The sequence below is a fragment of the Dendrobates tinctorius genome, unplaced genomic scaffold (genome assembly GCF_039654945.1).
Source record: "Dendrobates tinctorius isolate UK_male_01 unplaced genomic scaffold, ASM3965494v1 ptg000020l, whole genome shotgun sequence".
Classification (NCBI taxonomy): domain Eukaryota; kingdom Metazoa; phylum Chordata; class Amphibia; order Anura; family Dendrobatidae; genus Dendrobates; species Dendrobates tinctorius.
In genome coordinates, this window is record NW_027361688.1 from 40,302,153 (window position 1) to 40,446,331 (window position 144,179).

The following is a 144,179-nucleotide window of genomic DNA, read 5'->3' on the forward strand; positions in this document are numbered from 1 at the left end:
GATTTTGTGGGTGGGGCCCCTCAGGTTCCGATTTTGTGGGTGGGGCCCCTCAGGGTCCGATTTTGTGGGTGGGGCCCTTCAGGGTCCGATTTGGTGGGCGGGGCTCCACAGGGTCCAATTTTGAGGTCGGGGCCCCTCAGGGTCCGATTTTGTGGGCGGGGCCCCTCAGGGTCCGATTTGGTGGGCGGGGCCACTCAGGGTCCGATTTGGTGGGCAGGGCCCCTCGGGGTCCGATATGGTGGGTGGGGCCACTCAGAATCCGATTTGGTGGGCGGGGCCCCTCAGGATCCGATTTGGTGGGCGGGGCCACTCAGGGTCCGATTTGGTGGGCGGGGCCACTCAGGGTCCGATTTGGTGGGCGGGGCCACTCTGGGTCCGATTTGGCGAGCTGGGCCCCTCAGGGTCTGATTTGGTGGGCGGGATCCCTCGGGGTCCGATTTGGTGCGGGGCCCCTCGGGGTCCGATTTGGTGGGTGAGGCCCCTCGGGGTCTGATTTGGTGGGTGGGGCCCCTCGGGGTCCGATTTGGTGGGCGGGCCACTCTGGGTCTGATTTGGTGGGCGGGCCACTCTGGGTCCGATTTGGTGGGCGGGGCCCCTCAGAGTTCAATTTGGTCAGCGGGGACCCTCAGGGTCCGATTTTGTGGGTGGGGCCCCTTAGGGTCCGATTTTGTGGTTGGGGCCTTTCAGAATCCGATTTAGTGGGCGTGGCCCCTCAGGGTCCGATTTGGTGGGCGGGGCCCCTCAGGGTTCAATTTGGTGGGCGGGGCCCCTCAGGGTCCAATTTGGTGGGTGGGGCCCCTCAGGGTCCGATTTGGTGGCCGCTGCCCCTCAGGGTCCGATTTTGTGGCCGGGGCCCCACAGGGTCCGATTTGGTGGTTGGGGCCCCTCGGGGTCCAATTTTGTGGCCGGGGCCCCTCAGGGTCTGATTTTGTGGCCGGAACCCCTCAGGGTCCAATTTGGTGGGCGGGGCCCCTCAGGGTCCGATTTTGTGGCCGGGGCCCCTCAGGGTCCGATTTTGTGGGTGGGGCCCCTCAGTGTCCGATTTTGTGGCTGGGGCCCCTCAGGGTCCGATTTTGTTGGTTGGGCCCCTCAGGATCCGATTTTGAGGGTGGGGCCCCTCAGGGTTCGATTTTGTGGCCTGGGCCCCTCAGGGTCCGATTTTGTGGTTGGGGCCCCTCAGGGTCTGATTTTGTGGCCGGGTCTACTCAGGGTCCGATTTTGAGGGTGGGGCCCCTTAGGGTCCTCTTTTGTGGTTGGGGGCCCTCAGGGTCTGATTTTGTGGGTGGGGCCCCTTAGAGTCCGATTTGGTTGGCGGGGCCTCTCAGGGTCCGATTTTGAGGGAGGGGCCCCTCAGGGTCCGATTTTGAGGGTGGGGCCCCTGAGGGTCCGATTTTGTGGCCGGGGCCCCTCAGGGTCCGATTTTGGGGTTGGGGCCCCTCAGGGCCGATTTTGTGGTTGGGGGCGCTCAGGGTCCAATTTTGTGGGTGGGGCCCCTCTGGGTTCGATTTTGTGGCTGGGGTCTCTCAGGGTCCGATTTTGTGGCCGGGGCCCCTCAGGGTCCGATTTTGTGGTTGGGGCCCCTCAGGGTCCGATTTTGTGGTTGGGGCCCCTCAGGGTCCGGTTTTGTGGTTGGGGCCCCTCAGGGTCCGATTTTGTGGCCGGCACCCGTCAGGGTCCGATTTCGTGGCCGGGGCCCCCCAGGGTCCGATTTTGTGGCTGGGGCCCCTCAGGGTCCGATTTTGTGGCCGGGGCCCCTCAGGGTCCGATTTTGTGGTTGGGCCGCTCAGGGTCCGATTTTGTGGCCGGGGCCCCTCAGGGTCTGATTTTGTGGGTGGGGCCCCTCAGTGTCCGATTTTGTGGCTGGGGCCCCTCAGAGTCCGATTTTGTTGGTTGGGCCCCTCAGGATCCGATTTTGAGGGTGGGGCCCCTCAGGGTTCGATTTTGTGGCCTGGGCCCCTCAGGGTCCGATTTTGTGGTTGGGGCCCCTCAGGGTCTGATTTTGTGGCCGGGTCTACTCAGGGTCCGATTTTGAGGGTGGGGCCCCTTAGGGTCCTATTTTGTGGTTGGGGGCCCTCAGGGTCTGATTTTGTGGGTGGGGCCCCTTAGAGTCCGATTTGGTTGGCGGGGCCCCTCAGGGTCTGATTTGGTGGGCGGGGCCTCTCAGGGTCCGATTTTGAGGGAGGGGCCCCTCAGGGTCCGATTTTGAGGGCGGGGCCCCTGAGGGTCCGATGTTGTGGCCGGGGCCCCTCAGGGTCCGATTTTGGGGTTGGGGCCCCTCAGGGCCGATTTTGTGGTTGGGGCGCTCAGGGTCCAATTTTGTGGGTGGGGCCCCTCTGGGTTCGATTTTGTGGCCGGGGTCTCTCAGGGTCCGATTTTGTGGCCGGGGCCCCTCAGGGTCCGATTTTGTGGCCGGGGCACCTCAGGGTCCGATTTTGTGGTTGGGGCCCCTCAGGGTCCGATTTTGTGGTTGGGGCCCCTCAGGGTCCGGTTTTGTGGTTGGGGCCCCTCAGGGTCCGATTTTGTGGCCGGCACCCGTCAGGGTCCGATTTCGTGGCCGGGGCCCCTCAGGGTCCGATTTTGTGGCCGGGGCCCCTCAGGGTCCGATTTTGTGGCTGGGGCACCTCTGGGTCCGATTTTGTGGCCGGGGCCCCTCAGGGTCCGATTTTGTGGTTGGGCCGCTCAGGGTCCGATTTTGTGGCCGGGGACCCTCAGGGTCCGATTTTGTGGTTGGGGCCCCTCAGGGTCCGATTTTGTGGTTGGGGCCCCTCAGGGTCCGGTTTTGTGGTTGGGGCCCCTCAGGGTCCGATTTTGTGGCCGGCACCCGTCAGGGTCCGATTTCGTGGCCGGGGCCCCTCAGGGTCCGATTTTGTGGCTGGGGCCCCTCAGGGTCCGATTTTGTGGCCGGGGCCCCTCAGGGTCCGATTTTGTGGTTGGGCCGCTCAGGGTCCGATTTTGTGGCCGGGGCCCCTCAGGGTCCGATTTTGTGGGTGGGGCCCCTCAGTGTCCGATTTTGTGGCTGGGGCCCCTCAGAGTCCGATTTTGTTGGTTGGGCCCCTCAGGATCCGATTTTGAGGGTGGGGCCCCTCAGGGTTCGATTTTGTGGCCTGGGCCCCTCAGGGTCCGATTTTGTGGTTGGGGCCCCTCAGGGTCTGATTTTGTGGCCGGGTCTACTCAGGGTCCGATTTTGAGGGTGGGGCCCCTTAGGGTCCTATTTTGTGGTTGGGGGCCCTCAGGGTCTGATTTTGTGGGTGGGGCCCCTTAGAGTCCGATTTGGTTGGCGGGGCCCCTCAGGGTCTGATTTGGTGGGCGGGGCCTCTCAGGGTCCGATTTTGAGGGAGGGGCCCCTCAGGGTCCGATTTTGAGGGCGGGGCCCCTGAGGGTCCGATGTTGTGGCCGGGGCCCCTCAGGGTCCGATTTTGGGGTTGGGGCCCCTCAGGGCCGATTTTGTGGTTGGGGGCGCTCAGGGTCCAATTTTGTGGGTGGGGCCCCTCTGGGTTCGATTTTGTGGCCGGGGTCTCTCAGGGTCCGATTTTGTGGCCGGGGCCCCTCAGGGTCCGATTTTGTGGCCGGGGCACCTCAGGGTCCGATTTTGTGGTTGGGGCCCCTCAGGGTCCGATTTTGTGGTTGGGGCCCCTCAGGGTCCGGTTTTGTGGTTGGGGCCCCTCAGGGTCCGATTTTGTGGCCGGCACCCGTCAGGGTCCGATTTCGTGGCCGGGGCCCCTCAGGGTCCGATTTTGTGGCCGGGGCCCCTCAGGGTCCGATTTTGTGGCTGGGGCCCCTCTGGGTCCGATTTTGTGGCCGGGGCCCCTCAGGGTCCGATTTTGTGGTTGGGCCGCTCAGGGTCCGATTTTGTGGCCGGGGACCCTCAGGGTCCTATTTTGTGGCTGGGGCCCCTCAGGGTCCGATTTTGTGGTTGGGCCGCTCAGGGTCCGATTTTGTGGCCGGGGACCCTCAGGGTCCTATTTTGTGGCTGGGGCCCCTCAGGGTCCGATTTTGTGGCCGGGGCCCCTCAGGGTCCGATTTTGTGGTTGGGGCCCCTCAGGGTCTGATTTTGTGGCCGGGTCTACTCAGGGTCCGATTTTGTGGGTGGGGCCCCTTAGGGTCTGATTTTGTGGGTGGAGCCCCCTGGGTCCATTTTGGTGGGCAGGTCCACTCTGGGTCCGATTTTGTGGTTGGGGCCCCTCAGGGTCCGATTTTGTGGTTGGGGCCCCTCGGGGTTCAATTTTGTAGGTGGGGTCCCTCAGGGTCCGATTTTGTGGCCGGGTCCCGTCAGGGTCCGATTTTGTGGCCGGGGCCAGTCAGGGTCCGATTTTGTGGGTGGGGCCCCTCAGGGTCCGATTTTGTGGGTGGGGCCCCTCAGGGTCCGATTTTGTGGGTGGGGCCTTCAGGGTCCGATTTTGTGGGTGGGGCTCCTCAGGGTCCAATTTGGTGGGCGGGGCCACTCTGGGTCTGATTTGGTGGGCGAGGACACTCTGGGTCCGAATTCGTGGGCGGGGCCACTCTGGGTCCGATTTGGATGCCAGGGTTGCTCAGCCTCCTTTTTGTAGGCCAGGGTCTATCAGCCTCCGATTTGGAGCCTTGGGTCACTCAGCTTTCGATTTGGCGCGCCGGCCCTTTAAGACTCATTTTGGTGCGCCGGCTCTTTAAGAATCAATTTGGCGCGTCGGCCCTTTAAGAGCCAGGGTGGCTCACTGGGCTTCTAAATCCACTTTGGCGCACACATTCTCTCTCAGGGTCATGCGTCATGTGATGAAGCTAGATTTGCATTTGTGCCGTGGGTTTAGCTTTAAGAGCTGATATTATGTGGCAAAAGCTCTGTTCTGGAGATGTCATGTGACGTTCGTAGGCGTTGGCATAGTAACTGGGTCTGCCTGCGCATATCAATGAGCTCAACTGCCATTTCAATCGCCTCAGGGCACGTTTTAAGCTTCCCATTGAAAAGCATTGACACAGTGCATTCCAATGACGGGAAAAAAAATTTTCAAACGCAAATTGCGCAAAAACTACAAATCCGATCGACACAAAATATACTTAGCACACCTCTCATGGACGCTGGCTTCGAAACGACACCTCAACGGAGTCTGTGCGTGTAGCGGTTCGGGCTGCATTAATTGCGGAAATCAACTTAATAATAATAATAAGAAGAAGAAGAAGAAGAATAAGTTAGCAGCGTTCGGATTACAATATAGTGGTTTTTTCAAACCACTATAATAAGTTAGCAGCGTTCGGATTACAATATAGTGGTTTTTTCAAACCACTATAACTAGATGTGTATTTCCTGAAGGAAGTACAGATAGTGGTTTGAAATGGTGCCCGGGCTGCCCCTTTAAGAGAGACTTGCCTGATGCCCCTGCAAGACTTTCAACTCAGGATCTGTTTTAACTGTGGGTGCCTCTATGGGGCCACTTTGGCCTCAGGGTCTGATTTGGTGGGTGGGGCCCCTCAGAGTCTGATTTGGTGAACGGGGCCCCTCAGGGTCTGATTTGGTGGGCGGGGCCCTTTAGGGTCCGATTTGGTGAGCGGGCCCCTCAGGGTCCGATTTGGTGGGCGGGGCCCCTCATGGTCCGATTTGGTGAGCGGGGCCCCTCAGGGTCCGATTTGGTGGGCGGGGCCCCTCAGGGTCCGATTTGATCGGCGGGGCCCCTCAGTGTCCGCTTTGGTGAGTGGGGCCCCTCAGGGTCCGATTTGGTGGGCGGCGCCACTCTGGGTCCAATTTTGTGGGCGGAGCCCCTCAGGGTCCGATTTGGTGGCGGCGCCACTCTGGGTCCAATTTTGTGGGCGGAGCCCCTCAGGGTCCGATTTGTTGGGCGGGGCCCCTCAGGGTCCGATTTGGTGGGCGGGGCCCCTCAGGGTCCGATTTGGTGGGCAGGACCTTTCAGAATCCGATTTGGTGAGCGGGGCCCCTCAGGGTCTGATTTGGTGAGCGGGGCCCTTCAGGGACCACTTTGGCCTGTGGGGCCCCTCAGGATCCAATTCGGTGGCCTGGGCTTCTCGGGGCTTGAATTGGTGGCCGGGGCCCTTCAGGGTCCGATTTGGTGGGCGGGGCCCCTCAGGGTTCGATTCGGTGAGCAGGGCCCCTCAGGGTCCGATTTGGAGGGCTGGACCCCTCAGGGTCTGATTTGGTGCGCGGGGCCCCTCAGGGTCCGATTTGGTGGGCGAGGCCCCTCGGGGTCCAATTTGGTGAGCTGCCATTTCCTTATCGTGGGCATGTACCCTAAAGAGGAAAACAAATCACAATGTCACCTTCCACATAAAATTCATCAGAAAAATGTACAGACCCCAAAATGTTGGATGAAAACTACAGCCCATAAAGAAAAAAATAAGGCGTGATGCAGCAATAAAACTATCAGCTGGAAAAAAAACAATTGACACTCAGAATATGACGGGTGGGAACTTTTTTTTATAATAACAAAACCTTAAAAAAAGGTTTTTTTTCTTTTTATTAAATTTTTCCCCACCTGGATTTTTTTTTCAGAACCTTACACTATAAAATGAATGGTGTTTAAAACTACAACTCGTCCCATAAAAAACAAGACCTCGCAATTTAATATTGATAGGGAAATAAAAAAAAAATTATGGCTCTAAAAGGAAAAATGGCTGTCTCCTAGAGGTTAAAGCCTTATGTAATAGGCAAAGATAGGTGCCTGTTTTACCACATCAAAGTGACAGGGCGGGTATACCCTTACTTACGTAACGCTCACTAATATACGAATTAGGCACACTGAATACAGTTTTATGGTAAAACAATAATGTAACAATTTATTAAGATTACATCAGGATAATGCTGAATTATGGAATGGCAAATATAATAGTACCCTGTTTTGTTAATTAATTCATTTCATGTGAATCATACAATTAATATGAAGTATAGTACATAGAGAAATAAGCATCGATACATTACCAAGTAGTATTGCAACATCACTTCTCCACTGGAGGGACCACAGTGTCAACAAGAAGGAAATACTCTGGTCTTTTCATCACAGAAACTGTGCACCCACGATACCTTCTGGAAATGTCCCAACCTCATTGACACAGGGTCCACCTTTTTATACACAAAACTCCCACATTACATTTGTGCAGTATGTTTAGGCTGATGTTATGAGTTCATTTTCCCCTTCACCATTGAGGTCTGATGAACTCCCTCATCTGGTGAAGGAAGGTAGTGAGGCTGATTACCAAGCACCTGAGCTGGTAGAGGATGACTGGGTGACGGGGATTTCTGACTGGATATAAGGCAGCCGACACCCTTCTGCCTCGCTGGTGATTTCTCTGAGGGATTCTAGGAGACCAGTCTGATTCCTGCTCCTCAAAAGCTAAATTTTCTGCTTTGCCTTTTTGCATTTGTGTTTTGGTTTTATTTTGCCTTGCTTTTCTGGATTCTGCCATTCCCTGCTGGGGTGAGCTGAATTCCTTTTTGTCTGTTTGCTCTGTCTTCAGAAAATACCTGAGTACTGACATAGTCTTTTTGAAGTCTAGCGTCTTCAGGGCCTTTTTTCTCTGTCAGTCTGTTGGCTCTTGTTTTGATAGGGTTTTTGGCAGATTACAGACAGCAGCTTTCCTATCCTGTCCTATCTAGTTAGCTTGGGCCCCATCATTTGCTCAGTCTATCTTTCTATCTGTGTTGGTGTTTTTTCTTCTTGCTTCACGGTCATTATATGTTGGGGGCTGCCTATTGCTTTGGGGTCTGCTCTGGGGCAGTTTAGATTTCCCTTTCTGTCTTTATGCTATTTAGCTCTCCGGCTGTGATCGAGGGGTCTAGGGCACCGTAGGAACACCCCACGGCTACTGCTAGTTGTTGTTGATAGGTTCAGGGGTCTGCAATCCGATAGCTGCCAACTTCTCTGGTTTTCTGGACTTAGCTAGCATTTCTGTTTTTGCCTCCTACGGTGACTCATTCATAACAGAATCACCAGCCATACCGCAGATCCTAGGGTACTCAATAGCAGGAAAGAATTGAAAAAAAAAAAAAAAAGGTGTGTTATTTTTTCCTCTATATCTCTGAGGCCATAGGGGGAATTTTTTTTTTCTCTCAATGGAGATAAAGCAATTGTCTGATCGTGTGGAGCAGCTCGCTGCAGAAGTGCGGGGAATTTCCGCCTACCTTGCTCATTCACATGCTGCTGAACCAAAGATCCCTACTCCTGATGTGTTTTTGGGGATCGGTCTAAATTTTTGAATTTCAAAAATAATTGTAAATTATTTTTTGCCTTGAAGCCTAACTTGTCAGGGAGCTCCGCGCAGCAGGTTAAAATTGTCATCTCTTTGCTGCGTGGCGATCCCCAGGATTGGGCGTTTTCTTTGAAACCAGATGATCCTAGTCTGACTAATGTGAACGCATTTTTTCAAGCCTTGGGTTTGTTGTATGACGAAGCTAATGCTATTGATCAGGCTGAAAAGACCCTGTTGGCATTGAGCCAGGGTCGAGATTCTGCAGAATTGTACTGTCAAAAATTCCGAAAATGGGCGGTCCTTACTACCTGGAATGATAATGCCATGGCAGCTTTCTTTCGGAAGGGTTTGTCAGAAGCCGTATAAGATACTATGGTGGGATTTCCTGTTCCCTCTGGTCTGGACGATTCTATGTCATTAGCCATTCAGGTTGATCGGCGTTTACGTGAACGCAGGAATGCACGAGAGGTGTTGCCACCTGTTGAACAAGTGTCTGAACCTATGCAATGTGATAGAGTTTTGTCCAGGGAGCAACGTCAGGAGTTCAGAAAGCGTAATAAGCTGTGTTTTTTTTGTGGAGATGCCTCGCATATTATTTCTGTCTGTCCTAAACGAGAGAAACGTTGTGCACACACGTTTTCTGTGGGTGGTGTTCAACCTAAGTTTCTTCTGGCAATTACTCTGATCTGCTCCCTGTCCACATTTTCCGCCAAGGCTTTTGTGGATTCGGGAGCAGCCCTGAACCTAGTGGACTTGGATTTTGCTAAACGTTGTGGATTTCCTATGACACCTCTGCGGACGCCTATCCCTTTGAGGGGGATTGATGCTACTCCTTTGGCGAAAAATAAACCTCAGTTTTGGACCCAGGTGGTAATGCGGGTCGCCCCAGACTATCAAGAAAATTGCAGATTTTTTTGCAGATAATTTGCATGATACCATTGTTCTGGGGTTTCCCTGGTTGCAAATTCATAATCCAGTTTTGGATTGGAAATCTGTGTCTGTGGTGAGTTGGGGTTGTCAGTGTGCCCTTAGTGAGGCTTCGGTTTTTTCCACCTCTCCTCAGTCGCATGATGTTCCTGACTATTTGGCGGACTTTTATGATGTATTTAGTGAGAATGAGTCTGCGTCTTTGCCTCCTCATAGGAGTTATGACTGTGCAATTGAACTGAGCCCGGGGTGTAAATTTCCCAAGGGTCGGCTCTTCAATTTATCTGTACCCGAGCACGAGGCTATGCGATCCTATATTAAGGAGGCGTTGGAGAAGGGTCATATTAGACCATTCTCTTCACCATTAGGTGCTGTTTTTTTTTCGTGGCCAAAAAGGATGGTTCATTAAGGCCTTGTATTGATTATCGTGCCCTCAACAAAATTACTATTAAATATCAGTATCCGTTACCCCTGATTTCGGATCTATTCTCCAGAGTTAAAGGTGCTTGCTGGTTTACCAAGCTTGACCTCAGGGGGGCGTATAATCTTATCTGCATTAAGCAGGGGGATGAATGGAAGACGGCGTTTAATACTCCGGAGGGACATTTTGAGTACCTGGTGATGCCTTTTGGGCTCACTAATGCCCCTTCTGTCTTCCAGTGCTTCATGAACTAAATTTTCTGAGACTTTGTGGATAAATTTTTGATTATCTATCTGGATGATATTTTGATCTTCTCCAAGGATTGGGATTCTCATGTGGAACATGTTCGGACTGTGTTCCGGATCTTGAGGGAGAATTCCCTGTTTGTCAAAGGATCAAAATGCCTTTTTGAGGTACAGAGGATTTCATTTTTGGGATTTATTTTGTCTCCGTCAGCTATTGAAATGGATCCGGCCAACGTACAGGCCATTTATGATTGGGTTCAGCCCACTTCTTTGAAGGCCCTTCAGAAGTTTTTGGGTTTTGCTAATTTTTATCGGAAATTTATAGCAAAATTTTCTAGTATTGCCAAGCTGATCTGACTAAGAAGGGTGCTGATGTGTTGAATTGGTCTCCGGAGGCTGTTTCTTCTTTTCAGGAGCTGAAGCGAAGATTCAGTTCTGCCCCGGTTTTGCGGCAACCTGATGTCTCACTCCCGTTCCAGGTAGAGGTGGACGCTTCTGAGATTGGTGCAGGAGCTGTTTTGTCCCAAAAGGATCCTGTAACATCTAAAATGAATCCCTGTGTGTTCTTTTCCCGAAATTTCTCCCCATCTGAACGTAACTATGATGTGGGGAATCGGGAACTGCTGGCCATGAAATGGGCATTTCAGGAGTGGAGACATTGGTTGGAGGGAGCTAAACATCAAGTCATGGTCCTCACTGACCACAAGAATTTGATTTACCTGGAGTCGGCCAAACGTTTGAACCCTAGACAGGCTAGATGGGCCTTGTTTTTTACGAGTTTTGATTTTGTGGTCTCTTTTCTTCCTGGCACTAAGAATGTCAAGGCTGATGCTCTTTCTAGGAGCTTCTTTGTTGATTCTCCTGTGGTGACCAAGCCTGCTACCATCTTAGGCGAAGGGGTAGTTCTTTCTGCCATCTCGCCCGATTTGAGACGTGCTCTGGAAGAGTTCCAGGAGGACAAACCTGAGCGTTGTCCCAGTGGAAAGTTGTATGTTCCTGACCAGTGGAAGAAGAGAGTGATGTCTGAAGTTCATTGCTCTGCATTGGCTGGTCATCCAGGTATTTTTGGTACTAGAGATCTGGTGAGTCGGTCTTTTTGGTGGCCCACCTTGTCTCGTGATGTCAGGAATTTTGTGCAGTCCTGTGGGACTTGCTCCCGGTCTAAACCTTGTTCTCGCTCTAGTGGGTTGTTGATGCCTCTGCCCGTCCCCAGGAGGCCATGGACCCATATTTCAATGGATTTCATCTCTGATATGCCTGTCTCTAAGAGAATGACTGTTATTTGGGTGATTTGTGATAGGTTCTCTAAGATGGTTCATCTTGTACCACTCCCTAAGTTGCCATCTTCTTCTGAGTTGGTGCCCCTGTTTTTGCAACAGGTGGTTCGCTTGCACGGGATTCCTGAGAACATTGCATCTGACAGAGGAGTTCAGTTTGTGTCTAGATTTTGGAGGACGTTCTGTTCCAAGCTGGGAATTCAGTTGTCCTTCTCCTCTGCGTTTCACCCTCAGACCAATGGGCAGACGGAGAGAACAAACCAGACCTTGGAGTCGTATTTGAGATGTTTTATTTCCGCTTATCAGGATGATTTGGTTTCATTTTTGCCCTTGGCCGAATTTGCTTTAAATAATAGAGCTAGTTCTGCCACTTTGATGTCACCTTTTTTTTGTAACTTTGGGTTTCATCCTCGATTTTGATCAGGGCAGGTGGAGCCTTCTGCCTGCCCAGGTGTTGACACTGTTGTGGAGAGAATGCACCAGATCTGGGACCAAGTGGTGGATAAGTTACCTCTCTCCCAAGAAAAGGCCCAGCGGTTTTCCAACCGACATAGGACCATTGGTCCCCAGTTTAAGGTGGGTGATATGGTTTGGTTATCATAAAAAAATATCGCTATGAAGGTAGCTTCTCCTAAGTTTAAGCCTAGATTTATTGGGCCTTACAAGATTTTGGAGATCATTAATCCGGTCTCTTTTCGGTTGGCTCTTCCTGTCACATTTAAAATCCATAATGTGTTTCATAAGTCCTTGTTGAAGAGGTTTTTTGAACCAGTAGTTACTGGGGTGGCACCTCCAGACCCTGTATTGGTTGAAGGTAACATGGAATATGAGGTAGAGAAGATACTGGATTCCCGTCTGGCTAGACGGAGACTCCAGCATTTGGTTAAGTGGAAGGGTTATGGTCAGGAGGATAATTCCTGGGTCTCTGCCTCTGATATTCATGCCAAAAGATTGGTGCGTGCCTTTCATCGGGCTCACCCTGATCGCCCTGGTGGTGTGGATGAGGGTTCGGTGACCCCTCCTCAAGGGGGAGGTACTGTTATGAGTTCATTTTCCCCTTCACAATTGAGGTCTGATGAACTCCCTCTTCTGGTGAAGGAAGGTAGTGAGGCTGATTACCAAGCACCTGAGCTGGTAGAGGATGACTGGGTGACTGGGATTTCTGACTGGATATAAGGCAGCCGACACCCTTCTGCCTCGCTGGTGATTTCTCTGAGGGATTCTAGGAGACCAGTCTGATTCCTGCTCCTCAAAAGCTAAGTTTTCTGCTTTAGAAAGTTGTGGGAAGCAGGGTGTGTTGCAGTCCGCGCTGCCGAGATTCACAAATCACCTGGGATGCAAGATGTTGTAGCAGTGTACTCCTTTATTTCCTCCTACGCGTTTCGGCACCCTTCCTGGCACCTTCCTCAGGGATATCAAGTTTTCTGCTTTGCCTTTTTGCATTTGTGTTTTGGTTTTATTTTGCCTTGCTTTTCTGGATTCTGCCATTCCCTGCTGGGGTGAGCTGAATTCCTTTTTGTCTGTTTGCTCTGTCTTCAGAAAATACCTGAGTACTGACATAGTCTTTTTGAAGCCTAGCGTCTTCAGGGCCTTTTTTCTCTGTCAGTCTGTTAGCTCTTGTTTTGATAGGGTTTTTGGCGGATTACAGACAGCAGCTTTCCTATCCTGTCCTATCTAGTTAGCTTGGGCCCCATCATTTGCTCAGCCTATATTTCTATCTGTGTTGGTGTTTTTTTCTTCTTGCTTCACCGTCATTATATGTTGGGGGTTGCCTATTGCTTTGGGGTCTGCTCTGGGGCAGTTTAGATTTCCCTTTCTGTCTTTAGGCTATTTAGCTCTCCGGCTGTGATCGAGGGGTCTAGGGCACCGTAGGAACCCCCCACGGCTACTGCTAGTTGTTGATAGGTTCAGGGGTCTGCAATCCGATAGCTGCCAACTGCTCTGGTTTTCTGGACTTAGCTTGCATTTCTGTTTTTGCCTCCTATGGTAACTCATTCATAACAGGCTGAATCATCAGAATCTTGAAATTGCACAAGACTTCAAGGTCTGTTTGTTATAGCCTACTACAATCTTAGAGTTTGTTTGCACCAACCAGAGATTTGTTTGCCATTAGCATGTCTCTTAACAATAGCACAATGCATCAGCTTTGTTTTGCTACTGATTATAACCCAAGATCTGTTTGCCTCTAACAATCAATGCTGCCTGTCCAGGTCCAACATATGTTGGTTGTTATAAAGTTAACTCTTCATGCTCATAGCATAACGCTCTAAGATGGTAGCATATGGGCAGCATGACTTCCATAATCACCTATTCTGAAAACTGGATACCTATCGTAACCCAGGCACACACGCATACTTGTCCCATGTGTATCACAATCGGTCCTTGATTATTGATGTCATGCATGATCATTGCTACATGAGACCATAAAACATTTTGGTCTCCCTTGTCTTCGAGCATCATACTATTATTAAACACAAGACTTCCTTGTTCAAGCAGCATAAATTTTCATTAAATATACAGTTGTTATTCCTATTGTCTTTGTAATTTTCCTAGCACATGTGTAAGAATACAACACACAGAATTAGTTGGAAAGCTCCTTCCCATCAACCACCCCACAATTGCCAGAGTATAGTAAAGAGAAAGTATTCAGTCAAAGGAAATATCACTTGTGTGCAAATCAGGATAAGGAATCTTTGAAACACAGAGCTTCAAAGACCAAAGAACAATAAACCTTATCAACCTTGTCTTACGGTATTAACACAGAGCAAATGCTTTGTGGCTCAGTATCTAAGTTCATCATTAATTATATTACACCATAGTATATTGCAATATATAGTGCTTGGATTCAAACAACCATATTTCATATTTGCAATACTTTCCACCCTTGGTCTAATGACCACACTATATCAAAGCATATAAACAATATATTACAATATGTAGGCTATAAGATATCCATATTTTTATTAGCACCACAGTGCCTTACATGGCAGGTGTAAAGGCCGGTGTTTGGCCCCTGGTGGCCATAACAACTCTTTGGCACACAATCGTGGGGCCTACTGCCGGACTTTAGGCCTGCCATGCATGGACGCCTGCTGTAGTTCTTAGTGGAGGGGATGCAGCGCTAAATCAGATGTGATACGTAGCGGAATATGTCTTCTCCCTCAGGACCAACTGCAGTCATGGATACGAGGAAACACCAGTAAATGTGCCCGTTCCATATTTATATTTGATGAAATGGACAAGCTCCACTCTGGTCTTATCGATGCCATCAAGCCTTTCCTGGACTACTATGAGCATATAGATGGCGTCTCCTATCGCAAAGCCATCGTTATTTTTCTCAGGTACCCCCGCCATCTCCACGTGTCACAAGTTTCCATAGAGGCAACTAAAACTTTCTCTTCCAAAGAACAGTAAAGCAGGCCCTGTTGCTCACAGCAACCAATGAGAACACAGCTTTCATTTCTTAGACTGCTTTGAAAAAATGAAAGCTGTGTTGTGATTGGTTGCTATGGACAACGAGGCCTAGTCTTCATCTTTGACATTTGAGACCCACTGATCGTGGTGAAAAGGCCAGTTGTAAGGAACGCTGTTTCTTAGTAAATTATGGATGATAATGGGCATGGCCGTCACTTGTAACTAATGCCCTGTGCCCGTCTGGTACTTGCCATTTTGGCTGTAGTAAAATTAGGTGGTGAGCACTGTGGACTGACAATTTTCCCAGAAACGGATATAATTACTGACTAATGTACTAAAATATTGACCAGTTGTGAAATGGCAAGTCCTGGGAGCTGTAGACTGACAGGACATGCTGGGAATTGTAGTGTCAGACAAGTTAGAGGGCCGCAGGTTGAACGCCACTGAACCTAACAAAAGGGGAAGCGTCAGGGAATGGTATTCACTGGGAGATTGTCAAACGCCTATTTGAGTATGTAAAAATGTAATAAATGTATAAATAAAATTGGAATATAAGCCTCATCAGGGCATTTTCTGTGTCATTTTCCCTCAGCATTGGTGGTGATGATCTCGTCAATAGACTGATGCTGCAGTTTTGGGGTTCTGGAAAAAAGAGAGAAGATCTGGAGCTGAAGGATGTGGAGAATGTGCTGTCAGTCGAGCTGTTCAATAATAAAAACAGTGAGTCCGTCCATGCAAGATCTTAGAGAAGCCCTCCTCCCATCAACATTGGTATCCTCTTAATATAGTGCAATCATCATATTATATAGCACTGTGTACTTACAATTGTCATTTTCTACTCAGATTATTCATCTCTTTTCTATGCTCTATGTAGATAAAGGAAGTCTCTTGTCCCTGCATTTATCTTTCTCCTGACTCATCTGCCCCCCACTCTGCCTGCCAGGGACTTTTGCAGTGACTAATGACTCATACAGGGAAAATTGACCTCCTGTTTCTACATGGAGTTAAGAAGGATTCAGCTGGTCAGTTATTAATCACCTGATGTCATAAACCTAATGGAAAAGAGAAGAATTATCTAGGTAGAAAGGCAAAATGAGCAATTGTAATTACACAGTGCTGTATAATATGATGACTGCAACTGCAATATATTAAGAGGATAAAGCCTTTGATAGGATGAGTGCTTCCTTAAATGGTTGCTGTATGTTGTTGTAAACTCTAAATTGTTTACGTAAACTTTTTATAAATCAATAGTACAAGTGAACATAAGCCGTGTAATATAGTTTATCAGAGAAATCTACTTCTTTCTACACTTATGAGCCGCTTCTCCATCCCCACCTCCTTTTAAAATAATCAATCGCTCTGAAAAATGGTTACTTGGTCAAAACAAGATGGAAAGCCAGCTTACTGAAGGTCCAATTTACAGTGAGGAGGAGAATAGTTAGTCAGCAGGCAGAGAGATCCAACTTACCTTTTTAGTAAATGATTTATGTCACCCCAGAGCTGGATTCACAGCTACACTCACTACTACTGTATAATGTCCTCCATGCTACTGCTTCTGAACATGTACTGCATAGAGACAATAGAGTAGGAATCCCTCATGCCTGTGTGTGCTGTGTATGGTAGACATAATAGCAGCTAGTCTCTATCCACTAGGTCAGTGACAACTGATAATCAGGGGAAAACTGGTGAAAAATGCAGGATACAAAGTATATAATGTCCTTCTGATGTGCTTTATACATAAAGGTGTCTCATTGTTTACAAGATCTCTGATTACTCTCAGTGAATGGGAACCTGTCCTGATCATGCCCTGCTGACGGGTAGTACGTATGTTGAGAGCTGTTTGCTTTGATGTGATCAGGACAGGATACCAGATTCTTCGCTGACAACAAGCAGAAATCTTAAACCCTTAACAACCGCCGATACGCCTTTTAATAGCGGCAGTTAAGGGTACTTATTGGCGCTGAGAAATAAAGTTATAGCAACCTCCCCCTCCCTTCAGTGTCGGAAAATCTCTGGGGTCTTGGTACCGCCCAAAAAAAAAGGCCCATTTCCTATTTATTTCTCTCTCCCCTGATATGATCTAGCACATCAGAGGAGAGAGAGAAATAGGGCCCCCCGCCCCCAATACCTGCGGTGTCCTCTGGTCCCTCCGGCTGTGTCCCCCGGCCCTTGGCATTGTCTTCCGGGAAGAGATCTGCCGGCTGGCAACAATAGGAGATTTTTTTCTATTGGTTCATTTTGATCACTGTGATAGACCCTATCACAGTGATCAAAATAAGAAAAGAAAAATAGTAAATCAAATTCCCCTTCATCACCCCCTTAGTTAGGGAAAAATAATAAAACAAAAAAAAGTTTTCTCTTCCGTTATGGTTGGGGTTATAGCTAGGGTTAGGACTGGGGTTGGGGCTATGGTTGCGGATGAGATTAGGGCTGTGTTAGGGTTGCAGTTAGAATTGGGGTGGGGGTCCACTAGGTACATCATGGGGTCTCCAAACATGACATGGCACCCACCAATGATTCCAGACAATTTTGTGTTCAGAAAGTCAAACGGTGCTCTCTCCATTCTAAGCCCTGCCATGCGCCCAAACAGTAGCTTTCCCCCACATACTGGTTATCTCCTTACTCAGGAGAAATTGCACAACAAGTTTTGTGGTCCATTTTCTCCTGATACCCTTGTGAAAATAAAAAAGTTTGGTTCCAAAGTAAATTTTTTTGTGAAAAAATTAAAATGTTCATTTTTTCCTTCCACATTGCTTTAGTTCTCGTGAAGCACCTGAAGGGTTAACAAGCTTCTTGAATGTGGTTTTGCGCACCTTGAGGGGTGCTGTTTTTACAATGGTGTCACTTTTTACGTATTTTCTGTTACATTGAACCCCAACTCACTTCAAATGTGAGGTGGTCCCTAATAAAAAATGGTTTTGCAAATTTTGTTGGAAAAATGAGAAATCGCTGGTCAGCTTTTAACCCTTATAATTTCCTAATAAAAAAAAATTGTTTCCAAAATCGTGCTGATATAAAGTAGACATGTGGAAAATGTTATTTATTAACTATTTTGTGCAATATGACTCTGATTTAAGGGCACAAAAATTAAAAGTTTGAAAATTGCAAAATTTTAAAAATATTTGCTAAGTTTTCACTTCTTTCATAAATAAACGCAAGTTATATAGCAGAAATTTCACCACTTACATGAAGTACAATATGTCATGAAAAAACATTCTCAGAATCAGTGGGATCCGTTGAAGCATTCCAGAGTAATTGCCTCATATAGTGTCAGTGATCAGAATTGTAAAAACTGGCTGGGTCAGGGAATCTGTCACCCCATTTTTGCCCCATAAGCTGGGGACACCGCCATCAGGGGCTTATCTACAGCATTCGGTAATGCTGTAGATAAGCCCCCGATGGAACCTGAAAGAGAAGAAAAACACGTTAGATTATATTCACCGGGGGCGCAGTCGTGTGCGGTGGGTGTCGCGGTCCGGTCCATCGCCTCCATTTTCATACAATGACGTCCTCCTGCTTGCTTCCCCTTCGGCTCCTGCGCATGCGTACTTTATCTGCCCTGTTGAGGGCAGAGTAAAATACTGCAGTGCGCAGGCGCCAGGAAAGGTCAGAGAGGTCCGGCGCCTGCGCACTGCAGTATTCTGCTCTGCCCTCAATAGGACAGAGAAAGTACGGTATGCCTGCACAGGAGCTGAGGGAGAAGCAAGAAGGAGGACATCATCGTATGAAGATGGGAAGCGCCTGACGGGACGGCGACACCCATCGGACCGAACCGAACCGAACGCCGGGGTGAGTATAATCTAACTCTTTTTTTCAAATCTTGCAGGTTTCATCGGGGGCTTATATACAGCATTACAGAATGCTGTAGATAAGACCCTGATGGCAGTGGCCCCAGCTTATGGGGCAAAAATGGGGTGACAGACTCCCTACATACATATTCTAGAATACCTGATGCGTTAGAATATCTCAGATACTGCTACAGTGGTGACTTCATGACTGTAGCAGGTGACTGCTGCTGCTAATTGGAGGAAGACGGCATGAGACATCTACCTTGGTGTTACCCCTGATCCCATTAGTTGAGCACTCTGCGGGCTTGTCAGCATAGATTGGGGGCAGCGATGGAGCGATCTGGGGCAGTGTCAAGCATATTTTCTTTTTAAACAGAGCATGCCTGTGCAATTAAAAGCTGAAAGAAGAAAACCCCCATTAACCTTCTGGTGCACCATGCCGCTGTCATTGACCTGTCTACAATCCAACAGGTGGCCAACTTTAACTGTATACAACCTGACCACCTCTGTGCCATGGTGTACAAGAGCACTTACCTAATGGGGGTCTTCAGTCATGCCATGCAAGTGCACAGATCTCCCCTGTACCCCGATATAAGTGGGACTAATTGTGTTAACTTCCTTGCCCAGGTGGCTTCCGGCATAGTGGCCTCATTGAGAAGAACCTGATAGATTACTTTGTCCCGTTTCTGCCTCTGGAGTTCCTTCATGTGAAGAAATGTGTTTAGGCGGAGCTCAGACTTAGGGGCTTTTACGAGGATGAAACGTTGGCATCTCGGGTCGCTAAGGAAATGACATATTTACCAAAAGAAACAAAGCTGTTTGCTGACAAAGGCAGTAAAACCGTGTCCACCAAGCTGGACTTCATACTTTAGCTGCACTGACCCGTGCTGCCTCAAACTTGCAGAACTTTACTGTGCCCCAACACTTCACCTCCCTCTGTTCTGTGTATGAATGGCAGGAATTGAGGAGGGTTTTATTCACATTGAATGGCATTTTATACCTACAGATCTCAGCAAACACTACACTTATTGTGGGTATCATTAGTTACCGTTTGCTTCAGTGATTTAATGAGTTTTGGAAGGCTCCTCCATTGCCCCTTTGGACTTACAGCAGAAGGATTCTGGTACCCTGGTGAATGCCACCTAGATACAGCGCTGAAGGAGCTGGACGACTTCCCCTTTCTTTGCCCAGCTCATGTGCAGGACATGCAAGGACCACCCTACCAGTGCTTCAAGGGTTGTTCCTATCAGATATTTAAGGCATAACCATCAGATATGCCATGAATGTATAACAGATGAGGTCCCCTCCCTGCGGCTGTGAATGGAGAGGTGGTCGTGCATATGACACTCTCTAGTCACTGTTATTAGAGCTGCAAAAAGTAGAGCGTGACTTTTTTGGGGGGACTCGCATAAAAGTGACCAGAGAGCATTTCTGTGCAGCCACCTCTCTATTCACATAAGCTCCAGAACCAGTGTGAATGAAGGGGTGAAGGCTTCCCCCGTTCTGGAGATAGGTGGGATCCGCACTGATTTAACAATTATGGCTTTAGATCCACAATGGCTGGGTGGGCATGATTGGCATTACCTGTACCCTTATCCTGTAATCCTCTACAGCACCTCAACTAGAGCCGGCACCAGTGGACAGGAGTGATCTGGGTTGGCATCAATAACCACTTATATATACCACTACCATTTAATGGATAGTTTGCTTCCTACTCAACACGATCTTCTTATCCATTGCTTGACCTCTGCCATCCAGCCTTGTGATGCTGGATTTCAGTGGGTAGCGCAGCTTGTTTTTTATTAAATGGTTCCCTGCACTTTTTATCTTACAGCCCCACCACCACCAGTAATGAGTGTGGGGGATATCAATATAGAAGCAATACAAGCTGCCGCCTAAATTGAACTTGTGAACAGGCCAGGTCTATTAAAGCTGTATAATGGGGCGCCCTTCAGTCCTTTAACAACTCCGTATTTCCCAGTAGGAACCAGAGGAAGAGGACAGCCCCTCTAAGTTGCACTCCTAGTGGCATGACTGAATCCTGTATCCTATAGATGCGATTATCGCATGACTTTGGGTGTCACTACATTTCAGATTATGTTCTACCTAAACGTTATAATCAGGAACTTGTTAATATATATAAAATTTTGATATATGCGTAATAATGGATTTTTAAGGATTGGATGCTGCACATTTCCACTGAAAAGCAAGAGAATGTAGAATATGGCACTCTTTCTGTGGGATAAACTTGTTTTGGGGATATATATATATGTTTTTTTCTCATACATTTCATGAACTACTACAGGTAATATATACAGTACAGACCAAAAGTTTGGACACACCTCATTCAAAGTATTTTCTTTATTTTCATGACTATGAAAATTGTAGAGTCATTCTGAAGGCATCAAAACTATGAATTAACACATGTGGAATTATATAATTACCAAAAAAGTGTGAAACCACTGAAAATATGTCTTATATTCTAGGTTCTTCATAGTAGCCACCTTTTGCTTTGATTACTGCTTTGCTCACTCTTGGCACACTCAATGTTTTTAACCCCTTCACTACCAAGTGTGGTTTGCACGTTAACTCCCGGGCCAATTTTTACAATTCTGACCACTGTACCTTTATGAGGTCATAACTCTGGAACGCTTCCATGGATCCCGGTGATTCTGACATTGTTTTCTCGTGACATATTGTACTTCATGTTAGTGGTAAAATTGCATTCAAATAACTTGCGTTTATTTGTGAAAAAAACGGAAATTTGGCAAAAATTTTGAAAATTTCGCAATTTTCCAACTTTGAATTTTTATGCCCTTAAATCACAGCGATACGGCACACAAAAAACTTAATACATAACATTTCCCACATGTTTACTTTACATCAGCAGAATTTTGGAACCAAAATTTTTTTTTGTTAGGAAGTTATAAGGGTTAAAAATTGACCAGCGATTTCTCATTTTTGCAACACCATTTTATTTTTAGGGACCACTTCACATTTGAAGCCACTTTGAGGGGTCTATATGATAGAAAATACCCAAAAGTGACACCATTCTAAAAAATGCACCCCTTAAGGTGCTTAAAACCACATTCAAGAAGTTTATTAACCCTTTAGGTGCGTCACAGGAATTTTTTGAATATTAAAAAAAAATGAACATTTAACTTTTTTTCACAAAAAAAATACTTCAGGTTCAATTTTCTTTATTTTACCAAGGGTAACAGGAGAAATTGGACTGCAAAAGTTATTGTGCAATTTGTCCTGAGTACGCTGATACCTGATATGTGGGGGGGAACCACTGTTTCGGCGCATGGCAGACCTCAGTAGGGAAGGAGCGCCGTTTGACTTTTTCAATGCAAAATTGGCTGGAATTCAGATCGGACGCCATGTCGCGTTTGGAGAGCCCCTGATGTACCTAAACAGTGGAAACCCCCCAAGTGACCCCATTTTGGAAACTAGACCCCCCAAGGAACTTATCTAGATATGTGGTGAGAACTTTGAACCCACAAGGGCTTCACAGAAGTTTATAACGTACAGCGGTACAATTAAAAAATCAAATTTTTTCCACAAAAATGATCTTTTCACCCCCAATTTTTATTTTTCCAAGGGTAACAGGACCCTAAAAGTTATTGTGCAATTTGTCCTGAGTACGCTGATACCCCATATGTGGGTGTAAATGACTATTTGGGCGCATAGCAGAGCTCGGAAGGGAAGCAGCACCATTTGACGTTTTTGGCTAGAATTGAGATCGGACACCATGTTGCGATTGGAAAACCCCTGATGTACCAAAACAGTGGAAACCCCCCACAAATGACACCATTTTGGAATCTAGACCCCCCAGGGAACTTATCTAGATGTGTGGTGAGAACTTTGAACCCCCAAGGGCTTCACAGAAGTTTATAACGTACAGCAGTACAATTAAAAAATCATATTTTTTCCACAAAAATGATCTTTTCACCCTCAATTCTTATTTTTCCAAAAGTAACAGGACCCTAAAAGATATTGTACAATTTATCCTGAGTACGCTGATACCCCACATGTGGGTGTAAACCACTATTTGGGCGCATGGCAGAGCTCGGAAGGGAAGCAGCGCCATTTGACGTTTTTGGCTGGAATTGAGATCGGACACCATGTCGCGTTAGGAAAGCCCCTGATGTACCAAAACAGTAGAAACCCCCCACAAATGACACCATTTTGGAAACTAGACCCCCCAAGGAACTTATCTAGATGTGTGGTGAGCACTTTGAACCGGGCGTGAAAATAAAAAAATCGTATTTTTTCCACAAACATCATCTTTTAGTCCCCATTTTTTTATTTTCCCAAGGGTAACAGGAGAAATTGGACCCCAAAAGTTGTTGTCCAATTTGTCCTGAGTACGCTGACACCCCATATGTGGGAGAAAACTACTGTATGGGGACACGTCGGGGCTCGGAAGGGAAGTAGTGACGTTTTGGAATGCAGACTTTGATGGAATGGTCTGTGGGTGTCATGTTGCCTTTGGAGAGCCCCTAATGTACCTAAACAGTGGAAACCCCCCACAAATGATCCCATTTTGGAAACTAGACCCCCTGAGGAACTTATCTAGATGTGTGGTGAGCACTTTGAACCCCAAAGGGCTTCACAGAAGTTTATAATGCCCAGGTATGAAAATTAAAAAAATCGTATTTTTTCCACAAACATGATCAATTAGTCCCCAATTTTTTTATTTTCCCAAGGGTAACAGGAGAAATTGGACCCCAAAAGTTGTTGTCCAATTTGTCCTGAGTACGCTGATACCTCATATGTGGGAGAAAACTACTGTATGGGCACACATCAGGGCTCGGAAGGGAAGTAGTGACGTTTTGGAATGCAGACTTTGATGGATTGGTCTGCGGGTGTCATGTTGCTTTTGGAGAGCCCCTGATGTACCTAAACAGTGGAAACTCCCCACAAGTGACCCCATTTTGGAAACTAGACCCCCTAATGAACTTATCTAGATGTGTGGTGAGCACTTTGAACCCCCCAGTGCTTCACAGAAGTTTATAACGACTGGTCGTGAAAATAAAAATATCGTATTTTTTCAACAAACATCATCTTTTAGTCCCCATTTTTTTTATTTTCCCAAGGGTAACAGGAGAAATTGGACCCCAAAAGTTGTTGTCCAATTTGTCCTGAGTACGCTGATACCTCATATGTGGGAGAAAACTACTGTATGGGCACACGTCGGGGCTCGGAAGGGAAGTAGTGATGTTTTGGAATGCAGACTTTGATGGATTGGTCTGCGGGTGTCATGTGCGTTTGGAGAGCCCCTGATGTACCTAAACTATTGAAACTCCCCACAAGTGACCCCATTTTGGAAACTAGACCCCCCACGGAGCTTATCTAGATGTGTGGAGAGCACTTTGAACCCCCAAGTGCTTCACAGAAGTTTATAACGCCTGGGCGTGAAAATAAAAAAAACATTTTTTTCCGCAAAATTATATTTTTGCCCCCAATTTTTTATTTTCCTAAGGGTAACAGGAGAAATTGGACCCCAAAAGTTGTTTTGTAATTTGTCCTGAGTAGGCTGATACCCTACATGTGGGGGTAAAACACTGTTTGGGCGCATGGCAGAGCTTGGAAGGGAAGGAGCACCATTTGACTTTTTCAACGCAGAATTGGCTGGAATTGAGATCAGACGCCATGTTGCCTTTGGAGAGCACCTGATGTGCCCAAACAGTGGAAACCCCCCAATTATAACTCCAACCCTAACCTCAACACACCCCTAACCCTAATCTGAGCCCTAGCCCTAACCCTAGCCCTAACCCTAGCCCTAACCCTAGCCCTAGCCCTAACCCTAGCCCTAACCCTAGCCCTAACCCTAACCCTACCCTAACCCTAACACTAGCGGGAAAATGGAAATAAATACATTTTCTTTTAGTTTTATTATTTTTCCCTAACTAAGGGGGTGATAGCGGGGGGTTTGATTTACTATTTATGGCGGTTTTTATGTTTGGCAGCTGTCGCACGCTAAAAGACGCTTTTTATTGTAAAAATAGTTTTTGCATCACCACATATTGTGAGCTATAATTTTTCCGTATTTTGACCCACTGAGTCATGTGAGGTCTTATTTTTTGCGGGACGAGTTGACGTTTTTATTGGTACCATTTTCGGGCACGTGACATTTTTTGATCGCTTTTTATTCCGATTTTTGGGACGCAGAATGAACAAAAACCAGCGTTTCATGAATTTCTTTTGGGGGGTGCGTTTACACCGTTCTGCGTGCGGTAAAATTGATAAAGCGTTTTTATTCTTTGGGTCAGTACGGTTACAGCGATACCTCATTTAGGTCGTTTTTTTATGTTTTGTCAGTTTTTTGCAATGAAAACAATTTTATATAAAAAATAATTATTTTTGTATCGCTTTATTCTGTGAGCTATAACTTTTTTATTTTTTTGCGGATGATGCTGTATGGTGGCTCGTTTTTTGCGGGACAAGATGACGTTTTCAGCGGTACCATGGATATTTATATGCGTCTTTTTGATCACGCGTTATTGCACTTTTTGTTCGGTGGTATGATAATAAATCATTATTTTTTGCTTCGTTTTTTATTTTTATTTTTTAAGGGGTTCGCTAAAGGGGTTAACTAATGGGACAGTTTTATAGGGCAGGTCATTACGGACGCGGCGATACCAAATATGTGTACTTTTATTGTTTTTGTTTTTTTTTATTTTGAAAAAATGGATTTATTGGGGAATATTTTTTTTTTTTTTACTAATTTATTTAGCGATTTTTTTTAAATTATTTTTAACACTTTTTTTTTTTTTTTTACTTTATTACCTTGTCCCAGGTGGGACATCACTCTCCTGTGACAGATCGCTGATCTGTCACATCACAGATCACTGTGACAGATCAGCGATCTGTCACAGGCACTGCTGCAGACTTCCTCATGCCTGCGCTTTGCAGGCAGTGAGGAAGTCAGCTCCCTGCAGGCCCCCGTCGCCATCTTGGATCCGGGGGCCTGTAGGGAAAGAGCCCCCCGCAGCAGCGCTGCACATTGCACTGCCGTGGGGGTCTCAGGGAAGCACGGAGGGAGTCCCCTCCCTGCCGATGCTTCCCTTTAACCCCCGGTACACAGCGATCGCGTTTGATCGCGGTGTGCAAGGGGTTAACGTGTCGGGGGCGGTCCGTGACCGCCCCTGACACATTGTGCCGGGTGTCAGCTATGATAATTAGCTGACACCCGGCCGCGATCAGCGGCGCTCACCACGTAATATTCGGTCCATGGTAGTTAGGTCCAGGGTCACATGGACGGAATATTACGTCCTTTGTAGGTAAGGGGTTAATTTTTCTTTATTGCATTTTTGTAGGTAGGAGTGACCGAAAAAACATTTTTTGCTTTTCATTACAGCATCTTGTGTATGGGATAATTAATTTAATATTTTGATAGACCTGACTTTTTCGAGACTCTACGATGTTAAATATCTGCACTTTTTTTTTTTCTTATGGGAGTGATTTTGCATTTTTGTTTTAATTTTTTTTATTTTTGCGTCTCTTCCAGGTACTTTTAATTTCAGGATGGCTTTATCAAACACTACTGTGTGCAAGAAAGTAATGAACTTCAGCGTAGCAAAGCAACTCTTTTGTAGTTATTTCTGTAGTAAGCCAGCCATGATGGAGTTGCTGTATGGAAAACATCTGTATCGAAATCATAAGCTTCCATACATTATCTCCATTCTAGTCATTCCTATAGTGATACTGCTAGATTGGAGGTGCTGTATGGAGGATGTCCTATAGACACCACTGTGTGCACAGAAATCATGAGCCTCCATACATTATCTCCATTCTAGTCATTCCTATAGTGATACCGCTAGATTGGAGGTGCTGTATGGAGGATGTCCTATAGACACCACTGTGTGCACAGAAATCATGAGCCTCCATACATTATCTCCATTCTAGTCATTCCTATAGTGATACCGCTAGATTGGAGGTGCTGTATGGAGGATGTCCTATAGACACCACTGTGTGCACAGAAATCATGAGCCTCCATACATTATCTCCATTCTAGTCATTCCTATAGTGATACCGCTAGATTGGAGGTGCTGTATGGAGGATGTCCTATAGACACCACTGTGTGCACAGAAATCATGAGCCTCCATACATTATCTCCATTCTAGTCATTCCTATAGTGATACCTCTAGATTGGAGGTGCTGTATGGAGGATGTCCTATAGACACCACTGTGTGCACAGAAATCATGAGCCTCCATACATTATCTCTATTCTAGTCATTCCTATAGTGATACCGCTAGATTAGAGTTGCTGTATGGAAGGCGTATTATAGACACCACTGTGTGCACAGAAATCATGAGCTTCCATACATCTTCTCCATTCTAGTCATTCCTATAGTGATACTGCTAGATTGGAGGTGCTCTATGGAGGATGTCCTATAGACACCACTGTGTGCACAGAAATCATCAGCCTCCATACATTATCTCCATTCTAGTCATTCCTATAGTGATACCGCTAGATTAGAGTTGCTGCATGGAAGGCGTACTATAGACACCACTGTGTGCACAGAAATCATGAGCTTCCATACATCTCCATTCTAGTCATTCCTATAGTGATACCGCTAGATTGGAGTTGCTGTATGGAGGACGTCCTATAGACACCACTGTGTGCACTGAAATCATGAGCCTCCATACATCTTCTCCATACTAGTCATTAGCGAGCCAGCTAGATTGGAGCAATCGTCTTTTCTCTTTTTTCGTGGCACTCTATGTTCTGCTTCCATAGCACACCATATTCTAGAAATGATTGCCTACAAAAGCATTGCTTCATGGGTAGAAGTCCGCATCTCCTGGACGGTACCAGATTTGTGTGGTTTTGTAATACGAGTCTGATGGGCTCCGCTGATTTTATGTATCTGACCACCTCAGCATTGAGATCTATTTAGTAAACCACAGTGTGACTCCACCAGCAGAAGAGAGACCCCATGTTTGAACTCCAGTTAAGAAGAGGTTGTTAATGATTACAAAAACTTAGCTGCTCGGTTCCGTTCTGCGTGTGGCTTCTGCTGCGGCTGGCTACCTGCTATGTTCTAGTTCCCCTGCACAGTACTTGGCTAGGATTGTCTTTGTGGAGGTCGCATTTGTAAATGAGCCAAGCGCTGCTCCCACAATCTGAAAGTGATTGGATATTGTAGCTGCCCCACAGAAATAATTATGACTTCTCCATAAACATGCACAGAGTAAAATGATGTAACCTTTCTAAGGTTGTAATGTGGCCGGACGGATCGGAACCACTTTTATTGAAATGCTTAGGAAAACAATAAGAAATGAATAAGAGCAGAGGAAGCCTCATCTTTTCTTCCTGCGAATTTTGGTCTTTATATTTTCCTTCAGCATTGTGGTCTTCAGTTTCTTCAGTTTGGGACGCTTGGCCATCTTTATTTCCTTTAGAATTTTCCGCTTCCTTTCTTGTTTTGCTGGTTTCGCTTGCTTATACTCTTCTGACTTTTTCACATTTTTATCCTCTCTTTTGGAGGTCCCTTCAGTTGTCTTCTGAAGTTTCTCTGTCTTTCGTGATGATTTATTGTCTTTTTTCGATGTCTCGCCATCTTTTTTCTTCTTGTGGTCACCTTTAGCTTTCTTTTTTAATGCCAGGCCTTGAAATGTCTTCTTTCTCCGAGTATAGCTGTCATCATCATCGCTGTTATCACTATCCTCATCCTCTTTTTCTGTTCTCCAAAATGTTCTTAGTGGTGCTCTTCTGAAAGGAACTGCTATATAAAGTACAGTGGTTAGTTTTACAGGTATATGTAAAGCAGAGCCCCCCACCTTTGTTTTAAATGGTCCATAATCACAACTTAAGATAAGTGTCTGATAAGTGGGAATCCACTGGTTAGGGTGATGGGTGTCATGTGTGACCTGTTTGCATTTGGTTGCTGCTACACTAGTGTCTTTGTGATGGATGAAGATAGCTGAGCTATATACATGACTGTCAAGAATCGCAGTCTGGGAGGTCCCACAGATCCACCCGCTGTTATCTTTGGAGCAAACAGCTCTATGCTGCCCCCTATCGCTTGGACAATTATGCGACTGATCGGCAATCAACAGAGGAGGCCGCAGGCTGTTTCCACTAATGGGAAGCTGACAGTGAGCATATGGTGTATATATACCTCCGACTCCAACTCATGGAATATATGTATTTACCCCTGTTACGGTCACTGAGGACCCCACGACAACTCGCTGCCACCAACAGTCGTGTTTTACAGGCTGACTGGAGGCCTGGTTCTGGTAGTGTAAGGCTTTGGTAAGCGGGTTACAGAACAAATGGAAGAGAACTATTAAAATTTATATAAAGGGGACAAAACAATACAGCATATACAGTTACATAAAATGAATAAAACTTAAGAAACTTATTGCGCTGATCAAAGATTTGATTTGGCCTAGTGAAGGAGAACGCTTCAAATGAAAGACGTCCAGCGAGTGAAAATCACGCATGCACTGATATGTACAGTTGAAACCAGAAGTTTCCATACACTATATAAAAAGACACATCTGCATGTTTCTCTCAATCTCTGACATGAAGTCAGAATAAACCTTTCCCGTTTTAGGTGAATTAGGATTACCATAATTATTAACCCCTTCGCGACCCAGCCTGTTTTCACCTTTCTGACCAGGCCAATTTTTACAATTCTGACCACTGTCCCTTTATGAAGTTATAACTCTGAAATTCTTCAACGGATCCCACTGATTCTGAGATTTTCTTGTGACATATTGTACTTTATGGTAGCAGTAAAATTTCTTCGATATGACTGGCGTTCATTTGTGAAAAAAACTGAAATTTGGCAAAAATTTCACTATTTTACAACTTTTAATTTTTATGCCCTTAAATTGGAGAGTCCTATCACGCAAAATGGTTAATAAATAACATTTCCCACATGTCTACTTTACATCAGCACAATTTTGGAACCAAATTTTTTTTTCGTTGGGAAGTTATAGGGGTTAAGAGTTGACCTGCGATTTCTCATTTTTTTTCAACAAATTTGTACAAAACCATTTTTTTAGGGACCACCTCACATTTGAAGTCACTTTGAGGGGTCTATATGAAAGAAAATACCCAAAAGTGACACCATTCTAAAGACTCCACTCCTCGAGGTGCTCAAAACCACATTCAAGAATGAACCCTTCTGGTGCTTCACAGGAATTTTTGGAATGTGGAAGAAAAAATAAACATTTACTTTTCTTTCACAAAAACTTTAATTTAGACCTAATTTTTTTTTACTTTCGCAAGGGTAACAGGAGAAAATGGACTATACATTTTGTTGTGCAATTTCTCCTGAGCATGCAGCTTTATTCTTTGGGTCAGTACGATGAAACAGTACGATGATTACAGTGATACCTAATTTATATCATTTTTTATGTTTTGGTGCTTTTACACAATAAAAACTATTTTATTGGAAAAAATATTATTTTTGTATCACTTTATTCTGAGAGCTAAAACTATTTTTCTGATGGAGCTGTATGGCGGTTTGTTTTTTTTCGGGACAAGATGACGTTTTCAGCGGTACCATCATTTTTATTTACATCCGTCTTCTTGATCGCGTTTTATTGCACTTTTTGTTTGGTATGTTGTTTTTTATTTTTTACGGTGTTTACTGAAGGGGTTAGCTAGTTTTATAGAGCGGGTCGTAATGGACGCGTTGGTACCAAATATGTGTACTTTTATTTATTTATTTATTTTGTATTTACATGTATTTATTGCTAAACTATTTAATTTTTTTTATTTGGGGATTTTTTTTAAAAATTTTTACATTATAAAAGTTTTTTTGTTTTTTTTTAACTTTGTTACATTGTCCCAGTATCGCTGATCTGACACTTAGCACTGCTGAGTGTCAGAGCACTGATCTGACAGGCAGGGAAGGAGGCATGCCGACGCAAGCCACCTCCCTGCAGGACCCGGTTGGTCCCCGTGGCCATCTTGGTGCTGGGGGTCTCCATGGAGACCACCAGAATGACGCAATCACATTGTGTTATTCTGATGGAAGCGCGCAGGGAGCCCCCTCCCTGCACGATGCTTCTCTATGCTGCTGTCACTGACAGCAGCATCAGAGAGGTTAAATGCTCACGATTGGTGCTAGAGCAGATCGTGAGCGTTGCTGAGGGGTGTCTGCTGTCACATACAGCTGATACTCGCACCTGATCGCCGCGGTGATCGTGCTGCCGTACACTAGAACTGCTTCGGGAAGAAATGCAATTCCCGCAGAACAGTACTAGTACGGTGAAGGTCGTGAAGGGGTTAATATTTGATAAATTCCACAATAATGAGAGAGAAAATGTTGCAGTTCATTTTTATTACTGCAAAGTCAAACGTTTACAAACGCTAAGATTACTATGTCTTTAAATGATTCTGGACCACCCATATGATGGCATCATGTGAATGGAAGCTTTTGGCAACATTTGAGTTAGAGACACACGTGTGGATGCATTTTAATGCACACCTAAAACACAATGCATCTTTGTTTAGCTTCATGGGAAAGTCTCAAAAAATCATCCAAGATACCAGGAAGAGAATTGTGGACTTGCTCAAGTCTGGCTCATCCCTGGGTGCAAATTTTAAGATACCTGAAGGTGCCTTGTTCATCTGTATAAATAATTATATGCAAGTACAAACAAGATGGGAATGTCCTGCCATCATACCGCTCAGGAAGGAGATGGGTTCTGTGTCCCAGAGATGAATGTGCCTTGGTTTGACATGTGCATATCAACCCAAGGAGAAAAGCAAAAGACCTTGTGAAGATGATGGCGGAAGCATGTAAGATTGTGTCAATATCCACAGTGAAACGAGTACTATATCAACACTCTGCCAGAAAGAAGCCATTACTCCAAAAGAAACATAAAAAAGCCAGACTAATGTTTGCAAATGCACACAGGAACAAAGACCTTAATTTTTTCAGACATGTCCTGTGGTCTGATGAAACTAAAGTGGAACTTTTTGGGCATAATGACCATCATTATGTTTGGAGGAAAAAGGGAGAAGCTTAGAAGACAAAGAACACCATCCCAACTGTGAGACACGGGGGTGGCCGCATTATGTTGTGGGGTTGTTTTGCTGCAGGAGGGACTGGTGCACTTCACAAAATAGATGACATCATAAGAAAAGATTATGTGGCAATACTGAAGCAACATCTCAAGACATCAGCCAGGAAGTTAAAGCTTGGGCGGAAATGGGTCTTCCAAATGGACAATGACCCGAAGCACACTGCCAAAATGGTAACAAAATGGCTTAAGGATAACAAAGTCAATGTTTCGGAGCGAACGTCAAAAAGCCCTGATCTCAATCCTATTTAAAATTTATGGGCAAAGCTGAAAAGGCCGGTGTGAGCAAGGCGGCCTACAAACCTGGATCAGTCACCCCAGTTTTGTCAGGAGGAATGGACCCAAATTTGGACCAACTATTGTGAGAAGCTTCAGGAAGGATATCCCAAACGGTTCACCCAAGTCATTCATTTTAAGGGCAATGGTACCAAACACTAATGAAATGTATATGTAAACTTTTGACCTTGCAGTGAGAAAAATGCCTTAAAACATTCTATTTCTCATTATTCTGGCATTTGGCAAATATTAATAATTATGGTAATCCAATTGACCTAAAATGGGAAAGGTTTATTCTGATTTCATGTCAGATATTGAGAAAAACATGCAGATGTGTATTTTTATATAGTGTATGTAGACTTCTGGTTCCAACTGTATCTCTCTACATTGGACACAGATCGTAATATGTCTTGACCTTTTATCAGCACCTGAATTACATCCTTCCCCAGTGATGACGTCCCGTGGGCCGGGTTGTCAGATGTTCTCAGCCCTTCATGATTTTATGAAATTCCCAACTTATGCGATCACTTCACTTCTGATGATTGCACGCCCATCCTTTTGTTTTCAGCGTAGATTAGCCACTGCCAGAGGAGTCTGTTGACAGCTCTCTCCATTGAAAAAACAAGATTGCTGAGCCGAGTGCTCGTGTGTATGGAGGAATCAGGAGAGGTATCTCTCAAACTAACAATTAACTAATAATACAATGTAATTAGCTCAAAATAATTAATAGAACAAGTGGTTTCTCCAAAATTCAGTATAAAATGCCACTTTTACTGACTACTCCATTCTCAGGATTATTCTCCCCTTTAGTAGCAGAGCCCCTCTGGCTGTTATAACCTGCGGCAGACACGTTACAAGTGCTTCTCGATAAATTAGAATATCATCAAAAAGTTAAATTCAGTTCTTCAGTACACAAAGTGAAACTCATATATTATGTAGTCATTACAGAGTGATCTATTTCAAGTGTTTATTTCTGTTACTGTTGATGATTATGGCTTACAGCCAATGAAAACCCAAAAGTCATTATCTCAGTAAATTAGAATACTTTTATAACACCAGCTTGAAAAATTATTTTAAAATCCGAAATGTTGGCCTACTGAAATGCATGTTCAGTAAATGCACTCAATACCTGGTTGGGGTTCCTTTTGCAGCAATTACTGCATCAATGTGGCGTGGCATGGGGATGATCAGCTTGTGGCACTGCTGAGGTGTTATGGAAGCCCAGGTTACTTTGATAACAGCCTTCAGCTCGTCTGCATTGTTGGGTCTGGTGTCTCTCATCTTCCTCTTGACAATACCCCATAGATTCTCTATGGGGTTAAGGTCAGGCGAGTTTGCTGGCCAATCAAGAACAGTAATACTGTTTGTTTGTAAACCAGGTAGTGGTACTTTAGGCAGTATGAACAGGTGCCAAGTTCTGCTGGAGAATGAAATTTCCATCTACAAAAGGCTTGTCGGCAGGGGAATCTTGAAGTGCTCTAAAATTTCCTGGTAGACGGCTGTGCTGACTTTGGTCCTGATAACACACAGTGGACCTACACCAGCAGATGATATGGCTCCCCAAACCATCACTGATTGTGGAAAGTTCACAATAAACCTCAAGCAACATGGATTGTGTGCCTCTCATCTCTTCCTCCAGACTCTGGGACCTTGATTTCCATATGGAATTCAAAATTTACTTTCATCTGAAAACAACACCTTGGACCACTGAGCCACAGTCCAGTTCTTTTTCTCCTTGGCCCAGGTAAGAGGCTTCTGGCGTAGTCTATTGGTCATGAGTGGCTTGACACAAGGAATGTGACACTTGTAGCCCATGTCCTGGATACATCTGTATGTGGTGGCTCTTGAAGCAATGACCCCAGCAGCAGTCCACTCCTTGTGAATCTCCCCCAGATTTTTGAATGGCCTTTTCTTAACAATCCTTTCAAGGCTGCGGTTATCCCAGTTGCTTGTGCACCTTCTTCCACTCAACTTTCCATTAATATGCTTGGATACAGCACTCTGTGAACAGCCAGCTTCTTTAGCAATGACCTTTTGTGGCTTATCCTCCTTGTGGAGTGTGTCAATGACTGCCTTCTGAGCATCTGTCAAGTCAGCAGTCTTCCCCATGATTGTGGAGCCTACTGAAACAGACTAAGAGGCCTTTTTAAATGTTTAGGAAGCCTTTGTAGTTTTTTTTTAGTTATTTATTCTAATATACTGAGATAATGACTTTTGGGTTTTCATTGGCTGTAAGCCATAGTCATCAACATTAACAGAAATAAACACATGAAATAGATCACTGTTTGTAATGACTATATATAATGAGTTTCACTTTTTGTATTGAAGAACTGAAATAAATTAACTTTTTGATGATATTCTAATTTAGTGAGAAGCACTTGTACATAGCAAGACACCGGCTTCTGGCAGCGTTCCAGAGGAATCTAATTCCTCACAGGCAATGGCCTCCTGATTGTTATATCTACTGTGGCTTTTCATCTTTCATCACTGTCAGTTAATCGGGTTCAGCTTGATTCTTTTTAAATGAAAGATCGAGCTGCTTGTACTGGACTGATGTGGCGGTGACCATGTCCCACCATGTCCCCTCCTCCCTTTACAGACAGAAGAATAATCCATTCTATGACCATCCCGAGCCCAAAAGCCTTACCGTTCCTGTTCTATATATTGTTGCCGCATCCACTGGGTGCGAGCAAAAGTAGAATTGTGCAAAATAAAATTGAATCAAATTAATTTGCTTAATCCCCCAGTCCTATATGGATTTTTTTTCTAATTTCACACAACCGTTTTGAGAACCATGGTGTCCTAATGTTACCTGGAGTTGTCTTGTATGTAGGTAAACCAGCCTCCACATCTTCTAACTGTGGCTTAAAACACCGTCTTCGTGACAACAGACCTTCTTCAAGATCGGCATATTCATCCTTGTGTCTGCAACTAAATTATAAAAGTGATGAGATGCCCCATCATAAAGCATGATGGCTATTGCCATCAGACACTGCACTGAGAAGAACTTACTAGATATAAAAGAAAAGAAACAGTCCAGCAATCACAGCCGCCAATATGAAGAACGTTCCTGCAACAACCACTCGGGCCAAGGTTGGATGTCCGGGGATCACTGCAAGAGAAAAACCATGTAATTGGGGTAAGAGAAGCAGAATCCATGACCTGGAAAACAGTCTTTCATGAATTCTACATGGGGTATATACAAAAATCAGACTAACCCCAAGCTTGGCGAAATGTGCATTGGGTGTGGTGACCAAACTGGACTCCTGGTCACCAGCATCATAATTGGTATATCAGTCTCCTACCTTTTTCCTTTTTTTTTTTCACAAAGAGGACCTGTCACCAGGTAAAAAATGGCCACTTTTTGTTTTTATTTTATTCCCACTGTTCCCCTTGGTATATCGTTGATTCTTTTTCTGTAAATCTACCATATGGTCTTTTTATAGTCTTTACAGAGGTAAAGTGTTTTGCATGGACCTCAGGGGCATGTCTTTAGGCTGCTCTGCATTATATTAACATGTGAACCACGCCCCCTTGTAAAGACGATAAAAATTAGTATTAAAATTAAAAAGAGCCCATACAAACTTATGCATTCAGAGATGCCAAATAAAATATTAAAAAAATAGTTTAGTTTATCTGTTTTACGCAAAAAATGGCTATATATGAACTCAATATTTTTCTTTTTACATTATTATTGGTCCTCCTTGGGGAACTGAACCTGTGATCACTTTCACTTGTGCTTTAATATTGTAATATTGCAGCGTATTGTAAAATCACCAAACTACTATAAAGCCTAGACACAAGCTAGACAGACATGGTTGTACGAACATGGCAGACATACCATAGATGTCTTCAGTGCCATCTGCACTCCACAATCACCTTCCCACCATTTCCAACCTCTTAAATACATTTGTCACAATTGTCTAAAAGTTTAAGCTGCAATGATCAGAGCTTGCTGCAATCCCAGCAGTACGACTCAGGAGCTGGCTGTAAAACACAGCCGACAGCCGTCCGGATACACATGCATGTCGAATGCTGCAAACTAAGACTTGGGGGAGACGGAGCTCCCCAGGCGCAGTGGCCCCAGCACTTGCCTGAGGTTGCCAGGTGCTGCCCTGGTCTATAACTTCCCTTTCAGGTGTAAGCTGGGCCTAGAAGTTTCAATCATAGTCAGACATATTGGATGCAATGACCTAATAAACCGTTGAGAATATGGCACTATAAAAAGATGGAGATTGCAGACAAACAATATTTACCTTTATTCCAGCATCGCTTGACCAGTTTGTGATAATGGGAAGTTGCTGTAAATCCTTTGAAAATACAGAAATATTAGTTAACTAGCTGAAGAGCCCGGCGCTGCCCGGGCATAGTAACTAACTGTGGTTAGTTATAGCAAATTATAATTATCCTCCATCCCATAGTCCCGTGCCCATATACCCATCATACATATCCACGATCCCATAGGCCCGTGCCCATATACCCATCATACATATCCTCCATCCCATAGTCGAGTGCCCATATACCCATCACACATCCTCCATCCCATAGTCCCATGCCCATATACCCATCACACTTCCTTCATCCCATAGTCCCATGCCCATATACCCATCATACATATTCGCCATCCCATAGTCGAGTGCCCATATACCCATCATACATATCCTCCATCCCATAGTCCCATGCTCATATGCCCATCACACATCCTCCATCCCATAGGCCCATGCGCATATACCCATCATGCATATCCGCCATCCCATAGTCCCGTGCCCATATACCCGTCATACATATCTTCCATCCCATAGTCCAGTGCCCATATACCCATCACACATCCTCCATTCCGTAGTCAACCATTATGACATCATAATGAGCGGCAGGGCTTGCAACCTATGATGACATCAGCGTCGCCATGCGCCATGGCAACCATTATGACATCATAATGAGGGGCGGGGCTTGACGCGCACACACTGTTTCCCCTGTATTTAAATAGTGGCATTATGACATCATAATGAGGGGTGGGGCTTGACACGCGCACACTTTTTCCCCAGTATGTAGACAGGGGCAAAATTGTTTGGTGAATTGGAATGCGCGGGGTTAAAATTTCGCCTCACAACATAGCCTAGGACGCTCTCGGGGTCCAGACGTGTGACTGTGCCAAATTTTGTGGCTGCAGCTGCGACGGTGCGGATGCCTATCCCGGACATACACACCCACATACATACACACACACACACACACACATACGTACACACACTTGAGCTTTATATATTAGATTGGACGGTAGGACCCAGCAAGACGATTAAAAATATGGGACAGTAGTTTTGCTAAATTATGTCTCAGGGATTATGAAAAAAAGCAATTCAAAATACCCATTTGTTATTGCAGCATTTGTAAAAGTTCGATCTATCAAAATCTAAACTAAATTTATCTGATCAGTAGACAGCATAATGAGAAAAAAAAAATCGAAATCGCCAGAATAAAAATTTTTGGCAGCCGCAACATTGCAATAAAAGGCGACAAAAAAAGAAACCTAGTATCTACCCCAAAATGGTATCAGTAAAAATATCAACTCAGGGTGCAAAAAGTAAGCCTTCACCCAGCCTAATGAGGGTTACCCAAAAATATGTGAATATTTGGAAAAGTACTTACCTGGTGGGGTAGTATGCGTGGGCAAGGAATCATGGCGCTGGTTGATGAGAGGCGCGCCTTCCACAGATGCTAATAGCAAACTCACGATTAGAAGAAATCGAAAGAGCATTTTAGCTTGAAGAAATATCGCTGAATGTGTAACACACAGGGAGTTATCGCTGAATGTGTAACACACAGGGAGTTATCGCTGAATGTGCAACACACAGGGAGTTATCTCTGAATGTGTAACACACAGGGAGTCTTGTTAGACAAAGCCTCTTCCTGCAGCGTCACTCCATATAACCACACATTCCGTGATGTCACAATGGAGATCTCACTGTGACATCACGAGGAGCGGAACACCAGTGATGTCACAATGGGTCCGATAACTGCAACTACTCAACATGGAGCAGCTCCATCCATCTATATATGATTAATATAATATTAATGTACGCTGCCCGGGCATAGTAACTAGCTGTGGTTATAGAAAATTATAATTATCCTCCATCCCATAGACCCGTGCCCATATACCCATCATTCATATCCACAATCCCATAGGCCCATGCCCATATACCCATCATACATATCCTCCATCCCATAATCGAGTGCCCATATACCCATCACACATCCTCCATCCCATAGTCCCATGCCCCTATACCCATCACACATCCTCCATCCCATAGTCCCGTGCCCATATACCCATCATACATATTTGCCATCCCATAGTCGAGTGCCCATATACCCATCACACATCCTTCATCTCACAGTCCCATGCCCATATACCCATCATTCATATCCTTCATCCCATAGTCCCGTGCCCTTATACCCGTCATACATATCCTCCATCGCATAGTCCAGTGCCCATATACTCATCACACATCCTCCATCCGATAGTCCTGTGCCCATATACCCATTATGACATCATCATCACCATGGCAACCGTTCTGACATAACCGTCACCATTGCAACTTATGATGAATCAGTGTCGCCCCCCCCATGGGAGATTGAGCTGTTTTCTGCCCCCCCATGGCACTTCGAGCTGGAATCTGGCACCCCCTTCATGGCAGATTAAGCCATCATATGGGACCCCTTAACCAAACCAGCAGACCCCTTTTGGGCATAGATCTAGGTTGTACATAAGTCCCCTAGTTCTGCATCCTTTGGTGACTGTTACTGTTATAGGGACACTTGTACCAGCTGCCTTGGATAGTGAGGTCTTGTTGCACGTTGGGTTTGTGATGAGGGAACTCTGCATCCTGTGTTTTTTGTTTTTTTTGTCTTTAATCCATCACTGTTGGTTTTCATAGAGGGACTTGCTGGCCTTGTTATGGGGTTCCTGTTATAGGCAGGCTCTGTTCTGGTTCAGTGTAAGTGTTGATGTTCTGCAGCATCCCGTTTACCATCTTCAATTTCTATGATTTCTGATCTATGGTCTCAATAAGCACTGACGTTTTTTGGTTGCAAACAGGGACGTTTTTAGGGGGGGATGGGGCGTGCAATAGCTCGGGGTGCCACCCAGCCAGGGGGCGCCTGCCTAGTGCCTAGCTGTCTGGGATTCAGCAGGTTCTCCCCGGTTCGGTAGAACCGGTTGTTAAAAATGCAGCTGGTTCCCCGAACCGGGGAGATTCAGAGCCGCGATCCGGTACTGTGCGGCCGTGCGCTCCGTTCTGTGACGCGGCCGTCAGCATACAGCCGCCCGCGTCACAGTGTATCGTGCAGGGAGCTGTGCACGGCCGTCACCTTGACAGCTTCGCAGCTCCCTCTCTACTTCCGGGTCAGGTGTCGGGCCTGCGCGATGACGTCATCACGCAGACGCCGACATGTACCCGGACGCTGGCTGCAGAGAGGCCCTGCTGGGGAGCGGCTGTGAGGTAAGTATGGGAAACTTTTTTTTTTATGAATTCAGTGGGTGAGGGGGCTGTACATGGAGGGGGGTGAATATGCTGCACATGATGGGGGGGGTGAATGGGGCTGAGCCTGTACATGATGGAGGGGGGGTGAATATGGCTGCACATGATGGAGGGGGGTGAGGGGGCTGAGCCTGTACTTGATGGAGGGGGGTGAAAATGGCTGCACATGATGGAGGGGGGTGCGGGGGCTGAGCCTGTACATGATGGAGGGGGGTGAATATGGCTGCACATGATGGAGGGGGGGGTGAATGGGGCTGAGCCTGTACATGATGGAGGGGGGTGAATATGGCTGAATATGATGGAGAGGGGTACAGGGGGCTGAGCCTGTACATGATGGAGGGGGATGAATATGCTGCACATGATGGAGGGGGGGTGAATGGAGCTGAGCCTGTACATGATGGAGGGGGGTGAATATGCTGCACATGATGGAGGGGGGGTGAATGGGGCTGAGCCTGTACATGATGGAGGGGGGGTGAATATGGCTGCACATGATGGAGGGGGGTGCGGGGGCTGAGCCTGTACATGATGGAGGGGGGTGAATATGGCTGCACATGATGGAGGGGTGTGTGGGGGCTGAGCCTGTACATGATGGAGGTGGGTGAATATGGCTGTACATGATGGAGGGGGGGTGCGGGGGCTGAGCCTGTACATGATAGAGGGGGGTGAGGAGAGTGAATGATAAATTGAAGCTGGGGGGGAGAGGAGAGCAAATGATCTATCTGGAGAACAAATAAAGAATTTTGAGTGTGGGGGAGTAAGTGATGTATTGAATGTGGGGTAGAGCAGTTGATAATGAATAGAGAGTGGGAGAGAAAGATGACAATGAATTGAGGAAGGAGGGGCATGTAAATATAATGAATCGGTGTTAGGGTTAGAGCTAGAGCGGGAGGTACATAGTGGGGGGGCGTTGAGGTTGAAGTGCCTGGTAATGAATTGGGGGAAAGAGTACAGGTGCTAATTTATATATTAAATGGGGAAAGTGACATTTATAGTTAGTGGGTGCACAGTGGTGGATTATAATTTATATTTAGAATGGTGGGTTGCATAATAACCAATTATGTATTAATGGTGGGTGCACGTCTGTATTCAGATGTGTAGTGTAGAAGGGAAAAAGTGGGGAATGTGCTCTGGAAGCCGTGCTCTAGGTAACTGTGTTATTTCATGCAGAGACGTGTCTTGGCTGGAAGAAGTGATGGCAGTCTGTGCTGGATGAAAAAGAAAAGCAAAGATGAAGGACTTCAGCTAGAGACGTCACTGGTGAGTCAGTGTGTTACCTGCACACTGACAGTAAATATAGAGTTCCTGTATACAATTGCACTGTGTTTTTAATTAATGATCAGTATTGTAGTATTCAGTCACTATCTGGTGGTAATATGTGGTCTGGTCATGGTGTGGCGCTATTTGTTTCTTGAATGTGGTATTAATCGGTGACTATGTGGTCTGGACATGGTACGGCGCTATTTGTTCCTTGTATGTGGTATTATTCGGTGACTATGTGGTGGTAATATGTGGTCTGGTCATGGTGTGACGATATTTGTCCGGGTATTCGGCATGTTAATGTTCGGGGGGGGCGCCTTTTCGATGTCCGCCCTGTTGGCAAAATTCCCTAGAAACTGCCCTGACCACTATGATAATAATAATAATAATAATAATAAGAAGAAGGTTAGCAGCGTTCGGATTACAATACAGTGGTTTTTCAAACCACTAAAATAATAAGAAGAAAAAGAATAAGTTAGCACTGTTCGGATTACAAGATAGTGCTTTCTTCAAAGCACTATAACTAGATGTGTATTTCCTGAAGGAAGTATACATAGGGCTTTGAAATGGTGCCCGGGCTGCCCCTTTAAGGCTATGTGCACACGGTGCGGATCCTCCCGTGGATTTTTCTGCGCGGTTTTCACTAAATCTGCAGGTCAAATGACCTGCATTTTTCCTGCGGATTTCTTCTTTTTTTTGCGGTTTTACTGCGTTTTTCTACTGCGATTTTCCACCTGCGGATTTGAAGAATGGAGCAGGTGGAAAACTGCAGCAAAACCGCACAAAAGAAGTCACATGCTGTTGTTTTTTTCCGCGGAAAAATCCGCAGCATGTGCACAGCGGTTTTTTTACATTGGTTTTAATAGTACTGTACATCACCTGCAGTTCTGCTGCAGATCCGCAGCGGCAAATCCGCTGTGGATCCGTGGTAGAAACCGCACTGTGTGCACAGGGCCTAAGAGAGACTTGCTTGCTGCCCCTGCAAGACTTTCAACTCAGGATCCCTTTTAACTCTGGGGAGTCCACTTTGGCTTATGGGACCCCTCAGGGTCTGATTTGGTGTGTGGGGCCCCTCAGGATCCGATTCGGTGGCCTGGGCTCCTCAAGGCTTGAATTGGTGGATGGGATCCCTCAGGGTCTGATTTTGTGGCCGGGGCCCCTCAGGGTCCGATTTGGTGGGCGGGGCCCCTCTGGGTCCGATTTGTTGGGTGGGGCCACTCTGGGTCCGATTTGGTTGGCTTGGCCCCTCAGGGTCCGATTTTGTGGCCGGGGCCCCTCAGGGTCCGATTTTGTGGGGTGGGGCCCCTCAGGGTTCGATTTTGTGGGTGGGGCCCCTCAGGGTTCGATTTTGTGGGCGGGGCCCCTCTGGGTCTGATTTGGTGGGCGGGGTCACTCTGGGTCTGATTTGGTGGGCGGGGCCCCTCTGGGTCTGATTTGAAGGCCAGGGTGGCTCAGCCTCCGATTTGTAGGCCAGGGTCGATCAGCCTCTGATTTGGAGGCCTGGGTGGCTCAGCCTCCGATTTGGAGGCCTAGGTCAATCAGCCTCCAATTTGGAGCCTGGGGTTACTCAGCTTTCGATTTGGCGTGCCGGCCCTTTAAGACTCATTTTGAGGCGCTGGCCCTTTAAGAATCACTTAGCCGCGTCGGCCCTTTAAGTGCCAGTTTGGCACACTTGGCTTCTAAATCCACTTTGGCGCACATTCTCTCTCTGGGGCATGCGTCATGTGATGAAGCTAGATTTGCATTTGTGCTTTGGGTTTCGCTTTAAGAGCTGATATTATCTGGCAGAAACTGTCCTGGCGGGGTCATGTAAAGTTTGTAGGCGTTGGCAGAGTACCTGGGTGTGCCTGCGCATATCAATGAGCTTAACTGCCATTTCAATCGCCTCAGGGCATGTTTTCTCTGTGGCAAAATTTCCCCAATGAAAAGCATTGAGACAGTGCATTCCAATGACGGGAAAATGTTTTTTCAAATGCAAATTGCTCAAAAACTACAAATCCGATTGACACGAAAAATACTTAGCACACCACTCGTGGACGCTGGCTTCGAAACGACGCCTCAACGGCGTCTGTGCGTGTAGCGGTTCGGGCCGCATTAATTGCGGAAATCAACTGAATAATAATAATAACTAGATGTGTATTTCCTGAAGGAAGTACAGATAGTGGTTTGAAATAGTGCCTGGGCTGCCCCTTTAAGAGAGACTTGGCTGCTGCCCCTGCAAGACATTCAACTCAGGATCCATTTTAAATGTGGGTGCCTCTCAGGGGCCACTTTGGCCTCAGGGTCTGATTTGGTGGGTGGGGCCCCTCAGGATCCGATTCGGTGGCCTGGGCTCCTCAAGATTTGAATTAGTGGCCGGGATTCCTCAGGGTCCAATTTTGTGGGTGAGGCCCCTCAGGGTCTGATTTTGTGGGTGTGGCCTCTCAGGGTCCGATTTTGTGGGTGTGGCCCCTCAGGGTCCGATTTTGTGGCCGGGGCCCCTCAGGGTCTGATTTTGTGGGGTGGGGCCCCTCAGGGTCCGATTTTGTGGGTGGGGCCCCTCAGGGTCTGATTTTGTGGGTGGGGCCCCTCAGGGTACGATTTTGTGAGTGTGGCCTCTCAGTGTCCGATTTTGTGGGTGTGGCCCCTCAGGGTCCGATTTTGTGGGTGGGTCCCCTCAGGGTCCGATTTTATGGGTGGGGCCCCTCAGGGTCTGTTTTTGTGGGTGGGGCCCCTCAGGGTACGATTTTGTGGCCGGGGCCCCTCAGGGTCCGATTCTGTGGCCGGGGCCCCTCAGGGTCTGATTTTATGGCCGGGGCCCCTCAGGGTCTGATTTTGTGGGTGGGACCCCTCAGGGTCCGATTTTGTGGCCGGGACCCCTCAGGGTCCGATTTTGTGGCCGGGGCCCCTCAGGGTCCGATTTTGTGGCCGGGGCCCCTCAGGGTCCGATTTTGTGGGTGGGGCCCCTCAGGGTCCGATTCTGTGGCCGGGGCCCCTCAGGGTCCGATTCTGTGGCCGGGGCCCCTCAGGGTCTGATTTTATGGCCGGGGCCCCTCAGGGTCTGTTTTTGTGGGTGGGGCCCCTCAGGGTACGATTTTGTGGCCGGGGTCTCTCAGGGTCCGATTTTGTGGCCGGGGCCCCTCAGGGTCCGATTTTGTGGTTGGGGCCCCTCAGGGTCCGATTTTGTGGTTGAGGCCCCTCAGGGTCCGGTTTTGTGGTTGGGGCCCCTCAGGGTTCGATTTTGTGGCCGGGGCCCCTCAGGGTCCGATTTTGTGGCCGGGGCCCCTCAGGGTCCGATTTTGTGGCTGGGGCCCCTCAGGGTCCGATTTTGTTGGTTGGGCCCCTCAGGATCCGATTTTGAGGGTGGGGCCCCTCAGGGTCCGATTTTGTGGCCGGGGCCCCTCAGGGTCCGATTTTGTGGTTGGGGCCCCTCAGGGTCTGATTTTGTGGCCGGGTCTACTCAGGGTCCGATTTTGATGGCGGGGCCCCTCAGGGTCTGATTTTTTGGGCGGGGCCCCTCAGGGTCCGATTTGGTGGACGGGGCCCTCAGGGTCCGATTTTGTGGCTGGGGCCCCTCAGGGTCCGATTTTGTTGGTTGGGCCCCTCAGGATCCGATTTTGAGGGTGGGGCCCCTCAGGGTCCGATTTTGTGGCCGGGGCCCCTCAGGGTCTGATTTTGTGGTTGGGGCCCCTCAGGGTCTGATTTTGTGGCCGGGTCTACTCAGGGTCCGATTTTGAGGGCGGGGCCCCTCAGGGTCTGATTTTGTGGGCGGGGCCCCTCAGGGTCCGATTTGGTAGGCGGGGCCCTCAGGGTCTGATTTTGTGGTTTGGGCCCCTCAGGGTCCGATATTGTGATTGGGGGCCCTCAGGGTCCGATTTTGCGGGTGGGGCCCCTCAGAGTCCGATTTTGAGGGCGGGGCCCGTCAGGGTCCGATTTTGTGGGCAGGGCCCTTGAGGGTCCGATTTGGTGGGCGGGGCCCCTCAGGGTCCAATTTTGTGGGTGGGGCCCCTCTGGGTTTGATTTTGTGGCCAGGGTCTCTCAGGGTCCGATTTTGTGGCCGGGGCCCCTCAGGGTCCGATTTTGTGGTTGGGGCCCCTCAGGGTCCGATTTTGTGGTTGGGGTCCCTCAGGGTCCGGTTTTGTGGTTGGGGGCCCTCAGGGTCTAATTTTGTGGTTGGGGCCCCTCAGGGTCCGATTTTGTGGCCAGCGCCCCTCAGGGTCCGATTTCGTGGCCGGGGCCCCCCAGGGTCCGATTTCGTGGCCGGGGCCCCTCAGGGTCCAATTTTGTGGCCGGGACCCCTCAGGGTCCGATTTTGTGGGTGGGGCCCCTCAGGGTCCGATTTTGTGGGTGGGGCCCCTCATGGTCCAATTTTGTGGCCGAGGCTCCACAGGGTCCGATTTTGTGGTTGGGGCCCCTCAGGGTCCGATTTTGTGGCCAGCGCCCCTCAGGGTCTGTTTTTGTGGGTGGGGCCCCTCAGGGTACGATTTTGTGGCCGGGGTCTCTCAGGGTCCGATTTTGTGGCCGGGGCCCCTCAGGGTCCGATTTTGTGGTTGGGGCCCCTCAGGGTCCGATTTTGTGGTTGGGGCCCCTCAGGGTTCGATTTTGTGGCTGGGGCCCCTCAGGGTCCGATTTTGTGGCCGGGGCCCCTCAGGGTCCGATTTTGTGGCTGGGGCCCCTCAGGGTCCGATTTTGTTGGTTGGGCCCCTCAGGATCCGATTTTGAGGGTGGGGCCCTTCAGGGTCCGATTTTGTGGCCGGGGCCCCTCAGGGTCCGATTTTGTGGTTGGGGCCCCTCAGGGTCTGATTTTGTGGCCGGGTCTACTCAGGGTCCGATTTTGATGGCGGGGCCCCTCAGGGTCTGATTTTGTGGGCGGGGCCCCTCAGGGTCCGATTTGGTGGACGGGGCCCTCAGGGTCCGATTTTGTGGCTGGGGCCCCTCAGGGTCCGATTTTGTTGGTTGGGCCCCTCAGGATCCGATTTTGAGGGTGGGGCCCCTCAGGGTCCGATTTTGTGGCCGGGGCCCCTCAGGGTCTGATTTTGTGGTTGGGGCCCCTCAGGGTCTGATTTTGTGGCCGGGTCTACTCAGGGTCCGATTTTGAGGGCGGGGCCCCTCAGGGTCTGATTTTGTGGGCGGGGCCCCTCAGGGTCCGATTTGGTAGGCGGGGCCCTCAGGGTCTGATTTTGTGGTTTGGGCCCCTCAGGGTCCGATATTGTGATTGGGGGCCCTCAGGGTCTGATTTTGCGGGTGGGGCCCCTCAGAGTCCGATTTTGAGGGCGGGGCCCATCAGGGTCCGATTTTGTGGGCAGGGCCCTTGAGGGTCCGATTTGGTGGGCGGGGCCCCTCAGGGTCCAATTTTGTGGGTGGGGCCCCTCTGGGTTTGATTTTGTGGCCAGGGTCTCTCAGGGTCCGATTTTGTGGCCGGGGCCCCTCAGGGTCCGATTTTGTGGTTGGGGCCCCTCAGGGTCCGATTTTGTGGTTGGGGTCCCTCAGGGTCCGGTTTTGTGGTTGGGGGCCCTCAGGGTCTAATTTTGTGGTTGGGGCCCCTCAGGGTCCGATTTTGTGGCCAGCGCCCCTCAGGGTCCGATTTCGTGGCCGGGGCCCCCCAGGGTCCGATTTCGTGGCCAGGGCCCCTCAGGGTCCAATTTTGTGGCCGGGACCCCTCAGGGTCCGATTTTGTGGGTGGGGCCCCTCAGGGTCCGATTTTGTGGCTGGGGCCCCTCGGGGTCCGATTTTGTTGGTTGGGCCCCTCAGGGTCCGATTTTGTGGGTGGGGCCCCTCATGGTCCAATTTTGTGGCCGAGGCCCCACAGGGTCAGATTTTGTGGTTGGGGCCCCTCAGGGTCCGATTTTGTGGCCAGCGCCCCTCATGGTCCGATTTCGTGGCCGCGGCCCCTCAGAGTCCGGTTTCGTGGCAGGGGCCCCTCAGGGTCCGATTTTGTGGCCGGGACCCCTCAGGGTCCGATTTTGTGGGTGGGGCCCCTCAGGGTCCGATTTTGTGGCTGGGGCCCCTCAGGGTCCGATTTTGTTGGTTGGGCCCCTCAGGGTCCGATTTCGTGGCAGGGGCCCCTCAGGGTCCGATTTTGTGGCCGGGATCCCTCAGGGTCCGATTTTGTGGGTGGGGCCCCTCAGGGTCCGATTTTGTTGGTTGGGCCCCTCAGGATCCGATTTTGAGGGTGGGGCCCCTCATGGTCCGATTTTGTGGCCGGGACCCCACAGGGTACGATTTTCTGGTTGGGGCCCCTCAGGGTCTGATTTTGTGGCCGGGTCTACTCAGGGTCCGATTTTGAGGGTGGGGCCCCTCAGGGTCCGATTTTGTGGGCGGGGCCCCTCAGGGTCCGATTTGGTGGGCGGGTCCCCCAGGGTCCAATTTTGTGGGTGGGGCCCCTCTGGGTTCGATTTTGTGGCCGGGGTCTCTCAGGGTCCGATTTTGTGGCCGGGGCCCCTCAGGGTCCGATTTTGTGGTTGGGGCCCCTCAGGGTCCGATTTTGTGATTGGGGGCCCTCAGGGTCCGATTTTGTGGGTGGGGCCCCTCAGAGTCCGATTTGGTTGGCGGGGCCCCTCTGGATCCGATTTGGTGGGCGGGGCCTCTCAGGGTCCGATTTTGAGGGCGGGGCCCCTCAGGGTCCGATTTTGTGGGCGGAGCCCCTGAGGGTCCAATTTGGTGGGCGGGGCCCCTCAGGGTCCAATTTTGTGGGTGGGGCCCCTCTGGGTTCGATTTTGTGGCCGGGGTCTTTCGAGGTCCGATTTTGTGGCCGGGGCCCCTCAGGGTCTGATTTCGTGGTTGGGGCCCTTCAGGGTCCGATTTTGTGGCCAGGGCCCCTCAGTGTCCGATTTCGTGGCCGGGGCCCCTAAGGGTCCGATTTCGTGGCTGGGGACCATCATGGTCCGATTTTGTGGCTGGGGCCCCTCAGGGTCCGATTTTGTGGCCGGGGCCCCTCAGGGTCCGATTTTGTGGGTGGGGCCCCTCAGGGTCCGATTTTGTGGCCGGGGCCCCTCAGGGTCAGATTTTGTGGTTGGGGCCCCTCAGGGTCTGATTTTGTGGCCGGGTCTACTCAGGGTCTGATTTTGTGGGTGGGGCCCCTTAGGGTCTGATTTTGTGGGTGGAGCCCCCTGGGTCCATTTTGGTGGGCGGGGCCACTCTGGGTCCGATTTGGTGGGCGGGGCCCCTCAGGGTCTGATTTGGTGGGCGGGGCCCCTCGGGGTCTGATTTGTTGGGCGGGTCTCCTCAGGGTCCGATTTGGTGGGCGTGGCCTCTCTCGGTCCGATTTAGTGGGCAGTGCCCCTCAGGGTCCGATTTGGTGGGCGGGGCCCCTCTGCTTCCGATTTGGTGGGTGGGGCCCTTCATGGTCCGATTTGGTGGGCGGGGTCACTCTGGGTCCGATTTTGTGGACGGAGCTCCTCAGGGTCCGATTTGGTGGGCAGGGCCCCTCTGGGTCCGATTTGGTGGGCGGGGCCCTTCAGGGTCCGATTTGGTGGGTGGTGCCACTCTGAGTCTGATTTGGTGGGTGGGGGCCCTCAGTGTCCGATTTGGTGGGCTGTGCCACTCTGGGCCCGTTTTTGGTGGGCGGGTCCACTCTGGGTCCAATTTGGAGGCCAGGGTGGCTCCGCCTCCGATTTGGAGCCTGGGGTCACTCAGCTTTCGATTTGGCGTGTCGGCCCTTTAAGACTCATTTCGGTGCGGCGGCCCTTTAAGAATCACTTTGGCGCTTCGGCCTTTTAAGAGCCAGTTTGGCTCACTGGGCTTCTAAATACACTTTGGCGCACATTCTCTCTCAGGGGCATGTGTCATGTGATGAAGCTAGATTTGCATTTGTGCTGTGGGTTTCGCTTTAAGAGCTGATATTATGTGGCAGAAGCTCTGTTCTGGAGATGTCATGTGACGTTCGTAGGCGTTGGCATAGTAACTGGTTCTGCCTGCGCATATCAATGAGCTCAACTGCCATTTCAATCGCCTCAGGGCACGTTTTGCCATTTCCCCATTCAAATGCATTGGAGACAGTGCAATCCAATGACGGGAAAAAAATTTTTCTAACGCAAATTGCGCAAAAACTACAAATCTGATCGACACGAAAAATACTTAGCACACCTCTCATGGACGCTGGCTTCGAAACAACACCTCAACGGAGTCTGTGCGTGCAGCGGTTCGGGCTGTATTAATTGCGGAAATCAACTTAATAATAATAATAACTAGATGTGTAATTCCTGAAGGAAGTACAGATAGTGGTTTGAAATGGTGCCCGGGCTGCCCCTTTAAGAGAGACTTGCCTGCTGCCCCTGCAAGACTTTCAACTCAGGATCCGTTTTAACTGTGGGTGCCTCTCAGGGGCCACTTTGGCCTCATGGTCTGATTTGGTGGGTGGGGCCCCTCAGGATCCGATTTGATGGCCTGGGCTCCTCAGGGCTTGAATTGGTGGCCGGGATCCCTCAGGGTCCAATTTTGTGGGTGTGGCCCCTCAGGGTCCAATTTTGTGGGTGGGGCCCCTCAGGGTCCGATTTTGTGGGTTGGGTCCCTCAGGATCTGATTTTGAGGGTGGGGCCCCTCAGGGTCCGATTTTGTGGCCGGGGCCCCTCAAGGTCTAATTTTTTGACCGGGGCCCCTCAGGGTCTGATTTTGTGGGTGGGGCCTCTCAGGGTTCGATTTTGTGGCCAGGGCCCCTCAGGGTCCGATTTTGTGGCCGGGTCCTCTCAGGGTCCGATTTTGTGGCTGGGACCCCTCAGGGTCTGATTTTGTGGGCGGGGCCACTCTGGGTCTGATTTGGTGGGCGGGGCCGCTCTGAGTCAGATTTGGTGGGCGGGGCCCCTCAGGGTCCGATTTGGTGGGCGGGGCCCCTCAGGGTCCCATTTGGTGGGCGGGGCCCCTCAGGGTCCGATTTTGTGGGTGGGGTCCCTCAGGATCCGATTTTGAGGGTGGGGCCCCTCAGGGTCCGATTTTGTGGCCGGGGCCCCTCAAGGTCTGATTTTTTGACCGGGGCCCCTCAGGGTCTGATCTTGTGGGTGGGGCCTCTCAGGGTTTGATTTTGTGGCCAGGGCCCCTCAGGGTCCGATTTTGTGGCCGGGTCCTCTCAGGGTCCGATTTTGTGGCTGGGACCCCTCAGGGTCTGATTTTGTAGGCGGGGCCACTCTGGGTCTGATTTGGTGGGCGGGGCCGCTCTGAGTCAGATTTGGTGGGCGGGGCCCCTCAGGGTCCGATTTGGTGGGCGGGGCCCCTCAGGGTCCCATTTGGTGGGCGGGGCCCCTCAGGGTCCGATTTGGAGGCCAGCGTGGCTCAATCAGCCTCCGATTTGGAGCCTGGGGTCACTCAACTTTCGATTTGGTGCGCCGGCCCTGTAAGACTCATTTTGGTGCGCCAACCCTTTAAGAATCACTTAGGCGCGTTGGCCGTTTAAGAGCCAGTTTGGCGCACTGGGCTTCTAAATCCACTTTGACGCACATTCTCCCTCAGGGGCATGCGTCATGTGATGAAGCTAGATTTGCATTTGTGCTCTGGGTTTCGCTTTAAGAGCTGATATTATCTGCCAGAAATTCTGTCCTGGAGGGGTCATGAAAAGTTCGTAGGCGTTGGCATAGTAACTGGGTGTGCCTGCGCATATCAATGAGCATAACTGCTATTTGAATCGCCTCACGACTGGCCCATGTTTTCCCTATGGCAAAATTTTCCAATTGAAATGCATTGAGACAATGCATTCCAATGACAGGAAAATGTTTTTTCAAATGCAAATTGCGCAAAAACTATAAATCTGATCGACATGAAAAATACTTAGCACACCTCTCGTGAACACTGGCTTCGAAATGACACCTCAACGGAGTCTGTGCGTGTAGCGGTTTGGGCTGCATTAATTGCGGAAATAAACTGAATAGTAATAATAATACTAGATGTGTATTTCCTGAAGGAAGTACAGATAGTGGTTTGAAATGGTGCCCAGGCTGCCCCTTTAAGAGAGACTTGCCTGCTGCCCCTGCAAGACTTTCAACTCAGGATACGATTTAACTGTGGGTGCCTCTCAGGGGCCACTTTGGCCTCATGGTCTGATTTTGTGGGTGGGGCCCCTCAGGGCCAGATTTTGTGGGTGGGGCCCCTCAGGGTCCGATTTTGTGGTTGGGTCCCCTCAGGGTCCGATTTTGTGGTTGGGTCCCCTCAGGGTCCGATTTTGTGGCCGCGGCCCCTCAGGGTCCGATTTTGTGGCCGTGGCCCCTTTGGGTCCGATTTTGTGGCAGGGGCCCCTCTGGGTCCGATTTTGTGGGTGGGGCTCCTCTGGGTCCAATTTCGTGGGCGGGACCACTCTGGGTCCAATTTGGTGGGCGGGGCCTCTCAGGGTCCGATTTTGTGGTTGGGTCCCCTCAGGGTCCGATTTTGTGGTTGGGGCCCCTCAGGATCCGATTTTGTGGCCGGGGCCTATCAGGGTCCAATTTTGTGACTGGGGCCCATCAGGGTCCGATTTTGTGGCCGCGGCCCCTCAGGGTCTGATTTTGTGGCAGGGGCCCCTCAGGGTCTGATTTTGTGGCAGGGGCCCCTCTGGGTCTGATTTTGTGGGCGGAGCCCCTCTGGGTCCAATTTGGTGGGCGGGACCACTCTGGGTCCAATTTGGTGGGCGGGACCACTCTGGGTCCGATTTGGTGGGCGGGGCCTCTCAGGGTCCGATTTGGTGGGCGGGGCAACTCTGGGTAAGATTTGGAGGCTGGGGTCGCTCAGCCTCCAATTTGGAGGCCGGGGTCGCTGAGCTTCCGATTTGGAGGCCGAGGTCAAAGAGCCTCTGATTTGGAAGCCGGGGTCGATGAACTTCCGATTTGGAGGCCGGGGTCGATCAGCCTCTGATTTGGAGGCCGGGGTGGCTCAGCCTCCTATTTGGAGGCCGGGGTGACTCATCCTCCGATTTGGAGGCCGGGGTGGCTCAGCCTCCGATTTGGAGGCCTGGGTCGATCAGCCTCCGATTTGGAGGCCGGGGTGGCTCAGCCTCCGATTTGGAGGCCGGGGTGGCTCAGCCTCCGATTTGGAGGCCGGGGTGGCTCAGCCTCCGATTTGGAGGCCGGGGTGGCTCAGCCTCCGATTTGGAGGCCGGGGTGGCTCAGCCTCCGATTTGGAGGCCGGGGTGGCTCAGCCTCCGATTTGGAGGCCGGGGTGGTCAGCCTCCGATTTGGAGGCCGGGGTGGATCAGCCTCCGATTTGGAGGCCGGGGTGGCTCAGGCTCCGATTTGGAGGCCGGGGTGGCTCTGCCTCCGATTTGGAGGCCGGGGTCGATCAGCCTCCGATTTGGAGGCCGGGGTCGATCAGCCTCCGATTTGGAGGCCGGGGTCGATCAGCCTCCGATTTGGAGGCCGGGGTCGATCAGCCTCCGATTTGGAGGCCGGGGTCGATCAGCCTCCGATTTGGAGGCCGGGGTGGCTCAGCCTCCGATTTGGAGGCCGGGGTGGCTCAGCCTCCGATTTGGAGGCCGGGGTGGCTCAGCCTCCGATATGGAGGCCGGGGTGGCTCAGCCTCCGATATGGAGGCCGGGGTGGCTCAGCCTCCGATTTGGTGTGTCGGCCCTTTAAGACTCATTTGGGTGCGCTGGCCCTTTAACAATCACTTTGGCGCGTTGGCCCTTTAAGAGCTAGTTTGGCTGACTGGGCTTCTTTTAAATCCACTTTGGCTCACACATTCTCTCTCAGGGGCATGTGTCATGTGATGAAGCTAGATTTGCATTTGTGCTGTGGGTTTGCTTTAAGAGCTGATATGTGGCAGAGGCTCTGTGCTGGGGTTCAAGTGAAGTTCGTAGGCGTTGGCATAGTAAGTGGGTCTGCCTGCGCATATCAATGAGCTCAACTGTCATTTCAATCGCCTCAGGGCACGTTTTGCCATTTCCTATTGAAAAGCATTGCGCAAAAACTACAAATCCGATCGACACGAAAAATACTTAGCACACCTCTCATGGACGCTGGCTTCGAAACGACACCTCAACGGAGTCTGTGCGTGAAGCGGTTCGGGCCGCATTAATTGCGGAAATCAACTTAATAATAATAATAATAAGAAGAAGAAGAATAAGTTAGCAGCGTTCGGATTACAATATAGTGGTTTTTTCAAACCTCTATAACTAGATGTGTATTTCCTGAAGGAAGTACAGATAGTGGTTTGAAATGGTGCCCGGGCTGCCCCTTTAAGAGAGACTTGCCTGCTGCCCCTGCAAGACTTTAAACTCAGGATCCATTTTAACTGTATGTGCCTCTCAGGGGCCACTTTGGCCTCAGGGTGTGATTTGGTGGGTGGGGCCCCTCAGGATCTGATTCCTTGGCCTGGGCTCCTCAGGGCTTGAATTGTTGGCCGGGATCCCTCAGGCTCCTATTTTGTGGGTGTGGCCCCTCAGGGTCCGATTTTGTGGGTGTGGCCTCTCAGGGTCCGATTTTGTGGGTGGGGCCCCTCAGGGTCCGATTTTGTGGCCGGGGCCCCGCAGGGTCTGATTTTGTGGCCGGGGCCCCTCAGGGTCTGATTTTGTGGGTGGGGCCCCTCAGGGTCCAATTTTGTGGCTGGGGCCCTCAGGGTCCAATTTTGTGGGTGGGGCCCTTCAGGGTTCGATTTTGTGGTCGGGGCTCCTCAGGGTCCGATTTTGTGGTTGGGGCCCCTCAGGTTCTGATTTTGTGGGTGGGGCCACTCTGGGTCTGATTTGGTAGGCGGGGCCCCTCAGGGTCTAATTTTCTGGCCGGGGCCACTCAGGGTCCGATTTTGTGGGCTGGGCCCCTCAGGGTCCGATTTTGTGGTTGGGAGCCCTCAGGTTCCGATTTTGTGGTTGGGGCCCATCAGGGTCTGATTTTGTGGCCGAGGCCCCTCAGGGTCCGATTTTGTGGTTGGGCCCCTCAGGTTCCGATTTTGTGGGTCGGGCCACTCTGGGTCTGATTTGGTAGGCGGGGCCCCTCAGGGTCTGATTTTCTGGCCGGGGCCACTCAGGGTCCGATTTTGTGGGTTGGGCCACTCTGGGTCTGATTTGGTGGGCAGGTCCGCTCTGAGTCCGATTTTGTGGGTGGAGCCCCTCAGGGTCTGGTTTGGTGGGCGGGACCACTCTGGGTCTGATTTGGTGGGTAGGGCCCCTCAGGGTCCGATTTGGTGGGCGGGGCCACTCTGTGTCCGATTTGGTGGGCGAGGTCACTATGGGTCTGATTTGGAGACCAGGGTGGTTCAGTCTCCGTTTTGTAGGCCAGGGTCGATCAGCCTCCGATTTGTAGGCCAGGGTCAATCGATTTGGAGCCTGGGGTCACTCAGCCTTTGATTTGGCGTGCCGGCCCTTTAAGACTCATTTTGGTGCGCCGGCCCTTTAAGAATCACTTAGGCGCGTCTGCCGTTTAAGAGCCAGTTTGGCGCACTGGGCTTCTAAATTCTCTTTGCCGCACATTCTCTCTCAGGGGCATGCGTCATGTGATGAAGCTAGATTTGCATTTGTGCTCTGGGTTTCGCTTTAAGAGCTGATATTATCTGCCAGAAACTCTGCCTTGGAGGGGTCATGAAAAGTTTGTAGGCGTTGGCATAGTAACTGGATGTGCCTGCGCATATCAATGAGCTTAACTGCTATTTGAATCGCCTCACGACTGCCCCATGTTTTCCCTATGGCAAAATTTTCCATTTGAAATGCATTGAGACAGTGCATTCCAATGACAGGAAAATGTTTTTTCAAGCGCAAATTGCACAAAAACTATAAATCTGATCGACACGAAAAGTACTTAGCACACCTCTCGTGAACGCTGGCTTCGAAACGACACCTCAACGGAGTCTGTGAGTGTAGCGGTTCGGGCTGCATTAATTGCGGAAATCAACTGAATAGTAATAATAATACTAGATGTGTATTTCCTGAAGGAAGTACAGATAGTGGTTTGAAATGCTGCCCAGGCTGCCCCTTTAAGAGAGACTTGCCTGCTGCACCTGCAAGACTTTCAACTCAGGATCCGTTTTAACTGTGGGTGCCTCTCAGGGGCCACTTTGGCCTCAGGGTCCGATTTTGTGGGTGGGGCCCTCGGGGCCCGATTTTGTGGGTGGGGCCCCTCAGGGTCCGATTTGGTGGGTGGGGCCCCTCAGGGTCCAATCTTGTGGCCGGGGCCCCTCAGGGTCCAATTTTGTGGGTGGGGCCCCTCAGGGTCCAATTTTGTGAGCGGGGCCCCTCAGGGTCCGATTTAGTGAGCGGGGCCCCTCAGGGTCTGATTTGGTGGGTGGGGCCCCTCAGAGTCCGATTTGGTAGGTGGGGCCCCTCCGGGTCTGATTTGGTGAGCGGGGCCCCTCAGGGTCCGATTTAGTGAGCGGGGCCCCTCAGGGTCTGATTTGGTGGGTGGGGCAACTCAGAGTCCGATTTGGTAGGTGGGGCCCCTCCGGGTCTGATTTGGTGAGCGGGGCCACTCTAGGTCTGATTTGGTAGGCGGGCCACTCTGGGTCCGATTTGGTGGGCGGGGCCCCTCAGAGTTCAATTTGGTCAGCGGGGCCCCTCAGGGTCCGATTTTGTGGTTGGGGCATTTCAGAATCCGATTTAGTGGGCGGGGCCCCTCAGGGTCCGATTTGGTGGGCAGGGCCCCTCAGGGTCCAATTTTGTGGGTGGGGCCCCTCAGGGTCCGATTTTGTGGGTGTGGCCCCTCAGGATCCGATTTTGTGGTTGGGGCCCCTCAGGGTTCAATTTTGTAGGTGGGGTCCCTCAGGGTCCGATTTTGTGGCTGGGGCCCCTCAGGGTCCGATTTTGTGGCCGGGGCCCATCAGGGTCTGATTTTGTGGTTGGGGCCCCTCAGGGTCCGATTTTGTGGGTAGGGCCCCTCAGGGTCCGATTTTGTGGGTGGAGCCCCCTGAGTCCATTTTGGTGGGCGGGGCCACTCTGGGTCCGATTTAGTGGGCGGTGCCCCTCATGGTCCGATTTGGTGGGCTGGGCCCCTCATGGTCCGATTTTGTGAGTGGAGCCCCCTGGGTCCATTTTGGTGGGCGGAGCCCCCTGGGTCCGATTTGGTGGGCGGGGCCCCTCTGGGTCCGATTTGGTGGGTGGGGCCCTTCAGGGTCCGATTTGGTGGGCGGGGACCCTCTGGGTCCGATTTGGTGGGCGGGGCCCTTCAGGGTCCGATTTGGTGGGCGGGGTCAATCTGGGTCCGATTTGGTGGGCGGGGCTCCTCAGGTTCCGATTTGGTGGGCGGGGCCCCTCAGGGTCCGATTTGATGGGCGGGGCCACTTTGGGTCCGATTTGATGGGCGGGGCCCTTCAGGGTCCAATTTGGTGGGCGGGGTCACTCTGGGTCCGATTTGGTGGGCGGGGCTTCTCAGGGTCCGATTTTGAGGGCGGGGCCCCTCAGGGTCCGATTTTGTGGCCGGGGCCCCTCAAGGTCTGATTTTTTGACCGGGGCCCCTCAGGGTCTGATCTTGTGGGTGGGGCCTCTCAGGGTTTGATTTTGTGGCCAGGGCCCCTCAGGGTCCGATTTTGTGGCCGGGTCCTCTCAGGGTCCGATTTTGTGGCTGGGACCCCTCAGGGTCTGATTTTGTAGGCGGGGCCACTCTGGGTCTGATTTGGTGGGCGGGGCCGCTCTGAGTCAGATTTGGTGGGCGGGGCCCCTCAGGGTCCGATTTGGTGGGCGGGGCCCCTCAGGGTCCCATTTGGTGGGCGGGGCCCCTCAGGGTCCGATTTGGAGGCCAGCGTGGCTCAATCAGCCTCCGATTTGGAGCCTGGGGTCACTCAACTTTCGATTTGGTGCGCCGGCCCTGTAAGACTCATTTTGGTGCGCCAACCCTTTAAGAATCACTTAGGCGCGTTGGCCGTTTAAGAGCCAGTTTGGCGCACTGGGCTTCTAAATCCACTTTGACGCACATTCTCCCTCAGGGGCATGCGTCATGTGATGAAGCTAGATTTGCATTTGTGCTCTGGGTTTCGCTTTAAGAGCTGATATTATCTGCCAGAAATTCTGTCCTGGAGGGGTCATGAAAAGTTCGTAGGCGTTGGCATAGTAACTGGGTGTGCCTGCGCATATCAATGAGCATAACTGCTATTTGAATCGCCTCACGACTGGCCCATGTTTTCCCTATGGCAAAATTTTCCAATTGAAATGCATTGAGACAATGCATTCCAATGACAGGAAAATGTTTTTTCAAATGCAAATTGCGCAAAAACTATAAATCTGATCGACATGAAAAATACTTAGCACACCTCTCGTGAACACTGGCTTCGAAATGACACCTCAACGGAGTCTGTGCGTGTAGCGGTTTGGGCTGCATTAATTGCGGAAATAAACTGAATAGTAATAATAATACTAGATGTGTATTTCCTGAAGGAAGTACAGATAGTGGTTTGAAATGGTGCCCAGGCTGCCCCTTTAAGAGAGACTTGCCTGCTGCCCCTGCAAGACTTTCAACTCAGGATACGATTTAACTGTGGGTGCCTCTCAGGGGCCACTTTGGCCTCATGGTCTGATTTTGTGGGTGGGGCCCCTCAGGGCCAGATTTTGTGGGTGGGGCCCCTCAGGGTCCGATTTTGTGGTTGGGTCCCCTCAGGGTCCGATTTTGTGGTTGGGTCCCCTCAGGGTCCGATTTTGTGGCCGCGGCCCCTCAGGGTCCGATTTTGTGGCCGTGGCCCCTTTGGGTCCGATTTTGTGGCAGGGGCCCCTCTGGGTCCGATTTTGTGGGTGGGGCTCCTCTGGGTCCAATTTCGTGGGCGGGACCACTCTGGGTCCAATTTGGTGGGCGGGGCCTCTCAGGGTCCGATTTTGTGGTTGGGTCCCCTCAGGGTCCGATTTTGTGGTTGGGGCCCCTCAGGATCCGATTTTGTGGCCGGGGCCTATCAGGGTCCAATTTTGTGACTGGGGCCCATCAGGGTCCGATTTTGTGGCCGCGGCCCCTCAGGGTCTGATTTTGTGGCAGGGGCCCCTCAGGGTCTGATTTTGTGGCAGGGGCCCCTCTGGGTCTGATTTTGTGGGCGGAGCCCCTCTGGGTCCAATTTGGTGGGCGGGACCACTCTGGGTCCAATTTGGTGGGCGGGACCACTCTGGGTCCGATTTGGTGGGCGGGGCCTCTCAGGGTCCGATTTGGTGGGCGGGGCAACTCTGGGTAAGATTTGGAGGCTGGGGTCGCTCAGCCTCCAATTTGGAGGCCGGGGTCGCTGAGCTTCCGATTTGGAGGCCGAGGTCAAAGAGCCTCTGATTTGGAAGCCGGGGTCGATGAACTTCCGATTTGGAGGCCGGGGTCGATCAGCCTCTGATTTGGAGGCCGGGGTGGCTCAGCCTCCTATTTGGAGGCCGGGGTGACTCATCCTCCGATTTGGAGGCCGGGGTGGCTCAGCCTCCGATTTGGAGGCCTGGGTCGATCAGCCTCCGATTTGGAGGCCGGGGTGGCTCAGCCTCCGATTTGGAGGCCGGGGTGGCTCAGCCTCCGATTTGGAGGCCGGGGTGGCTCAGCCTCCGATTTGGAGGCCGGGGTGGTCAGCCTCCGATTTGGAGGCCGGGGTGGATCAGCCTCCGATTTGGAGGCCGGGGTGGCTCAGGCTCCGATTTGGAGGCCGGGGTGGCTCTGCCTCCGATTTGGAGGCCGGGGTCGATCAGCCTCCGATTTGGAGGCCGGGGTCGATCAGCCTCCGATTTGGAGGCCGGGGTCGATCAGCCTCCGATTTGGAGGCCGGGGTCGATCAGCCTCCGATTTGGAGGCCGGGGTCGATCAGCCTCCGATTTGGAGGCCGGGGTGGCTCAGCCTCCGATTTGGAGGCCGGGGTGGCTCAGCCTCCGATTTGGAGGCCGGGGTGGCTCAGCCTCCGATATGGAGGCCGGGGTGGCTCAGCCTCCGATATGGAGGCCGGGGTGGCTCAGCCTCCGATTTGGTGTGTCGGCCCTTTAAGACTCATTTGGGTGCGCTGGCCCTTTAACAATCACTTTGGCGCGTTGGCCCTTTAAGAGCTAGTTTGGCTGACTGGGCTTCTTTTAAATCCACTTTGGCTCACACATTCTCTCTCAGGGGCATGTGTCATGTGATGAAGCTAGATTTGCATTTGTGCTGTGGGTTTGCTTTAAGAGCTGATATGTGGCAGAGGCTCTGTGCTGGGGTTCAAGTGAAGTTCGTAGGCGTTGGCATAGTAAGTGGGTCTGCCTGCGCATATCAATGAGCTCAACTGTCATTTCAATCGCCTCAGGGCACGTTTTGCCATTTCCTATTGAAAAGCATTGCGCAAAAACTACAAATCCGATCGACACGAAAAATACTTAGCACACCTCTCATGGACGCTGGCTTCGAAACGACACCTCAACGGAGTCTGTGCGTGAAGCGGTTCGGGCCGCATTAATTGCGGAAATCAACTTAATAATAATAATAATAAGAAGAAGAAGAATAAGTTAGCAGCGTTCGGATTACAATATAGTGGTTTTTTCAAACCTCTATAACTAGATGTGTATTTCCTGAAGGAAGTACAGATAGTGGTTTGAAATGGTGCCCGGGCTGCCCCTTTAAGAGAGACTTGCCTGCTGCCCCTGCAAGACTTTAAACTCAGGATCCATTTTAACTGTATGTGCCTCTCAGGGGCCACTTTGGCCTCAGGGTGTGATTTGGTGGGTGGGGCCCCTCAGGATCTGATTCCTTGGCCTGGGCTCCTCAGGGCTTGAATTGTTGGCCGGGATCCCTCAGGCTCCTATTTTGTGGGTGTGGCCCCTCAGGGTCCGATTTTGTGGGTGTGGCCTCTCAGGGTCCGATTTTGTGGGTGGGGCCCCTCAGGGTCCGATTTTGTGGCCGGGGCCCCGCAGGGTCTGATTTTGTGGCCGGGGCCCCTCAGGGTCTGATTTTGTGGGTGGGGCCCCTCAGGGTCCAATTTTGTGGCTGGGGCCCTCAGGGTCCAATTTTGTGGGTGGGGCCCTTCAGGGTTCGATTTTGTGGTCGGGGCTCCTCAGGGTCCGATTTTGTGGTTGGGGCCCCTCAGGTTCTGATTTTGTGGGTGGGGCCACTCTGGGTCTGATTTGGTAGGCGGGGCCCCTCAGGGTCTAATTTTCTGGCCGGGGCCACTCAGGGTCCGATTTTGTGGGCTGGGCCCCTCAGGGTCCGATTTTGTGGTTGGGAGCCCTCAGGTTCCGATTTTGTGGTTGGGGCCCATCAGGGTCTGATTTTGTGGCCGAGGCCCCTCAGGGTCCGATTTTGTGGTTGGGCCCCTCAGGTTCCGATTTTGTGGGTCGGGCCACTCTGGGTCTGATTTGGTAGGCGGGGCCCCTCAGGGTCTGATTTTCTGGCCGGGGCCACTCAGGGTCCGATTTTGTGGGTTGGGCCACTCTGGGTCTGATTTGGTGGGCAGGTCCGCTCTGAGTCCGATTTTGTGGGTGGAGCCCCTCAGGGTCTGGTTTGGTGGGCGGGACCACTCTGGGTCTGATTTGGTGGGTAGGGCCCCTCAGGGTCCGATTTGGTGGGCGGGGCCACTCTGTGTCCGATTTGGTGGGCGAGGTCACTATGGGTCTGATTTGGAGACCAGGGTGGTTCAGTCTCCGTTTTGTAGGCCAGGGTCGATCAGCCTCCGATTTGTAGGCCAGGGTCAATCGATTTGGAGCCTGGGGTCACTCAGCCTTTGATTTGGCGTGCCGGCCCTTTAAGACTCATTTTGGTGCGCCGGCCCTTTAAGAATCACTTAGGCGCGTCTGCCGTTTAAGAGCCAGTTTGGCGCACTGGGCTTCTAAATTCTCTTTGCCGCACATTCTCTCTCAGGGGCATGCGTCATGTGATGAAGCTAGATTTGCATTTGTGCTCTGGGTTTCGCTTTAAGAGCTGATATTATCTGCCAGAAACTCTGCCTTGGAGGGGTCATGAAAAGTTTGTAGGCGTTGGCATAGTAACTGGATGTGCCTGCGCATATCAATGAGCTTAACTGCTATTTGAATCGCCTCACGACTGCCCCATGTTTTCCCTATGGCAAAATTTTCCATTTGAAATGCATTGAGACAGTGCATTCCAATGACAGGAAAATGTTTTTTCAAGCGCAAATTGCACAAAAACTATAAATCTGATCGACACGAAAAGTACTTAGCACACCTCTCGTGAACGCTGGCTTCGAAACGACACCTCAACGGAGTCTGTGAGTGTAGCGGTTCGGGCTGCATTAATTGCGGAAATCAACTGAATAGTAATAATAATACTAGATGTGTATTTCCTGAAGGAAGTACAGATAGTGGTTTGAAATGCTGCCCAGGCTGCCCCTTTAAGAGAGACTTGCCTGCTGCACCTGCAAGACTTTCAACTCAGGATCCGTTTTAACTGTGGGTGCCTCTCAGGGGCCACTTTGGCCTCAGGGTCCGATTTTGTGGGTGGGGCCCTCGGGGCCCGATTTTGTGGGTGGGGCCCCTCAGGGTCCGATTTGGTGGGTGGGGCCCCTCAGGGTCCAATCTTGTGGCCGGGGCCCCTCAGGGTCCAATTTTGTGGGTGGGGCCCCTCAGGGTCCAATTTTGTGAGCGGGGCCCCTCAGGGTCCGATTTAGTGAGCGGGGCCCCTCAGGGTCTGATTTGGTGGGTGGGGCCCCTCAGAGTCCGATTTGGTAGGTGGGGCCCCTCCGGGTCTGATTTGGTGAGCGGGGCCCCTCAGGGTCCGATTTAGTGAGCGGGGCCCCTCAGGGTCTGATTTGGTGGGTGGGGCAACTCAGAGTCCGATTTGGTAGGTGGGGCCCCTCCGGGTCTGATTTGGTGAGCGGGGCCACTCTAGGTCTGATTTGGTAGGCGGGCCACTCTGGGTCCGATTTGGTGGGCGGGGCCCCTCAGAGTTCAATTTGGTCAGCGGGGCCCCTCAGGGTCCGATTTTGTGGTTGGGGCATTTCAGAATCCGATTTAGTGGGCGGGGCCCCTCAGGGTCCGATTTGGTGGGCAGGGCCCCTCAGGGTCCAATTTTGTGGGTGGGGCCCCTCAGGGTCCGATTTTGTGGGTGTGGCCCCTCAGGATCCGATTTTGTGGTTGGGGCCCCTCAGGGTTCAATTTTGTAGGTGGGGTCCCTCAGGGTCCGATTTTGTGGCTGGGGCCCCTCAGGGTCCGATTTTGTGGCCGGGGCCCATCAGGGTCTGATTTTGTGGTTGGGGCCCCTCAGGGTCCGATTTTGTGGGTAGGGCCCCTCAGGGTCCGATTTTGTGGGTGGAGCCCCCTGAGTCCATTTTGGTGGGCGGGGCCACTCTGGGTCCGATTTAGTGGGCGGTGCCCCTCATGGTCCGATTTGGTGGGCTGGGCCCCTCATGGTCCGATTTTGTGAGTGGAGCCCCCTGGGTCCATTTTGGTGGGCGGAGCCCCCTGGGTCCGATTTGGTGGGCGGGGCCCCTCTGGGTCCGATTTGGTGGGTGGGGCCCTTCAGGGTCCGATTTGGTGGGCGGGGACCCTCTGGGTCCGATTTGGTGGGCGGGGCCCTTCAGGGTCCGATTTGGTGGGCGGGGTCAATCTGGGTCCGATTTGGTGGGCGGGGCTCCTCAGGTTCCGATTTGGTGGGCGGGGCCCCTCAGGGTCCGATTTGATGGGCGGGGCCACTTTGGGTCCGATTTGATGGGCGGGGCCCTTCAGGGTCCAATTTGGTGGGCGGGGTCACTCTGGGTCCGATTTGGTGGGCGGGGCTTCTCAGGGTCTGATTTGGTGGGTGGGGCTCCTCAGGGTCCGATTTGGTGGACGGGGCCCCTCAGGGTCTGATTTGGTGGTTGGGGCCCCTCAGGGTCTGATTTTGTGGGTGGGGCCCCTCAGGGTCTAAATTGGTGGGCGGGGCCCCTCTGGGTCTGATTTTGTGGGTTGGGCCCCTCAGGGTCCGATTTTGTGTCCGGGGCCCCTCAGGGTCCGATTTTGGGGCCGGTGCCTCTCAGGGTCCGATTTTGTGGATGGGGCCCCTCAGGGTCCGATTTTGTGGCCGGTGCCTCTCAGGGTCCGATTTTGTGGATGGGGCCCCTCAGGGTCCGATTTTGCAGCCGGAGCCCCTCAGGGTCCGATTTTGTGTCCGGGGCCCCTCAGGGTCCGATTTTGTGGCCGGTGCCTCTCAGGGTCCGATTTTGTGGATGGGGCCCCTCAGGGTCCGATTTTGCAGCCGGAGCCTCTCAGGGTCCGATTTTGTGGTTGGGGCCCCTCAGGATCTGATTTTGTGGCCGGGGTCCCTCAGGGTCCGATTTTGTGGCCGGGGCCCCTGAGGGTCCAATTTTGTGGGTGGGGCCCCTCAGGGTCCGATTTTGTGGGTGGGGCCCCTCAGGATCCGATTTTGTGGTTGGGGCCCCTCAGGGTTCAATTTTGTAGGTGGGGTCCCTCAGGGTCCGATTTTGTGGCCGGGCCCGTCATGGTCCGATTTTGCGGCCGGGGCCCGTCAGGGTCCGAATTTGTGGTTGGGGCCCCTCAGGGTCCGATTTTGTGGGTAGGGCCCCTCAGGGTCCGATTTTGTGGGTAGGGCCCCTCAGGGTTCGATTTTGTGAGTGGGGCCACTCAGGGTCCGATGTTGTGGCCGGATCCCCTCAGGGTCCGATTTTGTTGGTGGGGCCCCTCAGGATTCAATTTTGTGGTCGGGGCCCCTCAGGGTCCAATTTTGTGTGTGGGGCCCCTTAGGGTCCGATTTTGTGGGTTGGGCCCCTCAGGGTACAATTTGGTGGGCGGGGCCACTCTGGGTCTGATTTGGTGGGCGGGGCCACTATGGGTCCAATTTGGTGGGCGGGGCCACTCTGGGTCCGATTTGGTGAGCTGGGCCCCTCAGGGTCTGATTTGGTGGGCGGGATCTATCAGAGTCCGATTTGGTGGGCGGGGCCCCTCAGGGTCCGATTTGGTTGGCGGGGACCCTCGGGGTCTGATTTGGTGGGCGGGATCCCTCGGGGTTCGATTTGGTGGGCGGGGCCCCTCAGAGTTCAATTTGGTCAGCGGGGACCCTCAGGGTCCGATTTTGTGGTTGGGGCCTTTCAGAATCCGATTTAGTGGGCGGGGCCCCTCAGGGTCCGATTTGGTGGGCGGGGCCCCTCAGGGTCCAATTTGGTGGGCGGGGCGCCTCAGGGTCCAATTTGGTGGGTGGGGCCCCTCAGGGTCCAATTTGGCGGGCGGGGCCACTCTGGGTCTGATTTGGTGGGCGGTGCCACTTTGGGTCCGATTTGGTGGATGGGGCCCTTCAGGGTCCAATTTGGTGGGCGGGGACACTGAGTCTGATTTTGTGGGTTGGGCCCCTCAGGGTCCGATTTTGTGGCCGGGGCCCCTCAGGGTCCGATTTTGTGTCCGGGGCCCCTCAGGGTCCGATTTTGCGGGTGGGGCCCCTCAGGGTCCGATTTTGCGGGTGGGGCCCCTCAGGGTCCGATTTTGCGGATGGGGCCCCTCAGGGTCCGATTTTGTGGCCGGGGCCCCTTAGGGTCTGATTTTGCGGGTGGGGCCCCTTAGGGTCCGATTTTTGGCCGGGGCCCCTCAGGGACCGATTTTGAGGGTGGGGCCCCTCAGGGTCTAATTTGGTGGGCGGGGCCCCTCAGGGTCCAATTTTGTGGGTGAGGCCCCTCAGGGTCCGATTTTGTGGCTGGGGCCCCTCAGGGTCTGATTTTGTGGCTGGGGTCCCTCAGGGTCTGATTTTGTGGGTGGGGCCCCTCAGGGTCCGATTTTGTGACCGGGGCCCCTCTGGGTCTGATTTTGTGGTTGGGGCCCCTCAGGGTCCGATTTTGTGGCCGGGGTCTCTCAGGGTCCGATTTTGTGGCTGGGGCCCCTCAGGGTCTGGATTTGTGGGTGGGGCCCATCTGGGTCAGATTTTGCGGGTGGGGCCCCCTCAGGGTCCAATTTTGTGGCTGGGGCCCCTCTTGGTCTGATTTTGTGGCTGTGGCCCCTCAGGGTCTGATTTTGAGGGTGGGGCCCCTCAGGGTCTAATTTGGTGGGCGGGGCCCCTCAGGGTCCGATTTTGTGGGTGGTGCCCCTCAGGGTCTGATTTTGTGGGTGGGGCCCCTCAGGGTCCGATTTTGTGGCTGGGGCCCCTCAGGGTCTGATTTTGTGGCTGGGGCCCATCAGGGTCCGATTTTGTGACTGGGGCCCCACAGGGTCTGATTTTGTGGGTGTGGCCCCTCAGGGTCCGATTTTGTGGCTGGGGTCCCTCAGGGTCTGATTTTGTGGGTGAGGCCCCTCAGGGTCCAATTTTGTGGCCGGGGCCCCTTAGGGTCTGATTTTGTGACTGAGGCCCCTCTGGGTTCGATTTTGTGGCCGGGGTCTCTCAGGGTCCAATTTTGTGGCCAGGGCCCCTCAGGGTCCGATTTGGTGGGTGGGGCCTCTCAGGGTCCGATTTGGTGGGCGGGGCCCCTCAAGGTCCAATTTGGTGGGCAGGGGCCCTCAGGGTCCGATTTTGTGGGCTGGGCCCCTCAGGGTCCGATTTTGTGGCCGGGGTCCCTCAGGGTCCGATTTTGTGTCAGGGGCCCCTCAGGGTCCGATTTTGTGGTTGGGTCCCCTCAGGGTCCGATTTTGTGGTTGGTGCCCCTCTGGGTCCAATTTTGTGGGTGGGGCCCCTCTGTGTCCAATTTGGTGGGCGGGACCACTCTGGGTCCAATTTGGTGGGCGGGGCCTCTCAGGGTCCGATTTTGTGGTTGGGTCCCCTCAGGGTCCAATTTTGTGGCCGGGGCCCCTTAGGGTCTGATTTTGTGACTGAGGCCCCTCTGGGTTCGATTTTGTGGCCGGGGTCTCTCAGGGTCCAATTTTGTGGCCAGGGCCCCTCAGGGTCCGATTTGGTGGGTGGGGCCTCTCAGGGTCCGATTTGGTGGGCGGGGCCCCTCAGGGTCCAATTTGGTGGGCAGGGCCCCTCAGGGTCCGATTTTGTGGGCTGGGCCCCTCAGGGTCCGATTTTGTGGCCGGGGTCCCTCAGGGTCCGATTTTGTGTCAGGGGCCCCTCAGGGTCCGATTTTGTGGTTGGGTCCCCTCAGGGTCCGATTTTGTGGTTGGGGCCCCTCTGGGTCCAATTTTGTGGGTGGGGCCCCTCTGGGTCCAATTTGGTGGGCGGGACCACTCTGGGTCCAATTTGGTGGGCGGGGCCTCTCAGGGTCCGATTTTGTGGTTGGGTCCCCTCAGGGTCCGATTTTGTGGTTGGGGCCCCTCAGGGTCCGATTTTGTGGCCGGGGCCTATCAGGGTCCAATTTTGTGACCGGGGCCCATCAGGGTCCGATTTTGTGGCCGTGGCCTCTCAGGGTCTGATTTTGTGGGCGGAGCCCCACTGGGTCCAATTTGGTGGGCGGGACCACTCTGGGTCCAATTTGGTGGGCGGGACCACTCTGGGTCCAATTTGGTGGGCGGGGCCTCTCAGGGTCCGATTTGGTGGGCGGGGCCCCACAGGGTCCGATTTGGTGGGCGGGGCCCCTCAGGGACCGATTTGGTGGGCAGGGCCTCTCTGGGTCTGATTTGGTGGGTGGGGCCACTCTGGGTAAGATTTGGAGGCTGGGGTCGCTCAGACTCCAATTTGGAGGCCGGGGTCGTTGAGCTTCCGATTTGGAGGCCGAGGTCAAAGAGCCTCTGATTTGGAGGCCGGGGTGGATCAGCCTCCGATTTGGAGGCCTGGGTGGCTCAGCCTCCGATTTGGAGGCCAGGGTGGCTCAGCCTCCGATTTGGAGGCCGGGGTGGCTCAGCCTCCGATTTGGAGGCCGGGGTGGCTCAGCCTCCAATTTGGAGGCCGGGGTGGATCAGCCTCCGATTTGGAGGCCGGGGTCGCTCAGCCTCCGATTTGGAGGCCGGGGTCGCTCAGCCTCCGATTTGGAGGCCGGGGTCGCTCAGCCTCCGATTTGGAGGCCGGGGTCGCTCAGCCTCCGATTTGGAGGCCGGGGTGGCTCAGCCTCCGATTTGGAGGCCGGGGTCGATCAGCCTCCGATTTGGAGGCCGGGGTGGCTCAGCCTCCGATTTAGAGGCCGGGGTGGCTCAGCCTCCGATTTGGAGGCCGGGGTGGCTCAGCCTCCGATTTGGAGGCAGGGGTGGCTCAGCGTCCGATTTGGAGGCCGGGGTGGCTCAGCCTCCGATTTGGAGGCTGGGGTGGCTCAGTCTCCGATTTGGTGTGTCGGCCCTTTAAGACTCATTTGGGTGCGCTGGGCCTTTAACAATCACTTTGGCGCATTGGCCCTTTAAGAGCTAGTTTGGCTGACTGGGCTTCTTTTTAATCCACTTTGGCGCACACATTCTCTCTCAGGGGCATGTGTCATGTGATGAAGCTAGATTTGCATTTGTGCTGTGAGTTTCGCTTTAAGAGCTGATATTATGTGGCAGAGGCTCTGTGCTGGGGTTCAAGTGAAGTTCGTAGGCGTTGGCATAGTAACTGGGTCTGCCTGCGCATATCAATGAGCTCAACTGTCATTTCAATCGCCTCAGGGCACGTTTTGCCATTTCCTATTGAAAAGCATTGGAGACAGTGCATTCCAATGACGGGAAAAAAAATTTTCAAACGCAAATTACGCAAAAACTACAAATCCGATCGACACGAAAAATACTTAGCACACCTCTCATGGACGCTGGCTTCGAAACGACACGTCAACGGCATTTGTGCGTGTAGCGGTTTGGGCCGCATTAATTGTGGAAATCAACTGGAAAATAAGAAGAAGAAGAAGAAGAAGTTAGCAGCATTCGGATTACAATATAGTGGTTTTTTCAAACCTCTATAACTAGATGTGTTTTTCCTGAAGGAAGTACAGATAGTGGTTTGAAATGGTGCCCGGGCTGCCCCTTTAAGAGAGACTTGCCTGCTGCCCCTGCAAGACTTTCAACTCAGGATCCGTTTTAACTGTGGGTGCCTCTTAGGGGCCACTTTGGCCTCAGGGTCCGATTTTGTGGGTGGGGCACCTCAGGGTCCGATTTGGTGGCCTGGGCCCCTCAGGGGCTGATTTGGTGCATGGGGCCCTCAGGGTCCGATTTTGTGGGTGGGGCACCTCAGGGTCCGATTTGGTGGCCGGGGCCCATCAGGGGCTGATTTGGTGGGTGGGGCCCTCAGGGTCTGATTTTGTGGCCGGGGCCCCTCAGGGTCCGATTTGGTGGTTGGGGCCCCTCAGGGTCCGATTTTGTGGCCGGGGCACCTCAGGGTCCAATTTGGTGGGTGGGGCCCCTCAAGGTCCGATTCGGTGGCCGGGGCCCCTCAGGGGCTGATTTGGTGGGTGGGGTCCCTCAGGGTCCGATTTTGTGGCCGGGGCCCCTCAGGGTCCGATTAGGTGGTTGGGGCCCCTCAGGGTCCGATTTTGTGGCCGGGGCACCTCAGGGTCCGATTTTGTGGTTGGGGCCCCTCAAGGTCCGATTTGGAGGCCGGGGCCCCTCAGGGGCTGATTTGGTGGGTGGGGCCCCTCAAGGTCCGATTTGGTGGCCGGGGGCCCCTCAGGGTCCGATTTGGTGGCCGGGGCCCCTCAGGGTTCGATTTTGTGGTTGGGGCCCCTCAGGGTCTGATTTTGTGGCCGGGTCTACTCAGGGTCCGATTTTGTGGGTGGGGCCCCTTAGGGTCTGATTTTGTGGGTGGAGCCTCCTGGGTCCATTTTGGTGGGCAGGGTCACTCTGGGTCTGATTTGGTGGACGGAGCTCCTCAGGGTCCGATTTGGTGGGCAGGGCCCCTCTGGGTCCGATTTGGAGGGCGGGGCCCTTCAGGGTCCTATTTGGTGGGTGGGGCCACTCTGAGTCTGATTTGGTGGGCGGGGGCCCTCAGTGTCCGATTTGGTGGGCTGTGCCACTCTGGGTCCGTTTTTGGTGGGCGGGGCCACTCTGTGTCCGATTTGGAGGCCAGGGTGGCTCAGCCTCCGATTTTAAGGCCGGGGTGGCTCAGCCTCCGATTTGGAGCCTGGGGTCACTCAGATTTCGATTTGGCGCGTCGGCCCTTTAAGACTCATTTCGGTGCTGCGGCCCTTTAAGAATCACTTTGGTGCTTCGGCCCTTTAAGAGCCAGTTTGGCTCACTGGGCTTCTAAATACACTTTGGCGCACATTCTCTCTCAGGGGCATGTGTCATGTGATGAAGCTAGATTTGCATTTGTGCTGTGGGTTTCGCTTTAAGAGCTGATATTATGTGGCAGAAGCTCTGTTCTGGAGATGTCATGTGACGTTCGTAGGCGTTGGCATAGTAACTGGTTCTGCCTGCGCATATCAATGAGCTTAACAGCTATTTCAATCGCCTCAGGGCACGTTTTGCCATTTCCCCATTCAAATGCATTGAGACAGTGCATTCCAATGACGGGAAAAAAAATTTTCTAACGCAAATTGCGCAAAAACTACAAATCTGATCGACACGAAAAATACTTAGCACACCTCTCATGGACGCTGGCTTCGAAACGACACCTCAACGGAGTCTGTGCGTGTAGCGGTTCGGGCTGTATTAATTGCGGAAATCAACTTAATAATAATAAGAAGAAGAATAAGTTAGCAGCGTTCGGATTACAATATAGTGGTTTTTTCAAACCACTATAAATATATTAGATAGGAGCTAACCAGAGAACACAAAACTATATCTGGCAACTTCCAGAAGTAAGCTGGAAGCTTAAGTAGGGTGTGGTGCTTTCCAATTGGATCAGGTCCTGGTGGAGATGTGAAGCCGATTCCACATTAACAGCATACCATGTGCCCAAGAATTGTACTGTAGGTCGCACATTTGCTATTGCTTGGTTTTTATTTTTCGCAAAGTATGAAAACTGTAAAGCCATCTGTTAAGAAATATGGTAAGTGAATATATGTCTAGGCCTACAGTACAGTATATTCACCTTTATTCAGGCGCTAATAACAATTTGGGCTATACTACAATACCTAAGGGCTTGAGACATTAGTAATCTCTACAGTAAAGGGCCCGTTACACATAGCGATATCGCTAGCAATATCGCTGTAACATCACCGATTTTGTGACGCAGCAGCGATATTGCTAGCGATATCAGTACATGTCTGATACTTACCTCTGACCGGCTCCCTCGCTGATTATCGCTGATCGCGCGAGAACGGCCTGGATCATTTCTCGTCGTCAGCTTCCTGCTGGGCTTCCTGTGGCGCCGACGAGCGATGCATGGACGCGGGCAGGAGGACGTCAGGATCGCCGCGTCTGACAGGTAAGTAGCGACCTCCGACCGCTGCTATGTCGATGGTGAGATCTGCCTGTTTGGCAGCTCACTAGCGACCACATAGCGAAGCACCAGCGATCCATATCATTGTCGGGATCGCTGGTGCATCGCTAAGTGTAACGGTACCCTAAGGCTGGGGTCACACTTGCGAGTGTGATTCAAGAAACTTGCGCGAGTCTCTCGCATCAATACCCGGCGCTGGCGCCGGCACTCGGGACCGGAGTGTGCGGCTGCATAAAAATACATGCAGCCGCACACTCCGATCCCGAGTGCCGGAGACAGCGCCGGGAATTGATGCGAGAGACTCGCCCGAGTTTCTTGCATCACACTCGCAAGTGTGACCCCAGCCTAATGCAAAAGATGTCTCTGCGGCATCAGATTTCTTAAGACAATTTTTGAAAGAACCCGACATATGTTCTATTTCAAAAAGAGATTGGGTTTAAGTCAACTTCTCCTAAAAGTAGGAGTTCCTACTGGTATTGGGAATTTGGGTGGTCCCGAGGGTTGGACTTAAATGTCCTTATTTCACTAACCTTGGTCTTAGTAAGTATGGTTAGACTCTACGTGACATTATGTCACTTGATCACATTTTCAGTGCTTGGAAGCTGCATAGAAATGTATAAAACGTGTATTATTAGCAGTAAGTGGCTTATGACGCCTATTTCTTGGGGCCCCATGCTATTTTCACTTCCCCTCCTGCTTTTGTTACATATCATTTTTATTTTATTTAGATATTTATTCTGCGTGGTTTGTTCTATGTAACATTTGCAGGTGGAATGTTATCTGATAGATATCTTCAGAATCTAATAATACAAGATAACATATAGCCACTTGCTGCAGTGGAGTGGAACTGAAGCCATATTTCCTCCAATTTGTTTGAAATGGATGCAGATTGCTTTTACATTGATCTCTTTAAATTCACTTTTCGCCAATTCAATTAACTGTTGTATAACAAATTGGCTAAATACATCTTTTATCCAAGATTCACTTTATGATTAGTTATGATAAAATGTCTATTGTTTCTTGGCTATTATATTCTATATAAAAGATTCCATGGTATGCACAGTGACTAATACAAATGTACATGATTACATTGCTTCACCAAAGTAAATTCCTCCCCATTAACTATTTCTAATATATTTTGCTCAGTACAGGAATCTTGCGTGAAGAACATCTAATACTTTGAAAAGGGTAAAAGCTTTGACTCCTGTTTTGATCAGTTTGATCCTCTAATTTCATGTATGAGCCGAATGTAACACCCTCACTGATAAGACATTGATGACGTACCCTATGGATAGGCCATCAATGTTAAAGTCCCGGACAACCCCTTTAATGCCCATCGGCAAGTCCAATCCATGAATGGTGATCCACATTTAATTCCTTAATTGATTTATTTAGTGCTCTTGAAGATTTAAGGGGGACCTCACTATACTATGAGTGGAGGCTGTAAGAAAACCACAGCATTTGGGCTGACAATTGGCTCTGCACTGATGCACTGCTTTGATTGCTGACTGTCACAGAGTCAGGACTTGCTTAAAGCCACGATCCACAGTATGGTGCACGCCCGCATGACTGAAAGCCGGTGGCTCCCTGGAGGAATAAAGTTAATTTCCTCCCAGGTGTTGCACATACAATGGCTGGGCACCTTTATGCTATTAACCTCCAAATTAACCGGATATCTGCAGGTTAATAACGTTATCCGACGTGGCAGGTTCCCTTTTAGATGCTGCATGGAGGTATTCAATGGCAGCGCATAGAATGTCTAAGGATCTGTAATAGGGAACATTAGGGACTCAATGTTTGTATCTTTCCTGTCAGTTTTACTTTTTTTTTCAAGTTCACATTTTTATAGAGGCTCTATATACAGCATACAGTAAAAAAATAAAACCCAGCAGACGCATTATGGGTCAATATATTTCAATAAATCAGAGCCTTTTGAACCTTAGCTGTGCTTGGAATATAGCCTGAATATAAAAAAATTATATTTCTATTCATGAGCGGCTAACGTACATTTAGAAAATGGTGAGGAACAGTATTAGAAACTTGCAAAACTTTTCATTATAGAATGACTAAAAGTTTGCTCCATAGTATGAACCTCATCACTGGTAGGATTTAATAGAGGAGGCTCCCTGGCTCAGAGGCAACTCCCGCTTTGCAAGACTTCACCTGAATTGCCAACGTAATGCTACATCTCCTCTGTAGTGTCAACTGCTGGAGAAATAGAAGCATAGATTTGGCTTCCCCTGATGCTAATAAGTTATGTTTGATTCCTGACGTGGGGATTCATTGATCATGCCTAAGTGACTGTAACGTATTGGAATGGGAGCTGAGCAACAGTACCCTGGAGCAGCCACTACACAGCTTAGAGAGCTGTGCTGTTCTGTACTATGTGTAGTTCTATCCATGAATAAGATGGACAGAACTCATTCTGATTTCTTAAAGAGCCCTAACAGTTGAGTCGTGGGGGTCCGACAAGCCTGATATTGATGGCCTATCCTACAGACAGTATTGTCCTGGACAAGCCCTGTAAAATTTCACAGTGATTGTCTCAGAAGTTGGTCCCAGATCACTGCTATAGGCCGCAGTGATCAGATGTCATGACCACGAAAGGTCACTTCTATATTACTACTTACACCTTTACGGTTACACTTTACATGGAATGAATGGCCAACCTTGTAATGAATGACATAGGATCTGGCCCATAAATGGGTCTCCAGTTGGGTGCATCACCAGGTTTGGGCATCCATATGTTCTAACATAACATATAAATAGGAGTTGTCATGTAATATGTTCTACATACTGTTAAACAGAAAAGCAGCACTCACCCAATCCTTTGGTTAAAAGTCCTTTATTTCACTCATCTGGACATTGTCCTGGCGGTGCGCCAGCAAAACAAGGGAGCTTGGATGGGAGAAGAACGCTAACGATAACCGTTTCACGTCTAGCTGACGCTACTCTGGGTCCATTCTCCGTGGAGGATGGAGATGGACTCGTAGAAGTATCAGCTAGACGTGAAATGTGTTCATCCCCCCGTCAAGCTCCCTTGTTTTGCCTTTTAATCTAAGGATTGGGTTAGTGCTGCTTTTCTTTTTAACTGTCAGATATATTCAAGTCTCAGTTTTGCACCACCCTGAAGTATCCTATAAGTAGTTGATATGAGTCAGCATATTTGCCAGATAAAGTTTGAAAATACCCCTTCATCTCTTTTCTATGTCACCTTACATACTGTAACTGTTAACTTTTTCTTCATACAGGAGGTAAGTGTAAAAGTTTACTTTTTGCTAGTTCTTAGCTTTTGCTGACATTTCAACTGCACCGATCGCCTATTACTATGTTGCTGTTTCGCTAATGGACAAAGATTGTAGCTACAGAAACATGTAATGTTGATGATCGGCAAAAGAACAAGGGTCACCTGGGTCAGCGCATGAAAACGAGAGAGGTAAAAAGGAAAAACATTATAATAAGTGCATTTTATCTTAAGTAGAGGGAGAACCAGGCGTGGACGTGACGATGGGTTTAGATGTAAATGCATTAGTAATGTCAGTGCGTAGGAGAGGATGTGCTGTGCATGTGTGCAGATGACAACGTGGTGTTATCCTTAATGATTTTCAGTTTACTGTAATTTTACTTGTAAGATGAATACTTTCTTAGATGCATTTTCAGATCAAAGCAGCACATTGCAGAATATTGGTCATAAATATGTATGTACGTATTAACTGTTGCAGGTACTGTCTTCGTAATGTGCCGTACGTTTTGCTACTTTATAAGATTTTTTATCTATCTTTTATGCATAAATGTTGACTTTTCATGTCTCTGAACCCCTCTGAGGGCTAGTATGTAAGGCCATGTTAAAGCTAAACGTCACCAAGCTTAGGAAACTGACCAGGTTGGTAGGAAGTCGAAACATAACCCAGATAACACATTTCATCAAAGTCTAAAAGAGCACAAGAACCTTATCGCTCAGGCACTAGACCTACAACATGCAGTTCTGAATGTTCCCATGTACTAGACATTCAAACCATGTGAATGTGAGTCTAGGATTATATGGCCAGAACCAATTTCTCTTCCCAGAGCTGCTACAAGTAATTGGTAGGTCTTCCCTTGCATGTGCATAAGGAGCGACATGTCAATCACCTATAGCAGCGCTGAGAGAAGAGATGGCCAAGGGCAGAGCCAGACTGGTCTAGTCTCTGACTATGGCTCATTGCCCTAAGTTCAAGTTCTCTGATACAAAGAAAAAATTACATGGCTGATATTGTACAACCAGTTTCTGATTCATGCTGCCCACAGTTTAAGAAACCTGAATCAGCTGAGTATAAGTAACAGATACAATGACAGTAGTTCCTCTCAATAAGGCCGGTTTCACATGTAAGTGGCTTTGGTACGTGTAGTGACAGTTTTCTCACGTGCTGGAGACACTGACACACGTAGACCCATTCAAATGAATGGGTCTATGCAGATGTCAGCGTGTTTTCACGGATCGTGTGTCCATGTGCAAAACATGCAGACGTCCGTTTTGACCTTGACACACGGGCCGCAACACGCGCTGCACAAGTGCAAACAGAGAACAGTGTACACTGTCCTCCGTGAGCACAGGAAGCAGCAGTACAGTAAGTCCTGTTCCCCTGCATGTGGTGCTGAACGCAGCTGTCATTCTCCCTTCCTCTGCCGGCAACAGTGCGAGCAGGGAAGAATGAATGAAAAAAAAAACGACATGGGGTCCCCCTTATTTTTTTAACCAACCTGGCAAAACTAACAGGTGCAGGCTGCTATTCTCCTTTCTGGAGTAAATGGGAAGGGTGACTCGATACAAAGCATCAGCGTTGGTATTCTCTTTGCTGGAAAGGTACTTGTTAGAGTAATTAAACTTCACCATTCAGGTGACCCACCTATTCGCACTGTGCAAATGAGCCAATGGATTATTCTCATATCTGTGCTCCAGGGAGGTATTCTGCAAACTTCTCAGTCATGGCCCAGACAAACGACAACAGTTCCAGCTTAAGGAACTGTAGTTATCTGGGTTTTGCTCAGAGTCTATCAAAAACTGATTGCGCTACACTATTAGTCGTTCTGGTTCCCCTGCTCCTGGGCAAGACCTGCTCTCAATCGGTGAAGACTTCTGTCCGTATATAGAATGAATGGACAATCATATTGAGCGTATGCCAACACTGAGGCATTGGTCAAGGCTTCTTTCAGATGATCCAGGGCTCGTTGTTGCGATTGTCCCCAGGCAATGAGCTGATTATTTGGGCCTTTTGCGGTCCCCTTCAGTAACTTGTGAAGAGGCTCATCTATCTTAGCGAGGTTAGAGATGAAACGTTGATAATATTCTGTTAGTGCCAGGAAGGCTCAAAGCTCTTGAAGAGTCTGCGGATGAGGCCAGTTCCTTACAGCTACCACGTTGCAACCAGCAGGACACCATGTGCCCTAGATATTCAATTTTTGTCTAAAACAAATGATACTTTTGGAGCTTGAACATCAGACCGTGGGCCTGTAGACAAGTCAGCACTTGTTGTAATCTTGGTAGCTGTTGCTCGAAAGTGGGAGCATGAACAATGACAATGACGTCCACATAAATCAAGATGGATTGAAAATTCAACGCTGCAAAACAGTGCTCCATTAACCGCTGAAACGTCCTAGGTGCATTGGTGAGTCCGAAAGGCATTCTATTGAACTCAGGCCCATTGGAAAAATTAAAGCTGTCTTGGGCTTGTCTCTTTCAGGCACCAGACCTTGTCAGTTGCCACTTGCCTGATCTAAATCATCCCTGGTTGCGTTCTGCATTGTGATGCTGTACCCTGCTTGCAGTGCCAAATGAAACGTGGAAGAGGGATGGCCACAGGACGAAGGGTACAGCAACAATCAGCAGACATGCACAAAGATTAGATAATATAATATGAATATTTTCTAACCAGTTTATGAAACAAAAGAAAGGATGGTAGGTAAACCGTGTATAAGAAAGAAATACAATGATAGCAGCTACTCTCAATAACACCAACTAAGTGTACATGCTAAGAGGTACACGAAAACAGAATGTATCACACCAGCATGTGCTTTAAACTGTATATAAATAAGGTTTCTTCAAATATTTTGTACATCAGCCTGATGAAGAGACGTAAGTTGTCTCGAAAGCTTGCTTTGTAACATCATTCACTATTATTTGTTAGCCATTAAAAGGTATCATACCCACAAGTTTCCTATTTTGTTTCTCTCACTGAGAGCACTTTATATATTTTTTTCTACTGGCTAACACGGTACCAAACCACTTTTTTTGTTTTACGAAAACAGAATTAACAGTTATATGCGAGCAAAATACAATGCAAATAACCCTTTCATCTAAGACACACACACGGGTCTAAGTATCGACTCTGAGACTAGACTTGCAGTTTGTCTGGGGCTGCAGGATGTCTCCTGTAGACCATCAGATTCTAGTGACCCGTTAACTTCAGCGGGAAATGTCACAGTGGCAGTGACCCGGTCCGTGGCCTCAGGCGGTCATTTAAAAGGGGAGTATTGATTAGGGATAAAGTTTATGTAGTGATCTGTGACGCCAGTTGGAGTGTTCGACTGTAGTATAGCCGGCACTGCAGCTGATCCCTGGGAGAGTAGATGGTGATGGCAGTGCAGAGGTTTAACCCTCTCCAACCAGGGCTGATCCCCAGAGATTGTGATGGAAGTAGAAGGCACGGATTAATAAGGCAGGAAACAAGGAAAGTCACTTTATCATTTACTGTAGGTCAGGTGAAGTTCAGAGGAGATATTACAACTCTCACCTGGTTACAGTCTGCTTTGCAAAATGGAAGTTATCCTTCCCTCTGCTTGTGACTCAGTGTAAGCTTCCTGCTAGTCTAATCCCTTCTGGGACCAAGGCTTCCCGGAGTGTAGAAACTTCCAGTATAGCACTACTCACTGTGTATTTCCCCTCTGGCAACTTGCAGCTTGGGTCCTGTGTGAGGCAGCTCAAGTTCCCACTTGCACAATTCTTCACTGATCCTAGTTCGCTGCAGTTTTTCCGGGGTAAACACGATGCTGTTGGTTGTATAATCCCACACAGTCTCTCAGCTTGCCACCCTGCTCTGAAAGCAAGGATGGTCTAGGGGCTGATTCCCTGATGCTTCTTAGCTCTACTCCTGGATAGAGCACATGTCTAATGGCTTCCAAGAGCATTCCTCTTCTCCTCCTTCTTCTTCACACTGAAAACAACCACTCTCGACTCCTCCCCTCCCAGTTAGGGTATGTCTGCAAAGCTCTAAGCTTCAAACAAGTAAAGGAGTGAGGTAAATTGTGTGTGTGTGTTGTGGTCTCTAGCAGAGAAACCATAACTCCCATTGCTCACAAAACACATACAAAATAGTACATATTTAACCCTTTTGTGGCGGTAAAGACTTAGGGCACCACGTTTCCTACATGTCTAAGGCTTTTAGTGACTTCGAAGCTCTGTTGGCTCCCTGTCCCTGCATCTTCTGACATCTTCTCTGTATCCGCCTGTTGTTTTGAGGACGTCTTTCTGGCAGTGTGTGGCTTCCTTCATTGCTGACTTTCCCGTGACTCGAAGTGTTATCTGCTACCTGACTGCGTTTTCCTGCACTCCTGTCTAACTATGGTTTTCAGTCTCTCTACCCAGCAACCTGACACTCATTGCCCATGTACCCACCATGACCTTGGAGTTAGAGGATCCACCTGACCAAGTGAGCCCATTGAACTTCTCGTAACAGATCCTAAAATTCACATTGATAAGGCCTACCAGAGCTGAGGTCCTTCTCCAATGGTACTATAGCAATCACATCTATTACATTTGTGTCCTTAGTGGACTTCTAAAAATCATGACTAAAAACTTTGAAATTCATAAATTACGCATTATATTGAAAATGAAAGAAAATGCCAGAATTGTTTCCATTTTAGTCTGAAAGGGTTATACATGTGTAGGAAAAGGTGAAAAAATGAGTTAAGGAAGGTGGTGTTCACTGATAATTAAAGGTTGGTAACTTATCAAGCACCTAACGACCCTAACTGCTGCACATATTACACATCGCTAAAGTTTCATATGTAAAATCACACACTATTAACACATTTTAATACACGACTTCATTGGTATGACTATTACATCAACACCAAAATAGTTACTTTTCAAGGCTTATGCCAACCTGCAATATTTTCCACAAACTAAGCATTCAGACCTGTTACTAGATGTGTATAGAAATAAAATCACAGGATTACAGAAAATATATTCCGTAAATTTATTTACATTTTTCTTATCAATTGTATTTTACAAAATGTTATGGTGGTTTTTATTTGTATGTGACTTTCCACCTACAATATTATAATTTTCCCACTGGTCACTGGAGCAGATGATCCTGTAGTTCATTCATCAGCTTTGCTGTGTAGACTGAGACAATATGAAAAGCCATTTCAATATTATTACAGGGTACGACAGGTTTATTGTACCGCTGAAGGTCTAGATAAGGCAGGAGACTAACAATAAACATTCAATACACACATAAGGCTGTATACATGACATGGCATCCTGTTTAGTGATGAGCTAATGTACTCGTTACTCGGGTTTCCCCGAGCAGGCTCGGGTGTCCTCCGAGTATTTGGATGTGCTCAGAGATTTAGTTTGTGTCGCCGTAGCTGCATGATTCGCGGCTGCTGGACAGCCTGAATACATATGGGGATTGCCTGTTTGTTAAGAATTCCACACATGTATTCAGGCTGTCTAGCAGCCGCAAATCATGCAGCTACGGCGACACAAACTAAATCTCCGAGCACACCAAATACTCGGAGGACTCCCGAGCATGCTCGGGAAAACCTGAGCAACGAGTATACTCGCTCATCACTAATCCTGTTACCCACTGGTGTTTTGTGGAAAGAATTGTACTTCTTCATTCCCTAAAGACTGTAGTAGTCTATGACATGTCTTTGTCACTTAGCTTGTATTAAATGCAGCTCCTAAATGTTGTTTGTATTCGAAAATTAAGACATTAAAATCTTTACTTTACCTTAATGGACAAAAACAATTCCTTACATAGCAAAATAAACAGCAAAATTGACAGTTTACAACAGGGTTCCCCAACTCCAGTCCTCAAGGCCCACCAACAGATCATGTTTTCAGGATTTCCTTTGTATTGCTCAGGTGAAGCAATTATCACTTGTGCAATACAAAGGAATTCCTGAAAACATGATCTGTTGGTGGGCCTTGAGGACTGGAGATGGGGAACCCTTGTTTACAACATCCCATTAACAAGAATTTCATTGTAATTTATAGTGGGAAATCTGCACAGCAAATCCCACACAATTGAGGATGACCTTATGGTACCCAGAAAATCTTTTTAAAGCACCACTGCAGTGTTTTTTTTTCTATTGCACCGCTGGAGTGGTGCTCTAAATATAATTCCACTGCCTGTCAGTTGTTTACCTGCCTCCACCTTTATTGTTTTCCAGCGTCGCAGTCTCCATCCTGCAACGCCAGTATTTCATGCAGCGCGCTTTGAGGTCACTTTTCAATACAAGTCTAGGGAGCCTCGTTCTTCCCTCATTCTGGCTCTCATAGACTTACACTAAGAGCTTGTGACGAAGCTTCTGACTTATGGCCAGTCTGAAGCTGTGCTCACAAGATGGCGTCACGGGACCGGAGTGGCATCAAAACACAGAGAAGACGTCGAAGGGCGGGTATGTGACCGGGGGCAGGGGACTTACATTTAAATCTCCATTTCAACGCTGACAAAAAAAAATGATGGAGTGGTGCTTTAAGTAACAATATTTGACACAACACAAACATGTTGCACACATAAAAAAATCACAATGCACATGTCATACAAGGAAACAGCACACTGCACACACATAAATGAGTACAGCACACACATTAGAGACATCACACAAGCACAGCGCAGGCATGAGAGATGTCACACAAGTACACAGCACAAATCACATAAGTAAAATGCACATATTATAAATGTGGCGCCCTTGAGGGTTCAGTCGCCACAGAGGTACTGCACCTCCTCCTGAGGTGTGGTACCCTACTATCCAGGTAAGGTGGAGACACCTGACCACACTCCAACACTCACATCCCACATGCATACCAGTAGTGTAGCAGAGCAACCTTTGTGGCTCCCTGCTTGGAACACGAAGAGTGCTGGGAGGTGGGTGGAGCTTAGACTGCACACGAGAGCGGGAGAAGATTAGGAAAAGGTCAGTCTGTGAGAGAAGATCCCCTGAGAGGGATGGAGTGAAGGAAGTGCTGCAGCAGACTCCTGTGATCTGGAGCTGCTAGCACAGGAAAGAGCCATAGAAAGCCTGATTCTTCAGAAGGAAGATAGCTTAGTATGGAACGTAAGGAGAAGAAGAGAACTAAGGACTAGGGTCAGAGCAGAGCCCTTCCTCAAGTTTGAAGCGCATGGCCGGGGTCCAGTCCCCGAGGGTGTATGGATACTGATGTTCCTGCAGCAGAAACCAGAGGAATAGAAGTTGTCACCACTTTATTCCCATCTAAGACTTGGGGGCACAACAGCAACGTGGGTGAGCCAGGACATGATAGCAAGGAGTCCCCGAAGCAGGCTACAGCTGTCTGCTGTACAAGTAGAATTCTAAGTAACATCAAGAAGGAGGAACTTGAGTTTAATATGCAACTACAAGTACTTCAGATTAGTCGCTAGTGTGGAGACTTTCAGAGAAGGCACATATTGGAGGAGTGCTGGAAAGGTGTACTTTACCTTGCCTGGGAGTTGGCTGAGCCCCTGACCTGGAGGACACGGCACCGAAGCGGGCATCTGTGTGCACCATACTGTGAGTAAAAGCCTTGGAACTACATGCCCTTGTGTCCTCCACTTATTCTTGCGCCTTACACCTGGCTCTGCTACATCTACTTCTTTACACCATCTCCCCACTTGCCAACCTCATCTACACTGCCCTGGGACTACAGCTCCACCTGTGGGGAGCTTCATCATCAATGCTGCACCACACTATCTGTCCCAGAGAAGCAACCCTGCAGCGCTGGTCAAACTGACCAGAAACCACAGGTGGCATCATGAATCATCTCAACAACTTTATCCCCATCACTCTACCCCTTTTACATTGACCGCCTGAGGCCATGGACCGGGTCACTGCTGCTGTGACATCTCCCATTGTAATCAACGGGCCCGGCACCGAGTACCCCACGGCCTCTGGGGGCGAGTCAATTTTGGCGTCACGAACAGGATGACGAAGCCTGGTACCACCGGGTCCTGTGTGCTGAAGATTTATTGGACTTAAAATTGCTGAAAATGTGCAAAACAACCAAAATGATAGACTGTAAAATGGACTCTCAAAGTGGCCGCCGTCGCGGTGAAAAAGGGCGTGACAACATGGGTGGCCCTAAGAAAAGAGCGCAAACTGTCCTGAGCCTCCCCTGACTGAACTTCTATGCAACAGCAACATGGCCCACCTCCAGAGGGGTTCGTATACTGGCTTGGTATGGAGGAAGAGGAAGGAGGCGCCGCCCCAGGAAGGAGGAGCAAAGCCCTGTGGTGGGAAGGGAGCCCAGAGAGAAGCTAGAATGCCAGGATGCCATGATGGAAGAAGGATGGAGGCCTGAAGAGCGCGAAGAAGAGGAGCCTGCCTTCCCCAGCACACCAGTCGAAGGCTCCGGCCCTGCTTCTGTGATGGACCGTCAGCAGCTGGAGGAAGAAATCGCCATGCTGAACCGCAGTCTGCGGCTGAAGCAGGAAGCACTGCGGACTTTGGATCGGCAGCACACCCAGGAGGGGCCTGCAGAAACGGTACCTCCACCACCGGTACCCGCCGCTGCACCAGTTCTCCCCCAGGCAGCACCTGTGAAACTCGCGGCCGCTGCTATGCCATCGGCAGCGCCTGTCACCACCTCCCCGCTGCTGCCACTGCTGGGCGCTGCCTGCCTGGAGGAGTTACCTGAGGACCCGGGAGCTGAATGTGAAGCAGGGACCGTGTTCCTGCCTGGACCTGGCGCGACCGCGCAGGTCCCACCGGAGGCCTCAGCAGACCCTTAACCAGCATCTGCTCCACTCTAGTCGCCGCCCACTGACCAGGCAGCTCCAGTAACCACAGCTGCCACCGGCTGCCGTCCAATGCCTGCACCGGAGCCGGAACACCGTCAGGAAGCGTCAGGTATGACCGCCGCCCCAGCAGCTGGGGAGACCTCAGAGTTCCCGTCCGCTCCAACGTCCAGGCAGGTCGTGCTGGACCTAGTCTGGGACCGGGATACTAGTCCCTGGGGGGAAACACCCGAACCCCTGGCAGTGGTGCCCCTGTCCGCTGTGGGCAGAGGCCGGTCCCGAGAGGAGGAGGAGAAGGAAGCCCGCTGCCAGCAGACTATCCGCCAGCTGGTCGCCGAGCAGCGGGAGCAACGGAGACTAGTAGTGCTGGGCCCTGACCTCGACAGGAAGCAGAAGGTCCGCGCCGCACACTATGGTCCCCGGGACTCAGCAGGATGGGGTCAGGTCCTGAACTTTAATTTGGAAAGGGGGTTTGGTTTCATATTGGACCCCCAGAGAATCTCTGACTTGTTTGTAAGCCGGAGGGATGTAGAGTCCCACCTCCGGAGGGGACACCCCGCTCGTGATCTATACCTGGGAGATTACGTCACCTTCACCCGTCACGGCCACGGCCTCTGGGGGCGAGTCATAAACATCACACGAATACGCCGCACACATCATAGAAGTGCAGGATGCACAACGCATACATCAGACAAGCACAAACCGAGACAGCATGTGCCCAATAATTACTGCACAAACTAGTTGTCACACCGCTGCAGCCGCCGCCTGCCTTGCCGCTGCCTCCCGTCCCCCGGCACACTTACCCGTCCTCGTCATCCCTGCGTGCTCCCGCTCAGCCTCCTGCTTCTGCTCCTGCTCCCCGACGGGCACGCGGCCGCACTGTGTTTAGCAGTGAACGCGCACTCTGTTCCTCCTGAGGACGGCCAATCCTGTCACTCTGCTCTGCATGGACCCTGACCCGGAAGTTCTCTGCACACTCTCCTTAACAGGTCCGCCTCTTCCTCCTGGCGGTGCCTGATTGTCATTTGTGCCTCACAATTGATCCTGGCCCCACGTCCTGCTGCGCTTTTCCCTGCCTGCAGCTCCTGTTGCCTGTGCCTGTATCTCACCTTCCTTCTCCGTTCTCCTCTCTCCTAGTGCCTGCCTGCCCGTGGTTCCATCTTGTCTTGTTCCTGTGTCTCAGCCGTGTCTTCCAGCCCATGCCTCTGCCTTGTCCGAGTTGCTGCCGTGCCTGCCGGTATTCCAGTCCTGTCCGTCGTCCGTGTTCCTGCCCTGTTGGTCCTCCGCCAGCCTCCCCGGTCTCCCGCTGTGACTCCTGAGTCCGTCCCCTGGGTACCAGCTGACGTGGTGATAGTCTCTCTTGGGCCTGCCCCTAACGCTCCCTGTATAGGGGGTGGTCCACCAGGTCAGCTCGCCAGAGGAAGGTTCGTTGCCACGGTCCAGCCGGTCCACCCCAGGAGTTCCTCCAAAGTTCTCACACTAGTCAGTCACACTGCTAAGAAGATTTTTCACAGCAAGATATACACATACCAGATACACGGGCTGATACACACATATACAGGCACATATAATCATGCCAGATATACCGACATATAAACACATATATAGGCATACCCATATATACAGTATAAACATAACTTGGTTCGCTGACACTGATTAAGAACTAGGGCTCCGTTCAGACTAACAAGTTCTGGGTTCTTAACAGAACGGTTACTGACATGGATTCGGGCTACATTCAGACTAGACTGATTTCAGTTTTAGCAGTAGTTTTAGCAGACAGGATACAAACGGACTGGTGGACAAGGTTTCAGGAACTAGCAGCACATAGACCATTGGAGCAGGTTCAGGCACAGGCCGCTCATGGACCAGGGAAGCAGGTTCAGGAACAGGCCGCACACAAACCAGGGAAGAAGGTTCAGGAACTGGCCGCACACAAACCAGGGAAGTAGGTTCAGGCACTGGCCGCACACGAATCAGCGAAGTAGGTCCAGGCACTGGCTGCTCATAGACCAGGGAAGCAGGTTCAGGAACTGGCCGCACACAAATCAGGGGAGCAGGTTTGGGAACTGGTAGCACACGAACCAGGGGAGTAGTTTCAGGAACTGGCAGCACACAAACTTGAGGAGCAGGTGCAAGTGATGGCCACATCAGGACCAGGGATTCAGGTTCAGGACACTGGCCACTCCAGGACCAGGAGACCTCACAACTCAATAGTAGGAGAAACTACACATCAATGAACATTGTTGCTTCAGCGACTCCCTTAATGGGATGGAGTCTTTTATATAAGATGAATCCAGGCAATTGGCTGGGAGCCACCTAGCAGGTGTACTAATTATACTATATACCTCTCAGCGACAGGCTGTGGGCATTTCACTATGTGCGCGCACTAGGCGAGCCTTTAAAAGGTGAATTCATTGAGCTATTCCATTCACTTTTTTTAATATATAATAATGGGTTCATATTTTAGGGTCACAATTTATGATGATAATTGCCTTTATTTTGCAGCAGTCGTTGCCTTAAATTAATGTTTTATCAAGTGACATATGTAATAAATAAAAGCAGTATATATTTTACAATTATAGTTAAAGACAAGGAAAAAACAACGAGGGATACCACACCTTATTTAGAAGTGTTCAAACTTTACCTATTATTGGTTGTATTTCTCCTGTAATGACCTACAGGACCTTAAACCGTTCATCCTATTGTCAAAATATGTTTCCCTGTTAAATGACTTGATATGCTGGAAGCATTGTGATAAATTCTGCTGTCATATGCACACATTCTGGTTATTGACTGTCTTCATAAAGGTCAAGATTTATGCTCCACAATCCTTCTGTATTATTGAAAACCAGAGATTATTTCAGCAGTGCAGCATTTTAGACAGAATTTCCCCATATACAGACCATAAGCAGGAAAGAAAAATTTTGATATTGGCAAAAGGAATTTTTATTTTTCGAATATGTGATTTTTTTTAACTTTTAAATGTAACTTATTTTAATTAAAGTAGAAGACCATCCAGGCCATATATGTGTGTGTATATATATATATATATATATATATATATATACGAGGGGCGATCCAAAAGTAATGATAATCAATAATAAACACAATGTATATAGTAAAAATTTTTTTTTATTTTTCTACATAGTCACCTAACAAGTCTATACATTTAGTCCATCTGTTTTCTAAACTTAGAATTCCCTTCGAAAAAAATTCTTGATCTTGACCCTCAAAAAACTCCCCAACAGCGGTTATCACGTCGCTATTGTCGTCAAATTTCTTGCCCCGGAGGTGTTCCTTGAGCCGAGGAAAGACAAAGAAGTCACTGGGGGTTAGATCTGGCGAATAGGGGGGGTGTTCCACCAGTTCAAAGCCCGCTTCTTGAATGGTAGCCATGGCAACTGCAGCTTTGTGAGCCGGTGCGTTATCTTGGTGAAACAGCACTCCAGCCCGCAGTTTGCCGCGCCTTTTCTCCTTGATAGCCTCCTGCAATCTTCTTATTTGTTCTGCATAGTAGGAGCCCGTAATAGTGGCTCCCTTCTCCAAATAGTCCACCATAATAATTCCTTCAGCGTCCCAAAAAACGGACGCCATAACCTTCCCTGCTGAGCTTGACACTTTGAATTTCTTCGGCGTCGGTTCGTCGGCTCGTTTCCATGTCATCGATTGTTGTTTAGTTTCGGGATCAAAGTGGTGGATCCAGGTCTCATCCATGGTCAAAAAACGTGACAAAATATTCTCCTTGTCTGCTTGGAACTTTTCGAGATTTGCTATTGAAATGTCAACTCGTTTCTTCTTTTGCTCGTCGGTTAATATTTTTGGCACCCAACGCGCGGAGACCTTTCTCATATGCAATTCTTTGGCAAGGATTCTTTGAATACTGCCATATGAGATCCCTGTGACCTCAACTACATGCCTGATAGTCACTCTTCGATCTGCCAACACAACTTCTTCAACTTTTTTCACGTTTTCTTCATTGAGGGACGTGGATGGGCGTCCTTCGCGATGTTCATCTTCCGTCGATGTTCTTCCCAGCTTAAATTCCTTGGCCCAGCGTGCAACTGGAATATGTAGGAGAAGAGTCCCCCAATGTTTCCACCAAGTCGCTGCGTATGTCTTTGGCAGACATTTTTTTCAAGCAGAGGTATTTGATGACAGCTCTGAGCTCGTTTTTTTCCATTTTGATGTTCACTCCTTGGCAGTTCATATTCAAATGAATGTAGCTCCCGGGAATCGTGGCCTATTTAAGTGATTTTTTTTTCCTGGACTAGTGGGTACCTAAGAGAGAAGAAAACATTTTATTTTCATTTCTGTGTGCAATAAAAATAACCGATTATCATTACTTTTGGATCGCCCCTCGTAGATATATATATATACATGTCAGCATGAACAAAGTGTCCAAACTGATTCACCAATTCATCTTATGTGTGCATATACACTCACTGGCCACTTTATTAGGTACACCTGTCCAACTGTGTGTTAAGACTTAATTTCTAATCAGCCAATCACATGGCGGCAACTCAGTGCATTTAGGCATGTAGATATGGTCAAGACAATCTCCTGCAGTTCAAACCGAGCATCAGTATGGGGAAGAAAGGTGATTTGAGTGCCTTTGAACGTGGCATGATTGTTGGTGCCAGAAGGGCTGGTCTGAGAATTTCAGAAACTGCTGATCTACTGGGATTTTCACGCACAACCATCTCTAGGGTTTACAGAGAATGGTCCGAAAAAGAAAAAAAATCCAGTGAGCGGCAGTTCTGTGGCCGGAAATGCCATGTTGATGCCAGAGGTCAGAGGAGAATGGGCAGACTGGTTCGAGCTGATAGAAAGGCAACAGTGACTCAAATTGCCACCCGTTACAACCAAGGTAGGCAGAAGAGCATCTCTGAACGCACAGTGCGTCGAACTTTGAGGCAGATGGGCTACAGCAGCAGAAGACCACACTGGGTACCACTCCTCTCAGCTAAGAACAGGAAACTGAGGCTACAATTTGCACAAGCTCATCGAAATTGGACAGTAGAAGATTGGAAAAACGTTGCCTGGTCTGATGAGTCTCGATTTCTGCTGCGACATTCGGATGGTAGGGTCAGAATTTGGCGTAAACAACATGAAAGCATGGATCCATCCTGCCTTGTATCAACGGTTCAGGCTGGTGGTGGTGGTGTCATGGTGTGGGGAATTTTTTCTGGGCACTCTTTGGGCCCCTTGGTACCAATTGAGCATCGTTGCAACGCCACAGCCTACCTGAGTATTGTTGCTGACCATGTCCATCCCTTTATGACCACAATGTACCCAACATCTGATGGCTACTTTCAGCAGGATAATGCGCCATGTCATAAAGCTCAAATCATCTCAGATTGGTTTCTTGAACATGACAATGAGTTTACTGTACTCAAATGGCCTCCTCAGTCACCAGATCTCAATCCAATAGAGCATCTTTGGGATGTGGTGGAACGGGAGATTCGCATCAGGGATGTGCAGCCGACAAATCTGCGCCAACTGTGTGATGCCATCATGTCAATATGGTCCAAAATCTCTGAGGAATGCTTCCAGCACCTTGTTGAATCTCTGCCACGAAGAATTGAGGCAGTTCTGAAGGCAAAAGGGGGTCCAACCCCTTACTAGCATGGTGTACCTAATAAAGTGGCCAGTGAGTGTATATATATATATAGATATATATATCTATATATCTATATATATTTTTTTGATTCATCTAAGGCAAATCACAATAATCTGGACCCTTATGACCAGGACATCCTTAAACAAAGCCTAAAATGTGCCATATATATGTTTTTTTTTAATCTTGTGTAAATTCAGCTTTTGTCTTCGATCTGTCATTATATTTTTCCTGTGCTCCTCCATTCCTGAATTATGTCCCCTCTTCCTCGTATATAAATTTGGTCTTTTTAACCTGACTGAGTATGGTACTCAATTTCTTTTTTGTGGGCATCTTCTTGACAACCACACCCAGTTGACTAATAAGACTGGATTCATATAGTGGGAAGAGGAGGCTATTGGAGTTGCGATGCCAGAGAGGAGCCAGAAGACCCCTCTGTCTGATTTCTCTTACTCCTGCACTGACTAGAAGCACTTCTCCTTCACTTTAAATGGTGCTTCTTGACAACCACACCCAGTTGGCTAATAAGACTGGATTCATATAGTATAAAGAGGAGGCCATTGGCATGGGGGTTGCCACAACAGACAGGAGCCAGAAGACCACACTGTCTGATTTCTCCTACTCCTGCACTGACTAGAAGCATTTCATATTAAATGGTCCAGGTTTCTTCTGGCAGTGCAGGGGTTAATCTACTCAGTTGAGAGCTCCTGGAAGCTTCCCTGCATTAAGGCTCAGCTGTGTACTGTTAGCCACTCCTCTCTCCTATATAAACTGGACTCTGGCAACTTAGCTTTTTTCCTCCATGGTTCAGAAGTTGGTGATGTGTTGTTTGAGAAGGCATTTGGAGGATTTATTTAAGATTGCTGCTAGGTTTTGGTTGTGTACAAATCCTCTCATTCTCCTACTTTTATTTTTCCCATCCTTCTCTCCCTGGAGTCTCCTGCATTTTTTTATGACTGATATTTGCCTTTATCCCTGTTTGTATTACCTTGTTTGTCTGGTTAGTGTATAGCTATGCACTACTACTCCTCTCTTCCCTGGGTGGGAGAAGGGTACAGACTGAGGGCAGATTCAGGAGCTTAGCAAGGAACGTGGCCCCGGCTTCTTCACCATTAGAAGCAATCCGGGAACAGGGTGAGCTAGGGCACCCTTAGCGTTAGGGACGGGGAGGAGCCTCTGGCCCTGGGATACCCAACAACAGAGTCATGACAGTCATACCACGAGGAAGAAGAGGTGCAAGAGTAGAAAATAAACAATGAATTATGGAGAACAGCGGCATTTACACAAGATTATATATATATATATATATATAGTTTTTTTTTTGGGGGGATGTGACTTTTTAAAATATATCCCTTACCAAAGGGCCTGATCTTTCTGTTCTTTAGTAGAGAGCAGCATGAGCTGTCCTTAATTGTCCCTTTCCATAGAAATAAATGGAAACATTGCCACAGTTAGTTCAAGGAATCCTTTTTCATCCCTTTTGACAGGGACAGTGCATGCTCTTCATCCAAAAATAGAGATTTGGGTTCCCAGTTTCTTGGCTACAGTGGAAGAGTTGCACTTTTATAACCTGTCTGATTCAAGAGATCTAAAAATAAAAAAAAGTCATTTGAGAACATCTTTAAAATTATATATTGTCTATTTAAGGCACCTCTCCCATCCCTCAACATATCTATGATAAAATGTCAGACGCTCACAAGCATCGTTGAGAACCATTATACACTATAATTAATCCTCTATATTTGATTGTAGCGCTCGTTAGACCCCAGGACCTGAACTTCAAGTATTACAAGTGGCTGGAATGCAATGCTGAGAGACTGCAGAAAAAAAATGTGAAAAAATAATTTTTTTTCTCATTAAATTTAATTTGATGGAAAATGGAAAAACTGAAAATTCCGCTTTTGCCTAGTGCTTATGGGTCCTTTTTAAAAGACCTGGGCCTGCCAACATCCCTGAGATAAACCATGGTTGTTTGTATAGTGGAAGAAAAGAGCTGTAAACTTCTACTAAATCACGAAGCCCTATGTATACATGGGAGTGTCTTGTCTACTGGTAGGGAGAACTAGTATTATTGTCACTTAAGATTCTCAAATATATCCCAATAATAACATGGGATCCAATTGCTTGGACTCCGACAAATTATTATTTATTTTTGATGCACCATTGATTCTATGGTCCTGTTCTGACATACAAAAAAGATATATAAAACACAATGTCAGACTGGTAGAGAGGGTTAGAAGATCCTGCCCTTACAGGTTTACTGTCTCCACGGTAATGAGGAAGGAGACAATCGGTGGGGGATTACACCATATCCAGCTGTAGAAAGATAACAGTGGGGTCATTGCAGGCTTTCCTGTAGAGATGAGTTTTCAGGTTGCAACCACCGAAGGTTCCAAAAGTGGCAGACAATCAAATGTGTTTCTCAACGCATGCAATGACTAACCAGGTCTTTCCCCGGGAAGGAACAACCACAGGAAGGGCAGTCTCCAATGAAGGAAACCACCTATGTTTTGGCATAGGTGGTTTCCTTCATTGGAGACTGCCCTTCCCGTGGTTGTTCCTTCCCGGGGAAAGAACAGGCTAGTCATTGCTTGCGTTGAGAAACATGTGATGGTGTCTCCGCGGCTTGTGTTTTGCATGTTTTTGTATATTTCCCATAAGGGATGGGGGCATTGCTCTAGAATCACTGCGTTGAGAAACATGTGATGGTGTCTCCGCAGTGTTGGATGCTGATCTCCATGAGTTCATTCATCCTCATTTTTCACAATCAAATGTGTTGAGGCACTGAATTAGTGAAAAATCTTGGAGGCGACTGGGTGAGGAACGTATGAGAGCGGAGGAGAGAAGAAGATCTTGGGACTGGAGATTACATGTGCAAAGATATCGAGAGATAAGTTTGGAGGACACAAATTATGGATGACATTGTATGTCAATATTAGTCGTTTAAAATGGATTCATTAGGAAATTGGAAGCAAGTGAAGGGACTGGCAGAGGACAAATGGGGTCACATGAGTGAATGGAGCCATAGAGCACATGCATGAGTTTGGCTTTCATAGACATTGAGTGGAGTGATGGTTATGCATGTGCATTATCGCTGCATTCACACGGAGGACATGAGACCCCCATTTTAATGATCTTTATATGGTCTAATGCTACCATTGTTTTTGGAGGCGTTTGTTTTTATGATGAGATAAACATTACATGTTAACTTTTATAATGTTTTATTACTTGAAAAAAAAATGAAATTTAGGATTTTGATGATTTTTGGTTTTTTTTTGCTCAGTAAGATATAGTTTTAGTGATACTATTTTGGAATACATGTAATTTTTTGATCACTTTACCCATTTTTTGAGGGGTTGAGGGAGGTAAAGGGATGAAAAGCAGCAATTCTAGTATTTTTCATTTTTTATACTCACTGTGAAGGATCAATAACATGATATTTTATCAACTCGGAACATTACAGAAACAGTGATACCATGTGTGCTTTTCTTTTTCATTTTTTGGATTTTTTCTTGTAATATGTGGGAAAATGGGTTCATGTAAACATTTTTTTAAAACGTTCGAGAATTTTTTTAAACTATTTTCTATATAAATTTTTTTGTGCCCCAAGTGAGATCTTGAACCTGCAATCACTGTCATCATACACTGCAATACTTCTGTATTGAAGTGCATTGTCCTGTTTTTGATCTTTCAGTAAGTCCTGCCTGTGGTGCTGACTTGAAAGAGTCAGGGCTCGATTGGCCATCAGCTGCCATGTAAACTGTCAGGATTGGAGCTAGCTGTGATGCCGCAGTTGCAGGTGAATGTCAGCTACGCTTATACATGCATGACGCATTTTATTAAGGTGTTAGATGTGTTCACAGAAATAAGAGGACATCATAGCAAATCTCGGGAGTCCAACCGCTAACTGAAAACTCTAACAAATGTACTACTCTTTCATAAAAAGTTGAGGTTAACATCAATTTTGTAACATTTCTTTTTAGATAATTTTTTATCCATATAGCTTAAAATATCCTGTTTGACTCTGCACAGTCATAAAGAGGATGTGTCTCCATGTCAAAAGTGTCTCTTATTTCTTCTCTTGATTATTTTGTTTTTAGATTTTTAGAAATCCACCATACGGTTGAAGAGATATTTGTCTTTTTATTTAGTTATAATTTGCCTTTGCCAAGGAGGCGTGGCTATCAGAGTAAAAAAGCAGAAATGCCTAAAGACACACCCCAGAGGATCCTGGGAGCCACGTCCCCTTATAAACACAATAAAATGGAGCAATACATGAAATGGCCAATATCTCTGAAACCATATGGTGGATTTAAAAAAATAAAACAGCAACAAAAAAACAGAGTGTTCAAGGTAGCAGCGAGAATAAAATACTGGTATAAAATGGACACTACTGATTTAATGACAAGTCCTTCTAAAATGAAAAAAAAATGCTACCTCGAGCTTCATATAGAAGTTTATAGTTACTATTTAAATCAGCAGAGCTAACAAAAGGCAGTTAGGGCTCATTCCCACTTGCGATGAAATCGGACAAACACAATCCAATTAAATATCAGATTGCATTCGGACCAATGTTATTCTATCATTGTGTGTTCATCTGCATTTTTTTCCAGCTCGGATCGGATCACAATCAGACTGGAAATAAATTGCAGCATGCTGCGATTGTAATCGGAAATCGGATCGCATTCTGCAATAAAAGTCAATGGAAAAAATTGCATAGCACTTGGACCATGCAGGTGCTGTCTGATTTTTACACACTAATCTCCTTTGAAAAGCTGGCAGTTCATCTGCTGCATACAGTAAAATCACAGAGTGACAGATTAGAATAGAATAGATAGAATAAATATATACATATAGAATAGATAAATATAAAGATGTCAGTGACACATATATATGCGTATATTTTACATAGAAAGATAGAAGAAAAGCCATCAATTTAGCAGCCATGTACTGTAAAATCACAGCAGGACCCAGCAGCATTGAATAAATGGATTACATACAGTTTATGCACATAGAATGGACAGATATATAGATGTCAGTGATATATTCAATTAATACAGTGTGTGCAGCTTACTGTACATGCATTTAATTATAAAAATATTATTTTTCTGAAAAAAATTTGTGGGCTCCCGCGTAATTTTCATAACCAGCAGAGGGAAAGCCGACAGCTGTGTGCAGATGTTTATAGTCTGGGAAGTGGGTAATACCCATGGAGCTTCCCAGGCTATTAATATCAGCTCACAGCTGTATACTTAGCCTTTACTGGCTGTTTAAAATGGAGGACCTCCAAAAATGATGTAGGGTCCCCTTATAATTAACAACCAGCAATACAGCTGTGGCTGATATTAATAGCCTAGGAAGGGGACATGGATACTGGCCCCGCACAGGCTAAAAACATCAGCTCTCAGCAGCCCCAGAACAGGCACACCTATAAGATGTGCCAATTCTGGCACTTAGCCTAACTCTTCCCTTGCCCTGTAGTAGTGGCAAGTGGGGTGATAGTTGGGGGGATTGATGCCACCTTTGAACTGTCAGGTGTCAGCAAGCCCAGTGAGTAATAATGCAGAGGCGTCAATAAGACGCCCCCATTACTAACCCCATAGTCATATTGTATAAAAACACAGACACCCAGAAAAAAATAAAATAAAAAACAACAATATTCCTCACCTTTTCATTAGAGAACATGATAATCCATTTATCCCACAACAGGTCTAGCTCTGCTAGATCTAGATGGCAGGCTGCATGGTTATATGATGCGACCATACATCCTGTCATCCAGTAGACACTCAGCAGTGTCTGTGCTGCTGCCCAGTGTCTCCCTGTGAACTCCTATTCCCTGTTTGAGGGCACTGCAACCTTGAGAAAGTTCTCATGCTCGCGGTGACATAAGAAAGGTCCTGGGAGTTCACAGCCAATTAACTCACTTCACTTATTTTACATCAGAGCAAGTGCCGTGGGAAAATTTTCCTACTGTATCATGATTTCAGGCAAATCTTTGCCTAACATGTTTTTTTAATTAAAGGTAATCTGTTTGCAAGTTTTGCTATGCAACCTGAGGACACCATGAGGTAAAGACGGAAACACTGATTTCAGTGATTTATCACTTACTGGGATTTGTGCTATAGCTTTAATACAATCAATGTTTTAGCTGCCCCCATTCTTCCTCGTGCAACCATGCCCCCAGCTCTGATTAGCAGCTTACTATCAATATACAATGCACAGTTGAAACTAGAAGTTTACATACACTATATAAAAAGACACATATGCATATTTTCCCTCAATATCTCACTTGAAATCAGAATAAACTTTTCCCATTTTAGGTCAATTAGGTTTACCATAATTATTAATATTTGCCACATACCAGAATAATTAGAGAGAGAGAGAGAGAGAGAATGTTTTAAGACATTTTTATTACTTACTGCAAAGTCAAAAGTTTACATACACTAAGATTACTATACCTTTAAACAATTCTGGACTGGCCATATGATGATGTCACGTGTTAAGAAGGGTTTTTTTGGCAACATCTGGGTTAATTAGAGACACACCTGTGGATGTATTTTAATGCACACCTGAAACACACTGCTTCTTTGTGTAGCATCATGGGAAAGTCTAAAGAAATCAGTCAAGATATCAGGAAGAGAATTGTGGACTTGCACAAGTCTGTCTGATCCTTGCGTACAATTTCAAGATACCTGAAGGTGCCTAGTTCATCTGTACAAACAATTATACGCAAGTACAAACAGGATGGGAATGTCTAGCCATCAACCCACTCAGGAAGGACAGGGGTTCTGTGTCCCAGAGATGACCTGTTTTGGTCCAACATGTGCATATCAACCCAAGGACAAAAGCAAAAGACCTTGTGAAGATGATGGTGGAAGCTGGTAAGAATGTGTCAATATCCACAGTGAAATGAGTACTGTATCAACATAGGCTGAAAGACCACTCTGCCAGGAAGAAGCCATACTCAAAAAGAAGCATAAAAAGCCAGATTAATTTTTTGTAAATGTACACAGGAACAAAGACCTTAATTTTTAGAGACCTGTCCTGTGGTCTGATGAAACTAAAATTGAACTTTTTGGGCATAATGACCATTGTTACGTTTGGAGGAAAAAGAGAGAAGCTTGGAAGCCTTAGATCACCATCCCAACTGTGAAACACGGTGGTAGCAGCATCACGTTATGGGGTTGCTTTGCTGCAGGAGGGACAGGTGCTCTTCACAAAATAGATGGCATCATGTAAAGAGTGTGTGGGAATAGTGAAGCAACATTTCAAGACATCAGTTAAAGCTTGGGTGTAAAATGGGTTTTCCAAATGGACAATGACTCAAAGCATACTGCCAAAATGGTAACAAAGTGTCTTAAGGATAACAAAGTCAATGTTTTGGAGTGGCCATCACTAAGCTCTGATCTCAATCCTATTGAAAATTTATGGGCAAAGCTGAAAAGGCAGGTGCGAGGAAGGCGACCTACAACTGGATCAGTTACACCAGTTTTGTCAGGATGAATGGGCCCAAATTCCGACCAACTATTGTGAGAAGCTTGTGGAAGGATATCCCAAACGTTTGACCCAAGTCATTCAGTTTAAGGGCAATGATACCAAATACTAATGAAATGTATGTCAACTTTTGACTTTGCAGTAAGTAATAAAAATGCTTTAAAACATTCTCTCTCTCTCTCTCTCTCTCTCTCATTATTCTGGCATTTGGCAAATATTAATAATTATGGTAATCCTAATTGACCTAAAACAGGAAAGATTTATTCTGATTTCATGTCAGATATTGAGAAAAACATGCAGATGTGTCTTTTTATAGAGTGTATGTAAACTTCTATTTTCAACTGTACACAGAAAACCGCAAATCAGTGATGTGATCAGGGGACAGCTTTTGAGCTCTGCTACATCTACAGCAGAGAAAACTTTGGTTGTATCACATCTGCTGCACCCAGTAAAGTAAGTGATACATCACTGGGATCAGGGTAACTGCCCCTATATTATTCTGCTCTCAGATGAGGTAGCAAAACCCTGCTGACCCGTCTAATCGATCTGTGATCATATGATCCTAAGACAATATTTGATACTTTCCGAGAAGGAGGAAAGCAGAAAACCCTGAAGAGTTAAAATTCCAGCCTTCCGTTCTGAATGTCGTATTAGACGTATAATGTTTTTTATCCAGCGTCTAACAGAGAGGTTTTTTTTTACATTACGCTGCAGGTGCCTCTAGCATATCTCTTGCAAAGCAGGCAGATAAGGTGACAGCAAGAAGTGTCTCTGAGGACAAGAAGGGCTCTGCTCACATATATCGCATCCATAATTCATTGAGCTTGATGGTGGTCTGCAGCTCCTGATCCTTCTAAACCCTTTCAGGCCTCAGAGAGCTTTACGTGGATGCTGGATGGGAACTCGGTGGCAGCCTATGAAGTGACCCTAGCGGTGTCACAAACTACTGCCAGCTCGATGTCCCTCTGGGTTCCCGATATCACAAAAGTAGATTGTAGTCAAGAATTTGTTCTTTACATGGTAGATTGCATGAGAGATATGGGATGAGCGCCGGATGTAGTCTGGCTGCAGGTCTTTTCCTCTATTCATTTCTAGACTATGATTTGAGTATCTCCTGAGGGCTGACTCTAAACACATCTGCAAAATCTAAAGATTTGCTCGAAAACCTCTTCAAAAGGCCAAAAATGATTCTCAGCTCAGGACAGCTAGTTTCTTGTGTAAAAGGGGTCATTTAAAATTAGCAGGGCCCCCAACCTACCATGTCATAATGGTGTTTTATCATGTGGCTGAGATACCATTGAGCCACAAGAGTGGCTCTGTCCGCTGTATACCTTAGGCTAGATTTACAAAAAGATGCACACTACCCTGGTTGGGCGTCCAGTTTGGTCCTCCATGGCAGCCGGATTAGGGCAGAGCTCATTTCTCACACTGGAAATCCACTGCTCGATATTCTGGACGACTCTGAGGCTCGCTAAGTCTCATGTCACATCACGACGTGTGTGTTTCGCCGTGACAGCACGACGATGCCGTGACCTAATAACTGCAGAAGGACCCAGGGGATTCCAGGTAGCGGATGCAGAAGTGAGCAATGCCCTTGGCTTGCTGCAATGGAGCACGTTACAGTACCATGTTGTGTGTGGAAGTTACCACACCACCACGGTATAGACAATGGGAAAGTTTGTGAAGCCAGGGTGCACTTAATTATCCTCTGATTCCTGGTAGTGTGGTATGTGGTGCACTCTAAATAGAAAACAAGGAAGACACAGAGGCAGTTGCAAACATCTACATTTACATGTATAGGAATGCACAGAAAAATCAAGTTTTCCCATTTCCAAGATCCTATCCCAATATGTAGTAGGAGTAATCATAATAATGTTAGCAAATGCCTACAATTATTAATGTAGTATAGTTCTTCTGATTCGCTATGTTGCCTATCCCATGTGCAGGGCATTGCAGCAACTTAGATATTTATGGTTACAATCACTAACAACTAATTGTCAGTATACGAGTAGGCATAACCATTAATACCTAAGCTACTGCAATGCCCTGCACATGGGGTAAACAATATAGTGAATCAGAAGAACTATACTACATTTCTAATTGGAGGTATTTGAGGTTCATGCTTGCACTAATATGCTCAATATAATTCTTTGTTACCAAGACGTGAAACTGTTTAAGTGAGATTGTGCTTGTCAGAAAACTTGTGAGAAAAAAATAAAAAAATGAAATCGTATCAGCTCATCACATGACCATTCCCCCGTTATATAGCAGCACAAGATATCTGTATACTAGTATATCAATTAGGGCACAGTCAGAACGTCGTATAAATCAGACTGATATCGGATCGCAATGCATGGACTGGCCCGTGACTCTCTCGATCTGAGCGTGGCAGCTTGATATATTTCTATGTAGCGGTCACGCTCGGGTCGGGAGAGCAGCCAGCCAGTCCATGCATTGCAGTCTGATCTTGGTACAATTTATACGGCTGTTTGACTGTGCCCTTGAAACTGAGGCCAGGTCTGTAGTCGTGGCTAATGAAGGCTGCTCTGTCACACCCTGGCCCTTCGTCACATAAACACATTGTCCCTTCTGTAGTGCACTTACTGTGAGGTGGGGTCCTCTCTGGACTGCTGGGTCTTCTTTTCCTTCAGCACTACATAATGACAGTCAGAGTCCAGGTTCAACTTTAACAAAACATATTTACTCAGCTCGTCCAGTTTAGTCACAGAAACAGCACAAGGTTCTTCACAAAACATCACTATCCTGTTCCCTGCACTGTCCCTCACTTTTCCAGGAATATCGCAGGGTCGTACTGTCGCCTTCGGTACCGCACTTCATGACTGGACAGACTAATCAGCTTCAGAAGTACCCTCTCCGTTTTGCCCTGGACTTTTAGGATTGTTCCCATGAAGTTAGCTGCCACCATCCTGATATTGTCCTGTATTCCTCCACGACCATGTGACTGTCAGCCCATAGACCCTGGACGACTGGGCTCACCAGCTTAAAAGTTACGGGACTCAACTGTCCTGTCCGGGTTCCCAGCCCCTACTGACTAACTTCAGGAAGCTCTCTAACTTACTCCCAGTTGGCCCCTCCTAACTAACTAACTCCTATTCACCTAAGCTACTTCTATCTTATGCTATTGTGCCTCCCAAGTGGGCTAACTCTATATCCTACGCTTTCCCTACACCTATACAGTACAATACAAGAAAAGATATATAAATATATATATATATATATATATACACACACAAGACAGGACACAACATATTGACATACACAATAAGACATATGAGGCATATCAATTACACAGAGACATAGGGACATATGCAACAGCACTAAGCTGGATTAGAAGCAGGCATTTTAAAGCTAGCCCAAGGATAATCAGGTGATGCATTCCTCCTAGTCATGTCAAGGGAGCCACTCTCTGCTCACAAGAAGAGCAGGTAGCACAAATTCCTTCCATTGGGGCTAACACTGGGCAAAGGAGCCTACCGGGATACAGAGCATCCCATGTCTCCTGGGCCGTAAAACTAGTGGGATGCACAGCATCCTGTGCCCCAACTTCGCTCACCACTTTCACACATGAAGCACCCCTGTGTGTAGTTGCCCCAACCAAGGTCACGCTGGCTCTGCTCTCAGAGCGGACGTCCAGTAGAGCAATCTGGAAACTGGAGGAGGACGATTGCATCCATGGCAAGTATTCATAACAAATACGTTGTGGAATTGGAAGACAATAAAGGGATTGGCAGAGGGGAGAAACAGAGAAGTAGCAAGGTCAGAAGTGGAATAGTAGGGCAGCAGAGTAATGGACAGACAGGAGAGGTGTGATGATGCAATAGGAGTTGATGAGGTCCTAGACACCACATGGAGCTAGGGCCATCTAAGTGACATGGGAAATTCAGAGGAGGTGGTGGTCACGCAGTTGCACAGCAAACAAGGGAACAGGGTGCAAAAGCGCAGAGGCCGGCCTCTAGCCAATAAGTTAGCTGCTACTGTGGCAGGCCCCTTGCCTTTTCTGTGTCCGCGTGGTCCTCCATGAGAGACGTGTGTGCTGTGTTGCGCATTAGCGTTGCTTTATCATTTATATGCTTCCTTGAAAAAACGCTTCAGGGGATGATGGATCAGATGGTGGCACAGGAAGAAGAGGAAGAGGAGTAAGATTAGTTCTGAACTTCTGAGATATATGGGGATACAGATTATGGATGGCTTTGTAGGTTAGGGTACCGTTACACTTAGCGATGCACCAGCGATCCCGACAACGATATGGATCGCTGGTGCATCGCTAAGTGGGCGCTAGTGAGCTGCCACACAGGCAGATCTCACCAGCGACATAGCAGGGGTCGGGGGTCGCTACTTACCTGTCATATGTGGCGATCCTGACGTCCTCCCGCCCGCGTCGCTCGTCGGCGCCACAGGAAGCCCAGCAGGAAGCGCCCGACGAGAAATAGTCCAGGACCTTCTCGCGCGCTCAGCGATAACCACCTGGGGAGCCGGTCGGAGGTAAGTATCACATGTAGCGATATCGCTAGCAATATCGCAGCTACGTCACAAAACCAGTGACGTTACAGCGATATTGCTATCGCTATCGCTATGTGTAACGGGCCCTTTAGTCTTAGTATCTTGAAGTGCATACATTGTGTAATTAAGAGACAATGAAGGCATTTGCAAAGGGGAGAAGTGCTAACGAACTGAGCACACCAAAGCCAGCTCAAAGGAGCTCCCTGCCAAGACATAGGTGGTTTTCACACTGTATCGTTAGAGACTGAAACAAGGCATAAATGTACTTAACCTGAGCACCGCCAGCATGATGAGGCATCTAAATGCAAAGAATGAGCTGCAGTGGAGTACTCACCTGAAAAAACAGGAAAGATCTGAGCCTCTTCCTGCTCCCTCTTCTGCTGCCTCTTGCTCTCCCTCCCGAGCAACAGGGCACCTGGCTTCCCGCAAAGAGAAGATGTGACAGAAACACCACCAGCAGTGTCATTGAGCATCTCCACACCATCCCATTGAAGTGTTCAGCTACACATCGCCAAAACACTGGATCCTATGTTCTACATGTGACCTCACAAGTGATTTCCAAAGGGCTATCACTGCTGCTTATGTCATGTACCCAAAATGTGGAACACCACCTTGCAAATGGAGAGACAGCACGAGCAGTCACAGGCAATATCAGAGTTTGAGCTGCAGCACAGAGGGGTGAGTCGCTCTATGGAACAACACCACTTCACAATGAGTGGTCCTCCATGCGGGATGTGTGTGCCGTGCTGTGCTGCTCTGAGTATTCCACGAACATGGTCAGCGCTGATGATGCAATCATCAGCATTAATATCCTATTTCTTTGCCGCCTAGAAAAACAAAGCTTCAGGCAATGATGGATGAGGTGGTGGCATAGGAGGAAAAGAAGGAGGAACAGGGACCATTCACACCATTATTAGACCAGGCATCCTCACATGTCTTGGACGATAAGTTACTGTATGAACAGTGGCTAGGAATACAAATGTCCAGCCGGGGGACGGTTTTGGAGGTTGAGGAGTAGGAGGAGCAGGGTGAGGGACAACCACGTTCACAGCAGGGTGGCACGGGCTTCACTGTAGTGTGACTGGAGGGATAGATATAATACAGAGGATCCACACGATACACCTCCGTTCAAGGACAGCTATTTGTTGCCTCTGGGCAGCTTGGCGCACATGAGGCAATACATGCTGCTATGCCTGCGCAATGACTAATGAGTTGGGGGGATTGTTACAAGTGCTGATTACTGTGTGGCCACCCTGCTGAATCCCCACTACAAGCACAACATGCCATCCTTACTTCCGGCACTAGAGCATGATTGCAAAATGCGGGAATACAATTGCACACTAATTAATGCACTACCTGACATCGGGGGCTCAGTGTAAGTACAAGGCAGAGGAGGAGGAGGAAGTCACCAGTGCAGCAAGGGCACTGGCACCAACATGGAAGGAAGAGTTAGCATGGCAGAAATGTGAAAACCTTCTTCAGCACGTCACAACATCCAGCACCACCATCTGATATGGTCTGTATTAGAAGGAGGCAGCTTTTACGTTATGCCTGTGTAGCAACTCACTCGGGATTAATAGATTGGGCACTAAAAAAAACAACTGAGCCTGCTGGTTGTTGTACATACTAGATATCCTGACACTACAGCTCCTAATGATGCCTGCAGGTGCAAAAATAGCCCTAACTAAAGAACTATTAGATGGCAGCTCAGACCTAAACAGCAGTCGACTTGCTTCACATTCCTTCTAATTAACCCAGAGGGCAGAACAGAGTGTGAATTATCTAAATGAGAAGTGTGCTGAACAAAGGAAAGATGCTACAGTGAGTAAAAGATTCTATAGTGAGTAAAGCAAATAACGAAATACCAAACAATGAATAAAGCAATTAGTCCACAAATATACAGCCTACTTACTAAATTTAAACAGAAAAGTGTTGCAAATTATAGCAAAGAAATAACAAGATTAAAATCCTTAGCTCAAAGCTCACAGACTGGCTCCAAGCATCAATACAATGTCAGAACATCAAAAATAATCTATCACCAGCAGAAAACGCCTGCTGGGGGACATAGTTTAAATATGCAACCAAAATGTGATAGGTGGACAAAGGAAACACTGCTTCTTATTGGCAGTAAAATCATTAGCAGGCATAGGCTGATGGGAGCAGTAGTTCCATCAGCCGATGCCAGTGAACGGAGGAAAAACATTTTAACCTCTGATCACATCTGTGGGCTCTAGCTGTCATTTGACAGCGTGAGAACCGAGGTTGTCTGACCGACGATAATAATTTTACAAAACAACTACTGGATTAGGAATGGATAGGTGTCTAACAGACGCCTCTCCATTACCAATACACTGGCTTGATGTCACCTGACAATACAAAGGTGACATCATCCCCTCTTTTCTGGGCGTCTGCGGGCTGCTATTTTTATGCTGAGGAGGGGCAATATCCGTGGTCTTTTACCAGCCTGAAAATACCAGCTGCTGACTCCTCTCACTGTTATTAGCGGCAGCAGGTGTAGGCTGATGGGAGCAGTAGTCCCATCAGATGATGCCAGTGACCGTGGGAACCGTGGCTGTCTGACCGGAGTTAATGATTTTACTGCCAATCAAAAGTGATGTTTGCCATGCTGTCATGCACATGACAGTGTGGCAAACACTGGATGTTCGGGCTCCCTGTTCAACTGAATGTGGTCTGGGTTCTTGTTCGGGTGCGGGCACTGTTTTGATAACTGAGCATGAATTTTTTGTAGCTGTTCTGCCGAACCTGCCGTACCAGAACATCCAGGGGTCCATCCATCTCTAGTAAAGTGTCTAGCATGAATTAATTGGGACATATGTGATAAATCATTTCTTTCTCCTATACATGGCAACCAGATGGCTGATACCAGTTATTCGTTTGCAACACTACTAGAAAACACACAGTGGTCCTGAAAAATATTTTCCTTTGGCCTATAAATGGCAACAAGATGGCTGATGACAAAGCACATAACGGTCCAGAAAAATAATTTATTTGGTCTATGACAAAATGATGGCCGACACCAGTTATTTCCTTGCAACACTTCTAGAAAACAGACAGGAGTCCTGAAAATTTTTTTTTTTTGGTCTATAAATGGAATTGAAATTGCTGATGCCAGTTATTTACTTGCAACACTACTAGAAAACACAAAGCAGTAATGAAAACATATTTATTTGGCCTATAAAAGGCAACAAGATGGCTGATGACAATTATTTTTTTCCCAGACTACTAAAAAACACACGCCGGTCCTGAAAAATTACTTCTTTGGCCTACTAATGACAATGAGATGGCTGATGCCAATTATTTCTCAGACTACTAGAAAATACACAGTGGAACCATAAAGAAAAGTAACAGTACTCCCACAGGCGTGGGAGTGTAGAGTACACACGGCATTGTAAAGGACAGTACTCTCACAGACTGGTTTGCAGAATACACACAGTGGCTTAACAGACAGTATTCCCACAGACGGGGGGTGCCGAGTACACACAGCAGTTTAAAGGACAGTAGTCTCAGCACTGCAGCCTTTCAACAAGCTTTATTAGACTGGTGAACCTGAACAGGAAAAAGGATGAACTTTAAAAAGTTTGTGTTCGGGGTTTGGTAACGCCGATAGGGACCCCCCAAACTTTCCAATTCGGGTTTCTTCATCCCTAATAATCACATATTACATACTCTACAGCACTACAGGACTTAGACCAGCAAATCAGAAACCACACCAATATGTTCCTGTGCCAGTATCTGTATTCAGAAATGATCACTAATGAATTCCAGCTGGTAGAAGCAATCTATGATTCATACACTGGGCAGAAGTGTGGCACCGTGCCAGTTATCTGGAAATGACTCGCTGGATCCCGGACACTTGTTTGTCATGAACTTGGCAGGCAGCAAACAAAAGGCTTGCAAGCCGTGAATTGTGAGCCACATCGTGAATACAGAGCCCCAGCGGCAATTGTTACACTGTGATCTGTTATTATAAGGCTAATGGCGTATATAGAGGGCATAATACAGAGACATCTAATGCAGAATTTTTAAGGTAATAAACAGGCGCTGTGGGATAGAAAGTGACTATGTAAGGGGAGGAGGGGGACAATGAGGAAGAGGAAGCAAGACAGATGTAATGTGTACTGTAATCATAGAGGAAAACGCATTGCATTTAAAGCAGCCTAAATAATCTAGAAATACATTTACATTTGAATATATGAATATATGCACAGCAGTGATCACTTTACATTGATTTGCTATAGAGAGACTTGCATATTTATGCCTAATGTCGAATGAGAGGCAACTAGGTTAAGTTTTTGTCTCTTTTTTTAATTTTTTGCACAGTGTACATTATGAGCTGAGATTTATTAATAAAAACTACATTTTTCTAATAATTTAATACTGAATCAAAGTTCTGTGTTGGCCATTTTTGCATCTTTTCTACTTTTTAATACAGTGTAATTTTTAATGTCTGACCACAGCAAAAAAAATAAATAAATAAAAATTAGTGTAGTAGTGCATTAGAATATTAAGTATCAGTAGATTCAGTACTTGAGCAGTCATATTCTTCAGCCATGGCACTTTTAACCCTTTGATGATTATTTTGCTTTGTTAGCTGATTGATTCTAGCTTTCCAGACACTGCAGTCAGTCTATAGGTGTCCTGATTTCTTGAAGACAAAACACACGTGTTCCTTTTAAATTATTTTTATTTTTGGGGAAATCTTGGGTTTTTAAAGTGGATTCTGTTTTGAATACCCCAATGCTTCTTGCATTTTCTGCCTTTCACTTAAGCTCATCTTCAGGCTTTTGAGTCGCCCCTCACACCCAGGGCAACGGGGTACCCGGTACCGGGCCGGTGTCAGGGGGATGTGTCACAGCAGCGGTGACCCGGTCCGTGGCCCTGGGCGCCCAATATCAATGGCGGTGATGTTAATGGTGTTAAAGTTTATTTGAATAGTTCGTGACACCACCTGTGGTGTTTGGCAAAGGAGATGTTAAGCCAACGCTGCATGCAGATCCACTGGGACTGATGGTGTGGTGCAGCAAAGATGGTATAGCTCTCCACAGGTGGAGCTGTAGTCCCAGGGCAGTGTGGGTGCAATGGATGAGGAGAGGCGCAGAATGGTATAGATGCTGGTACCCAGATGTAGCGGTGCTGAAGGTGTTAACGGCAAATGAATGGAGGACACCAGGGCTTGCAGTTTCAAAGCTTTACTCACAGTTCGCGGTACCCACTGGTGCCTGCCTCCGTGCCGTGTCCTCCGGGGTAGAGACTCAATCAACCTCCCGGGCAAGTCAGGGTTCTCCTCTCCAACACTCCGCCAACATGTGCCTTTCCTGAACGACTCCTCTATTGCGCCTTTTAGTGTGAAGAACTCCAGTACCGTAGTTCTCTGGAATTCCTCCTGTCAGATGTTCCTAGAACCTTACTTGTATGACAGACAGCTGTAGCCTCTATCGAGGACTCCCTTTCAGAAGTCCTGGCTCTCTATCCAGTTGCTGTTGTGTCCTAAGTCTTTGATGGGAGCAGTGCATTTACAGCCAACTACTCCACCGGTGTCTGCTGCAGAACCATAAGTGTCCATACAACCTCGGGGACTGGGCCCGGCCTTGCGCTGAGAACCTATAGGCAGGGTACTCGCTCAACACACAACTCCTCTCTGTTCTCCTACTCCTTCGTTCCGCGCTGTTCCTTCTCTCTCTTATGGAAGCTTAGGTTGCAGGTCTACGTCTTTCTCCTTCTCTTTCCCATGCCAGCTGGCTCAGATCACTGAGGCAGCTGCAGCACTCTTTCTAAACTAAACTCAAACTGAACTCAAACTAACTTCAGAACTGAACTTCTCTGGGACTTACCCCAGACTGACCTTCTGTCAGACTGACCTACACTTCTTCACTTTCCCCCTCTTTTATACTAACTCCACCCACCTACCAGCACATCTCGTGGTTACAAAGCAGGGTTCCCCGAAGGGTGCTCTGCTACCCCCAGCCTGAAGCTGCTAGGCGGACCTACTGAACTATCCTGTGTGTGGGATGCAGGTGTTGGAGTGTGGAAAGGAGTTCCCAACTTACCTAGTTGGTGGGGCACCACACCTTAGGAGAAGGTGCAGTACCTCTGTGGTGACTGAGCCTCAGGGGTGCCACATCCCCCCATTAAACACAGCACATCCGCGGGCTGCAAGAAAACAAAGTAGACAGCAAAGAAACATACAAAAATTTTGTAATGCATAATAACTTTTCTTATACTAATCTTCCTAGTCTAGGAGGTACTCATCTTGAACGTTACAAACAATTCTATCTTAAATCCTATCTAAAATTTTTAATTCTAGTGCAATTCTCAATTCAAAGTGCTATTCTCTGTAACACATTTTCTCTCATTTTCCTTTTTTCACTGTTTCTTCTAGACGCAAGACACTGACCGCAAATACCTGGTCTGTCACCTGTCTACTTTCAATTCTTTATTCACATTTCTCATCTCTAAATCAGACATTCCTAGTTCTTCTATAAAAAGCCATTTCTCAGTTACTAATACTCATAAAACACATTATCAAATACTTCACAGTAAAACATTCAACAGTTATTCTTGTAAGGTGCTGAACACTGCTCCCAGCCGGGATCTCTTGCAGTGTCCTTTGAGGTAGACATCATCTTCGAAAAGTGTCCATGCAGAAACATTATCTTCGCAAAGTGTCTCTATATGTAAAACCAAGAAAGGGCACCTAAAGAGGTGCAAACTATTTACAATAAAAGTTTTGGATCATACAGCGTTCATGATCTCCTCAGTTCCAAATGTATAAAAACGCTGCCAATCAAAAGCAGGGCAACAAAAGTGCTACCGGAAAAACATGATAGCAAAACAACAAAGCACAACTGGTGCAAACAAACCCTCCTGGGTAACGAGATTTGAAAAGTATTTTTAACGGCTACCAGATTCCAAGTAGTCGTTGGCGATCCTTAAGTACTCGTCTTCCCACGGTGTTAAGCCAGGAATTTTTGGTTTGGGCTGCCGAACTGGAGGTGATGCAAGAGCAGCCTGGTTCTTGGAAGCGGGTACCTGAGCAGTTGGAGTAGTACCGGTGGATGGAGGGGCAGCAGAAGGTCTCTTTAGCTTGTACCTTTCGATGAACTCCTCCGGAATACGGCAGATATTCAGGGCGTACCACCCCCGGAGTCCCTCATGCCGGGTAAAGGTCACATACTCCCCAGGCTGCAGGTCTCTGTCAGGATGCCCCCTCCCCAGATGGGGCTCCACGTCCTACCGGTTAAAGAACAGGTTACTGATTCTTTTGGGGTCCGCAATAAATCCGAACCCCTTCTCTCGGTTTACATTCAGCACCTGCCCCCATCCAGCTGCATCCCGGGGACCATGATGCCCAGCACGGGCCCTCTCCTTCCGGGCCAGATCTGGGCCCAGCACAGCCTTCTTTCTCTGCTCCCTCTCCCGATATTCCGCTGCCAGCTGTCGAATGGTGTCCCGACATCCTGCCCAACTCTCTTCTTTCTCCCCCTCTTCCCGGGACCTGCTCTCACCCACGGCACCAGCATCCCGGTCCCAGACCAGATCCAGGACGACCTGGCCAGCCGCTGCAACTGCAGTACACCCAAAGGCCTTCCCAGGTGGAGGGACATCCGACATACCTGGGGCCTCCTGGCGGTGCGACCTCTGCTCCAGTGCAGGTGGTGATGGAGCGGATGGTGGCTCTGGTTCTGCAGTGGTCTCTGTGGGGACCTGCACAGCTGCGTCAGGTCCGGGCGGGAGCTCCTCTTCCACTCCCAGGTCCTCCCGTAACTCCTTCGGGCAGGCGGCACCTAGCCGCACAGTCAGGGTAGACGTGTAGATCAACGCTGCCTGGGGACAGTCTGGTGTGGTAGCGGCAGGTACCGGTGTCGCGGGTGCCGCTGGTGTAGGCCCTGCCAGGGCATGCTGCCGTCTCAGCTTCTCCAGGGCATCCTTCCTCAACTGCAGACTGGCTGTCAATTCGGCTATTTCAGCTTCTAGTTGCTGGCGGTTCATTCCGGAGTTCGGTTGGAGCCGTCAGCCATGGCGCCAGGGGGATTCGTTTCCCCGCGCTCTGCAGGCCTCCTTCCCTCACTCTCCAAAATGGCATTCTGGCGTTCTTCTTCCTGCCTTGGCCCCTTTTCTGCCACTGGCTTCTTCTGCCCATCCTTCCGGGGGCGGGGTCATCTTCCAGCGTCTCCATACCAAGCCAGTATGCGAACCCCTCGGGGGGTGGGCCATGTATATGTCACGTAGTAATTCAGGCAGGGAAGGCCCAATACTCTTCGCGGTCTTTTCTTAGGACCTCCCATTTCTTCACACCCTCCTTCTCCACGCCAGCGGCCATTTCTAATGTCCATTTTACAGTCTATTAAACCAGGTCTTCTGCACATTTTCAAAAGCACAAAGTCTCACAAATTTCAGGCGCACAGAACACGATGGTATCGGGTCTTGTCATCCTGTTCGTGACACCAAAATTGGGTCGCCCCTCACACCCAGGGCAGCGGGGTACCCGGTACCGGGCCGGTGTCAGGGGGATGTTTCACAGCAGCGGTGACCCGGTCGTGGCCCTGGGCGCCCAATATCAATGGCGGTGATGTTAATGGTGTTAAAGTTTATTTGAATAGTTTGTGACGCCACCCGTGGTGTTTGGCAAGGGAGATGTTAAGCCAACGCTGCATGCAGATCGGCTGGGACTGAAGGTGTGGTGCAGCAAAGATGATATAGCTCCCCACAGGTGGAGCTGTAGTCCCAGGGCAGTGTGGGTGCAATGGATGAGGAGAGGCACAGAATGGTATAGATGCTGGTACCCAGATGTAGCAGTGCTGAAGGTGTTGACGGCGAATGAATGGAGGACGCCAGGGCTTGCAGTTTCAAAGCTTTACTTACAGTTCGTGGTACCCACTGGTGCCTGCCTCCGTGCCGTGTCCTCCGGGGTAGAGACTCAAATAACCTCCCGGGCAAGTCAGGGTTCTCCTCTCGAACACTCCACCAACATGTGCCTTTCCTGAACGACTCACCTATTGCGCCTTTTAGTGTGAAGAACTCCAGTACTGTAATTCTCTGGAATTCCTCCTGTCAGATGTTCCTAGAACCTTACTTGTATGACAGACAGCTGTAGCCTCTATCGAGGACTCCCTTCTCAGAAGTCCTGGCTCTCTATCCAGTTGCTGTTGTGTCCCAAGTCTTTGATGGGAGTAGTGCATTTACAGCCAACTACTCCACCGGTGTCTGCTGCAGAACCATAAGTGTCCATACAACCTCGGGGACCGGGCCCCGGCCTTGTGCTGAGAACCTATAGGCAGGGTACTCTCTCAACCCACAACTCCTCTCTGTTCTCCTACTCCTTCATTCCGCGCTGTTCCTTCTCTCTCTTATGGAAGCTTAGGTTGCAGGTCTACGTCTTTCTCCTTCTCTTCTCTTTCCCGTGCCAGCTGGCTCAGATCACTGAGGCAGCTGCAGCACTCTTTCTAAACTAAACTCAAACTGAACTCAAACTAACTTCAGAACTGAACTTCTCTGGGACTCACCCCAGACTGACCTTCTGTCAGACTGACCTACACTTCTTCACTTTCCCCCTCTTTTATACTAACTCTACCCACCTCCCAGCACATCTCGTGGTTACAAAGCAGGGTTCCACGAAGGGTGCTCTACTACCCCCAGCCTGAAGCTGCTAGGCAGACCTACTGAACTATCCTGTGTGTGGGATGCAGGTGTTGGAGTGTGGAAAGGAGTTCCCAACTTACCTAGTTGGTGGGGCACCACACCTTAGGAGAAGGTGCAGTACCTCTGTGGCGACTGAGCCTCAGGGGCGCCACACTTTCCTCTGACATACTCCAATGTAAGCTCATAATCTGGGCGCACATCTAGTGCAGTTGCAAGTTTGTCATAGCTTTCTGGTGGATCGCTTGGCAGTACTGCAGCAATATCGAAATCCTTTTGATTTTCCCCAATTCCCCGCAAGTGCTCCATAATTTCTAGTGTATTTTTCTATGTAATTTTACACATCTTGGCCCTTATTTAGCTTAGACTGATATAGCTTTCTCATTAAATAGAACTTATTGCTGAGATTTATCCTTTCATATACTCTCTTCAGTTGTTCCCACATTTCTTTTGCAGTTTCACATTTACATACATGCATAATCTGATCATCGTCTATATCGAGGGAGATTGTTTTTTTATTCTTCTCCGCCTAGTATTTTGGCAGTGGGTCAGGTCTAGACTCATGTGTAATTTCACGTACCTTCCCTTATCAGCAGCATATTTACCCTGATTTTGCAGAATTGGTAGTTCTGGTTAGTCAGGTTTGGCACTGTGAACTTCACAGAGTTGCTGCTGGTAGACATCTTTGCCTCTTCTTCTTAGTACAATTAGCAAATAAAAGGGGATATAGTGGGAGACCAATCAATTTTGTATAGTTGGTACATACACCACCCCAGACTATATTATAGCAACAAAGGACAGTCATAAACCTAATCTAGAATAAAACGACAACACATGACCATAGTCCTATCAATAAAATTTTTTTTTTATTTGATAATACCATAAAAACAAGGTTAATTAGTAAATTGGCAAAGCATCAAGTATACATGATCATATAATTTCAAAAATTGAAGGGTCAACTAACCATAATCTTGAAAAGAGGTTACATATATGTGTAGGATTCCATACATCAGAAAATTATTAAAAATAAATATAATTTAAATAATGTGACCGCTGGAAACAGTGTACAGAATCATGATATACTCATGATACAATAGTGTTACATAAAAGATATAATAGTGCCATAAAAATATGTGATTATAAACATGTGTTACCACAACAACATACCAATGAAATAAAGTGCAATATATGTGCAACCACAGAACACAATCAGTATAATTAATGAACAATAAAGTGCAAAGTGCAATAATGTCCAGCAGGGGTTGCTACACACAGATACAATTATGATCTTGTGACCATGAACATATAACCCTTAACAAGTGAGAGCATATAAAGGCGCAGTTCGGAGATAAAAACCACCACAGATAGTAATAGAACAATCAGAAAACGGAAAGGTTGCTGCCAACAACCAAACTACACTATTAAATAGTTATACCTGTGGATTTATAAATGCTCCTACACGCCAGAGGTAGCTGCCCTTCCTCAACGCGCGTTTCGGCCAATTGCCTGAGGAAGGCAATTGGCCGAAACGCGCGTTGGGGAAGGGCAGCTACCTCTGGCATGTAGGAGCATTTATAAATCCACAGGTATAACTATTTAATAGTATAGTTTGGTTGTTGGCAGCAACCTTTCCGTTTTCTGATTGTTCTATTACTATCTGTGGTGGTTTTTATCTCCGAACTGCGCCTTTATATGCTCTCACTTGTTAAGGGTTATATGTTCATGGTCACAAGATCATAATTGTATCTGTGTGTAGCAACCCCTGCTGGACATTATTGCACTTTGCACTTTATTGTTCATTAATTATACTGATTGTGTTCTGTGGTTGCACATACACTCACTGGCCACTTTATTAGGTACACCATGCTAGTAAGGGGTTGGACCCCCTTTTGCCTTCAGAACTGCCTCAATTCTTCGTGGCAGAGATTCAACAAGGTGCTGGAAGCATTCCTCAGAGATTTTGGACCATATTGACATGATGGCATCACACAGTTGGCGCAGATTTGTCGGCTGCACATCCCTGATGCGAATCTCCCGTTCCACCACATCCCAAAGATGCTCTATTGGATTGAGATCTGGTGACTGAGGAGGCCATTTGAGTACAGTAAACTCATTGTCATGTTCAAGAAACCAATCTGAGATGATTCGAGCTTTATGACATGGCGCATTATCCTGCTGAAAGTAGCCATCAGATGTTGGGTACATTGTGGTCATAAAGGGATGGACATGGTCAGCAACAATACTCAGGTAGGCTGTGGCGTTGCAACGATGCTCAATTGGTACCAAGGGGCCCAAAGAGTGCCCAGAAAAAATTCCCCACACCATGACACCACCACCACCAGCCTGAACCGTTGATACAAGGCAGGATGGATCCATGCTTTCATGTTGTTTACGCCAAATTCTGACCCTACCATCCGAATGTCGCAGCAGAAATCGAGACTCATCAGACCAGGCAACGTTTTTCCAATCTTCTACTGTCCAATTTCGATGAGCTTGTGCAAATTGTAGCCTCAGTTTCCTGTTCTTAGCTGAGAGGAGTGGTACCCAGTGTGGTCTTCTGCTGCTGTAGCCCATCTGCCTCAAAGTTCGACGCACTGTGCGTTCAGAGATGCTCTTCTGCCTACCTTGGTTGTAACGGGTGGCAATTTGAGTCACTGTTGCCTTTCTATCAGCTCGAACCAGTCTGCCCATTCTCCTCTGACCTCTGGCATCAACATGGCATTTCCGGCCACAGAACTGCCGCTCACTGGATTTTTTTTCTTTTTCGGACCATTCTCTGTAAACCCTAGAGATGGTTGTGCGTGAAAATCCCAGTAGATCAGCAGTTTCTGAAATTCTCAGACCAGCCCTTCTGGCACCAACAATCATGCCACGTTCAAAGGCACTCAAATCACCTTTCTTCCCCATACTGATGCTCGGTTTGAACTGCAGGAGATTGACTTGACCATGTCTACATGCCTAAATGCACTGAGTTGCCGCCATGTGATTGGCTGATTAGAAATTAAGTCTTAACACACAGTTGGACAGGTGTACCTAATAAAGTGGCCAGTGAGTGTATATTGCACTTTATTTCATTGGTATGTTGTTGTGGTAACACATGTTTATAATCACATATTTTTATGGCACTATTATATCTTTTATGTAACACTATTCTATCATGAGTATATCATGATTCTGTACACTGTTTCCAGCGGTCACATTATTTAAATTATATTTATTTTTAATAATTTTCTGATGTATGGAATCCTACACATATATGTAACCTCTTTTCAAGATTATGGTTAGTTGACCCTTCAATTTTTGAAATTATATGATCATGTATACTTGATGCTTTGCCAATTTACTAATTAACCTTGTTTTTATGGTATTATCAAATAAAATTTTTTTTTTATTGATAGGACTATGGTCATGTGTTGTCGTTTTATTCTTCTTAGTACAATGTTGCTATGTGGCGCCCCTGAGGGTTCAGTCGCCACAGAGGAACTCCACCTCACCCAGAGGGCACCCTGGATGTACCCTATGGGAGGATGATCTCATCCCTGGCTGGGTAGTAAAGGGTGTTGTGAGGTGGGTGGAGTTAGTAGGATGAGAGCGGGAGAAGAGAGTTCAGTCAGTCAGCCAGGAGGAAAGGAAGTGGAGAGACATGTGTGAAGCAGCTCTCTGTCAGGAGGAGCTGCAGAAAGGAAAGAAACCAAAGGAAGCTCCTGAAGAGGAGAAGGGATCCTAGAGGCATGGCACAGTGACCATACAGCCCGTGGGGCTCGTTCCACACCAACTAATATTGGGTGGAGGGATCAGGTCGCAGTGGGGTACTGGCCCCCTAGTCTAGTGGAGAAATCATCAGACTCAACTAGCAAGCCAGAGGCAGAGCACCTGTTGGTGTTTCAGCCACAGCCACAGTTATCTTCTCCAAAAAGGCAGCCATATAGGAGCAAGGGGACGCAGAGAGTACATCGCCCGACAAGGTCCACGGCTGCTGGCTTGGGACACTGAATGTGAGGTGTTGGGTAGGAAGAGGCGACAAACCAGCACAGTGAGATGGCCAGGAAAGGCATATACTGAAGGGAGTCCTGGGAAGGTGGATTCTGATCTACCTGGGAGTTTGCTGGAGGATGCAGTGCCAAGCGGGCACTTGGGCCCATAAGAACTGTGAGTAAACCTTTGGAACTGCACCCAGCTGTGTCCTCTAATTATTCCTGCGTCACCTATCCAACTCTGCTACATCTATCCTCATCAAACACATCTTTTCTATTACAACTGCCCTGGGACAAAGCTCTGCCTGTGGAGACCTATACCAACACTGCTGCATCACCATCAGTCCCAGAGGATCTGCACGGCAGCGCTGGTCACCTCTGACCAGAAACCACAGGTGGCGTCACGGACACTTTATAAACTTTATTACAAACTCTTATCCCTTGTAAATATCCCATTTAATTGGACTCCCAGGGGCCACGGACCAGGTCACTGCCGCTGTGACACATCCCCTTTTAGAAGCGGCCCGGTACCGAGTATCCCCACTGCCCTGGCGGGCGATCCAGTTATCTTTCCTCTTGGCCGTTCTATTTGTCTTAGTGTTTTTGGGTCTCTGTGTATCTGGGCCCATAACCTGTTGGCAGTGGATGAATTTCTGCACTGTCCAACCATTCAACAATGAATATATATACTATATTTATTCAGGAACAACTATAACACAGCTTAAAACTGGTATTTCTTATAGCTTATGATCATAACATCTTGTCTGTCAGCTTGCAAAGTAAAGACTGTGCAAAGTAAGACTGTGCTCCAGCTACACACACAGTGAGTAACAAGACCTTCCTGTTTTTTTTCTTAGCAGTGCTTTACTGCAATATAATTCTACAGCTGCCGATAGAAATTCATACACTATTAAACACTAGTAAATAGCAGGTGTTGCAATATATACAATAATAAGCATTATTCCAACATCTGTACACCTTAACAAATGTGCATGTCACCATCAGGATGCAAGTGAATGCTTGGCTTGCATGGATCTAATGTCAGGTTCCCTGTAAGGCCACGTGCACACATTGAGTGATTTGTGAGTTTTTCACTTCTGTATTTGCAAGCCCAAACCAGAGTGGAAAAGAATAACAGAAACACGTAACCACTTCTGCATTTTTGACCCACTCCTGGCTTTGGCTTACAAATACTGAGGTAAAAAACTCTTTAAATCCTCAACGAGCAAACGTGGCCTTAGTAGAACGATTGTGTCATGCGATTGTTCCAGTGCCCATTGCCTCCTGCTGTGGTTTGATGGGTTGCCATGCAACTTGGGGTCTTCTATGAAGACTATCACTCATGTGAAGCCTATCCACAGGCTAGGCAACTCTGAGGCTACATTCCCATGATGAGCTTTTGTTGACTTTTTGATGCTGCAGAATTTTTGCACCTGTTATATAAATTAGGTTACTTGTATCTTTTTAACATACGCTTTTACTGCTTTTTTGACACTGCGTTGTTTGTCTCTTGTTGGTGTGTCATGTTATAAATAAAGCTGCTTTGTTTTTGATACTTCCTGGTATTTAGCGTTGAGAAAACTTTATTGATATACTGTATTTAGGTGTTGACTATATGCGTTATTGAGAAAATGAAGAACACTACAAGCGAAACCATCACTTCTTTTCAAACAAAGCCCTATCTTCAGGATAGATGGGGGTCTCCCAGATGGATCCCGCCAGGGATCAGCAAATTATTACTTATTCTGTTTTTCCGTTTCTCCATTTCAAATACAGAGGTAGACCCTACCTACTATAGAAACCGGTTGGATGCTGGCTATGACTTGTCCAATCAATGGCATTGACAACATTTAACTGTATAATTGTTAGTCTAACGACAAGATTAACAAGTGTTGCACAAATCTAGAATTAGAGAAATTCATTAAGGGGATTAAGCACATCGTGCCTTCCAGCACCGAAATCATATAAAACTGATCATAAGAGTTTCGAGTGGGTGTTGTGGACTCATTGGAGTGAATATAAAATTTTCCACGCACTTAAAAACCATTAGATTTTAAGAGAAGGGAGGGTTTATTTAGTGTGCGCTGATGCACGCTGGTTAAATTGCTCCACGAGCCTAAAGACTGACATAAGGGATTTATACATATTTAATATCTCATTCGTAGCAGATTTATTCCACTATTAGCGCATATCAATTCCCAGGGTGATCGGCAAATGACAACTGCATATGGGATCTATATATTTTTTCCCAGTGAGTAACATTTTTATTAATGGAAAAAAATGGGGCCATCACAAATGTTATCTTTAATTAAATAAAAGCTAAGCTTTAATTAGATGTATTGTCTTATTATCAGAGCACAGAAGCCAATTGGATTTGATTACTCCTTTGATAATAGCAGATAATGACAACCTGTTTCTGAGTAGAGAACTATTAACTGTTTGGTTCCCTGAGCCAGAGAACAACTGCACAACTACATACCATCCCCTTTAGGCCACGTTCACACGATCAGTATTTAGTCAGTATTTGACATCAGTATTTGTAAGCCAAAACCAGTTTGGTTTAATTTTTGACATTTTTCAACTATTTTTCTTTTCATTTGCGCCTTTTAATTTTTTAAATTCTATTTTATTATTTTTTATATTCGCAATTGAGGGCGGGATTTTGGCTTCAAGATTTTTAATTACTAGGTAACATATATTGAGATATACAAAGGGTATAGACCAGACTTACAAGAAAAACCCTATTAAATAATAACCTTCATAAGGCAATGCCTAAATTGTTTAATCAGAACCAGATGAGAAAAATAACTAAAGTGCAAAATGCAAAGTGAACCAGTGCACAATGAGAAAACTATCTATCTAAAGTAATGGAAGGGTGCGCTGCCCCAATCATAACGTACTGGACCCCTTCCTAGGGGTAGGCACCCTAAAGAGGTAAAGGCTGCAATATCTAATAGTTTAGAAAATATATGCTGTGATAGGCAATAGTGATGAGTGAGTGTACTTGTTGCTCGGGTCTCCCCGAGCATGCTCGGGTGGTCTCCGAGTATTTTGGCGTGCTCGGAGATTTAGTTTCTGTCGCCTCAGCTGCATGATTTGCGACTCCTAGACAGTCAGAATACATGTGTAGAATGCTTGCTTGTTAGGGAATTCCCACATGTATTCAGCCTGTCTACAAGTCACAAATCATGAAACTGAGATGACTAAAACTAAATCTTCGAGCACCCCAAAATCCTCGGAGACCACCCGAGCATGCTCAGGGAGACCTGAGCAACGATGCTACTTGCCCATCACTAATAGTCAACAAACCAAGAATCAATGTCCAATATATATAGACAGTTATGCATATCAAGAGATAGATGACAAAGAAATGGACCAGCCATTTTACTGATCTTAGATGCATGTTTTCCCCCCGGGATCTCAACGGGTTTCGATACCAGATATAAGTTCATCAGGAGATCTGTAGTGTGATATGGTGTCAAAAAGAAAATAACCTGATCCCCTACAGATAATTTTGCCAATTTGCGATTTATCAATTTCTACATCTTAACAATTTGCACAATTTATTACAAATGTACTCTAGTCTGCCCCAGACCGCTGAATGATTTTGGCAAAATTTTGTCACCATTTAGTGAAACGTTAACCTAGTCGAAGACAAAATAAGGAGCATTTTTTATTTCAATATATATAAACCAAGCGTACCATTTTGAAGAATCTGGTGCAAAAAAACTTCCCCACTCCTGAATGATTTTATGTACAATTTTGGCAAAAATGTTGTGCCGTTTAGTGAAACGTGATACATGTTATGTTAGAAGGCTGCAAACCTTGTCATAGACAAAAATAAAGAGCATTTTTGTTTTTGTGCAAAATGTATAGTCTGGTCCAAATAGATCAATGAAAACCACAAAATAAAAGAAAGAAAAGTTGCTTTGCAAATGATTACTGATGAGCAGATTGTTTTGGATTCGTCAAATTTTCCCAATAAATTAGATCTGCAGAGAACAAATTTACGCAAATAGGATGTTCCTTACTAGAGCTGAGCGAAGCGGGTCGGTCATATTCAAAAGTCGGCGACTTTCGCTGAAGTCGGGTTTCATGAAACGAAATCCGACCATAGCGTGAGGTCGACCACGAGGTCGGCGACCAGAGCGACAAAGTCGCGTTTCAAAAGATGCTTCCAGCGCCCTTTTTCAGCCAATGATGGAGGACGCACACTGTGGGCAACGCGATGACATAGGCATCGGTCACCACCATCTTTGAGAAGGGCATGCAAGTGATTGGCTGGCTTAGTGTGGCGTCACAGGGGCTATGAAAGGGCGTGCACACCGACCGCCATCTTACTTCTGCCGATCTTAGCATTAGGGAGAGGTTGCTGCTGCTGATTCAGAAGAAGGGAGAGCGTTAGGCAGGGAAGAAGAACCAAAAAACTGCTTCTGCTGTTAGCGATTTCCACTTACAACACACAACAGTTTGTGTGCAGTGACAGGGGAGGCTATAATTTTGTGCATCAGCTCTTTTTGTTATTAGGCTGCCTTATAAGGCTCCCTGATAGCTGCATTGCTGTTTGCACACTGCTGTGCAAACTGCTTTTTTAAAAGCAAAAAAACTTTTCTTCCTCTTTTCTGCACAGTTACCAAGTGTTCATTTTTCCACCCTTTTGTGTGTGCAGCAGTCCTGCTTATTAGGCTGCCTGCTGCCATACTTGGACTGAGAGCATCATTGTCAGCATCCTCAAATCTCTAGTGAGATCCAAATTCTCACCAATCCAATAGAAACCCTCCACCTTGTCATACACCATCCAATTTCAGCCTGTTACATTGAGGTGTAATCCCTCCTGGGCCTGAGACAATAGTTCAGCGTCCTCAAATCTATAGTGAGATTCAAATTCTCACCAATCCTATAGACACCCTACTCCTTGTCATACACCATCCAATTTCAGCCTGTTACATTGAGGTGTAATCTCTCCTGGGCCTGAGACAATAGTTCAGCATCCTCAAATCTATAGTGAGATTCAAATTCTCACCAATAGTAGATACACCTTCTACCTTGTTTTACAGTATTATATAGCTGGTGGTATTTTGGGTACATTTTCACAGAAATGAGGAAGTATGTTGGAAGACGCCATGGAAGTGGGAGGGGGTTGCCAGCTGGTCCCGATGGTGGTGGAGGTGGTGGTGGTGCATCTGTTGGCAGTGGCAAAAGCACAATAGCACCTAAGGCAGGAGGTGTTGAGCCTGCGTCATCGTCTGGCTCCACAAGGCCTCGAAGGCTCTTTTCTGGGAGTAGGTAAACCACTTTTAAAGCCGGAACTTCAGGAACAAATTTTGGCTTACATTGCTGACACAGCCTCCAGCTCTGTCGCCTCCTCTTCTGAAGTTTCAAAAAGTAAAAGCACTGAGTCGTCAGTGGAGGCTCCTGGTCAGGATCAACACCTTTCCTTGTGTCCTTCACCCCTACCAAAAGTGAAGGATGTGGCAGGCCACACTACCGATTACTCCATGGAGCTCTTTTCACATACCATGCCTGGGTTAGCAAGTTAAATGGTGAATTCCCCAGTCCAAGATGAATCTGACATTTAGTGCACTGATGCACAGCCACTGCTAGATTTTTGTGCTGGTACATTCACTCAGAGCACTAAATTTCCCTCGCAGTGTACTGAGGCAGAAGCAGACCCAGATGAAACTCAGGTTCCTCTTCCCGCATACTACACCACCTTACACGGTGACACAGAGGAAGGTGCACATGAAATTGAAGAGGAGGTGATGGATGACCCAGTTGTTGTGTTATGGAAATATATATGTATTTCATATAGATCTCACTTGCCTGCTATAGGCTATATACTCATGTACTCTGCTATAGGCTATATACTGCTATATACTCAGATATACTGCACACAGATGCATATTCACAGTTAGAACCTTGTAAAATGACCTACTGCCCCCCCATGAGAGAGTCTGGGGAGCAGATGGTATCTTATGATAGCATTGTCTTGTGATATTTGTCCCAGACATAGAAAGAGGAAGTTTAGGCCAGATGTGCCAGCCGATACCAGAACATGCTGACACTGTAGAAACAATAGGCTGTAAATTATATATTGCTAGAATCAGCTTTTTGGTAAACTCTTCCATATATGTTCATGTATTCAAACTGACCAATTACACTAGAAGGTCAGCCTTTATGTTAATGAGTAGCCACTCCTTTTCTGTACAACTGATAAAACCAAGTATATTCAATGAACTTCCAGAGTTTTGCTGGGAGGTATTGCTGCCACCCAAGTCTGGCGTCTTTCCTTCTTTGAGCGCTCAGTAAGACTCTGTCTAATTTGGGCAGGCCACAGTATGCACAGGGGTAAATTTACCCAACTATAAATTTCCACATCAATTTGGCGCCCAACGTGGACCGTCACAGCAATGGTGCTCACGGCAATGGATCTGCCCGAAGCTTCCCCCAATGTTCCCCCTCACCTGGACGACCAGTTCCTGAAAGCGCACAAGGGGGGTGCGGAACAAATGGACAGTAAGGCCCAAGAGGGCCCGGAACAGCCTTTCACAGCTCGCCAGAGCATTGCCCTCCGTCCCCACCAACTGGATTGCGGAGCATGCAGAAGTCATCGACACCGCTACCCGCACAGCCTTTTCCATGCCTCCTCTACACTGCCTGACGGAGCAGCAATGTAAGTTCTGCAAAAACAGAGTCCAGTGGTGTTAAAAGCAAGTTCCCGAAGACACCGTATCGCACACTGGACGAAACACTTGACAGATGACTGGAGGGCCGCAGAGGGGAAGATGGCTCCCTCAACAACTCCGAAGATGCAGGACCTCTTTGGTCTAGTCTCTTACTGCAGAACTTGGATCCCTGGTGCTCCAGGCTTAATGCAGCCTCTGTAGAATTGCATCAACGCATTGAAGCCTTCATCTCGTACAGGAAACTGAAAGACTTCATAGTCTCTGCGCCAACTCTAGGCCTCACTGAGTACGAGAAGCCATCCCGTCCTGACCAAAACGGAAAAAGAAGAACCAAGATGGAGACGGTCATGCTACTGGCCAGGCTTAAAACAGACCCACGGAGGAAAACCAGAGGGCTCTAGACTACCTCTCAGCTGGCCTGGATCCAGTTGCAAGGGGGGGGCCCTCCTGCATGAAAGCAATACCCGCAGCACACGCCCTCCTGACAAGGCTGCTCTCCACCACCCTTCAGTGCTCTCAGCCGTTACCTGTCTCTACTCCCACTCCCAAGGGGGGATGCGGATACGGACGCTCAGATGAAAAATCTGCAAGATACCGTACATGGCTCCAGCCTTGCAAATGATGAAGGAAAGTTCCACACGGGATGTGCAGCGACCAGCAATCAAGACATTCTATGGTCAAGAGGGTTGTCAGCCCAAGAGCCCAAGAAGCGGAGCTGATAGAGCTGACGAAAGACCTGCCAGATTGCGAAGAACAAAAACTTCCAGGTACTCGCATGACATGGCACCTGACTTCGGACCCATCTGGGCTGCAAGAAACTTCATCACAGCAAGCGGATCGACCATGAAGCACCATGGAGCCATCAGAGACCTGCTGGACGCTCTTCAACTACTAAAAGTGGTGGCAGTGCTGAAGGCCAAGGCACACGGAAAACTGAACACAGTAGAGACACGGGGCATCAACAGCAGACGTGGCAGCCAAAGAAGCAGCCAGAGGAAGACAATATGGAAAATGGGAGAGGTCGTAGAGCCGGACGGCTACTACATGACGACTGAAGACGAGAAAACCTGGCAAACAGAAGTCAATGGGAAAACCATTGAAGATGCCAGCTCTGAATTGGACAGAAGTGCTGCCTCCTCCTCCACCAGTCAACAAGCTGAATCACTTCCAGGACGAAGACTCTGACGTGGATATGAATTCTGAGGCAGAAGAATGGTGCCCACCTTTAACAGAAAGGACGTATTTGATGGAGAACATTCCAGAAGATTGTCCTCCACCATCCTCTCGTGGGGAAGCTTCTCCTCCAGCACAGTCCTACGATTGGCAGTCCACAGCAACACTCCCCGAGACGAGCTGCATGAGTCTGAAGGCATCACAATGCTACAACAGTTTGACCTTCCCCCTCATCCCCGGAGAATACCGGCTGGACCTGAACCAATGCAAAGAGTCCCAAGTCCTCCTCTGACGCAGTCTAACTCAAGTCTTCATACAGAGGGAGACGCGGACATAGACGGAACCACAGCTAAAATCCCACAATCAGCTCAGAGAATGTCAATTACCACAACCAAGTCACTAAACCTGGCAAAATGACTTCCTGAAAACCTGTACAAGAAGTAACAGGATCAGACTCGGAAGGAGGAGAAGAAAAGCTGGATGCTGAAGGCCAAAAGCACTGGGCTCCAAGAAACCGTCTACCTCAAAACGTCTACCTCAAGACAGACCCAGTCTATCTCAAAGTGTGTATCCTACGGTGGTTCAACGGGCACATGGCCCCCACACAGATTTGAAGGCACAGATGAATGACCTGATTGGACTCAACTCACACCTAAACAGCGAAGATTCCCGGCAGCTGTTCGGCCACCGACAAATTTAACATCGGACAAGCGGGAAAAGTTCCTCCACATCGTCTGGCCTGAAGATTTCCCAGTAAGGAAACAGTTGGCAAAGACTACTGCAAAGAAGCTACTCTCAAAAATAGTGTGCAGATATGGGGTTTCCAGAAGCAATAGCAAGTGATCAGGGACCCACATACACAGCAAACCTAACACAAGAGACCTGATCAGCAGTAGGGTCAGACTTAGGCCTACACAGCTACTCACCATCCCACACCACAGACTAGGTGGGACACTTAAGAGCAGCATGCTAAAAAATTTGCCCAAGAGACAGACAAACCCTGGCATTAGACACTCCCGTAGGCTCAGGAAAAAGCTGTCACCAATATGAGACTTTATTTGTGTCCAAACCCATTTTAGGGGTATTCTTCGCTTAGCAGTTGACTATGCAATATGATACTTTGTCTGCATGTGTAAATGAATTTATCAAAAATTTTGCTAATGTCCATTCTCGAGTTTCTCTCCTTCATTGCCAGGTCCAGATTCTGTGCCTGGTATACACGTCCTGAAGTCAGGAGACTGAGTGTGGGTGGAGAAAGTCCACAAAGAGAAGCACTCAATCCCAGATCCGATGGCCCTTCTCCAAGTGCTGATGCCACCGACCTGGAGGGAAACCCCACCTGGATCCATGCATCGCATTGCAGGGAAAAGGCCTTCATACCAGAAGATACACCTGAGCTGGAGTGATGCTGTGGATGACCTCCCTGACTGAATAAATTACTTACCTGACGGAGAATACACATGCACTGACTGCATAGACTGCTAACTAAGAGACTTTGATTACATTACACCACACCCCCTTTAGGGACAGATCTCCTGACCGCCCATTAGCAAAAGTCTGTACAGAGGAGGATGTATGCACTAGGCATATGTCAGTCCACTGGCAGCATAAAAGAGTTGCAGCGCTTTGGGCCAGGAGCAGGGTTTTAGGGCAAATGATATCTAAGGGGGGATTGTTATGGAAATATATATGTATTTCATATAGATCTCACTTGCCTGCTATAGGCTATATACTCATGTACTCTGCTATAGGCTATATACTGCTATATACTCAGATATACTGCACACAGATGCATATTCACAGTTAGAACCTTGTAAAATGACCTACTGCCCCCCCATGAGAGAGTCTGGGGAGCAGATGGTATCTTATGATAGCATTGTCTTGTGATATTTGTCCCAGACATAGAAAGAGGAAGTTTAGGCCAGATGTGCCAGCCGATACCAGAACATGCTGACACTGTAGAAACAATAGGCTGTAAATTATATATTGCTAGAATCAGCTTTTTGGTAAACTCTTCCATATATGTTCATGTATTCAAACTGACCAATTACACTAGAAGGTCAGCCTTTATGTTAATGAGTAGCCACTCCTTTTCTGTACAACTGATAAAACCAAGTATATTCAATGAACTTCCAGAGTTTTGCTGGGAGGTATTGCTGCCACCCAAGTCTGGCGTCTTTCCTTCTTTGAGCGCTCAGTAAGACTCTGTCTAATTTGGGCAGGCCACAGTATGCACAGGGGTAAATTTACCCAACTATAAATTTCCACATCAATTTGGCGCCCAACGTGGACCGTCACAGCAATGGTGCTCACCGCAATGGATCTGCCCGAAGCTTCCCCAATGTTCCCCCTCACCTGGACGACCAGTTCCTGAAAGCGCACAAGGGGGGTGCGGAACAAATGGACAGTAAGGCCCAAGAGGGCCCGGAACAGCCTTTCACAGCTCGCCAGAGCATTGCCCTCCGTCCCCACCAACTGGATTGCGGAGCATGCAGAAGTCATCGACACCGCTACCCGCACAGCCTTTTCCATGCCTCCTCTACACTGCCTGACGGAGCAGCAATGTAAGTTCTGCAAAAACAGAGTCCAGTGGTGTTAAAAGCAAGTTCCCGAAGACACCGTATCGCACACTGGACGAAACACTTGACAGATGACTGGAGGGCCGCAGAGGGGAAGATGGCTCCCTCAACAACTCCGAAGATGCAGGACCTCTTTGGTCTAGTCTCTTACTGCAGAACTTGGATCCCTGGTGCTCCAGGCTTAATGCAGCCTCTGTACAATTGCATCATCGCATTGAAGCCTTCACCTCGTACAGGAAACTGAAAGACTTCATAGTCTCTGCGCCAACTCTAGGCCTCACTGAGTACGAGAAGCCATCCGGTCCTGACCAAAATGGAAAAAGAAGAACCAAGATGGAGACGGTCATGCTACTGGCCAGGCTTAAAACAGACCCACGGAGGAAAACCAGAGGGCTCTAGACTACCTCTCAGCTGGCCTGGATCCAGTTGCAAGGGGGGGGCCCTCCTGCATGAAAGCAATACCCGCAGCACACGCCCTCCTGACAAGGCTGCTCTCCACCACCCTTCAGTGCTCTCAGCCGTTACCTGTCTCTACTCCCACTCCCAAGGGGGGATGCGGATACGGACGCTCAGATGAAAAATCTGCAAGATACCGTACATGGCTCCAGCCTTGCAAATGATGAAGGAAAGTTCCACACGGGATGTGCAGCGACCAGCAATCAAGACATTCTATGGTCAAGAGGGTTGTCAGCCCAAGAGCCCAAGAAGCGGAGCTGATAGAGCTGACGAAAGACCTGCCAGATTGCGAAGAACAAAAACTTCCAGGTACTCGCATGACATGGCACCTGACTTCGGACCCATCTGGGCTGCAAGAAACTTCATCACAGCAAGCGGATCGACCATGAAGCACCATGGAGCCATCAGAGACCTGCTGGACGCTCTTCAACTACTAAAAGTGGTGGCAGTGCTGAAGGCCAAGGCACACGGAAAACTGAACACAGTAGAGACACGGGGCATCAACAGCAGACGTGGCAGCCAATGAAGCAGCCAGAGGAAGACAATATGGAAAATGGGAGAGGTCGTAGAGCCGGACGGCTACTACATGACGACTGAAGACGAGAAAACCTGGCAAACAGAAGTCAATGGGAAAACCATTGAAGATGCCAGTTCTGAATTGGACAGAAGTGCTGCCTCCTCCTCCACCAGTCAACAAGCTGAATCACTTCCAGGACGAAGACTCTGACGTGGATATGAATTCTGAGGCAGAAGAATGGTGCCCACCTTTACCAGAAAGGACGTATTTGATGGAGAACATTCCAGAAGATTGTCCTCCACCATCCTCTCGTGGGGAAGCTTCTCCTCCAGCACAGTCCTACGATTGGCAGTCCACAGCAACACTCCCCGAGACGAGCTGCATGAGTCTGAATGCATCACAATGCTACAACAGTTTGACCTTCCCCCTCATCCCCGGAGAATACCGGCTGGACCTGTACCAATGCAAAGAGTCCCAAGTCCTCCTCTGACGCAGTCTAACTCAAGTCTTCATACAGAGGGAGACGCGGACATAGACGGAACCACAGCTAAAATCCCACAATCAGCTCAGAGAATGTCAATTACCACAACCAAGTCACTAAACCTGGCAAAATGACTTCCTGAAAACCTGTACAAGAAGTAACAGGATCAGACTCGGAAGGAGGAGAAGAAAAGCTGGATGCTGAAGGCCAAAAGCACTGGGCTCCAAGAAACCGTCTACCTCAAAACGTCTACCTCAAGACAGACCCAGTCTATCTCAAAGTGTGTATCCTACGGTGGTTCAACGGGCACATGGCCCCCACACAGATTTGAAGGCACAGATGAATGACCTGATTGGACTCAACTCACACCTAAACAGCGAAGATTCCCGGCAGCTGTTCGGCCACCGACAAATTTAACATCGGACAAGCGGGAAAAGTTCCTCCACATCGTCTGGCCTGAAGATTTCCCAGTAAGGAAACAGTTGGCAAAGACTACTGCAAAGAAGCTACTCTCAAAAATAGTGTGCAGATATGGGGTTTCCAGAAGCAATAGCAAGTGATCAGGGACCCACATACACAGCAAACCTAACACAAGAGACCTGATCAGCAGTAGGGTCAGACTTAGGCCTACACAGCTACTCACCATCCCACACCACAGACTAGGTGGGACACTTAAGAGCAGCATGCTAAAAAATTTGCCCAAGAGACAGACAAACCCTGGCATTAGACACTCCCGTAGGCTCAGGAAAAAGCTGTCACCAATATGAGACTTTATTTGTGTCCAAACCCATTTTAGGGGTATTCTTCGCTTAGCAGTTGACTATGCAATATGATACTTTGTCTGCATGTGTAAATGAATTTATCAAAAATTTTGCTAATGTCCATTCTCGAGTTTCTCTCCTTCATTGCCAGGTCCAGATTCTGTGCCTGGTATACACGTCCTGAAGTCAGGAGACTGAGTGTGGGTGGAGAAAGTCCACAAAGAGAAGCACTCAATCCCAGATCCGATGGCCCTTCTCCAAGTGCTGATGCCACCGACCTGGAGGGAAACCCCACCTGGATCCATGCATCGCATTGCAGGGAAAAGGCCTTCATACCAGAAGATACACCTGAGCTGGAGTGATGCTGTGGATGACCTCCCTGACTGAATAAATTACTTACCTGACGGAGAATACACATGCACTGACTGCATAGACTGCTAACTAAGAGACTTTGATTACATTACACCACACCCCCTTTAGGGACAGATCTCCTGACCGCCCATTAGCAAAAGTCTGTACAGAGGAGGATGTATGCACTAGGCATATGTCAGTCCACTGGCAGCATAAAAGAGTTGCAGCGCTTTGGGCCAGGAGCAGGGTTTTAGGGCAAATGATATCTAAGGGGGGATTGTTATGGAAATATATATGTATTTCATATAGATCTCACTTGCCTGCTATAGGCTATATACTCATGTACTCTGCTATAGGCTATATACTGCTATATACTCAGATATACTGCACACAGATGCATATTCACAGTTAGAACCTTGTAAAATGACCTACTGCCCCCCCATGAGAGAGTCTGGGGAGCAGATGGTATCTTATGATAGCATTGTCTTGTGATATTTGTCCCAGACATAGAAAGAGGAAGTTTAGGCCAGATGTGCCAGCCGATACCAGAACATGCTGACACTGTAGAAACAATAGGCTGTAAATTATATATTGCTAGAATCAGCTTTTTGGTAAACTCTTCCATATATGTTCATGTATTCAAACTGACCAATTACACTAGAAGGTCAGCCTTTATGTTAATGAGTAGCCACTCCTTTTCTGTACAACTGATAAAACCAAGTATATTCAATGAACTTCCAGAGTTTTGCTGGGAGGTATTGCTGCCACCCAAGTCTGGCGTCTTTCCTTCTTTGAGCGCTCAGTAAGACTCTGTCTAATTTGGGCAGGCCACAGTATGCACAGGGGTAAATTTACCCAACTATAAATTTCCACATCAATTTGGCGCCCAACGTGGACCGTCACAGCAATGGTGCTCACCGCAATGGATCTGCCCGAAGCTTCCCCAATGTTCCCCCTCACCTGGACGACCAGTTCCTGAAAGCGCACAAGGGGGGTGCGGAACAAATGGACAGTAAGGCCCAAGAGGGCCCGGAACAGCCTTTCACAGCTCGCCAGAGCATTGCCCTCCGTCCCCACCAACTGGATTGCGGAGCATGCAGAAGTCATCGACACCGCTACCCGCACAGCCTTTTCCATGCCTCCTCTACACTGCCTGACGGAGCAGCAATGTAAGTTCTGCAAAAACAGAGTCCAGTGGTGTTAAAAGCAAGTTCCCGAAGACACCGTATCGCACACTGGACGAAACACTTGACAGATGACTGGAGGGCCGCAGAGGGGAAGATGGCTCCCTCAACAACTCCGAAGATGCAGGACCTCTTTGGTCTAGTCTCTTACTGCAGAACTTGGATCCCTGGTGCTCCAGGCTTAATGCAGCCTCTGTACAATTGCATCATCGCATTGAAGCCTTCACCTCGTACAGGAAACTGAAAGACTTCATAGTCTCTGCGCCAACTCTAGGCCTCACTGAGTACGAGAAGCCATCCGGTCCTGACCAAAATGGAAAAAGAAGAACCAAGATGGAGACGGTCATGCTACTGGCCAGGCTTAAAACAGACCCACGGAGGAAAACCAGAGGGCTCTAGACTACCTCTCAGCTGGCCTGGATCCAGTTGCAAGGGGGGGGCCCTCCTGCATGAAAGCAATACCCGCAGCACACGCCCTCCTGACAAGGCTGCTCTCCACCACCCTTCAGTGCTCTCAGCCGTTACCTGTCTCTACTCCCACTCCCAAGGGGGGATGCGGATACGGACGCTCAGATGAAAAATCTGCAAGATACCGTACATGGCTCCAGCCTTGCAAATGATGAAGGAAAGTTCCACACGGGATGTGCAGCGACCAGCAATCAAGACATTCTATGGTCAAGAGGGTTGTCAGCCCAAGAGCCCAAGAAGCGGAGCTGATAGAGCTGACGAAAGACCTGCCAGATTGCGAAGAACAAAAACTTCCAGGTACTCGCATGACATGGCACCTGACTTCGGACCCATCTGGGCTGCAAGAAACTTCATCACAGCAAGCGGATCGACCATGAAGCACCATGGAGCCATCAGAGACCTGCTGGACGCTCTTCAACTACTAAAAGTGGTGGCAGTGCTGAAGGCCAAGGCACACGGAAAACTGAACACAGTAGAGACACGGGGCATCAACAGCAGACGTGGCAGCCAATGAAGCAGCCAGAGGAAGACAATATGGAAAATGGGAGAGGTCGTAGAGCCGGACGGCTACTACATGACGACTGAAGACGAGAAAACCTGGCAAACAGAAGTCAATGGGAAAACCATTGAAGATGCCAGTTCTGAATTGGACAGAAGTGCTGCCTCCTCCTCCACCAGTCAACAAGCTGAATCACTTCCAGGACGAAGACTCTGACGTGGATATGAATTCTGAGGCAGAAGAATGGTGCCCACCTTTACCAGAAAGGACGTATTTGATGGAGAACATTCCAGAAGATTGTCCTCCACCATCCTCTCGTGGGGAAGCTTCTCCTCCAGCACAGTCCTACGATTGGCAGTCCACAGCAACACTCCCCGAGACGAGCTGCATGAGTCTGAATGCATCACAATGCTACAACAGTTTGACCTTCCCCCTCATCCCCGGAGAATACCGGCTGGACCTGTACCAATGCAAAGAGTCCCAAGTCCTCCTCTGACGCAGTCTAACTCAAGTCTTCATACAGAGGGAGACGCGGACATAGACGGAACCACAGCTAAAATCCCACAATCAGCTCAGAGAATGTCAATTACCACAACCAAGTCACTAAACCTGGCAAAATGACTTCCTGAAAACCTGTACAAGAAGTAACAGGATCAGACTCGGAAGGAGGAGAAGAAAAGCTGGATGCTGAAGGCCAAAAGCACTGGGCTCCAAGAAACCGTCTACCTCAAAACGTCTACCTCAAGACAGACCCAGTCTATCTCAAAGTGTGTATCCTACGGTGGTTCAACGGGCACATGGCCCCCACACAGATTTGAAGGCACAGATGAATGACCTGATTGGACTCAACTCACACCTAAACAGCGAAGATTCCCGGCAGCTGTTCGGCCACCGACAAATTTAACATCGGACAAGCGGGAAAAGTTCCTCCACATCGTCTGGCCTGAAGATTTCCCAGTAAGGAAACAGTTGGCAAAGACTACTGCAAAGAAGCTACTCTCAAAAATAGTGTGCAGATATGGGGTTTCCAGAAGCAATAGCAAGTGATCAGGGACCCACATACACAGCAAACCTAACACAAGAGACCTGATCAGCAGTAGGGTCAGACTTAGGCCTACACAGCTACTCACCATCCCACACCACAGACTAGGTGGGACACTTAAGAGCAGCATGCTAAAAAATTTGCCCAAGAGACAGACAAACCCTGGCATTAGACACTCCCGTAGGCTCAGGAAAAAGCTGTCACCAATATGAGACTTTATTTGTGTCCAAACCCATTTTAGGGGTATTCTTCGCTTAGCAGTTGACTATGCAATATGATACTTTGTCTGCATGTGTAAATGAATTTATCAAAAATTTTGCTAATGTCCATTCTCGAGTTTCTCTCCTTCATTGCCAGGTCCAGATTCTGTGCCTGGTATACACGTCCTGAAGTCAGGAGACTGAGTGTGGGTGGAGAAAGTCCACAAAGAGAAGCACTCAATCCCAGATCCGATGGCCCTTCTCCAAGTGCTGACGCCACCGACCTGGAGGGAAACCCCACCTGGATCCATGCATCGCATTGCAGGGAAAAGGCCTTCATACCAGAAGATACACCTGAGCTGGAGTGATGCTGTGGATGACCTCCCTGACTGAATAAATTACTTACCTGACGGAGAATACACATGCACTGACTGCATAGACTGCTAACTAAGAGACTTTGATTACATTACACCACACCCCCTTTAGGGACAGATCTCCTGACCGCCCATTAGCAAAAGTCTGTACAGAGGAGGATGTATGCACTAGGCATATGTCAGTCCACTGGCAGCATAAAAGAGTTGCAGCGCTTTGGGCCAGGAGCAGGGTTTTAGGGCAAGTGATATCTAAGGGGGGATTGTTATGGAAATATATATGTATTTCATATAGATCTCACTTGCCTGCTATAGACTATATACTCATGTACTCTGCTATAGGCTATATACTGCTATATACTCAGATATACTGCACACAGATGCATATTCACAGTTAGAACCTTGTAAAATGACCTACTGCCCCCCCATGAGAGAGTCTGGGGAGCAGATGGTATCTTATGATAGCATTGTCTTGTGATATTTGTCCCAGACATAGAAAGAGGAAGTTTAGGCCAGATGTGCCAGCCGATACCAGAACATGCTGACACTGTAGAAACAATAGGCTGTAAATTATATATTGCTAGAATCAGCTTTTTGGTAAACTCTTCCATATATGTTCATGTATTCAAACTGACCAATTACACTAGAAGGTCAGCCTTTATGCTAATGAGTAGCCACTCCTTTTCTGTACAACTGATAAAACCAAGTATATTCAATAAACTTCCAGAGTTTTGCTGGGAGGTATTGCTGCCACCCAAGTCTGGCGTCTTTCCTTCTTTGAGCGCTCAGTAAGACTCTGTCTAATTTGGGCAGGCCACAGTACGCACAGGGGTAAATTTACCCAACTATAAATTTCCACATCAGTTGACCCAGACTGGCATCCATTGGGGGAAGAGGGTGCCGCTGCCAATAGCTCAGAAGAGGAGGAGGAGGATCCGCAGCAGGCAACGACATCGCAACAGCTGTTATCCGGCAGGACCGTAGCAGTCCAAAAACGGGTTACAAAAATCAAAAGAGTTGCAGGACAGCTTGGCCAGACGGTCAAATTAGCACAGCGTGCATGGTCTCAAAATGTCTTCCATAGTAGGAAGAGTGCAGTGTGGCACTTTTTTGAACAAAATCCTAATGATCAGGCAAAAGTTATCTGTAAGAAGTGCGCAAAGACCTTTAACCGAGGGAAAATCTGAGAAATTTGAATACCAGTTGCATGCTTAGACATTTAACCACCATGCACTTGCAAGCGTGGACGGACTACCAAACCTCACTTACCACATGTGCAACTGCTCAGAATGAAGGTAGTCAGCAACGTTACATCGCTTCCCCCACTGTAAGCCCACCGGTTAGCACACCACCAGCAGCAAATGTCGAGGTGTCGTCGCAAGGGCAAATCAGTCATGGGATCACAATGTTATTGCTACGAAAGACTGAATCTAGGCCATCAGCAACACAACCAACATCACCATCACCATCACCAGCCCTCACTCAGTCCACCATGTCCACAGCTAGTTCCACCATATGCAGCTCTCAAGTCCAGCTCACCTTACCAGAGTCTCTGAGTAGGACAAATGTGGCGCCCCCCAGGAACATGGCTGCTACAGTGGCTTTGCCTTTCTCCATTCCTCCAGGGAGGGTAATGCCAGGCTTGGAGGCAATGACGGGTCTCTCTCGCAGTCAATCTATGCATGCAACACAGTTCCACTCCAGGCCAGCAGGGGGAGCTCTGAACCGGAATTAAGGGGAGGAGTGATCTCTGAGGGCCAAGAGGAAGGAGTGGTTAGTTGGTCTGTGGAGGGTGAAGCGTGCAGACGTATGGAAGGAGCGCTGAGATAGAGCTGAGAGGAAGAGCTCATCTCCCATAGGAGCGCATGAACTGGAGCCTGGTCTCCTCGGCTGTATGGACACTGATGGTCCTACAGCAGACACCAGAGGAGTAGAAGGCTGTAAATGCAATACTCCCATCTAAGACTTGAGGGCATAACAGCAACACGGATAGTGAGCCAGGACTTAGGAGTGAGGAGTCCCTGGAACAGGCTACAGTTGTCTGCCGTACAAGTAGAGTTCTTAGGAACATCTGACAGGAGGGACTTCAGTGTAACTCAGTACTGGAGATCCCTTAAGTAAGCGCTAGGAAGGAGACTGCACAGCCCATCTGCTGAGAGAGAATCCCTGAGTTGCTTCCAGGCTAGCCTGCTCCGTTACCATCTGTAATCAGGACCCTGGACTGCGTTTACCAAGTAAAGGTACAGAAATTGCACCCCGCTGTGTCTTGTCTGCTTCCTACCTTTCCAGCACCGCTACATCCCCGTGCCAACCAAATCTACACTGCCCTGGGACTACAGCTTCACCTATGGGGGGAGCTTTTACATCTTTGCTGCACCATACCATCAGTCCCAGCGGATCTGCATGCAGCGTCGGCTTAACACCTCCCTTGCCGAGCACCACAGGTGGCGTCACTAACTATTCATCTAATTACATTCCACCATTCACATTTTCCTATTACTTGGGCGCCCAGGGCCACGGTCCGGGTCACTGCTGCTGTGACACATCCCACTGATACCGGCCCGGTACCGAGTACCCCACAGCCTTGGGAGGGCGACCCACAAGAAAGTACTCATCCTCTCATCCGCGTACACTGGCTTTGAACGCCCACATTGCCAAACTAATCTCGTTAGAGATGATGCCCTACCGGTTGGTAGAAAGCAAAGCTTTCCGCGAGCTCATGGCATACGCAGTACCACGCTATGACCTACCAGTCGGCACTTCTTTTCACGAATAACCATCCCAGCCCTCCACGTGCATGTGAAAGACCGCATTGTCCATGCACTCAATAAATCAGTGAGTGGAAAGGTGCACCTCACAACAGATGCATGGTCCATTAGGCATGGCCAGGGCCGTTACGTGTCCATCACTGCGCACTGGGTTAATGTGGTGGATGCAGGGTCCACAGGGGACAGTGGCGGTGGGACACTGTTGCCTAGCCCACGGTATAGGAAACAGTTGGCTGTAGGTGTTCGACCCTCCTCCTCCTCCAGAAGCGAAAGCTCGTCCACAGAGTGCAGTCGCACGAGCACTCCATCCGCAGCTGCCAGTGTTGCAGTGTTGCACAGTGTTACCACTATCGAACAGCTAGTGGTAAGCGTCAGCAGGCTGTGTTGAAGATGATGCGTTTGGGCGACAACAGACACACCGTGGAGGTACTGGCCGACTACTTGCAGCGACAAACTGAGTCATGGCTGGGCAGTCTACATCTCGAGGCAGGCAAGGTAGTTAGTGATAACGGCCGGAATTTTGTGGCAGCCATAGCCCTTTCAAAACTCAGACACATACCTTGCCTGGCTCACACCTTAAACCTGGTGGTGCAGTGCTTCCTCAATAATTATCCGGAGTTAACACCCCTGCTCCATGAGGTGCGAAGACTGTGCTCGCACATCTGCCGGTTGCCCGTACACTCCAGTCGTATGCAGAAGCTGCAGCGATTGCTCCACCTTCCCAAGCACCGCCTAATTATCGACATTGCAACAAGGTGGAACTCCACCCTGCACATGGTTCAGAGGCTGTACGAACAGATGCAGGCTGTAATTCATTTTTGGGAGGATACACGGGCAGGCAGTTTGCAGGCAGACATGGAGTTGTCTGTTGTGCAGTGGTCGAAGCTGAAAGACCTCTGTAAAGTCCTTCAGTGTTTTGAGGAATGTACACGGCTGGTAATCGCAGACGACGCCATCATAAGCATGAGCATCCCACTTATGCGTCTGCTCATGCAAACTTTGACGCACATTAAGGAGCAGGCGTCTGCAGCCAAGGAGGAAGAGGAGGAGGGAAGCCTTGATGACAGTCAGCCATTGTCTGCTCAGGGAAGTCTCGTGGACGAGGTGGAGGAAGAAGAAGAAGAAGAAGAGGAAGAGGAGGAGGATGATGGGGATGATTATTTTGGGGAGGAGGATGCTTCTCAGGGGGGAAGAAAAAATGTTGGCGTGGCAAGGTCAGGTACAGGGTTTGTGCGTGACTGGAGGGATGTTGAATTGCCAGAAAGTGCTCCTCCACCCAGCACTCACAGTGCATCATTGACACCGGGAACATTGGCCCACATGTCTGATTATGCCTTGCAGATCCTAAAAAGGGACCCCCGCATTGCCAAAATGATGAACTATGACGACTACTGGTTGGCCAGCATCCTGGATCCATGCTATAAAGGCAAATTCCAAAACATCATGCCACAGGAGAGCATAGAGCTAATATTGGCTAACAAACAAGCAACTCTGGTAAACCGTTTGTTTGAGGCATTCCCAGCCCACAGCGGCGGTGATGTTTTTCCAACGAGCGGTAGGGGGCAACATGGAAGGGGCGTTCGTGGTGCACACAGCCGAAGTAGCGTTGGACACAGGGGTTTCATGACCATGTTGTGGACTGATTCTTCAAGTACCGCTCACACGACTGGTAATACTGCATTGATCGAAAGTGACAGGAGACAGCAGTTGTCAACTATGGTAACAAACTACTTCTCCTCCCATATCGATGTTCTCCCTCACCGGTCATTCCCCTTTGACTATTGGGCCAGTAAACTTGACACCTGGCCTGAATTGGCACAATATGCCTTACAGGAGCTCGCTTGCCCAGCTGCTAGTGTGTTATCTGAACGAGTCTTCAGTGCTGCTGGATCAATCCTGAAAGAAAAAAGGACCCGTCTGTCGGCCCAAAATGTTGATGATCTAACCTTCATTAAAATGAACCATGCATGGGTTTCAAAGGATTTTGTCCCACCCTCCCCTGCTGACACGTAGGTTGCCAGAAAAATGGCTTACTTTTGTCCTTCTCTTCCGCGGACTTCTCCAATTACTCCATTTGCAGCTGCTGAATGTCCAACATCAACATAGGCCATTTTTTTCACCTCCCTAACTGGGCTGCCTCCCCCCACAGGGCCGGGGTCACCACCTGGCGCACGCACCCGTGCGAGTGCCGTTGCCCTGGACAGGTGGGTGGGCACACTCTTTGACAATGACACTGGCATAAGGTCCCTCATAGTAGAATCAAGTGTCTCTGATGGTGGGGGTGCACACCCGCCATCAGACACACCGCCGTACTATGAGGGGCCCTGTGCCAGTGCCGTCGCCAACGAGTGGGCCCCCCCTGCTTGCTCAGGATCACAGCACTTGCAAAGTTGAAATACTTATCTCTCCATGCTCCACCGCCATGACGTCTTCCGCGTTTCCTGACAGTGACATTCTGGTCAGAGTGCGCAATAACATCACGTCTGTACGCCCTCTGCCTAAACAGTCCAAGTGCAGTGAGATGGAAGATGGGGACGACGAGGAGACCAGACTAGTACAGGGATTCCCTAGCGAGGAGACTTATTTAATTGTTTTCAATGTTGGGACAGCTATTTTTGGGGAGCACTATACTCTGGAGAATGATATATGAGGCCCACCATACACTGGAACATTCCAAAGGTGGACATCAGACACTGGAGCAGCATTTACATGGCCCATTATGCACTGGAGCATTAGAAATGGGGCCAATTATATATGGAGCATTATTTGGGCCCATAACACAGTGGAGCTTCATCCATGGGGACCAACATATACTGTAGCATTATGTGGAGCTCATCATATACTGTTTCAAACATTATATGGGACCAATGATTCTGTATGGAGAAATATATGGGCCTCATTACTCTGTATAGCGCACTATGCGGTGGCCATAATACTGTATGGAGTAATATACTGTCCGTTTTTGGAGCTATTGGAGAATATGAAATGGATATCAGTCATGAGATGTAAGAAGTGAAGTAGTTTTCATTGTACTATACCGCTATTTCTCTGCCGTATGAGAGGATCATGAATTGTGGCATGTGTTAAAAGAGCCCAGTGACACTCTTTGGCCCAGGGTCCACAAAAATCTGGAGCCAGCCCTACCCACCCCACAACTTTAGCCAAATGACCCCCAGTTTTCAATGCCTAACTATTATTATAAAGTAAATTAAGGTTGACAAGCTTAAGTAATAAGAATAGATGTTTTTGGCATTAAAATGGGCACTGTAGGTGTGTTTCCTGTCCTCCACTCCCTGCCGACCTTGGTTCCCCATTGACTTGCATTGGGTTTCGTGTTTCAGTCGGCCTTCGACTTTTCACGATAATCGGCCGATTTCGTTTGACCCGACTTTTGAGAAAGTCGGGTTTCATGAAACCCGACTCAACCCAAAAAAAGGCAAAGTCGCTCATCTCTATTCCTTACTATGCTCTATGGTCTGTATTGACCCCAAAGCATGATAAATGTAAGATATAAAAAGAAACCTAACACTTAACTCTGCTCACCTTTCCAGCCTCCCTACAGCTCGCTGCCTGTATCTCCTGCCTCTACACTATAGGTTAGGACTTCTGGCCTGGTCATGGCTCAATATAAGGTTACGGCGCAAGTTGTGATGTCACAACATCACAGCGTTATGATATGCAGTGACTCCCAAGGTCTGGTCATGGCTGGAAATCCTGGTCTATAGTGAAGAGGCTGGAGATGCTGTGCGTGAAAGTGGTAAAGACTCACTGGCACATCGAAGCTAATGTGAACAGGTGCCAACTAGGAGTAGATACCTCCATATGCAATAAACAAAAAAAATTATCATGCGGAGACGCTAGTTTCGGCAAGATATATTTACCCATAGAATGGATGTGGTAAATCCGCATGGTTCAGTGAACACATGCGGATTCACCTGTGTTTAATAGCCGGCAGCACTTTGGACAGAGTGGACATGTGCTGCGTCCAAAGCGATGCCAGTTCCGGATCGTCTGCACATACTCTTAAAGTTTTCAGCTAAAAATCCCCTCCATATCAAAAAATAAAAACAAAAACCAACCTTCCCCCACTGGATTGATGCTTTAATGTTTATAAAAGATATATTAGGAATTTCAAGCATTTTGGTACTTTTGGAGAGTTGGATGACAATCCATGTTGGAGCTATAATGTCAGAAAATGATACCATTTTGTAAACATAAAATATCTTACAATGTGGAAAAAAGGTACAGTGCAATGATTTGAAGAGAATTTCTTAGCAGATTTTTGCTATGTAACCTAAGGGCAGTATGATGTTAGGCTGTGTGCTGTTGTTTCAATACAATGAGTATTTTATCAGCAGGAGTAGCTTCCCACTTGTCTCTGGGCCTAACTCCGCCTCCAGCACTGATTAACAGAGCACTGTCTATAGACAATGTACACACAGAGCTTGGTGTGGGCGGGGCCAGCTTTCTGAGCTCAGCTATATGCCACATCTAAAGCTCTGATTGTATCACCACTGCTGCACCCAGTATACCAGGTGATAAATCGTTAGAATCAGGGTCTATTTTCCTACATTATGCTGCTCTCAGATAGTAAGAACCTGATGACAGATTCATTTAAAGAGATTAGAAAGCATGGCTGCTTTCTTCCAGAAACAGTCTCGTTCATGGGCTTTCTCTGTTAGTACAGCTTAGCCCCATTGACTGTAAGTGAATGGGGTTGAGTGGCAATGCTATGCAGCCCATGGACAAAGGTGACCCAGTTTTTGGAAGAAAGCAGCCATGTTTTCTGATATGATGATTACTATTATGCGTGATCTTAAAGTGTTAAATACGTGGGTACATATGGAATTGCGTGCATCCTGCTACTTCATGCTGTGATGTCAATCCTCGGCACCTGATCTTTATGAAGCACAGCCTATTTCTGGCCTGGTATAATGATGTTCACAAAAAGGGAGTTTATTAAGAATTGATGGATTTTGCAGATGAAAAAGCAGACTTATGGAATAAAATTCAATTTATTCTTAATAAACTGCTGAATGAAAATCCATCAATTCTTAATAAAGTGCTTCTTGTCATTACACAGACACTGAAATTGGTGTTGGATCAGTTACTGACATCACATTTGCAACAGAAGACAATGGATGATTTCCCCATTTAGACGATTTGCCCATATAGTGTTGAAGTTTCATTGCGGCTTCCTGAAAATAATATTAAGGAAAGAGACACATACCATCACTCATGACAGAACATACCATTGGCAGAAATGTTCGAAACTGAGTGTTGTAATAAAAATGAATGTGTTATGCTGTGCTGATTGTTATCACTTACAGATCATTTCCTTCAGAAATAAAAGATCAAAAACAAAACTACAAGTCTTTAATAGGATTTTCCAACCATAGAAAGTAGTGGCATACTATTAATATATGTCCTCATTTTTCATCTGGAGGGAGGGGTTCCAGTTATTCCCACAATAGAAAGTTATCCACATCTATAGGAGATGGGATAACATGTTGATCCCTAAGGCTAAGTTCATACGTAGCGGAACTCCGGCAAAAGATACTGCGGGAATTCAGGAATTACATTCCGCGGGAAAATCGCATTTTAAATTCCCGCGATTTTCCCACGGAAAAACTAGCGATTTGCAAGCGTAATTAGCTTGCAGAATGCTAGCGTTTTCCAAGCGATCTGTAGCATCGCTTGGAGAACTGATTGACAGGTTGGTCACACTTGTCAAACATAGTGTTTGACTAGTGTGACCAACTTTTTGCTATTGAGAATATATCCAAAATATTGGGCCTAAATAAATGGCTCTTCCAATCAACTATGTCATCAAACAAGACTCAGGAAGTACATAGCCATAAAATAGATAGTCTTTATTAAAGTATAGTGACAAAAAATTCAAAATACATAAAAGGAGATATATGTCCAATATGCTTTCACAAGGTACGTATGCAAATATAAATATACATATGTGTATAAAGTGCCTAAACATTTATCAAAAAGCATAAAAGATGCCCATATAGTAAAGAGGCATATAAGCACAATATCCAGACAAGAGTCTATTATAAAAAGACACATATGTGCCTAATGTGTACTCTGCAAGATCAGCCCTGAATGTGAAAATAAAATGCAAATAGTGAATCTCAGAAATAACCTGAGAAGAGGAGTTTGCAAAATAATGTGCGTGACCTCAACAATTATAAAATGAGCCAGTGCCCATTATAAATAAATATATACATATGGTAACCACAAATACATAATACAAGGGTCAAAAATTACAAATGTAGATATGACCAAAAGGCAGCTATGCAGCATCAGTAGTAAAAAGATCTAATGTTAAAAATAATAAAAAAATCGGGTTATATTCACCTTCCGATGTCCCGCGCAGCGTCCACAGGCCTCTGCGATGCTCCGGCAGGTCCCGTTCCCAGTGATGCATTGCGGCAATGACCTTTGAGGCCGTCGCGGTCTCGCGACACCGCTACAGTATCACGAGACAGCGACGTCAGCAAAGGTCATTATCGCAATGCATCACTGGGAACAGGACCTGCCGCATGTATCACTGAAGCCTGGGGACGCTGAGCGGAACATCGGAAGGTAAATATAACCCGATTTTTTTATTTGAATTCTACTTTTAACAGGGATATGGTACCCAGAGCCCGGAGGACAGTCTCCTCTCCTCCGGACCGTGGGTACCATCTGCAAATGTTCTGCTTACTTTTCGCATGGTGTGCACAGACACATGCGGAAAGTAAGCAGAACAATGCATTCCTAAGTGGGCGGAATTGCTGCGATTCCGCAAAATTATGAGCATGCTGCGGATTTTTCTATGATGCGATTCCGCAGCGGGAAAATCCGCAGCATTAGCACAGCATTGCGGAATCCCATAGGATTGCATGGGATGCTGTTTTTTTGCATTTTCGCAGCAAAATGGAGAGTTAAAAACTTCCGCGAAAAGTGCGAAAAAACCGTGACGTGTGAACGCAGCCTTAGGGTTTGTTGATTAGTACCACTAGCGATTGCGAAAATGGGGCTCTGGAACCCAGAGAATGGGGCTCAAGAGACCCGTCTTGAATGGAAGTGGCGTGCGTGCTTGACCTCCGCTTCATTGATTGTCTGTGGGTCTGCCTGAAAAAGCAAAGCTCTGTGCTTGGTTTTCTCAGGCAGTACCACAGACAATAAATGGAGCAGAGATAAATTATGTTTACCTCGGCTCCATTAAAGCACCACTCCAGGGGTGTTTTCTATTGCATCACTGGAGTGGTATTTTAAGACTATGTACACACGTTGAGTATTTGATTGCGTTGCATTTTTGCTGACAAGAAATTCCTAGAGATGCAGAAACATTGCCAAAATTTCTGCAATCAGATACTTAACATGTGTGTAAACCATGGCTTTCGACAAAGATCTTTATTGATCGAAATGCGTCACCTCTTTCCACCTGTTCGCTTCATTTAGAGAGCTCGTTACCAAGTCTTCTATTTTAAAATGGATTCAATAAATTAATACTGTTTTTAAGGAGCTGGAACAACATTTTTTTTTTTTTCACGTAGACTTAATGCCCACGGATTACTTTGTTCTCAGGATCAGCAGAAGTTCCAGATACCCTATTGATCATGATGGTATGCAATATACTGCCTACACGTCATAGAGATGAGCAAATATGTCCAGAAAACGATCGCCAAACATAAATTCGGCACCAATATATGGTACATTCAGATTCGTGATTGGTAACGCAAGCGTTTTTCTTAAAATCTGAAAAAGTCGGTAACATTCGGTAAGACAGAATAAAAGCCGTGAATTCATGTGCCGCGTTCAGTAAAATCACAGCGCGACAGGTTAGAATAAAATAGATAGAATAGATACATACACATAGAATACATATACAGTGTGTACGAAAAGTATTCAGACCCCTTTACATTTTTCACTCTTTGTTCCATTGCAGCCAGTTGGTAAATTCAAAAAAAGTTCATTTTTTTCTCATTAATGTACACTTTGCACCCCATCTTGATTGAAAAAAGAGAAATGTAGAAATTTTTGCAAATTTATTAAAAAGGAAAAACTGAAATATCTCATGGCCACTGGCTTTTGTGCTTTGTATGTTCGTGAACCGAACTGAATGTTGAAATATTCGCTCATCTCTAGTCATAACATTACAAGACAGGAATACATACTTAAAGGGTGTTTCGAGTCCTGAAGATGAAGGTTTCACAATACAGGAGAAATAACATCCCCAGTGTAGAAGATTGTTACTGGAAAGCAAACAGTAAATGGCTTTTTGTTGTGTTAAGAGTTAGCTCTTTATGCTGAGATATCTTTCTTGTTTGGGTGTTCATGAATGACTATATCTGTACATGAAAACTGTTTTATTATAGCAAAGAAGAAAAAAAATAGGTAACTGAGCATCAAAAGTGAAAGATGAACAATGATTGTTCTGTCTCCGACATCTGATTCACAACCTTTGACTGCCTAGTTGATAATATTTCCAATGATGTATTGATAATATATAGGATGTTCAGTTTTCTATAGATTCTATTGTTTTCATTGTTTCTGGCTCCATCTAGTGGCCAGAGTCATAACCGCAGTGTTATTCTATTTTACTTTCATTTTGCTTCTATTTTTTCCCTCCATTCACAATGTATTCTGGGAAAGTTGCAAGGCACCCTGGTAAATTTTGCAAAGGATCATGGTTAGTTCAGCCACCATTTTCCATCCAGTTCTCCATTTTCTCTCAGCCTGCATCCTGGAAACATCTCATTTCTCTCCTCCCCTTGTGACAGCATCGCTGGTAAGAAAACATGCTTCCTGTGTCTAATTCCTGTCTCAGATCAGCCTGCTCAGTTAGTTTCCCCTCCTCAGCTAGCAGTGCAGATGTTGATTCTTAATATATTATGTATGAAATGTATCCCTGATGTACCCTGTATTGACTCAGTGTATGTATATGTTTTATTTGTAGTTTCACCACATCAATATACCATCACGTCCAATAAAGCACAGATTCAACCTACAGTCTCCTTATTGGACCCTAGTGTAGCGGTATAGCTGCATGTATAGCTACATGAAGTATGCTTCATTTAGTGAGGACAGAACAATGACCCTACTGACCTTTTCTATATTGATTGCTTCCGTACTGTCTGTAATGTGAGTAGGATATGGGAGATCGGGCAGAGCGAGTCATGCTGTCCCAAAATGAAGAGAACTCTGTGGCTGATAAGTAATAGCTGAACAGTCCTCTCTATCCTCTCTCCGCAATGATTGCAATCATCAGTGGACAAAAAGCTCAACAATGAGTATTTTACCCTCTCGTAATGCTGAAGTCTGTAGGGGTGAGTAAAACCTGAATACAAGGTATACTGAATTGACTTTAGACTACACTAGACTGCTAGGGAGTTTAAAACTTACCTTTTATCTACTGTAGACCACCAGGGACAGTGGCATTGGCACCTTCTCCATCCTAAACTAACCCAAATGTTTACATATCCATCTCTTTCTACAGTAGTAGACCAACAAACAATAGAAACCCTTAACCAGTGGTGAATACAAACAGAAGACGGTCCCTGTGCAAGAACAGTATATGCGCCCCTCTTTGTGTCTGTGGCAAAAGCTGCTTACTGCTTTGGAGGTGGACGTGACCCTCTTACCTCTTCTGCTTGTGTGTGGCTCCACAAGTTGCACCAATTTTATGTCCACCCTCGCTTTTACCTTTTCTGTAATGTAGACCACCAAAATCATTGACATTTACAGATTCTCGGCTCTATGCTACCAGGGAAGCAGATATTAGCCCCTTTCTGAGCTAGACCGCCAGGTATTTTGTATTTGATCTCTTTGACCTCTTGACTCATTTTCTCCTCTAAGCATCAGCAATGATGACATTATCCCCTTCGATGCCCTAGCCTACAGTGCAGATGTTACCGACCCTTTTGCTGCCCTTACACGTCCAGAGATTATGGCAGTAACCCCATTGCTGCACTAGACCCCCAGGGATTTGTAATGGATCTTTTCACTGCTTTACACCAACATTAACCACTTCCCTGCACTAAACTACCAAGAATGCTGACATAATTCCTTTCATTGTCCTAAACTGCTAGAGGAAGGATGGGTGTCATTACCCTTATACAACCAGAGAAGACCCCAGTCCTAAGCTTTGAGAAATGATTTTCATACAATATAGCTCAGTAAAGCAAGATATATTATTCACAATATGGGGGCATCCACCGTGTGCAGATGTTGTACGTATTACTTAAAGAATGTGTTATCACTTTATAAGAGGAGTAATAAACAAGAAATGGAGCAAGGTTAATGTAAACTCTGCCCAAAAGCTCTGCTCAAAAGTTAGCATTTCGACCATTTTCATGGTTGTCTCTGGCATGGTTGGGGGCTCTCCCAAGTGGGTGGAGATTAGGGAGGATCCCTATTATGCCAAATGCATTGTTAATAAATATTATTTTGTCAATGGTTGTTTAAGGGTCTAACATAATATATATGTGCAACCTATTGTATGGCACATCATCATCACCATCACATTGCTGTAAATGTGATCAATATACTATTCTTGCACTGGGGATCCTCTGTTGTCAGTCCCTGCTCCCGAGTTACCCTAAGGTAAAAAAAAAGCAGCAGTCCAGTTATTTTTTTTAACTAATTATTTCACTAGTCCCCACTATATATATCTATTTGTTCCTGTCATTATGAAAATATATGAATTTCTCCTCTTCCGTTAGGTCATGTGCTCTCATGCTCACCCTTTGGGAATTACATGACTTTATATTGTCTGAAGAAGGTTATCATCTCAGTCACGAGTAGTCTCTGTATGATGAAATTTTATAAATTGTATCACACACCTTCTCCACTGGTAAAACAGGAACTTCAATCACATCACACTCACTGATGATGATTGCACAGCTCCTGTCATAACGGTTCAGATTCCATGACTACATGCTTGGAATTTATTAGCATATTTAAAAGAATATAGATGGAAGGATAATCACAGTGTTATTTTTACAGGCTGGTAGGGATGCAGGGATAGAAAATAATTCTCTGGACTACTTCTTAAAAAAACCCTCATTGTGCTGTGGTTTATTGAGTATCATTTGCTCTGTTGAATTCATCTTAGCTCTTTTATTTTTTATGCACTAAGGATACATAAGCTCCATAATAGAGTAAGCGTAGCTGCACATCGGTCAGCCCAGATCTGCACCATAGACTCCTCCGGCCTGTACTCTGTATTGCGCTTCCATCATTCTTTGTGATGCATTGTTTTAATTTTGTATATCTCTGCAACTATTTGTTTGAAGTTGCTGCAGACATAGAAAAAGACTGGGTGACCCACAGATTGTAAGGCTAGTTGCTTTGGCAAACTATTGTAGCATCTCCGAAGGTTATAAAAGTACATAATGGCTATTGCAGATTGCCGTATTACTTGCTAAAATTACAATGACAGGGGAGCTTTCATTTTTGGTACATAAAGTTCTTAGATCTTTTTTTTTAAGCTGATGGGGGCGTCATTATTTTGTACGAAACGTTCATTTCTGTGAATTTTAAAAATAAGATTGTGGTTGGAATACAAATATAAAGTTGAGCTGCTGCAGATAATGGGAATGCTAACATACACAATTAAACACAGACAAGTACATAATGCTCCGAGTCTCTGCTGGCAGTGAATGTGCTTCTTTCTCCATAGGCACTGCCATCAAATGTCCATACTAAGTACTGGCATTTAATACTTCACTTTTGTAAAGAATGATTTATTAGAAAAAACCCTACAGTATATAATCCAAGCTTTCATATTCAATGATTTAATGCAATTCCTAACACACTGAGTACCAGTATTAAGAGCATTGCTATGAGTTTACAGGTATTTTTACCTAATGTGCACCGATAAAAGAATGTATTGTATATTAGGAAAAGCATAATAAGAAGCTACATCTAGAACATGCCGTGGGTGAAAAATGCACGAAAATCAGAAATGTCAGTGTATGAAGGACTTATGCAATGTGTGCACCAGACCTTACACCGACCTAGGCTTCTCATGCCAGTGTTATGTCTTACCAGGTGCAGTAGATCCTCCAAGCCCTTGGTCTGGAATCAAGGTGAACCAACTGGAGCAACG

At 47.8% G+C, this 144,179-nt stretch overlaps 1 protein-coding gene across 1 annotated transcript; it reads right to left on the reverse strand.

Moving 5' to 3' along the window:
* Positions 1-27,252: 27,252 nt before the first annotated feature.
* On the reverse strand, positions 27,253-97,308 carry LOC141083177 (uncharacterized). Its single transcript, XM_073567344.1, has 4 exons — positions 97,169-97,308; positions 34,586-34,759; positions 34,386-34,504; positions 27,253-27,978 (listed from the first exon to the last, which is right to left on the reverse strand). The coding sequence occupies exons 1-4, from the start codon at positions 97,306-97,308 to the stop codon at positions 27,554-27,556; spliced, it is 858 nt and encodes a 285-aa protein (XP_073423445.1). The 3' UTR covers positions 27,253-27,553.
* Positions 97,309-144,179: the final 46,871 nt, after the last annotated feature.

Coding starts and splice junctions, on each gene's coding strand:
- LOC141083177 (XM_073567344.1), bottom strand. CDS start 97,308: ATGGTGGCAGCTAACTTCATGGGAACAATCCTAAAAGTCCAGGGCAAA. Junction 34,760..97,168: donor CCTGCGATATTCCTGGAAAA/GTGAGGGACAGT, acceptor TACCCCATGTAG/AATTCATGAAAGACTGTTTT. Junction 27,979..34,385: donor TACATACAAGACAACTCCAG/GTAACATTAGGA, acceptor TACTTTATATAG/CAGTTCCTTTCAGAAGAGCA.